Raw genomic sequence first — 144,179 nt, 5'->3', positions numbered from 1 at the left:
TAAACTTCTGAGCTCAAGCCATCCTCTTGTCTCAGCCTGGTGAGTAGCTAGGACAGCAGAAGCACACCACCACGCCTGACTAATTTTGGTATTTTTGGTAGGGACAGGGGTCTCACTATGTCACCCAGGTTGGTCTTTAACTCCTGGGCTCAAGTGATCCTCCTTTCTTGGTCTCCCTAAGTGCTGGGATTACAGGTGTGAGCCAAGGCATCTGGCCTCAGTACTTACTTTAAAAACTAATAGCGTCCAAGGTTACAAACCACTTCCTTATCCTCCTTTCAACTGGTTTGTCTACTCGGCCTCTCAGCCCTTATAAAATCTTGTGAGAGACAAATGGATGCCAGGACAGGAGAGAGACACCTGGAGGGGCCCACCAGGAAGGGAGGAGTTGGGAGTGGGTTTTCTTTGTTTTGTTTTTTTTCTTTTTTGACTTGCTTTTTCTTTTTACAGAAAATAGATGTTCAACCTTTCTTACTTTCCTCCCAAGCCTCCTCCTCCTGGAATGTCTGATATCATCAAATGCCTTTTGTAATCTAGGAGACCCCAGCTCATTCTGGTTGATCTCTCAATAGAAGTTTAAGGGACTCAAAGTGTGTGGGTGCTTTTGCTAACCTGGTCATCCAGAAGCATTTATTACCCGTCTCCAGCCCAGGCCCCTCCAGACTGGCAACACACTCTTTGACTTCACCAATAGAAGACAGAAAAGAAAATCTCATTTTTGACTGTGCTGCTGAGGACTTTTCACCCACCCAGAACCACAGAGCCTTCTTAGTGCATCGCTGGGAATAGCAGGTGCCAGCTAACATCTGTCAGTTAGCATCACGCTTCCCTGACAATTCATCTATCAGGATTAAATCATGTCTTAAGGCTGACATAACATTTACACATCCTTCTGCCAAATTGGTAATGTACATTTAAAATTTTTTTTGTCTTTTTTTTTGGAGACAGTCTTGCTATATTACCCAGGCTGGACTCAAACTCCTGAGCTCAAATGATCCTTCCACCTTAGCCTCCCAAATTGCTGGGACTACAGGTGCACACCACTGCATCCTGGTAGATAGCAGACTTAAATTATGTGTTCAGGGATAGATGGGTGTGGAGGGTGCTCCAAGGAGAAGGAATATGCCTTGCATTTTAAAGTAAAATTTGCATGCAATTAATGCAGAGTTGGCCTTAGAACTCCATCCCAAAGCCAGAAAAGCTTAAACTTGACCTAAACAGCATCTGCAAACAAGAGGGATGGAAATGAGTTAGTTCTGTTATTAAGAAGAATGCAGGCAATATTCACAACATGAACTGGAGGGTAGGGAGGAGATGGCATTCTATCATGGAAAAGTTTGGAATCTCTCCCTCACTCCATCCTGAGAGCTGGTTTATACTTAGATCCTTTATATTTTTTTCCCTTCAAGGAAGATCTGACTCATGGAAGGCTAATATGTGCAGGTTCTCCTGCTTTGCAAAGACTTGGATGGTAGGTGACTATGTGGAGTGGGCACGGAGGATTGCAGTGAGTGAAGATACATGAGAAGGTGCTTAATTAGCTTTAGCAGAGCTCTACTTAGATGTTCCACAATCTCCTTCCTGTGGGGGGAAACAACCCAATATAATGAAAATAACAGCATGAGAGACTTTTGGATTAAATTAGAATGTACAGACTTACAGAGGGTGTGGATTTTTCTTTAGCTGCTCCATTAGCAAAACACACAAACTGCCAGAGAAAATTGATCATCAAAGTTCAGGACAAAGGTCCCGGGGTCCACAATGTGACTCCCACAGAGGATTTCTCTGGGTTTTCAGTTTTCCTTATCTGTAAAATGCATACACAAGACCCTCTGTAAATTGCAAACTGCATCAAGAAATTCCGGTAGAAGTAATTCTTTAGATTAAAAAAAAAATGAACAGAGTGAAGGATAATGGCATGGGCAAGAAAAGACACATTAAAGATACCCGCAGTGTAGATTTCAGAATTCTGCAACCTCTTATGTGCAGAATCCCAACTTCAGAAATGTCTCTCAGGCCCTGACTTCAGTTGTGTGCCCTGTTACTGGGTTGTTGCCTTTCTTTGCTTTCAGCCAGTTCAACTTCATGGAAAGAGCAAAGGAGAAGGAGGAGGGACTGCAAAGAGTCCAAAGCGAGGGGGAAGAACCGGACGGGTAGTTTTCCACGGGCTACAGAAGCATCTTTGTACACATGTGAGCTCACTACCCCTCTCGTTGGCTCCTGATTGACCCCTGAGCAGAGAGATGGCTCCACATCCTGGAGATTAGATTTTATTACAGAGACAGACTAGGGGCATGTCAACTTTGGCATCAGGAAGGAACAAAAGCTGGACTGGGATCTGAGGAAAGGTGTTCTCATTATAACCCAAATAGGTTTTATAAAATCCTGTGCAGGCACACACCCCCATACAAAAATGGCCAGCTTCGCACACAGAGAAACAGCTTGGCGGAGAACGAGGCACACTACATAGGAGGTCATGGGGAAAAGCTCCAGAGAACTCGTTGACAATGAACACCTAAAAACCAGAACTAATTTGATCTTAGGCAGCAACCAATAGTGTATGGCATCTCGAGCAATGGAGCTAAGTGTCCCCTCCCTTCTCTGAACTGATCAGACAGAGGTTGGACTCTAATCAAATATATGTCGAATGAATGAATAAATGAATGAGTGAGTTCAGACCTCGCCTGGAGTACTAGGTTCAGTTCTACACACCATACTTTGAGAAAAACTATAGCAAGTTCAGAAGAGCATAACTGGGAGGATGCAAGAGTACAAACGTGTCATGTGAAGAAAAGTAGGAGAAACTAGGAATATTTAACCTGAGAAAGGAAAGTCAGTGCTAGGGGTGGGGAAGGCATGGGGTTCAAGGAAGAGAAGAAGGACTAGACTTTTTCTGTGTTGTCCTAGGTGGAATATTCAAGGTGACATATGACTGAGATCAGCAACACCTGCAAAAATATTGGGCTGATGTGTGTTCTGCGTCATTGGGGAAGTTTCTCGAAACTAATAATTATTTGGTAAGGAGGTCTTGAGAAGAATGAACAGCATGGTGCTACTCTAAGATCCTTGCCAACCTTCTGGTTCTGTCGTTCTAGAGAGAAGTATGTGGTTAAAACCCATCTGCCACCTACTAATTGTGAGATGTAGACAAATCACCCAACTTCTGTGAGTTTCAGCTACTCCTCTGTTAAATGTAGAAATTAATTCTTCTGGTGGTTAATTGAATCAAATCAGCTTTGCAGGTCCATCTTTGATTCATAAGGAAACCAATTGTGTGATTTCAAGGACAATGAAGATCTACTGATTGATGATACCTGCTGATTAATATCTGAAGTTCCACCTGGAGGGATTCGTTCTTGAACCTTAAGAATTTATTTCCAATTAAAATATGAATATTCATGGAAGAAGTAATGAATTAAACATAATGAATCATTTATTTCTAATATGAATAATTTTCTTAATTTCAACACAGCACCATGTGATACAGAAAATAAATTTGTATAAAAGAGATGTGAAAGCATACCGGAGGCTTGAGAAGAAAAAGATAAACTTAGATTTCTATTTCTAAATTTCATCTAAGTTTAGCCCTGCTTATAAGTCAGATAATTCTGATTGTTTTATTGCTTAGTCTTACATTCTGGGCTTAAGCTATTGCCTTATTTTCTTGGAATCCTTTTGACTTTAGACCTCAGAACATATATATTGTGGCCTGGAAAATGGATATCCACAGAGAGAGAGGTAATAAAGTTGTTCTAGAAGCAAAAGGACAGAGAAGGATGATGATTTCTCTCTATTGTGTCAGTCCTGTGTCCTTTCCTCCAACTCAGAAATTATTAATACAGTGAAGATGAAGGGGGACAAAAATATTTTTATATTTACTTTTATTTTTATTTTTAACCCGAAATGCTACAATTCTGAGCCCTTTACCTAAGTCTATCATTGCTTAGATTTCTCTAAATGTAGCATGGCATAATGAAAAGAGCAGATTCCAGCTTTAGGACCAACCTGGAACCCTGGCTGTACCTTTATATTAATATTATCTGTGTGACTTTAGACAACTTATTTGATCCATTGAGACTCAGGTTCTACATCTTCAAACGGAGGTAATGACGCCTAATTTACAGGATTGTTCTATGGGTTAAATGAGATAAATTCAGCATATATTAGGCCATTAAGAACTGCTAGTTCACTTACTTCTTTTCGAGAAAATGTCTAAACTTTATCCACATGTTACATAAATTTTTCAGACTATAACTAAATATATGGAATGGTCACTTAATATGTTTCGGATGTGCTGTTCCATGAAGCTACACAGCAGATGATATTTTCATTTGCATTTTTTGTGGTCACTTAATATGCCAGTGAGTTAATACTCTATAATATATAACCACCATATTATTGGACATGGAAATTGGAAGTAGGTAGGCAGGCAGGTAGATAGATAGATAAAAACATTTCAAAGCAGACTCAGAAAGAAATGCAGAAAATGCAGAAGTAGTTGCCACAAAAAGAATTCAACATGAGTCTCCAAGATAGAATAATATCTCCTGGGCTGAGCTATGACTCCATGGAATCCCATATGAGGCCATTCCTATAGAAAAAGAACTACGTCCCCTGAATTTAAATCATTAGAGGTAGAGGACCAGAAACCAGAGCTGCTTGCTTCTATGCCCAAAGCTGGATTGCACAAATACAGACAAAGAAAATAAATCAACAAAAATAGCTAAGAGGCATTTCTAAACATGTCCAGCTGCAAAAATTTATGGCTATTAGCTCTTGGAAAAAGGTCATTTCAGATAAGACAACTATTTATACAGAAAACAAAAATGAAACATATATTGATTGGTTTTCAGTTGACTCTCCCAGACCTGGGAGAGGTAGGAAGTAGGAAAAAGCCCAGGTAAATTGCTTGCTCCTATCCACGTCAAGTCCCCAAAATATGGACAAGAGGGTGGCTTCAGAAAAAGCTGAAGTTCAGTGTTTTATGACCATGTGGGCCTTTTTTTATTTTCTCCAGCATTCTTTTGTAAAAGAGAGGAAAGGATCCAAAGACATAAACATTCTTGAGATGCAGGCTTTTCCATAGCCAAGTTAGACCTTTGAATACTACAGGAGGAGTGGTTAATGGCAGAAATTCCCCTGGCAGGGAAAGAAGACTTTCTCTTTTAATTGTTCCAATGAATCTACTGTTCAAAGGATGTATGATGTTGGAAAGTTATCCACTTCTCTACATCTTAGTTTCCTCATCTATAAAGTAGTTGCTGAGATCTCTTCCAGCTCTACCAGTCAACATTTAATGATTTTTCTTCTATTTTTGAAGCTGTCAGACTCCTCCTAACCACATAAGTTTGAACATATTAAAATGTAAAAATAAAGTTTGTATATAAAGTGTCATTCAAGTAGATCCCTAGTAATTTGTCACAATGTCCAGCCCAATGCAGATTGAGTTAAATTTGCACAATCTACAGAAAGCGTTTGCTTCACATGACTGTTAAATAGAGCCAAAGGAAAGAATGGCATTAGAGTAATTTGATACCAAACAGGCATCTTTACTATAATATGTGCAATGCAGATGCTAACCTAGCTGAGGTCTCCTGGACCCTGGAGAACCAGATAAGCTGATCTCCAACCACCATTCACGCCCTATCAAAATCCAAACCTCAGTAAGAGGGTTGCTAAGTCCTGGTGGGCTCATTTCATTCTCAGCTTCCTCAGGTGTTCTCTGTTCTTCACTGTAAAAGTAGAACTCAATTTCTTTCCTGAATTCCTAAAAAACAAAACAAAACTTTCACACAAAGCATTCATAAGTGTGATAGACTTTACTGAGGATGGGTTGAGGTGGTTAGGGACAAAAGTGAGTGTTATATCACAGCAGCAGGAAGATTTTCAAATTCAACATCAGGCATCCCTAATCTTATATGGTGGAATTTCTAATGGTTGCTTCACTGCATGTGGATCTCAGCTTTATTTCATCTACTAATTCCTCCAATCTCATTTCTTAATCTTTCCTTTCCTCTCTTCTGTATCCTCCCTCTTGGGAACACAGAGCATCTTCTCCTTGGTTCAAGAAGGGCACTATTTTTTTTTTGTTGTCTTGACTTACACCTTTGGAAATTTTACCTTCTTTTCTTAGTAACTTATCAAAATGTTTTTCCAAACAATGGCATTTTTTCCTAAGAAGAATTCTGGTGCCTAAAATATTTTAAGTTACCTTAGCTTTTTCATCTGAAAATTTTATGGTTATAAATTATTACCATAAAGTGTAAATTATGGTAATACATTATTACCATAATGGTAATAACGTATTACTCATCATAATGGTACTATATAAATATACAATTTATAACTCTAGAAAAATTTTCAGATGAAAAAGCTAAGGTAACTTATTTTCCAGTAGTCTTAAAATGACTTTAGTTGTACTCAGAAGTAAACAAACAGTAGACAATGAATTCAGAGCCTGTAATTAAGTAGGGCTCTAAGCTAGACCTTGATGAATCAATGAAGCTTAAAATGCAATATGAAGGCAAAAGACCCAGAATACCCAACATACTAAAAAAGAAGAAAGAAGTTGAAGGACTGACACTATCTGACCTCAAGACTTACCTCAAGACTTATATAACCTCAAAAAAGAGGGAATCCTCCCTAACACATTTTATGAGGCCAGCATCGTCCTGATACCAAAGCCTGGCAGAGACATAACCAAAAAAGAGAATTTCAGACCAATATCCTTGATGAACATTGATGCAAAAATCCTCAATAAAATACTGGCAAACCAAATCCAGCAGCACATCAAAAAGCTTATACACCATGATCAAGTGGGCTTCATCCCTGGGATGCAAGCCTGGTTCAACATACGCAAATCAATAAATGTAATCCAGCATATAAACAGAACCAAAGATAAAAACCACATGATTATCTCAATAGATGCAGAAAAGCCCTTTGACAAAATTCAACAACCTTCATGTCAAAAACTCTCAATAAATTAGGTATTGATGGGACATATCTCGAAATAACAAGAGCTATCTATGACAAAGCCACAGCCAATATCGTACTGAATGGGCAAAAACTGGAAGCATTCCCTCTGAAAACTGGCACAAGACAGGGATGCCCTCTCTCACCACTCCTATTCAACATAGTGCTGGAAGTTCTGGCCAGGGCAATCAGGCAGGAGAAAGAAATAAAGGGTGTTCAATTAGGAAAAGAGGAAGTCAAATTGTCCCTGTTTGCAGATGACATGATTGTATATCTAGAAAACCCTATTGTCTCAGCCCAAAATCTCCTTAAGCTGATAAGCAAATTCAGCAAAGTCTCAGGATACAAAATCAATGTACAAAAATCACAAGCATTCTTGTACACCAATCACAGACAAACAGAGAGCCAAATCATGAGTGAACTCCCATTCACAATTGCTTCAAAGAGAATAAAATACCTAGGAATCCAACTTACAAGGGATGTGAAGGACCTCTTCAAGGAGAACTACAAACCACTGCTCAATGAAATAAAAGAGGATACAAACAAATGGAAGAACATTCCATGCTCATGGGTTGGAAGAATCAATATCGTGAAAATGGCCATACTGCCTGAGGTAATTTATAGATTCAATGCCATCCCCATCAAGCTACCAATGACTTTCTTCACAGAATTGGAAAAAACTACTTTAAAGTTCATATGGAACCAAAAAAGAGCCCGCATCGCCAAGTCAATCCTAAGCCAAAAGAACAAAGCTGGAGGCATCATGCTACCTGACTTCAAACTATACTACAAGGCTACAGTAACCAAAACAGCATGGTACTGGTACCACAACAGAGATATAGATCAATGGAACAGAACAGAGCCCTCAGAAGTAATGCCACGTATCTACAACTATCTGATCTTTGACAAACCTGACAAAAACAAGCAATGGAGAAAGGATTCCCTATTTAATAAATGGTGCTGGGAAAACTGGCTAGCCATATGTAGAAAGCTAAAACTGGATCCCTTCCTTACACCTTATACAAAAATTAATTCAAGATGGATTAAAGACTTACATGTTAGACCTAAAACCATAAAAACCCTAGAAGAAAGCTTAGGCAATACCATTCAGGACATAGGCGTGGGCAAGGACTTCATGTCTAAAACACCAAAAGCAATGGCAACAAAAGCCAAAATTGACAAATGGGATCTAATTAAACTAAAGAGCTTCTGCACAGCAAAAGAAACTACCATGAGTGAACAGGCAACCTACAGAATGGGAGAAAATTTTTGCAACCTACTCATCTGACAAAGGGCTAATATCCAGAATCTACAATGAACTCAAACAAATTTACAAGAAAAAAAAAAAGAACCCCATCAAAAAGTGGGCGAAGGACATGAACAGACACTTCTCAAAAGAAGACATTTATGCAGCCAAAAAACACATGAAAAAGTGCTCATCATCACTGGCCATCAGAGAAATGCAAATCAAAACCACAATGAGATACCATCTCACACCAGTTAGAATGGCCATCATTAAAAAGTCAGGAAACAACAGGTGCTGGAGAGGATGTGGAGAAATAGGAACACTTTTACACTGTTGGTGGGACTGTAAACTAGTTCAACCATTGTGGAAGTCAGTGTGGCGATTCCTCAGGGATCTAGAACTAGAAATACCATTTGACCCAGCCATCCCATTACTGGGTATATACCCAAAGGACTATAAATCATGCTGCTATAAAGACACATGCACACGTATGTTTATTGCGGCACTATTCACAATAGCAAGGACTTGGAACCAACCCAAATGTCCAACAACGATAGACTGGATTAAGAAAATGTGGCACATATACACCATGGAATACTATGCAGCCACAAAAAATGATGAGTTCATGTCCTTTGTAGGGACATGGATGAAACTGGAAACCATCATTCTCAGTAAACTATCGCAAGGACAAAAAACCAAACGCCGCATGTTCTCACTCATAGGTGGGAATTGAACAATGAGAACTCATGGACACAGGAAGGGGAACATCACACTCTGGGGACTGTTGTGGGTTGGGGGGAGGGGGGAGGGACAGCATTAGGAGATATACCTGATGCTAAATGACGAGTTAATGGGTGCAGCAAACCAACACGGCACATGGATACACATGTAACAAACCTGCACATTGTGCACATGTGCCCTAAAACCTAAAGTATAATAATAAAATAAAACAAAATAAAAATACAAGAAATAAATTTATATGTAATCATTAAAAAGATACTTAAACTGAAAAAAAAAAAATACAGTAACCAAGGCAGTGTGGTCATTAGTTAAAGGAGACATAGATCAATGGAACAGAATAGAGAGCCTAGAAATAGACCCATGTAAATATAGTCAAGGGAATCTTTGACAAAAGAGCAGTAAATGAAATCTAACGGGGGAAATGATAGTCTTTTCAACAAATAGGGCTGGAACAATCAGATATCCATATGCAAAAAATAATAACAATAATCTAGGCACAGACCTAATACTTTCCACATAAGTCAACTCAAAGTGGATCATATATAGACCTAAATAAAACACACAATGCTATAAAACTTCTAGAAGAGAACACAAAATCTGTGCCACTTTGGGTTTGTGATGAGTTTTTAAATACAACACCAAAAGAATAATCCATGAATGATTTCCATGAAAGAAAAAACTGATGTTAGATATCACTAAAATTAAAAACTTGTGATCTTTGAAAGATACATTTAAGAGAATGAAAACACAACTCCTAGACTGAAAGAAAATATTTGCAATCACTTATCTAATGAAGGATTCATCTCCAAAATATACAGAGAATCCTTAAAACTTAGCAATAAGGAAACAAACAACTCTGTTTTAAAATGGACAAAACATTTGAACAGGCATCTCACCAAAGATATACAGATGGCAAATAAGCCTATAAAAAGACACTAAACATTATTTGTAATTAGAGAATTGCAATGTAAAACGAGATAACACTATACACCTATTAGAATTGCTGAAATTTTAAAAAATGACAATACCAAACGCTGGTGGGGATTTGGAGCAGTAGGAATTTTCATTCATTGCTTGTGGAAATGAAAAATGGTAGAGTCACCTTGGAAGACCGTTGTTTCTTAGAATGCTAAACACAGTCTCACCACATGACCCTGCAATTGTGCTCCTAGGTTTCTAGCCAATTGATTTGAAAACTATGTTCACACAAAACATGCACATGAATGTCTATTGAAGCTTTATTCATAATTGTCAAAAAGTGGAAGCAACCAAAATGTCCTTGAATATATGAAAGAATAAACAAACTGTGGTACCTCCACACAATGGAACAGTATTAACAATAAAAAGTGAGCTACCAAGCTATGAAAAGACATGGAAGGACTTTAAATCCATATCAATAAGCGAAAGAGGTCAGCACAGTAATGTTACATACTAACTGATTCTAATTATACATTCTGGAAAGAGCAAAACTATAGAAATAGTTTTTTAAAAAAAAATCAGTGGTTGCCAGTAATTTGGGGGAGTAGGGGAAGTATGAGAAGGTGGAGCACAGGGGATTTTTAGGACAGTGAAACATTTTTAGGGCAGTGTAACATTGTAAGAGTGGATACCTGACATTATGCATTTATCAAAACCCATAGAACTTTGCATCACAAAGAGGGATGCTTAATATATTTTTAAAAACTCACTTAGTAGGCTGGGTCCAGTGGCTGACACCTATAATCCCAGCACTTTGGGAGGCCCAGGCAGTCGGATCACCTAAGCTCAGGAGTTTGAGACCAGCCTGGGCAACATGGCGAAACCCCATCTCTACAGGAAATATACAACATGAGCCTGGAACATCTTACAGTTTCAGAAAGTAAGAAAGCATTAAACACACACACACACACACACACACACACACACATACACACACAAAATGATTGGGGTATATCAAAGGGACATAGGAACCAACTGAAAGAGATTCCAGTGGCCAAATATGAAGTAATTTAAGTAATAAAATAAATAAAGGAATAATGGATTATAACCCCAAACATGAAATAAATACACATGAGCCCATTCTAGTAACAATAAATAACTGAATGAATGAATGAGAAGAAACAAAATCCTGTGCAGAAGAATTCAAAATAATTTATGTAGATATTCCATCCTCAACGAAGAGGGTGGAATACTTTGCTCTTCACTCCTTAAGATGGGCTGCAAATAATGACTTCCTTCCAAAGAGTGCAGCTTGGAAAGGGAGAAAACAGGATGAATTTTGCTGTGGAGAAATGTAACAAACCCCAGTTCATCATGTGATCAAGGTCAGTTGATAGCTTGTACTCTAAATATAACATGGTGAAAATGACACTTTACCTCTCTGACCTTCCTCCCCTAAACCCATGAATCCAGTCTAATCATGAGAAAGCATCAGACACATTTCAATAAAGGGCATCCTGCAATATACCTGACCAATACTTCTCAAAACCGTCAAAGTCATCAAGAACAAGGAAAGTCTGAGAAACTCACAGCCAAGAGGAGCCTCAGGAGACATGACCAAATGTACTGTGGCATCCCAGATGGGGTCCTCAAACAGGAAGATGACATTAGGTAAATACTAAGGAAACCTGAAAAAAAATGTTGGTAGTTGTCAGTTATTAATAATGTATCAATATCAGTTCATTAATTGTAACAAATGCATCCTAGTAATGTAAGAGGTTCATAATAGGGAAACTGGAGAGGGTAGGTGGGAGTTCTCTGGGGCATATATAGGACTCTCTGTACTATCTATGCGATTTTTCCGAAAATCTAAAACTTTTCGAAAATTAAAGTCTATTAAAAATATACGGTATATTCACCATTAAAAAAAAAAAATAATAAGTATATGAGTAGGCTGGGCGCGGTGGCTCATGCCTGTAATCCCAGCATTTTGGGAGGCCGAAGTGGGCAGATCACTTGAGGTCAGGAGTTTGAGACCAGCCTGGCCAACATAGTGAAACACCATCTCTACTAAAAACACAAAAATTAGCCTGGTGTGGTGGTGTGTGACTGTAGTCCCAGCTACTTGGGAGGCTGAGGCAGAAGAATCACTTGAACCTGGAGGGTGGAGGTTGCAGTGAGCCGAGATCACACCAGTGCACCCCAGCCTGGGTGACACAGCAAGACTTCATCTCAAAAAAAAAAAAAAAAAAAGTATATAAGTGATGGATTTGTTAATTACCTTGATTTAATTATTCTACAATGCAAACATATAGCAAAACATCACACTGTACCTCATAAATATAATAATCTATACATCATTGTCTATCAAATAAAATGTATAAATAAATAAAATAAAAACATACAGTATGACACACAACAAATATTTATTGAACAGGAAAACGACAATGTATATGGCATCAAGGAAACTATATTCTGCACAAAAAGAGAGAACATCATATATGAAAATGTTAGTAATATAAGGCTGTCTGATCTGAGTGTCAAATAACCAGTAATAACAAGTAACCTTTATTAAATGCTTACCGTGTGTTTACTAATACTTCACGTGTATTATCTTATTTAATGTTCACAATAGCCTCCAGAAGAGGTGCTAGGATTATTGCCATTATAATTATCTCTGTTTTACAGATAAGGAAGCCGAGGCTCAAAGAGGTTAAGTAACTTGCCAAGTCATATGGATGACAAATGGCAGAGCCAGGATTTGAATTCAGCCTCTCTGATGACAAAGTTAGTGTATTACAGCTTAAAGGAGTTACAGAGACAGAAGCTGTCTTCTCTGGAGGGCCAGCCAGTTTTTATGGTAGCATGGGGATTTCAGCTGAACTCTGAAGGCTGGAAGGACTAAGATGAGCGGAAAGATGGAAGAACATTTATAGTGGAGAGAAGTCTGTGAGCAAGAGCTGGAAGGCGAGTGTGGCCAAGGCCTCCAGAGAGCAGACGCGAGCCTTACCCTCAGCCTCCTGTGTAGCACTTCTCCCAGCCCTGCTGGGTCTTCTCAAATCTGGAGCTGGGGAGCCTCTATCACGGCTCCATCCAGCTGCTTTGGGAGTCACACTCATGCCTTTCTATTGCACCAACATGGAAGGACAGGCATCCTGTCCGGAAACCCACAAATACTTCCAAAAAACCAAAGTTAAAAAAAAAAAAATCCTAGCCACTGGAATTCCTTAAAGAGCTACACAAAGGAGAGTGGCACAAGGACACGCGCCCCTGGGGGGCTTTGTGAGCAGTACACCTGCTCAGCAGAGACCCACACTTCCAGCCCGGGTTTATGAGAGTGGGCACTGCCCTTCCATCACATGATGACTCCTTCTCTGCTACATTAGAGCCACCAAGTCTCCACTCTGACTCCTGCTGCACCTCTCAGATTCTAACCCTGGATTCTGCCTCTTTACAAAACAATTTCCTATATGCATCCCAAAGACCACTCCTCTGCAATTTAGAGTCGAATGTGATTCATTATGGCAGCCGAAAGATCTTTCCCTGGAGAAAGTCTTTGGTTAATTTGTGTGGCTCTATGAAGTCGATTTTCCTATCAAGTCACATGGCCTTCTCCTCCCATATCATCTAAAGTGGTGGCATTCAACTACACGTCGATTAATTTTCTTCAGCCCTGGGCCTAAGCAAAGGCAGAGAGGCTTGTCTTCAGTTCTCCCCTCTGTTCACTAACAAGTTGGGGTGGTCCTTGCTCTTGTGCAGACTTTAGCAGCCCCAAGTCCACCCCAAGGCCCACAGATACCTTCTCAGCAGCAGCCCCAGAGGCCAGGCCTTCTTGGAGCACCAACGTCTCCACACTGCTTGCTGTAGGCTCTGTTCCCGGTGTAGGAGGAACTGCTCTGGGTGAATTCTTCCCCAGATTACAGGTTTCTGCACTCAATACTCTGTAATTGTGATAGCCTTTATACCCAGTGTGGTGTTTGGACAGGGAGCCCATCTGGGAATGGCCATTGTCAAAGCTGAGGGTCGCTGGGCACTGCCATCTGAGTTTCAGCTAATTGCCAGGCAAGGCCCTGGGTGCTGGAGAGGACATAAAGGATTGCATAAATAAAATGCAATTCTGTCCCTCCAATTGAGAAAAATTACATAGTAACTGTAAATAGTCAAATGAGACTCAGAATTGTTTTTCTCTGACAAATAATATTGTAAAGGGATGCAGCAGATGGTCTCTAAAAACATTTTTTATTGTCATTCTGTGATTCTCTGAATGATTTGCATTCATTCACTGGGCAAACACAGATTAAATACCTACCAAGTTGTATCCTAGGCAAGGCATTTAATCTGCATTAATTCACCCAGGACACTTTACCTGATTGGGGCTAGAGATGCAGCCCATGGCCATGAAATAGAAAAAAGCTAACGTGCCCACAAAGGAAAAGGACCCACACTTAAGCTTTTGTTAATGCCCACTTTCAACCAGCTGAGCTAACCAGTCAGAACAGGAGATTCTAGCAAGCCTTTGGTATATACACTATCTGAAGAGTCCTCACGGGCCCCCAAGTATTGGAGAAAGGAAATCAAGCCACCATTTCCAGTTTGGTTCCTAAATGGAGCCAAAGCAGAAATAGAACCTAGGAACTTTGGGCTTCCAAGCAAACACTGTATTTATGAGGCTCTGCACCTCCCACTGCCCCAGAGACTGCCAAACCCCATCAGAGTGAAGAAGCAAAGTGCAGACAATGCAATCTGTGGCCCCTGGCAAAGGACTAGGGATGTGCAGGATGTGCTCTGCTTTTAATGCATGTCCCCTTTTAATTACAGAACTGGTCAAGAGCTCTCAGCTCCCACGCACCCAGCTCCTTATAATGCTAGACTGTTCTACAGCCATCTCCAGCAGCAACAGAGTAACAAACACAACCGCTAGCCTCAGCTCCTCAAGGGAGCAGGGGTTCCAGCTGATATGACCAGTTCAGCAACAGTTCCTTGTTGCCTTGCTTTTTTCCAAACCAGGGCCTGTTGCCATGGGTCAAGGACGTGGACCCTCTGCTGTCATCCTCTCCCCAAAGAAGTCATTTTCCAGGGCAGGAAAAGGCTCCCATTAAATTTCCTTCTGCCCTGGAACAGAAGAGTAGTTTGCAGGAAGAACTTCAAATCTGGTTTCTGATGCTATTCAAATCAAAACACAGTACCTGAAAGGGGAAACCAAGTGAATTCTGGCAAGGATGTCCAGTTCTGCCCGGGAGATTTTAGCTCCACTATTTCCATGGCTACACAGACAGAGATGCCCAAGGTCTAAATGGGGTGAGAGCGTGTAATATTAGGATATACTATGAAATACATATTTGGTCTCTGCCTGGGATTCTTAAAACCTTTGGAATTTCCTGAGTGGTAATGAGAGGAGCGTCTTTTGTTATTCATAATAAGCCCCTTTCAACCATACCTGAGTTTATGCTAATGAAGTGACTCTTGGAGGATGGGGCCTGGACCCTGGAGGAACTGACCATGTGATTAGAGGACTGGAACTTTCACCCCCACCCTGGAATTCTGGGGAGGAGAGAAGGGCTGGGGATTGAGTTCAGTCACCGGTGCCAATGACCTCATTAAGCATACTTAAATAATGAAGCCTCCATAAAAACTCTGAACTATGAGATTCACGGAGCTTCTAGGTCAGTGAACACATGGAGGTTTGAAGAAGATGGCACGCCCAGTGAAGGCATGGAAGTTCCATGCCCCTTCCACCTCCCTTGCCCTCTGCATCTCTTCCATTTGGCTGTTCCTGAGTTGTGTCCTTTATAACAAGGGTCCTCAACCCCCACCCCCACCCCCCACCTCCCTGCCGCTGGGCTGCACAGCAGGAGGTAAGCCTCAGGTGAGAAAATAAAACTTCATCTGTATTTATGGCCACTCCCCGTCACTCCTATTACCACCTGAGCTCTGCCTCCTGTCAGGTCAGTGGCTGCATTAGATTCTCATAGGAGCATGAACCCTATTGTGAACTCCACATGCAAGGGATCTAGGTTGTGTACTGCTTATGAGAATCTAATGCCTGATGATCTGAGGTGGAACAGTTTCATCCTGACACCATCCCCCCACGATCTGTGGAAAAATTGTCTTCCATGAAACCAGTCCCTGCTGCCAAAAAGGTTGGGGACTGCTGCTTTATAAAACTGGTAATAGTAAGCAAAATGCTTCCCTGAGCTCTGTGAGCCATTGTAACAAATTATCAACCCTGAGGAGGCCGTCATGAGAACTCAATTTATAGCCAGCTCTGGCAAAACCACAGGTATTAACCTGGGACTTGCAATTGGCATCTGAATTGGAGGCAGTCTTTGGAACTGAGCCCTTGCCCTGTGGGGTCTGCAATAACTCCAGATAAATAGTGTCAATTCAGAATTAAATTATAGAATACCCAGTTGGTATCTGCAGAAAACTGGTCAATTGCTTGGTCCAGGAAAACACACACATTTGATGATGAGAGGAGCATAGTCAGAAGTGTTCTGTACAAGTGTAGAAAAAAGCTTTTTTCTTTTTAGAGCCCATGAGTACTCAGATTTGGGATTCTACTGAATAGAAGGGAAAGAGGACTGAGAAACAAATGTCTTGGAGGCTTATAGCCTGTTTCCTGAAACATGAACATTGCAGTAACTCACACTTCTTTCAGAGAAATTGCCAACACAGAAGAAGATATAGAAAAGCCAGGGAATTCCGAAGCCTCAGGCTCTGGGAGAGAGGGTTTTATCTCCATTCTGTATCCACTTCTTGAGAAGGTCAGTACAGAGATAAATATACTCTAAAGTAACTAGCCACACAGCTGGTCTCCAAAACCACTCTCTTATTAGTGTCAGGCTGTTACTTATAATCTTCCTTCAAGACTATATAATGTTGCCAATGTGCGTGTTTCGTGGACAGGATTTTTTCTTAGTGTATTGCCTCACGTTGGGAGTGAAGAATGTAGAATCTGAATTTTACAGATTAACTCTACCCTGGAATAGAGTTTCGGGTCTTGTGTCTGTTCTATATGACTCTCTTACCTTTAAGCTCTTCAATTAACAACTGTGCAACCAGCTTAGTTGGGTTTCAACTCCAACCCAAGTTATCTACTCAACTTTTCATCTACATCAACAGACAAAATCCCTGAGCTCTGCTTTTCTGAAATTTTAAGAACTAATGTAATGAATGTCTACTCTTTGTGTATTTATTTATTTATTTATTTATTTTATTTATTTTTTGAGACAAAGTCTCACTCTGTACCCAGGCTGGAGTGCAGTAGTGTGATCACAGCTCACTGTAGCCTCAAATTCCCAGACTCAAGTGATCCTTCTACCTCAGCCTCTTGAGTACCTGGAACTACAGGTGTGCATCACCATGCTGGCTGTATTTTTAAAATTTTCTTGTAGGGACAGATTCTATGTTGCCTTGGCTGGTCTTGAACTCCTGGGCTCAAGCGATCTGCCTGCATCAGCCTTCCAAAACGCTGTGATTATAGGTGTGAGCCCCACACCTGGCCCACCTATTCTTTTTAAGGCATTAACTCTTATTACTTGAGTTACAAATAATACCAAGCTTGTCTGATATTAATGATTTAAATTTATGAAATTTTTTTTTAGTTGTCTTCATATAATTTATTTTTTGAGCCTTCCAACATCTGTGAAGAAGCTAGGACAATTAAAATTTATAAGCCATTGTTATTATCATTGTTGCCATTTAACAGAGAAGGAAATTAAGGATCAGTGGAGCAGAAACTTGGCTGGGTTTACATAACAAGTCAGGATTGAAACCAGCACCGAAACCCTAGGTTCCTGACCCTTAGTCTAGTAAATAACTAAATACAGAAAATCTAACCTGTATTTTTGTAAAAAATGATACTGAAACTTTATAACACAGTGCCCCTGCTCCTTTTCCAAAAGGCCTACTTTAATTCCTGAACGGATTCCAAGCTGATGACCACCTGTTGGAGATACTGTGGAGGAGACTCTTGCATTGGGCAGAAAACCAGACTACTTAACACAATCAAGCCTCTCCTAACGCTAGGATTCTATTATGCTAGAACCCATTTCACACAGTAAAGTAGTGAGCACTCCACTTATTATGTAGATAGTAAGTTGCCAGACCAATGGTTCTGAACTTGAGATTATAGACACTTGAGGTTTACAGTATCTTTTTCAAATAACCAAGAACTTCATTGTGAATCAAGCAGTCTGAATTAATGACAAATAGTCTCTTGAGTATGCAAGTGCCATCGTAATTAATAACACAAAGTTATTAAAAATTTAGCAAAACCCAAAAATTACATGATCATTTAAACTGATGCAGAAAAAGCACTTGACAAAATTCTACACCATTTCATGATTTTTAAAAAAACACACACAAAAAGTAAATAGGACTAGAAGGAAACTTCTTCAATCCATTAAAGGGCATATATGAAAAACCCACAGGTAACATTATACTTAATGGAGAAAGACTGGATGCTTTCCCCCTATTATTAGGAAGAGACAAGGATGTCTACTCTCACCACTTCCATTCAGTATTACGCTGGGAGGTTTTAGAGTAATTAGACGACAAAAAGCAGTAAAAGACATCTACATTGGAAAAGAAATATAATTACCTCTATTTGCAGATGACATTGATCTTATATATAGAAAACCCAGAAGAATCCACTAAAAACTATTAGAACTACAGACAAGTTTAGCAAGTTTGTGGGATACAAGATTAATATACAAAAATCAATTGTATTTTTGTATACATGCAATAGAATAATTTGAAAATGGAGTTGAGAATACAATTCCATTTATAATGGCATTGAAAAAATAAAATACTTAGAAATAATTAACAAAAGAAGTGTAAAATTTATACTCTAAAACTTACAAAACATTGTTGAAAGAAAATAAAGAAGACAGAAGTAAATGGGAAAACATCCCATGTTCATGGAATGGAAGACAACATGTTAAGATGCTGATACTTTCTAAATTGATCTACAGATTCAACACAATCTCTATCAAAATCCCAGCTGATGGCCGGGCGCAGTGGCTCACGCTTGTAATCCCAGCACTTTGGGAGGCTGAGGCGGGCGGATCACGAGGTCAGGAGATCGAGACCACGGTGAAACCCCGTCTCTACTAAAAATACAAAAAATTAGCCGGGCGTGGTGGTGGGCGCCTGTAGTCCCAGCTACTCAGAGAGGCTGAGGCAGGAGAATGGCGTGAACCCGGGAGGCGGAGCTTGCAGTGAGCTGAGATCACGCCACTGTACTCCAGCCTGGGCGACAGAGCGAAACTCTGTCTCAAAAAAAAAAAAAAAAAAAAAAAAAAAATCCCAGCTGATGTCTTTGGAGAAATTCACAAGCTGACTCTAAAATTCATATGGAATTATAAGGGACCCTAAATAGCTGAAATAATCTTGAAAGAGAAGAAACAAAGTAGGAGGACTCACACTTCCAGATTCTAAAACTCACTGCAAAGCAATTGACATCAAGATAGTATGATGCTGGCACAAAAACAGACATATAAATCAATGGCATATCGTTGAGAGTACAGAAGTAACTACATATCTCTCTAGACCATTGTTTTTTTTTTACAAGAGCATCAAGACTATTCAATGGGGGAAAGAATAGCCTTTTCAACAAATGATGCCGGGACAACTGGATAGTCATGTGCAAAAGAGTGGAGCTGGTCCTCTACCTCACACCATATAAAAAGCAACTTAAAATAGGACAAAGACTTAAACATAATAACTAAAACTATAAAACTCTTAAACTTTTAGGAGAAAATATAAGGCTAAGTCTTCATGACCTCACACTCAATAAAGGATACTTAGATATGATGCCAAAAGCATAAGAAGCAAATGTACAACTACTATGTATCTATAAATACACTGGACACAATCAAAATTTAAAACTTTTGTGTGTCAAAGGACTTCATCAAGAAAGTGAAAAGACAACACACAAAATGGGAGAAAATATTTGCAAATCATATATCTGATAAGGGACTTTTTTCCAGAATATATAAAGTATTCTTCTAAATCGATAATAAAAAGACAACATAATTTTTAAAATGATCAAAGAACCTACATAGACATTTCTCCAAGAAAGATTGTACAGTTATCAGGGAAAGGCAAATCAAATTCACAGTAAGATGCTACTTTGTCTCCACTAGGATGGCCAGAATAAAAAAGTCAGAGGATATGTCTCAATGTGGATATAGAGAAATCAGAAAACCCTCTGATTTTGTATTAAATGTAAAATGATGCAGACTCTGTGGAAAGCAGTCTGACAGTTTCTCAAACAAATATACACAGAGTTACCATATGAACAGGCAGTTCCACTCCTAGGCAAATACCCAAGAGAAGTGAAAACATATATCTGTACAAAAGCTTGTACCCAGATGTTTGTAGCAGGATTCTTCATGATAACAAAAAGTGGAAAGAACTCAAATGTTTGTCAAAGGATGAATGGATAAACAAAATGTGATATATCCATCAACAGACAATGATTCAGCCATAAATAAGAAATGAAGTATTCATAAAAGCTAAAACATAGATAAACCTTAAAATGATTATGTGAATTGAAGGAGACCAGTCACAGAAGATCACAATTCCATCTATGTGAAATGTCAGAATAGGGTAATCCATAGAGACAGAAAGTAAATCACTGTTTGCACAGGTCCGGGGTGGTGGGGAGAATGGAAAGAGAGGAGTGGTAGCTAAATGGTACAGGGTTTCTTTTTGAGGTAAATAAAATGTTTTAAAGTTGACCACAGTGATGGTTACGTGGCTCTGTGATTATACTGGAAACCACTGGATTGTACACTTTAAATGGGTGAATTGTACGGCATGTGAATTATATCTCAAAAAAGCTGTTAAGAAAAGTTAACAGTGGCTTTTGTGTTATGTAATTTTCTCAAACTTAGATACAGAATTAATACCCACCATCACATGAGGATCCATGAAGTTTTAAATGTTAAAAGAGTCTTTTTCTATGAGCCATGAAAGAAAAAAATTGGTGAACTGTTCTGTATCACATTTAAAACACTTGCTCATCAAAATACCCTATTAAGAAATTGAAAAGCCTAACTACAGACAGGGAGATGATATTTGCAATACATCTATCTAACCAAACAACTTATATACAAAATATACAGAGAACTCATAACTCAATAGGAGAAAAAGAACCCAACTAAAAATCGGCAAAAGATGTCAATAGACAGAAGATGTACAAATGGCTAATAAGTTCATGGAAAGACATCCAATATAGCTACTCCTGTGAGAAATACAAATTAAAAGTGTAGTAAGATGCCGCCATGTATCCACTGGCATTAGTGAGGATGAGGAGTAAGAACTCTCAGTTACTGCTGGTAAGAATGTACAACCACTCACCAGCAGTGGTACAACCACTTTGGAAAATCTCACAGTTTCCTAAGAAGTTAAATATACACTTATATATGATGCAGCAATTCCATTCTTAGGCATTTACTCAAGATCTAGGAAAACTATGTTCACACAAAGATTTGTGTATGAAAGTTCATTAGAAGCTTTGTTTGTAATAGAAAAAAAACAGAAGTCCATCAGGAGGTAAATGGATAAATAAATTGTGGTATATCCATACAATGGAAGAGTATTCAGCAGTAAAAAGAAACAAACTGTTGATTCATGGAGCAACATAGACGAATCTCGAAAATATCATGCTAGGCAAAAGAAGCCAGACACAACAGAGGATATGCTATGTAATTCTATCTAGAAAAGAGGGTATGGCCTGTTAAGTGGCAGAAATCAGGCCATTCTCGTCCTTGGCTGTGGTGGAGGTGAGATTGATTGACAAGAGGCACAAGGGAGCTTTCTGGGGCGATGGAAATGCTCTCCATTTTGATTGTGGAGGTGGTTACATGACTGTATTACTTGTCAATATTTACTAAACTGTATATTTAAAATGAGTACATTTTATTGTATGTAAAGTATACCTCAATACAGTTGACTTCAAAAGTGTTTTTCTTACTCATTTTGACTTTCTTTACACTAGACCAGAGAGGTCGAGAAACTCTGGACCACAGGGTAAATCCAGCCTGCCACCTGGATGACTGTGAGCTAAGAATGGTTCTGACATTTTTTAATGGCAGGAAAAAAAAGGCAAAAGAAAGACATTATTTCATGACACATAAAATAGATATGTCATTCAAATAATAATAAAGTTTTATTGGAGCACAGCCACAGGCATGGCTTTCAGACTGTAGTGGCAGGAGACTATATGGCCTGCACAGCCTAAAATACTTACTGTCTGGCCCTTTCCAGAAAAGGTCTCCTGACCCCTGCTCCAAACAGTAATCTCTTCTCAATGACACCATCCCTTTGCAGGCTATAAGGAAGAAAGGAGTGCTCATGTTTGTACTTTTGAAACAAAAAAGAGGCAACATTTATTGAGAAAAGCAACCAGGATAAACCAGCAACAATTTTTTTCTTGCCAATGGCTTGGCTATTGGAAATTATGAGTGTTCTTTGGAGTTCTGTCACCTTTGTGAGAAACTGATCAGGCTTTGAGTGGCATTCCACAGACACAACATCCCTCCTGCCCCTTAGTCAGCTTGATGGGGCAGCCAACTGCTGGCCTTTGAGGGGAAGGACAATAGACTATTATACAGCTCCTCTCCAGGCCGGCTGTTTTTTCCGACACTTTCTTTTTCTCTTAGACCACTTGTGACTTGTGATTCAGAGACTCACTTCAGAAACAGCAGACACAAGACATCTTCATATCAGTTTACTATGTCAGCTGCCTACCTTCAGAAGAGACCCCATTTTCCACCATCAGCTCTCGTCTTAATGGAAGGAGCAGGGAGCCAGAGCAGAGATTTGCTTTCTTGTCTCTCTTCCCCATCCCAGCCTGCCCTGTGTGTCCTCAGGGCCCAAACCTGTTCCAAGAGACTCCAAGGGTCAGAAGCAAATCATGCCCTGTTGCTCTCCAATCCTTCACCTCCACAGTGTTTTTATTTAAGGGAAGATTCAATGAGCTTCCAGGTAAGTTTAAAGGGGGAAAAGTAATAAAAACACATAGCTCAAGAGGTGTCTGTGAAAATAAGAAAAGAGACCATTAACTTTACCTCGTTGATAATATTCAGGTGGTTACAAGTTCATTATCTCATTGAAACCTGAGATCTTTTTTTCTTTTTCTCCTAGTGGTGACTTTCTCTCTGTGTCAGGACCAAGGGTACTGATTCAGTTTTTCCTTCCTTAGGAGCATGTCTGTAAATTAACTCAGATTCACAGTCAGAGAAATGCTGCCTGCTGGTTGACAAAGTTAAAACCAGAAGCCTCAGCTCAGAAATGTTCTTGTCAAGCAAATGCCTCATCACCTGCTCATAACATTTTGTCTCCCATGAACCCACATGAGGAAAATTCGGTGAGGTGAGTGGGTCGTTTCCTTTGGCAAAAGAGGAGAAAGACAAAAGGCTGGACGTCTTTGTATTTATTCTGATATAAAGGTGACTTACTGCTTTGTTTACCTAATAAAATCTTTCTCCAGGTGTACACACTGAGATGGAAGTGTCTTATTTGCATGGCAGACCTAGGGCATTGAAAGCATAGCCCTGTTCACATAAACCCCTTTTCAAAGAAACACAGGAGAGGAGGACTTCAAACAGAATGAAAACAAGCTCACAGTGAGAGACGATACTGAATCATATGCTATTGGCTGGAACTGCAACTTGGAACCCATAAACTGCAATAAAAACTGCTCTTGTTATTTCTTTGGGGACATATCTTCCTCTGAGTACTTCATTTTCTATAGGAAAGAATGAGAATGGGACCTATATGTGGTTCCTGGAAGACCTACCAGAGCAGACTCATCATCTGAAGGAGTCCTACCTCCATCTGGAAACTCAAAGTCACACTATCGGCCTGGCATGGTGGCTCACACCTGTGATCCCAGCACTTTGGGAGGCCAAGGTGGGCAGATCACCTGAAGTCAGGAGTTCGAGACCAGCTTGGCCACCATGGTGAAACCCTGTCTCTATTAAAATAGAAAAATTAGCTGGGTGTGGTGGCACACACCTGTAATCCCAGCTACTCAGGAGGCTGAGGCAGGAGAATTGCTTGAACCTGGGAGGCAAAGGTTGCCATGAGCCAGGATCGTGCCACCATACTCCAGCCTGGACAACAAGAGTAAGACTCCGTCTCAAAAAAAAAAAAAAAAGTCACACTATCTCACGTTCATGAAAAATGCCAATGGAAGGTCAGATGTTTGTAATTAATTGCCATCTTCTTGACTTTCTTCTAATACACTAAAGTACAGGGGTGCCAGGAGGCCATGCTCATACTGACTTACAAATTTGCTCACTTGGAAGTCTGCTTCCCACATCCCCCAAACTCCTTTCTCCTTCCTTTTTTCCCCCACATCCAATATCCACAGCTGCCCAGCACATAAATAAGATCATGCTGACTGCTGTTTCCCTGTAAATGAATACGTATTATGGTGTTAGGACTCAATATGTAACTCCTCACATTCTAAAGGTATTATTAAGGAGCATTTTTAAAAATGCAACTTGAAGACGGCAATGATAGATTAGAGGAATGAATCTTCAGAATCTTCAGTCTTCTGAAAGTGGAATTTCAGGCATTAGTGGAGGATCTATTCAAAGACAGTAGGGAGGAACTTTCCTGGTGCCTTTAAGTCACCCCCAGCCCTTCCTAGGAGCTGAGTTCATAGCCTCCCTAACTGCTGCTGTTGAACTCACTTTCAACCACCATTCTTGAACGGCCACTGCGTGCTAGGCACTGTAATAAGTACTTTCCAACATCCTACTTGGTTAATTTAAAATAGACATTTTAATTTAAATTTTATGGACATACAGGTCAAGTAAATTACCCAAAGCCACTCACAGAAAGAAAGAAAGAGAGAGAGAGAGGAAGGAAGGAAGGAAGGAAGGAAGGAAGGAAGGAAGGAAGGAAGGAAGGAAAAAGAAAGAAAGAAAGAAAGAAAGAAAGAAAGAAAGAAAGAAAGAAAGAAAGAAAGAAAGAAGGAAGGAAGGAAGGAAGGAAGGAAGGAAGGAAGGAAGGAAGGAAGGAAAAGAAAGAAAGAAAAGAAAAGAGAGAAAGAGAAAGAAGCATGACTGGTCATGAAGTCAGAAGACCAGTACCTGATTGATGTTTCCAGTGTGCTGTTTCCACAACGGTCAGCTCCACTATCCAGAGCCCTAAAGGTCCAGGGATAGTAAACAAATCTGTGCTGAGGCATTGCTTATTATCGCCATTGTCAAACGCTAAGTGGTAAGGTGAGACCTTTAATACAGAAAATTGGGGCTTCAATATAGAAAATTCTGAGTTGAGAGCGATGCCCTAATTAAAAAGAAATTAACTCATTTCCCACACCTGCAGGTCGAGCAGAGCTTTATGCATGGTCCCTAAACTCAGAACACAGCCCCCTCACACAGTCTGAAGAAAGGCAGCAAACCCTGATGGGATGGATTCACATTCAATCGACCAATGCATATTTATTGAGCAACTAGTATATGTTCACCAGAGATCTAGGTACTGGGGGAGATACAACAAGCCTAAGACTCAGTTCCTGTTCACAGCTTATTTGGAAACCAAACCATACATTGTAAAAAGGTAACTAAGAGATAAAGTGGAATACTAAGTTGGGGGGCAGGGGCAGAATATCAGCACTACAGGGGTTTAAAATAAAAACAAATCTCTTGAAGTTGGAGCAATTAGGAAAGTCTTTACATAGATATTTGGGGCTGGATTAGAGGGGGTTTAAAGGGAAAAGGGGTGGGGTGTGGTGGCTCACACCTGTAATCCCAGCACTTTGGGAGGCCAAGGTGGGTGGATTGCCTGAGGTCAGACCAGCCTGGCCAACATGGCGAAAGCCTGTCTATACGAAAAATACAAAAAATTAGCTGGGAGTGGTGGTGCACGCCTGTAATCCAAGCTACTAGGGAGGCTGAGGCAGGAGAATCGCTTGAACCTGGGAGGCTGAGGTTGCAGTGAGCCAAGATTGTTCCACTGCACTCCAGCCTGGGTGACAGAGTGAGACTCCCCGTCTTAAAAAAAAAAAAAGACAGGAGGAGGAGGAGTCACTGAAAGGAAGTCTGTGGGTGGGGAGCTATTGCAATGATCTGGCATGGGACAATAAAAAACGAAAAACTAAGAGAATTTAGTAACTCACTGGATGTGGACAACAAGGCAAAAGCCTCTAGACTCGAAAGTAGCACCGGGGTTTCTCCAGAAATAAGAAGTTGGGAAGATTTGGAAGTTTGATTGGGGATCTACTGAGTTGGAAGTGGCATTTGAATGTCCTAGATGTCCTGTGTAGAGATAGAGGATTCTAGTTCTTTGGAGGAAGGCTGGAGCCACAGTTAAAGATCTTGGCGTCCTGTGCCTAGAGGCATGGGAGCAGATAAGGCCACAGAGAAACCAAGTACAATAATCTAATTCATGTTTACAAGGCACAGTCTATGTTCTAAGCATTGTGTTTAACACTTTAAAAGAGTCACCTGAGTTATCCTCACAGCCCCACTAGGTAGACAGAGTACCCTAGAACCATTATTACTCATGCTTTTATAGATACAAACACTGAGTCTTAGAGAGTTTTTGTTTTTATACTTTTTAAAGCATTTTATCACATGGACACATAGAAGGGAACAACACACATTGGGGCCTATCGGAGAGTGGAGGGTGGGAGGAGGGAGAAGATCAGGAAAAATAACTCATGGGTACGAGGCTTCATATCTGGGTGATGAAATAATCTGCACAACAAACCCCCATGACGCAAGTTTACCTCTGTAACAATCTGCACATGTACTCCTGAACTTAAAAGTTCAAAAATAAAAATAATTAATTATGCTTTATTATCTTAGAGATGTTTCCACTGAATGTGTGGATTAAACTTAGCTTCCTGGTTTGACAGACTTATATAATTCAAAAATATTATTAATGATTTAATAGCCTCTAATTAAAGTACAAATTTAGCTAAACAAAAACAATAAACTCATCTGATTGTGATAAGAGTAAATATAGGTAAGAATGACCAATTTGTTAATTATTCTTATATCTGGCTTCTGACTTATTGTTGCTATTAAAAAATGTAAAGCAAATAAAGATTTAGTCCATTATTTTTCTTGTCAGGGAAATAAAAACAAATAGAGCAAAAAAAACCATTTTATTGTATTTATTATTTTGAACTTTTTTATTTCAATAGCTTTAGGTGTATAAGTGGTTTTTGCTACATATATGAATAGTCTGATGAAGTCTGGGCTTTTCATGTACCTGTCACCCGAATAGCGTGCCCAATTATTGTACCCAAGAGAGAGTTTTTATTAATATAATTTTCCCAAAGTCACTCGGTAGATAAGCAAATGATGGAGGTGGGGTTAGAGGCCAATTTCTCTGACTCCAAACTCATAGTCTTCAATACAACATTCTCCCGCATGGCAGAAGATGAGATGAGCTGGCTCACTAGTGACTATCAAAGCTGTGGGAGATTGCCAAGGCCAGAGAAGATGGGGAGGGTGGGAAGAGGGCCAAGCCCTCCAACACCTGTCAAATGCCGCCCTCCTAGCTGAGCAGCAGCAAAACGACTTTTGCTAAGAACACATGCCCAAGCCAGAGGGTCGAACCTATCATATAGAGGTCATCTTGATCCCCTCTGTTTATCTTTTCTCTTAGGCACTTCCTAAGCAAACTTGCTTACTTACCCAATATAGCCTCGTGTAGTTTTGAACTGATCACCTCCCTCCCAAATCCCTAGATGCTCTTTGCCAGTCTCCCAGATTGGTTTTACTATTGAACTGGGCTTGTGATTTCTGCTTGAAACCTTGTTCGTCTTCTGTGAGTAAACTAAGGCAGCATAGTATGACCTAAGAGTCAATAAGAAAAGTGTCTTGGGCAAGATCCAAGCCAAGCCTAACAAAATTGTGAGGTGGGGAAAATTTGCCTTTTTTCATCTGACCTTTTTGTCTTTTCTCCTGAACTCACTCATGTTCAGGCTTTTGATCCAATTTATTTGAGGGGAGGAAGAGTTCAGATTCTTTATACCCACTTCTTCCTTTATAACCAGTTTGACAAAACTCTCCCATAGAAAAAGACACGATACACTCATTTACTTTAACATATAAATGACTGATAGTGATTCTATACATGAGCTCTACCAGGTATTTAACTCAACACAAAGTCATTTGATTTATGCCAAAGGAATAAAGCTCTAATGATAAACATCTGAAATCCAAGTCAAAGGGGAATCCTTAAAGAAGGAAAATTGGGCAACTTTAATTTGTAGGGTAGAAATTCCCCAAGATAAAATTCCAAAGAATGAACTGGGCTCGTGACAATCAATATGACAGTCAAAATTACAAAACACACAAGAAAATATGGAATTGTGAGTGACATCAAGCACACACAACACACAGCTAAATCAGATGTGAACCAATTATCAGAGTTGAAAAAGAACCAACTACAACTTTAAGAAATAAAAATTTCATGACTTAAAATTAAAATTTAATAAATCAGATTACAGCATATTGAATGCAACTGAAGACAGATTTGTTTAACTTAGATCATAAAAATTATCCAAATACAGCACAAGGAGTCAAAGGGATGGAAAATACAAAAGAGAGATCAAAAGACATGCAGGAAGAAGTGTGAAGATTTAACAGATGTGTCATCAGAGTTCAAAGAGAAGAGGACAGAGATAACGGGAGAGAGACAGTATCTGAAGGAATAAACTCTAAGAATTTTCCAGAACTTATACAAAGGCCCTAGTCCAAATAATTCTGGATAAAAAAGAATCAGAAAAAAATAAAAAGAAATTTAACCCAAGTACAACATGAGTGAACTGCAGAAACCAAAGACAAAGAGAAGATTATAAAAGGAGCCAGAAAAAGAATAAAGTGGAAAGCAGATTGCCTTCAAATAAAGTTTGTCAACTTTATTTGACAACAGCTGATTTCTCAACAAAAATAGGAGTGCAAAAGCCAATGAATGACTACCTTTAATATGCTAAGGAGAATACAACAATTTCTTCATAAAAATAATTCTAAAGGGTGTAATTCAGGCAGAAAGAAACCCCGCATAGAAATTCTGAGATGCAAAAAGAATGATGAGTAAAGAATGCAATCGTGTGGGTAAATCATACCACTGATTAAGACAGTAATAATAATGTCAGTGGGCTTTAAACAAAATAGTAAAATAAAGACAATAATGACTTACTAGTCTGGCTTGAAGTTAAATGAATGAGCGTTCTAAGGTTCTTATATTGATTTGGAGGATAGCAAATACCGATTAACTTTAGACTTTGCAAGTTATATTATACATCTTAATTTTATAGGGTATTATCTAAAAGAATGGAAATATTATACAACTTCCAAATAATGAGGGATTTGGGAGACAGAGAGAGAGCAAGAGAGAGAAAGAGAACTAATATAGAGGGGATACATTTAAAATATAAAGAAACAAAAAATGTAAGACATAGAAAGCACAAAATAATATAGTAGATTGAAATTCAAATGTACTAGCAATTTCAATAAATATAAAAGGAATAAATCCTTCAGTTAAAATTTTAAATTTTTCAAACTGTATTGTAAAAAACATCTTATCCATAGATAATATGCTTATCTATGTAGAAAACCCTAATGTACAGACAAATCATTAGAATTATGGAGAATTTAGTAATGTTGTTGGACACTAAGTCAATGTTCAAAAATCAATTACACCATCCACACAAAAACCTGCATGTGAACGCTTATGGCAACTTTATTTATAATTGTCTAAATATAGAAGCAACCAAGATGCTCTTCAGTAAGTGAATGGATAGATACACTGTGGTGCATCCAGACAATGGAATATTATTCAGTGCTGGAAAGAAATGAGCTAACAAGCCATGAAAAGACATGGAGAAACCTTAGGTGCATATTACTGAGTGAAAGAAGCCAATCTGAAATGGCTACATATTGTATAATTCCAATTATATGACATTCTGAAAAAGGCACAGGTGGAGACAGACAGTAAAAAAAAAAAAATCTGTGGTTGCGAGGGGTTGTGGGGAGGGAGGGATAAATAGGGGAAGCCCAGGGGATTTTTAGGGCAGTGAAATTACTCTGTATGATGCTATAATAATGAATACATATCAATATACATTTGTCCAAACCTATAGAATATACAACACCAAGAGTAAACTCTAATGTAAACTATGGATTTTGGGTGGTAATAATGTGTTGATGTAGGTTCATTGACTGTGACAAATGGACCACTCTGGTGGGGGATGTTGACAGTGGCAGAGGCGGTGCCTGTGTGGGGACAGGGGTAGAAAGGAACTCTCTGTATCATCTGCTCAATTTTGTGTGAACCTAAAACTGCTCTAAAAAATAAAGTCCATTTAATAAATCAGTTATACACCCCATATCTTTGAGTTGAATTGTGACTAGGAAACAAAATAACGATAGCTCTATATATCAGCAGCAAACAGAGAGGAAATATAATTTTTAAAAAGAGATAACATTTACCATAGCCTAAAAATATAAAGATGTACCTATGAATAAATCTACAAAAGATGTCCATTCTTTTGTAAAGCAAAATATAAAAATATTATTGATGGACACTAAAGAAGGCCTACATTAGTAGAGAGATATACTATATTTGTGGAGAGAAAGTTAACCGCACAAAAGTGTTAGCCATCTTCAAATTTAATAAAATGATTCTAAAACATCAGTGGATGAGCAAAGAACCAATAATAGCCAGCAAACTCTTGAAGAAGAACAAAGTAGAAGAAGTTGCGTCTACTCCTAATTCTTAGATATCAAGAATTAATATAGAGCTATAATATTTAAGGCAGTGGATAGACAAATTGACAAAGAGAACAGAATCATGAAAACTTGATTTATAACAGAACTGGCCCTGCAGATCAATGGGGACTGGATAGAAAATTAGATATCCGTATAGAAAAACTGAAATTGTACCCCTATTGCACACAATTCACAAAAATCAGTTCCAGGTAGATTTAAGATTTAAATGTGAAGGGCAAAACGATAACACTTTCAGAGGTTTATATAGGCTAATATATTTATTATCTTGGGGTGCGAAAGGATTTCTTTTTTTTTTTTTTTTTTTGAGACGGAGTCTCGCTCTGTCACCCAGGCTGGAGTGCAGTGGCGCAATCTCGGCTCACTGCAAGCTCTGCCTCCCGGGTTCACGCCATTCTCCTGCCTCAGCCTCTCTGAGTAGCTGGGACTACAGGCGCCCGCCACCACGCCCGGCTAATTTTTTATGTTTTTTTTAGTAGAGACGGGGTTTCACCATGTTAGCCAGGATGGCCTCGATCTCCTGACCTCGTGATCCGCCTGCCTCGGCCTCCCGAAGTGCTGGGATTACAAGCGTGAGCCACCGCGCCCGGTGGGAAAGGATTTCTTACACAAGAAAGAAAAACTACAAACTATAAAAGACTACATTAAAATTTAAAACTCTAATTAATTACAAAAATCATTAAAAGGCAAACCACAAACCAAGACAAGATACTTTCAACATATGTATCAAGAATACTTTAAAAATTCCTACAAATTAAAGAAAAAGCATAAATGATACAAAATAAAAATGGGCAAAAGACACAAGCAGGTAGTTCATGGAAGGGAAAAGCCAAGTAGTCAATAAACATAAGAGAAAAGATAATCTTAATATCATTAGTAATCAGAGAAATGAACATTTAAACTTCAACGAGAGAGATTTCTCACCCACAAGACAAGCAAAAATGTAAGTCTTTCAACATCAAGTTTCTACAAATATATGAACAACCAGAACACTGAAAGGTGGGTAAACTGGTACAGCTACTTTGGAAAACAATTTGGCATTATTGGTAAAGCTAAAGATGTTCAAATTATATGACTCAGCAATTTCACTCCTAGGGCTGTACCCTAGAGAAATTCATGCTCACATAACCCAGGGACGCATAGGACAGAATGGCATAGGAGACATCTGTCAGAGCAACAAAGCAGAAATAACACGTCTCCCTCAACAATGTTATTAATTAAAATATTATTATATGTGATTTTCTTAAAGTACTTCATTGCAGAGAAGCAATTGAATTACAGTTACATGCCACAACAAGGTTGAATTTTTGGAAACATAATATTAAGCAAGAAAAGCAAGTCAAGAATAGAATTATAGCTGCTGGGGATAGGAAGGATGAAGAAATAAGGAGTTGCTAATCAATAGGTATGAAGTTTCAGTTATGCAAGATAAATACGTTCTGAGCTCCACTGTATGCTATTGGACCAATAGTTAATCAAACTGTATTGTATACTTTAAAAATCCGTTAAGAGGGCACATCTCACATTAAGTGTTCTTACCACAATAGAATAAAAATAATAATAAAAGAGAGAAATTAATGTTAAAAAAGAAAAGCGAATCTAAAAAGAATGCCTATAGTATCATGTAATGATGTACATATACACAAATACACATATATACCACATATACAACAAACAAGCATAAATCTGAATATTATATTGTTTAGGAATGCTAACATATTTGGTAAAACTGAAGAAAAGAAAAGAAATGATGAAATAAAAATGCAAGGTTCCTCTCTGGTAAGAAAACAGGATATAATTGAGGGAGGTACACAGGGGTCTTCAAAGGTGACAGTTATGTTATTTTTTAGTAAAGTAGTTAGTGGATACAGTATTTATTGTATTGATATTTATATCTAGATATTATTGTTCATCTATTTTATGTTCAGTTACAGCAATTAAAAAAAATAAGCATTCATTCAACAAATATATATTGAGTCACTACTATGGCTCCGGCACTGTTCTAGGGGCTTAGGATACACCAGTGAATGAAACCAACGAAGTCCTTCCCTGCTTACCTGCCAGCTGGAGGGCAGTGGCATATCATTACAAATGATAAACAATAAACATAATAGTAAGCAAGCCATATAACATGTTGGAATATGATAAGCGCTATAAAAAAAGAGAAAATGTTGAGCCATATAAATGAGAATGGTAGGGTGGGATGGGCAGTTTTACCAGGAAAGTATCTGGGAGATGAGTAACCTAGGTAAAAAGTTAGAGCCAAGCAAAGGCTCTAGGGCAGGAAGATGTCTTGCAGTATAAGGAACAGCTAAGAGGCTTGTGTAGTTGAGGTCAAGTGAGCAAAGAGGGGAAAGACTAGAACATGTGCTCAGGGAGGTACTGGATGGAGGGGGAGAACAAGGAGAAGTGGGACTACAGATTATGTATGGATTTTGAGCAAAAGAATGATATATAAATTTCCCATTGCTGCTGCAACAAATTACCACAAACAGTGGTTCTAAGAAATTTGGATTTATTATCTTATAGTTCTAGAGGTCCGATGTTCAAAATCAGTCTCTCTGGAGGCTGCAGGGAAGAATCTGCTTTCTTGCCTTTTCCACCTTCTCAAGTCAGTCCTCATGCCTTGGCTCAGGGTTCCTTCCTCCCCCCCCCTTTTTTTTTTTTTTTTTTTTGAGACGGAGTTGCGCTCTTGTTGCCCAGGCTGGAGTGGCTCACTGCAACCTCTGCCTCCTGGGTTCAAACGATTCTCCTGCCTCAGCCTCCTGAGTAGCTGGGATTACAGGTGCTCACCACTATGCGAGGCTAATTTTTGGTATTTTTAGTAGAGATGGGGTTTCACCATTTTGGCCAGGCTGGTCTTGAACTCCTGACCTCAGGTGACAGGCCCACTTTGGCCTCCCAAAGTGCTGGGATTACAGGCATGAGCCACCACACTGGGTCCCCTTCCTCCATCTTTAAACCCAGCTATGTGGTATCTTCAAGCCTCTCTCTGCTTTCGTCATGAAGCTGTCCTCTCTCTCAGCATCTGTCTACTGCTTGCCTCTTATATGGGCCCTTGTGGGTCTACTTATATACACTCCCCATCTGCAAAGTCCCTTTTGCCACATAAGCAACCTATTCACAGGTTCCAGGGATTAGGATGTGGATATCTGGGAGAGAGGGACATGTTTCAACCTATTGCAAGGAACATAATTGAATTTTTTCTTTTCTTCTCTTTTCTTTTTTTTTTTGAGATGGGGTCTTGCTGTATTGCCCAGGTTGGTCTTGAACTCTTTGACTCAAGCAGTCTTCCCACCTTCACCTCCCAAGTAGCTGGGATTACAGGCATGAGCCACCATGCCCAAATGAATATTTTTCTCAAAGGGATTTTGCAAGGGTGGAAGTAAGAAAAGCAATTAGGGAGCTATTTCAATCATCCAAGTGAGAGTTTATGGTGGTTCCCATCAAACCCATAGCAGTGGGGGTAGTTAGAGGTGGTAGGACACTAGATATATTTCTGATATAGTGTGAATATTATCTCATAATGGGTAGGGTGTGGGATTTGAGAGAAAGAGAAAAGTTAAGAATAAATCCAAAGTTTTTCACTTGAGCAACCAGAAAGCCCAAAATCCCATCAATTTAGATGGGGATGAACAGGGACAACACATTTTTAGGGGGAAGTTTAGGAGTTCCTTTTTGTACATTGAGGGAGATTGCAAAAAATGGCCACAATTTTTTTTTTCTCATCCCTCTATGCAGGCCTCTTTGCAATGTGGTTTTATTGCTCATGCCATGAAGAAGTGACAGCTATTTCTCCATCTCTTGAATCTGGAAGAGTCTTGTGACTTGCTTTGACCAAGAGAATGTGGCAAAGGTGACACTAGGTGACTTTCAAGCCTAAGCCTCAATAGCCTGTACTCCCACTACCTTGGAAAGCTTCCCTGATACTCCATCCTGATCTAGAGGATGAGAGACCAAATGGAGCGGAGATGAGTTGCCCAGTGCGACCCTGCAGATCAGCCAGCCAACAGCCAGCAGCAACCACTAGATCTGGGAATGAGCCATCCTAGACCACCCAGCCCCAGGTGAGTTTCCAGTGAAATCATACTGTTCATCTACCTTTGCAACTTCTTTTTTCCTCATTCAGTATTGTTTTTAAGATGTATCTGTAAATAAAGAGATCCACTTCAGTAATTTTTAACTACCCGGTAGAATCCAATATGTTGCATATTCATTCTCCTACAAAAGTGATGACAATCCTTGCATATGTTCCCGTTTGTGAGTTTCTTAAGACAGATACCAAGAAATGAAAGTGCTGAGTCCAAGGGGGTGCTCATTATTCAACTGTATTAGGTGTTGCCATATTCTTGTCCAAAGTGGTTCTTTCAGTGCACCCACCCACCAGCAAAGAATGAAAGTTCCTTTTTCCATACATCTTCCCTAACACTTTGTGTAGACTTTCATTTTCTCAATCTTACAGGAATAAAATTGATCTCATTGTTATTCTAATTTTCTTATTCCAGATTGTTGTGAGGTTGAGAATAATTTTATAAATGTATTAGCCATTAGCATTAGGGATTCCCCTTCATATCATGCCTCTTTATGTCATTTGTCTATTTTTCTATTAGATTTTTTTGCTTTGCCTCATCTATTTTTAGTCATTCTCTGTGGATCCTAATAACATGGATTACAAATTTCTTCTCCTGATCAGTGGATTTTCTTTCTTTGCACTTTATTTACGCTGTCCTTTGTTGAAGACATTTAAATTTTAATATAGCCTAATTTATTATTTTTGTTATTATAGTCAAATCTTTTTTCTTTTTTGCATGCACAAAATTTACTAAAGGCATTTTGTTTTTTGCTTATAATCGGATCTTTTTTGTTTTGGCCTATCTGAAGTTAAAGATTTTCTCCTACATGGTTCAGAGTTTGCTTTTCACATTTAAGTATTTAATCCATTTAGAGTTTCCTTTTGTGTAGGATATAAGGATCTGATTTTATAGATCCACTTACAACCAATGTTTCAACACTATTATTGACTAATTCATCCTTCGCCATTAATTTTGATGCCTTGTCTGTCATATTTCAAGTGTCCACCTACTCATAAGCCTGTGCCTAGGTCATTTGTCCTAGAAACCGTGTGTCAATATCAAAACTGTTTCAATAACCACAGCTTTATAGCAAGTCTTGATATTTGATAGAGCAAGTTCTCCATTTCTTCCCTTGTTTATTTTTAGTCTTTTATTCTTCAGTAGGATTTTATAATCAGCTTGTCAAGTTTGGAACCCGTACTAGTTTCCTAGAATGGCTGCAACAAAGCATCACAAACTGGATGGCTTAAAAACGACAGAAATTTGGCTAGACATGGCAGTTGAGGAGGAGGGGGCGCTTGAGGCGGGGCTGGCCTGGCATGCACTCCACACCTCGGGAATGTTATTGCACGTGGAACAGCTGCTTTTGGAAGACTATTGCCCAGAAGAAAAGATATTTGATTTTCGTAAGCCAAAGATGTACCAAAGTATAGAGGGCTGCTGTATCTGCAGAGATAAGTCCTCCAGTTCTCGATCCACTGACAGTAAATGCTATGAAAAGGACTTCCAGAGCCGTTTTGGATTACATGAGACTTGCTCAGGAGACATCTGCAATGCCTGTGTCCTGCTTGTAAAAAGACGGAAGAAGGTGACAGCAGCATAAAAAAAAAAAAAAAACGGGAATCATGTGGTAGTTACAAGACCTGGACCCAGTATAAAGAGTACACTGAAACCAAAGAAAGTGAAAATTCTATCTGGGAACAGGATAAAAAGCATCCAGATCAGTAAACTGCAGAAGGAATTTGAACGTCATAATTCTGATGCTCACAATACCACCTCAAATGCGCCCCCAGCTCAATCTCCTTGTAACAGTAACCAGTTAGATGACAGCTCAGATACAGAAATGGTTTTTGGTTCTAACAGAATGCCAGATTTTGTCCTTTTTAGAGCTCACATACTGGAAAAGACAGAAGAGACATTGTGGGGTCATCTATAAAGGCTGTTTTGGGGAAGTCCTCATCGACACACATCTCTTCAAGCCTTGCTGCTGTCATAAGAAAGCAGCTTGGCCAGGCACTGTGTCTCACGCCCGTAATCCCAGCACTTTGAGAGGCCAAGGTGGGCAGATTATCTAAGGTCAGGAGTTCGAGACCAGCCTGACCAACATGGTGAAACCCCGTCTCTTCTAAAAATACAAAAATCAGCTGGGCATAGTGGTGCACCTGTAATCCCAGCTACTCAGGAGGCTGAGGCAGGAGAATCAATTGAACCCAGGAGGCGGAGGTTGCAGTGAACTGAGATCACGCCACCTCACTCACTCTAGCCTCGGTGACAGAGTGAGACCCTGTCTAAGAAGGGAAGGGAGGGGAGGGGAGGGGAGGGGAGGGAAGGGAAGGGAAGGGAAGGGAAGGGAAGGGAAGGGAAGGGAAGGGAAGGGAAGGGAAGGGAAGGGAAGGGAAGGGAAGGGAAGGGAAGGGGCTGCTGAGAAGCCAGAGGAGCAGGGGCCAGAACCTCTGTCCATCCCCACTCAGGAGTGGAGACTGAGGTTTTCATGTAAAAGGGGAATAAAAAAAACTAAATTTTGAAAAGACCACAAAGCAACAATCTGACCCTCCTATTTTTAACTTGGATACCTGCTATTCTGCCAAAAGACAATTTCTAGAATAGTTGTGAATGGGTTGATTGTCCCTCAGTCCCACACTTTGAAGCCAGTGTCTAGCTCACTAAAAAAAGAGTTGCACATAATATTTAAGATGCTATTTCATAGGAAAGCTGAATGCTGCTGTAAAGTACTCTTTAAGTCTTTTTTTAAAAATCCCCTTCTAATGAATGAAACTAGGGGAGTTTCAGGGGACAAAGACGGGATTTGTTTATGATAAACTGTAGTTTTTAGTCTTTCTGTATTGAGAAGCGGTGGTTGGGACATTTTTTAAGATGGCTAGCTATACTTGTTTTCCCTTATGATAATAAATTTGTCATAACTCAGTAACATGGACTTGCCCCTAGAGGTAGCTGTTAATAATTTTGAAATATTAAGGTCTTGCCTAGGTTCTGATGATTCAACCTGTACTACTGATTATTAAGCAGGACAGCCTGAGCTTTCTGTTGCAAATATCTTGGAGGAGAAAGTAATTTCTCAATATATATAGAGGTAACTTGACTGTATATGTTGCATCCTGTGCTGCCTCCCTTCATATTAATATTTGACAAAGATTTTAATGTATGTGAAACTTCTACAGCAGAATCAAAGCTTCTCTTGGGGAAACAGCAAGACAGGTGAGACCTTGCAGGAATAGTGCCAAGGCATTACCACATGGTAGAGAACACACCCAATTAAAAATGTTAAACTATCCGAAAAATACAATGTGCAAGTCTTCAGGATGGCACAAAACAAAGGTTAATGCTACCTGGGGCACATTTCTTAGAGGGCTTGCTGAGTTTGTAAATAATCAACTTTTGCTTGTGTTACATGACTTTGATGACTTCATTGAAAATCTGCACAATGCAGTTTCAGCTCTGGATTACTTCAGTTGACCTTTGTGAAGGCTTTTATCTGTGTAGAGCAAGTGTTTGACTTGTTTCAGCCTATTAGGTTTTTATTTTCTTTCACTCTGTATTAAAAGCAAATTTTACTAAAAGAAAAGAGGTTTGTGTTCATGTTAAGTGGGTTGGTTAGGCTTTCTGAACATTGAGATAACCTGAACTTAGAGCCCTTCAGTCCTAAAATCTTCATGAAAAGCCTCTCACTCGAACCCAAACCAAAGCACTCTTACTGCCTCTTTTCTAAATGTTCAGGAAAAAGTATCACCAGTTCAGCCTTTTCATAATGAGGGAGACGCACCTGCCTGCCTTGTAATAACAAGACTCAGTGCTTATTTTTTAAACTGCATTTTAAAAATCGGGTAGTATAACAATAAGGAATGAGCCACCTTTTATGGGCACCCTGTAGATTTATAGTTCTTAATCTAAACATTTTATATTTCCTTCTTTTGGAGAAAACCTACATGCTACAAGCCACCATATGCACAGACTATACGGTGAGCTGGGTCAGCTCTCCCCCAGTCTTTGAGGCGAATTACAAAAGTCCAGCCATTATCATCCTCCTGAGTTATTTTGAAATTTTTTTTTGTATATGTTGGCTGCAGTATTAGTGGTAGAATATACTATACTATGGATCATCTCTACTCCTGTATTTATTTGTTTATTACTAGACCTCAACCACAGTCTTCTTCTTCCCTTTCCACCTCTCTTCGCTTGCAGGATGTACTATATGTAGTCATACACTTTGTATTAATATATTAGAAATCTACAGACCTATTTTGTACTTTTTATACTGTTGGCTACTTATAATCAAAACTTTTACTAGGGAATTGAATAAGTCCAGTCTTATTAGAAATTTTTTTAAAAATACAGAAATTTGTTCTTTCACACTTCTGGAGGCCAGAAGTCCAAAAGGGTATATCAGCAGGGTTGGTTCCTTCTGGGGACCGGGAGCAGGCAATCTGCTCCATGCTTCTCCCTGACCTTCTGGTGGTTTCTAGCAAAGGTTGGCATTCTTTGGCTTGTAGCTGTATCATCCCAATCTCTGTGTCCATCCTCACACAGCCAATATCACCCAGCCTTCTTCCCTCTGTGTGTCTCTGTGTCTTCATGTGGCCTTCCTATAAAGATTAGGGTGAGATCTATTATGACCTCATCTTAACTTGATTACATCTGTGAAGACTCTATGTCCAAATAAGGTCACATTCACAGATCCTGGGAGCTAGGACTTTACCTTATCTATTAGGAATATACCATACAACCCTCAACAAAACCTTTGATTGCAATTACATTGCATTTGGCTGCCAATCAAAACCACAATGGGATACCACCTTACTCCTGCAAGAGTGGCAATAATAAAAAAAAATAGATGTTGGTGTGGATATGGTGAAAAGGGAACACTTCTACACTGCTGGTGGGAATGTAAACTAGTGCAATCACTATGGAAAACAGTGTGAAGATTCATTAAAGAACTAAAAGTAGAACTGCCATCTGATCCAGCAATCCCACTCCTGGGTATCTACCCAGAGGACGAGAAGTCATTATACAAAAACATTTCATTGCACACCGATGTTTATAGCAGCACAATTCACAATTGCAAAAATGTGGAACAAACCCAAATGCCCATCAATCAACGAGAAGATAAAGAAACTGTGGTATATATACATACAATGGAATACTACTCAGCCATAAAAGGAATGAATTAATGGTATTCACAGACACCTGGATGAGATTGGAGACTATTATTCCAAGTGAAGTAACTCAGGAATGGAAAACCAAACATTGTATGTTCTCACTCATAAGTGGGAGCTAAGCTATGAGGATGCAAAGGCGTAAGAATGATACAATGGACTTTGGGGACTCGGTGGAGAAAAGGTGTGAAGCAGGTAAGGGATAAAAGACTACAAATTGGGTTCAGTGTATACTGCTCAGGTGATGCGTCGACCAAAATCTCATAAATCACCACTAAAGAACTTATGTAGCCAAATGCCACCTAGTCTCAAATACCTATGGAAATAAAAACATAAAATAAAATAAAAAAGAAATTACATTGCATTTGGGGATTTGTTTAGGAGAGGATTGTCATTTTTACTTAATTTACTTGCATTTTACTTATTTCCTTCCAGAACATTTTATCCTTTTCTTCGTAAGATTTTTAAACATCTTTTGTTAAATTTATTCCCAGGTACCTTATTGTTTTTTGTTATGCTTCGAAATGGTATCTTTTTTCAAATTGCATTTTGCTACTTCTGTGTTGCTGGTGTACAGAATGCTGTGTATTTGGGGGCAATTGACAAAACATCCAATAATTATTATTCTTTCTAACAATTTGTAGGAGTCGCTGGAATGCTTTGTGTATAGTCGTACTGTCTGCATTGACAATCTTATTTTTTCCTTTCCAGTCTATATTCCCTTTATTTATACTCTTCATCTCATTAAGTTGGTAGGACCTTCAGTAAAATGATTAATAAAAGTAGCAACTGGGGATATCCTTTACTTGTTTCCAATTATACAGAAATATTTTTACTGTTTGGCCATTCATTATGATGTTTGCTTTGACATTTTGTTTAAAATATTTTATCAAATTACTTTTTATTCATAATTGGGAAAAAACTATTTTGATTTTGTGTTTGCTTTCATCATGTATGATGTCAACTTTTATACCAAAGTTTGATCAGAATCTATAAAAATAATCATATGTTCTTTTGTCTTGTTCCATATGCTACTATGGTCAATTTCATTGGAGAATCTTTTAATGTTAAACAATTCCAACACTCCTATTATAAACCATATTTAGTTGTGTTTTTCACTCCTTTTGTCTTATTTATTATATCCTTGATTACAAAGTTATGATCACATTTTAAAATATTGTGTTGCATATCCAGGAAAATAGAAATAGTCACACATAAATATTTTTATGTCTGTGTCTATCTCACCTCAGTTAGGGAGCAGAAATACAACTGTATTTTTATCTACATAAATATCTGCTATCAGATCCCATGAGTGAAGCCCTGACGTGTCCTGTCGAAGTGTTAGTGGATGGCAGAAGTTGTCCCCACGTGTATGCAGGGACACAGGTCCCGAGGGTGTCCTCTAAGAGCTGCATCATCAGCTCACCTGGTAGCAGTCACAGATGGAGCCACATAGGATCTCCAAACACCACTTTCTTCCTGGATGTCAGTGTCTGGGGTTGTTAATGTCTGAAAGGCCAAGAGTCATTGGAAATTCTATCAAGAAATAACAGGAGTTCTCTGAAGATCAGAGAAGGGCTGCAGATTCTAATTAGAAATACTACCACAAGGGAGGCTGGGAAGTCAGCAGTGACTGGGACCTTCAGGAGGGCGTTGGTCCTTCTTGCTTCTGCTCTCTTGCTCTAAAAGACATGTATATTTCTGAAGCTCCCATGGGGAACAGGATCTCCTTGATGATGCATCCACACAAGAGTGGTTGTACTTCTGAGAGGTCACACCAAGATCCAGTAATGCTGAACATGGCCCTTTAGGAGCCAGAAAAAGGGCTGCCCCATGCAAGTTGTGGTGAGGGATTCCCCTGGTTGTCAGAAGACCAAACCTCTCCCTCTCTTTGGTTCTTGATCCACGCTAATTACATTGGACATCACACCTGTGATTATAAAGTAACTGTGGCTGCAATATTTTAATATTACATATAAGCTACCGTAATTCACATATGTACAAGTTGTTGTGTAATTGTTAAAAGTTTCAGTTAGCCATAATCCTGCCTTCGATTAACTTCCTGGAATATGACACCAACGGAATATTTGTTAAAGGGGAGGTAGTCAGTGTAGGGTAGGGAGGTGGCGGCACTCTGAAAGAACACGATGGAAGACTTGGGCTCAAGGTATCAGCTCTGATTCCAACCCCAAACTAGTCACTTAACCTCTGGGACCTCATCTGCCAATGTGAAAACCATACTTGATGACTCTTCAAGCTTTTTTTTTTTTTTTTTTTTTTTTGAGACAGAGTCTTGCTCTGTTACCCAGGCTGGAGTGCAGTGGTGCAATCTCGGCTCACTGCAACCTCCACCTCCCAGGTTCACGCCATTCTCCTGCCTCAGCCTCCCCAGCAGCTGGGACTACAGGCGCCTGCCACCACGCCCAGCTTATTATTGTATTTTTAGTAGAGACGAGGTTTCACTGTGTTAGCCAAGATGATCTCGATCTCCTGACCTAGTGATCGGCTTGCCTCGGCCTTCCAAAGTGCTGGGATTACCGGAGTGAGCCACTGCACCCGGCCAACTCTTCGAGCTTTTATGTGCTAGAATTTATTTTAATAAACCAGTTTTATAATCACATCTCCTATATTACCTTGTGTTTCTTTCTTTTGTGAGTGTCTTGCTTTCATCAACAGCTTGAAACACATTGTGGGCAGAGATCCCATACACTCCTTCTTTTATATATTCCTTGTGGTCTAACCAGAGTTTACAATGTGACAGGAGCCAAGTAAGGGCTTTGCAGAGTGAATGTGTGAATGAATGACTTTGTATTTCCCTGTGATGGTGAATTTCATGTATTAACTCAACTGGGCCATGGCATGTCCAGATAGCTGGTAAAACATTATTTCTGGGTGTGTCCCTGAAGGTGTTTACAGAAGAGATTAGCATTTGAATCAATAGACTGGGTTAAGAAGATCCACCCTTACCAATGTGTCAAGGATTGAACAAAAAGGCAGAGGCAGGAGGAATCTGCTGTATCTTTTTGAGCTGGGACATCCATCTTCTCCTGCCCACCAACATCAACACTGCTGGTTACTTGGACCTTCAGACTCAGAATGGAATTGACCCTATTGGCTCCCCTGGCTCTGACGCCTTTGAGCTTGAATTGGAATGATGCCACTGGTTTTCCTGGGCTGCCAGCTTGTAGACAGACGGCATATCAAGAGACTTCTCAGCCTCCACAATTGCTTGAGCCAGTCCTTCATAATAAAGATAGATAGATGATAGATAGATAGATAGATAGATAGATAGATAGATAGATAGATATTTTTTTGAGACAGAGTCTCGCTCTGTCACCCAGGCTGGAGTGCAGTGGCACGATCTTGGCTCACTGCAACCTCTGCCTCCTGGGTTCAAGCAATTCTCCTGCCTCAGCCTCCTGAGTAGCTGAGACTACAGGCACATGCCTCCATGCCCAGCTAATTTTTGTATTTTTAGTAGAGATGGGGTTTTGCCATGTTGACCAGGCTGGTCTCCAACTCCTGACCTCAAGTGATCCACCTGCCTCGGCCTTCCAAAGTGCTGGGATTACAGGCATAAGCCACCACACCAGGCCAATATCTGCATGTCTATAAAGATCCTATTTGTTCTGTTTCTCTGGAGAACCCTGACTAATACACTGCTTAAACTCTAGCTCATAGTAGCCAGACAAAAGTAAAATATTTTCTCCATACTCTCTATAGTCTGGGTAATACTGTATATAAACTGAGCTTTAAGAAAACCACATGAGCCAAAAATCTTACAAATGTTGGCAGCTGTCAATTATTCTTTGTCTTATAAATGGCACCTGTATCAGTCAGGGGCCCTGCAAGAAGCACTCTCAAAATGGGCAGTGTGAGAGTTTAGTCAAGGAGCTATTTACAAAGGTGTGGGCAACCTGGCAGAGAAGGTGCCAGGGGAAGTAATATCTCAACCTTGTGTTCCTCTGGCCCCCACACTTCAAACCCTCAAGATGCACCATTATGCCAGAAAGAGTTCTGTTAGTCATAACCTTCCTCCCTCCCAAGTCCCTACTGAAAGGTCAGAAAATATATTTTTGAAAGATCAGAACAATGATGGTGCTGGAAAATTTTTGAAATGAGATTGCATGGTCAGAGAAAGCAAAGCAGGAAAGTCACAAAACAAAATACCAGAAGCAAATGCAACCCCTTCCTAGAGAGTACTGGAGAAGCTCCAAGCTTGGGGCAAATAGGAAGAAAAATTGTGAGCCTTTGGGGGTGATTATGGGGGCATGTAATGAAAGAGAATTAACTATTTTCTTGATTTCAGTTGATCCAGAAAGTTCTGAAATTTGGCTCACAGGTTCCTTTTAATATATGTCCCTGTGTTTCCATCAGTGATATGTATTTTTCTTGCAATAACTCTATGCCCCTTTGATTGGAAAATCTAGCTCTGGAGCTCTTCCTGGAATAACTGTGCCAGTTAAGCTCTTCCCACTCCCAGCCCCACTTCCATCCTTCTGGGCATGCTGTATGCCCAAGACGTAACTGCACTCTAAAAGCAGTGGGTGGGAGAGACTAATGGAGCATCAGAGTAGCATTGAAAGGGACTCTAGTCTATACCACCTGCTGCAGCAGACATGGAGGAAAAAAGAAAGGAGGATGTCCTTCAAGGAAGGAAATACACAAATGTCCAACACACCAGAGAACAGCCTTCCTCGTTGTGCCTGCATCTCATTTACACAGTGAAGTACATCATGGTTGATAACATGTACCACCCTCAGCAAGAAGCCAGAGAGAAAACAGATGTATGTAACTAAAGAAGAAACCCACCCCAACTATTTATATAAACCAAACAAACGATGACATGCTGTACACACCATTGCTTTCTTGTCCTATATTTCAACCTCATTTTGGAAACTTTCCTGTTATCAGTACATAGAAAAGCTTTCTTATTTTGGGGGTGTTTTTTATTTTTCACTTTTTTGTTTACATCTGAATATTATTTCATTGTATTGATATATCATAATTTATTTAAACACACTCTTATTGGTAGATAATTTAGGCTGTGTTATCAAACTTTCTGATCTTTGATAACCTTATAGGTGATAAGTGGTAGCCTGGGATAATTTTATTTTGCATCTATCTTATGATGAGTGAAATTGAACATCTATTCATGTGTTCAAGAACCATTTGTATTTTCCTTTCTGTGTGCAGTCCAGTCTGTTAATATCTTTTTTCTATTTGGTTTTGGTCTTTATTTTGAGAGAGATCATTTCTTTACTTACATCAGTTTGATTTATACACATTTGAATATTATTCAAATGACTGACTTGTTTCCAATATGAAAACTAAATTAAAAATAACTTGATCACTTTGTGTCAAACACAACTGTTCGTATACCATACTCCAGCGCCGTGGTCTTTTATTATTGGTAAGAATTCAACTTCTAAACTTGGGGGCTAAATAGCAATGAAATTAAAACTTCTTAAAGCCCCAAATCCATTATTTCTGAACTAAAATACATTGTAACTAACTTTTACAAAGGTTAAATAAATTAGATTACAAATTAGTCCATTGTTTCAAAATGCAGGGTTTTTTAAACCCCATAAACTTAGCTTAACAGAAAATATATTGTTGAAGCCAAGAAATTTCATAGAATATTACAACTTTAAAACTGGAAGGGACCTTTAAAGTTATTAATTCTATTGCATCATTGTATAGATATAACAGAAAATTCAAGCAAGTAGCCAGAGTTAATAGAACCTAACTCTCCAGATTCAGCACAGTGATCTTCCTATGCCACTTTGTTGCTCCTCTCAATCTGCTACTTAGGCAAATCAGAATTTTCTGTCCTTGGCAGAAGTTTCTTTTCAAGAGATATGGGAATAAGCAGCACCAAACCCTTCGAAGAAAACTCAGGACAGCTGACCTCAAAGTTTTGCTGTGGGTGCTTCTCCTAACTGGGTTCATTGTTCTCCCAACCTTGACCTTAAGCTCCTATACAGGAAAGAATTCAGCAACACTGGGGAGACAAACACACATTTTTAAATTTCTCCCCAGTGATAGACAGGACAGAACAAGGCAGCCCACGCAGGGGTGTGGCTAAGAAAATCTTTCAGAGCTGGACACCTCGTTGAATGCTGCCATCCAAGGTAAACACCAAGCTTAGTGAAATCTCAAGCAATTGGCTATTTGCCTTTATGTCTGATCCCCTGTAAAGGAGGGGTAATATTTGATGAAAAACAAAAGATCTGAGAAAACCACATAATAATCACGTACTGAGACCAGGTACAGGAGCTTAGTTGTTTAGATCCTGAATTAATAAATGATGTGAGATATTAAACCCCAGAGGCAAGAACTCCAGCAAAAGCAGTGGAGGGGATCAGCCATGTAGCCCCTAGAGAGAGCTCTAGGCTGAGTAGAGGTACGTTGGAGAGTGAGGAACCAAGGGCCAAGCTCTCTTCTTTAAGTAGGGAAGGAATAAGTCCATTCCTACATGTCATTCTGGCAGTCTCTGAAAAACAAAGCAAAACAAAACAGGTATTTCTAAAAGAATGAGAATTGGAATAAATGCCTTGATGGGCTTGGCTGAGTTGTGCTGTGAAGGAAGGAGAGGAGCAGAACATCTCAGAAGGATCACAAGCAAGGCTGTCTTCTCAGTAGTCCAGGAGACATCTGTCTACGTGGTGAGGACTGTCATGTGCAGATGGGCAACTTGTGCACTGCTCAAAGGCACTGTCCTAAGAAATGCAGGGGCTGAAATACACATCCTGCACATCACTAGTAAAACTGCACAGGAAAAGAATTCCTTTTACAAAGGCACCCACAGGGCTGCATCTACCCAGAGGGAGACACTTTTTCTAATTCAGGCAAAGGTGTTATGTAGGTTACTGGCAGCTGGGGATCTTATTCTAATTGTAGACCCCCAAGGCCTACCCCAGAACTGCTGAATCAGAATCTTCCCATTAGCAATATCCCTGGTACCTTGTATGCCGATTACAATTTGAGAAACACTGGCCTAAAACACAGGAAAATACATTTATTTGCAGAAGGGGAAACAGATCCAGAAGACAGCACTTTGTTTAGAGAAGAGGTACAGGTTGCACTCAGGCCTCCTGAGTTCCAAGCTTCAACTGTTATTCCACGCTAATAACCTTTCATTACCCTTGGTCTATTTTATCATGATAGAACATGGGCATGTGGCCTGAATCCCTCATTGCTTTTAGAGTCCTGAGGCTCCTGGAACCCTCAAGACTTGTGACATATATTTTCAAGACCCCCAAGTTCACTTGCGAATGAGGATCGTTGGATTATAGCTGAACTGGGGCAGTGGAGGTACCCCTGCCCCTGCTCAGAGCTCCAGTCCTTAGATTCTGGCTAAACTTCAGGTCTAGGAGTGTTAGAGAAGACTGGTGTGTGTATGTGTGTGCGTGTGGGCAAGTGTGTGTGTGTGTGTCACAGAGAGCACACAGGCATGAGGAGAGGGTGGGGATGTAGAGCAGATAGAAATATCTTGAATGCAAACCTTGCTCTTCTTCTGCATGGCTTTTCATTTGGGGTTTTAGCATTCTTCTAAGAGTACAAACCACCAGCTTAGCTTGTCATACACTCTCGAAGAATCTGTCCCCACATTTTCTTCGCATTCCTCATTTATGCAAACAGATTGTATGTCTAAACTTGGAGTGCCTTTCAACCGAAGTTGTTCCCTGATTGTTGATATGATCTCTCTTACTCTCCCCCCTTCTCCTCTCTCAATTTAATTGTGAAACCACCTTCCTAGAACCTGCTAGATGGTAATCAGCCTATAGGAATACAGAGAAAGTCTGGAAGCAAAAGCATGGAGGAGAGAATTCACAGTATAAAAGCCTGGTTACAATACATCCATTTGGAGTAGCAAGCATCACCTCACATTGTAACTAGCAGCTTATCACGGTCAGAGAAAAGCTGCTAAGTTTTTCTCCTTAGGACTATCTATGTCTTTTATTCTGTGTGCCAGCTTTCTCTCTCTCTCTCTCTGTCTGTCTGCTCCTCCTCCTCCTCCTCCTCCTCCTCTCCGTCCCTATCTCATTTTCCCTTTCCATCACTCTCCTCACCCTCCCACCAAGGAGGACCTCTTTTATCTTCTCCAAGCTAATTATGATTTTCCAAATTCTCCTTCATGAGTCCCAGTAAAGAGAGAAAGAAGTGGAAAGAGGTGTTCACGGCATGAGAGCTTCTTCTCAAACAGGGGCTCCTTCCTCTGCCACCTTCCTGCTCAAAGCAGGCTGCCTCCTATCCCCGCGTGGCTCCCTGGGGCTAGGGAACCCCCATGCTTGTGCACAAAGAGGCTGCACAGTCTTTCCAGCTAACGCAGCTCTAGTCAGCTGACCCTTAGTCAGATGCCACTAACTTCTGTCCCCGCTCACACTCACCCTTTCTCCTCTCCTCCCCAATTCTAGCCTTTTTTCAGGTAGGTGAAAGGATATGGAAGGAGTTTCCACTGGATACTTTTTATAAAAACAAAAAAAAAGGAGGAGAAACAGTCATCTCAGACTGCGGGAATAGGTCATGGGGTCAGAAATTTGAAAAAAGTGAAAGTTTTTCATTGTTATGCCGGAGGAAAAAAGCAAGGCCTGATTGAGGAAACAGGAAGGCTGTGTGGTTTCGCAACTTTCTTCCAGTTCCACTCACAGAAAAGACAGACTTTAGATTCATCCATTATCCCCTCCCTCCTCTCACTCATTGCAGGCGCCTTGCCTTGAGAGTAAGGAGTTTTATTTTGTTTTGTTTTGTTTTGCTTTCCCAGAAGGACTCTTGGTTCATTACAAATCAAATTATAGAGAATGAGAATAAGAAGGAGAAGTTTTTCAATACAAGGTGCTGAGACTAGCCCAAGCCACCTGTCTCAGTATTTTGGCATGTCACTTTGCCTCTCTAGATCTTAATTCCCTTTGACATAAAATTAGGATAACACCATGAATCCAGTCTACCACGTGGGAAGGTTGAAAGAAGCATGCCAGATAATGTATGTGAAAGAATTTTTTAAAAGTATAAAGCTGCTCTAAGAGTAGAATGTGCTGTTGATATCAAATCGCTGTTTTAAGTGCTTTGTGAGAAATAAGTTTGAGTAAGAATTCTTTACCAAAGAGTTACAGTACAATTAGGGAGGCAAGACATAGAGCAGATGGCACAGTGCAGAACAGATGATAGTATCAGGCGGCCTATGGTAAGGGTCAGAATGGTGATGCAGGTGCAAGTCGGTGGCTAGAGACCTGCCAACCACATAAATGCAGAGTGAAGAGCGATATTAAAGGGACAGGAGCTGTTTCGGGCTGCATATGACTCCCAAAAAGATATGTTAGAGACTCAACCCCCAGTACCTCAGAAGGCAACCTTATTTGGAAAATAGGGTCCTGCAGATGTAGTTAAGATAAAACCCTACTGGATTTGGGTAGGTGTTTAATCCAATGTGGCTGCTGTCCTTACCAGAAGGGGAAAGAGAGAGATAAGGAAGAGAATGCCAAGCGAAGACATACATGCAGAGAATGACACAGGATAAAGGGATGAGAGACTTAAACTGTGCACCTGCAAACCAAGAAAGGTAATGAGTGGCCAGCAAATCCCCAGAAGCTAGGAAAAGGCTGCGGGAATCCTCCAATACAGGGTTTGTTTGTTGGTTTTTTGTTTTTTGCTTTGAAATGGAGTCTCACTCTGTTGCCCAGACTGGAGGGCAGTGGCATGATCTTGGCTCACTGCAACCTCCACCTCCCAGGTTCAAGCGATTCTCCTGCCTTAGCCTCCTGATTAGCTACAGGTGCATGCCACCACGCCCAGCTAATTTTTGTATTTTTAGTAGAGGTTTTACCATGTTGGCCAGGCTGCTCTCAAACTCCCGACCTCAAGTGATCCGCCCACCTCAGCCTCCCAAAGTGCTGGGATTGTAGGCGTGAGCCACCAGGCCCAGACTCTCATACAGGTTTTAGAGGGAGTGTGGATGGCCCTGTGGACACCTTGATTTCAGACTCCTGGCCTCCAGAATGGCAATAGAATACATTTCTGTCATTTTTAGCCACGCAGTTTGTAACACTTTGTTACAGCAACCGCAGGAAACTAATATAAAAGTTGAGCAGGGTCTTGTAAGCTATGCCATAGTCCCATAGGCACAGCTGGGGAGAGGCAATTATGCATGTCCTGTTATATCACAGTGAGGGATGAACTTCACCAGTCAAGTGAATCATTTCTCAATATGCTAGAATATATGGGAATAATATCTGTGTTCCCTCTGTCTAAATCAGCTATTTCTACTATACAGTAACCGGTATTATCATAGCTTTGTTGCTTAATATATTTGGTTTGGCTGCACAAACTCTTTTTTAATTACTTCTCCTTGCCTATTATCTGTTTATTGCCCATGAAGAATCATGCTGACCCTGTTCTTTTTTTTTTAAATCAATGTTTGGCTTTCACGTTTATTGATATTCAGATCTTAGTGGTCCGTACCCATGTCCTAATAATTTTTGACAAAGAGTTCTGAGGAGAGCATTCTGAAATAACCTCAGAAGCAACTCCTAAAGCACTGTGAGCCCTGTTTGATACTCCATAGATTCTGCTTCAAGGAAATCCTGTTCCCTGAAGAAGTTGTTATGGTCTATTGGACCAGTATCATACCTTGAGAAAGATCTAAGAGCCGTATTTACACATACAGCTGTCGTAGATCCAAAGTAGCCATTAGAGATGATTAGGTAAATAGAAAATTTCAAATGTACCTAAATACATATTTGCAGGATAATAGTCTATTGGATGAGGTGTTTCTCTTTTAATAGGCCCAGGTTTTAAAAATGAAACTCTGGTTGGGTTACAAGCCCGCTAGATAGCACTGCCCCATCTCTATGTATTGCCAATTAATATATCACGGTTGTATCTGATAATGTCTTAGCAATCTTTGGGCTCTCTAATAATGATGGGGAGTATGTAACATTCGTTCGATGCAGGGCTCAGGACACAAATCAGTATTCTAGTTTTAGAGCAGAGGCTTCTGCTTGGGTGCCCCCAAAGATAGTAATTGATGTCTGTGTGCTATTTTAATTGTTTCAGAAAGTATCGGAAATTATTCGTTCGCACTCAAACCACCACAAGGTCTAATTCAAGGGTCAATTGTGCATTACAAAGTTAAGAGTTTAGAGTCTGCAGCCAGACTGTCTGAATTTCAATTCAGCATCACAATTCACCAGCTGTGAAACCTTGTCCAGTTGACTCAACCTCCCTAAACCTCAGTTTCCTCATTGGTAAAATAGGGGTGATAACAGTACCAACTGCACAGGTTGCTTCTGAGGCTCACCTGATTTGATGCAGGGAAGGCACTTAGGGTAGTACCTGGCAGATAGTCAGTTCTCAAGAAATGCTTACTAAGACTTTTTGCTTTTAGCTAAATTTTATGAATTCCAACCAGATATTTTATGCTAACCAGAAACTCTGCTTTGCAATGGCATATGTCTCAAATTAATTCTTATTCATCATTAATCATTAAATATTATTTACTTATAAGATATCTCTTAAAGCCTGATTTATGCAATGGAAAAAATAGAAGGGGTCATTGGTGGTGACAATGCTGGAGATCATTTTTGCTTCTTTTTTTAAGATTCTCTTTCTTGTTTTTAACGATTCTCATGTCAACACAGTATCCAAACCATGAAAGAATATCCAGAGAATCCAGTCCTGTAAGACATTGTAATCTTTCTTTTTCCTTTTTCAGAGACAGGCTCTTGCTCTGTTGCCCAGGCTGGGGTACAGTGGCACCATCATAGCTCGCCACAACCTCAAACTCCTGGGCTCAAGTGATACTCCTTCCTCAGCCTCCCAAGTAGCTAGGACCACAGCTGTGTGCCACCACACCTGATGACTTTTTTTTTTTTTTTTTTTTTTTTTTTGGAGAGACAAGTCTCACTATGCTACCCAGGTTGGTCTTGAACTTCTGAGGTCAAGTGACTCCCCCATCTCAGCTTCCCAACGTACTGAGATTACAGGTGTGAGATGCTATGCCTGGCCCTATAGTCTTAATATAATAGTAAAAATCACTTAGCAATTAGATGCAGCCTCTGATTCTGTCTCTCTCAATTTCCTGTTAAAATATCCAAGGAGATTCAGAAAAGTATGAAAATGAAAACTGCATGCTGATTGGTACTTTAATAGCCAAATCAGTGAGGAATTTCCACAAGATAAAGTGGTTGGAGCAGACGTGAAGGAAAAACCTACCCAGCATGATATAGAACTTAAAAATGTAAAGCACCAAAATTGAAACCCACACAGGAAGAAGTAAGTAGCAGAGTGAATACTACAGACATGGTCATAACCATTCAAGTCTCAGTTTAGGGGTCACCTCCTCTACAAAGCGTTCCTGTAACCCCTCAAGCTGATCCAGGTGTCTCTTTGCCTGTTGTCTGAGTTCTCAGTGCAGCATCTGCATTCTTCTACCATATCACCCACACATCATATTGATATTATCAGTTTCTAGATCTAAGTCTAAATCTAAATTGTGTGGGCCATGTGCTAGTCCTGTTTGCATCTCCTGAAACTGGCAGAATGGTTGGTCCACTGCAGGTGATCCATTAGACCATTCTGTTATGGTCCAACAGACCATGACAGCTTCTTCAGAGAGGTCAATTGTTTACCGAATCATCCAGTGTTTTGCCGAAAGCCAGATATACTCTCTGCTGCACTTTCCTGAACTATGAATTTTGTAGTCCATCAAAAGAAAGGAATTTGGTTATTCATTTATTCACCCATTTTATCAATATCTTCTGAGTTTCTACCATGTGACAGACATTACACATGTATTCTGCCTGATATGACTCATGTCTTTGGTCATAAGCTGATGCCTAGTATGGATAATTCCTTTTTTAGGTTCTCAGGAATAATTCCTCTAATAATTTATTCAGAGCCTAATACTTCAGAACCTTTCTAAGATCAATGTCAAGTTCATTGGTCTATAATGGGATCAACATATCTTCTTCATTGTTTCAAAATTTAGAACCACAGCTCTCTATCTCTGAACTTCTGATACAACTGTCATTGTTTATGGTCCTTCAAATATCACCAGCAACAAGAGCTGGACACTCTCAACCACAAGTTTTTCTACGTGGCACACGATGTCGTCTTTTAGGCTAGAAGACTTGCAGTCATTGAGAGAAGGTATCTTATATTTCCTCCTCTTCTTTAATTTTAATTCCTCTTAAAGTTTATGTAGGAAGATCATTGTCCCTGACAAAGATAGAAGGATAGAAGGTAGGAGACACCGGACGGTCTTGCTTTCCTTGTTAACCTGTCTTTGGTAACCTAATGAAGTGAGGTCATCAATACCAAAGTTTATTTTTATTTATTTATTCATTTATTTATTTTTGAGACAGAGTGACCTTGTTTTGTGACCTTGACCTTATTGCCCAGGCTGGAGTTCAGTGGTGCGATCTCAGCTCACTGCAACCTCCACCTCCAAGGTTCAAGCAATTCTCCTGCCTCAGACTCCCTAGTAGCTGGGATTACAGGTGCCTGCCACCACGCCCAGCTAATTTTTTGTATTTTTAGTAGAGATGGCGTTTCACTGTGTTGGCTAGGCTGGTCTCGAACTCGTGACCTCAGGCAATCCACCCGCCTCGGCCTCCCAAAGTGCTGGGATTACAGTCATGAGCCACCACGCCCAGCTAATACCAAAGTTTAAATCTGTCCAAATTGAAGATTAACTGCTATAGGAATTAGCTTTCTACCCAAAAATAATCAGAACACTGGACCAAACACACGAAACAACTGTTTCAGATATTAGACAACCATTTTCAGATGCTGGACAACCGTTTTCCGATATTGGACAACTGTTTTTAGATATTGGACAACTGCTTTCATGTACTGGACAACCATTTTTAGATATTGGACAACCGTTTCCAGGTGTCAGAATGGTGAAGATGTCAGATGTTAGAATAGCGCCCTGGGGGTATTCAGAGGTTTCTATTTGAGCCTACGGCTGCTCCCTTAGTTGCACACGTGTGGACTAAAACTCCATGAGGCTGCAGAAGGAACCACCAGAAAGCAACAACAGATGAAACAATTTCCAGAGTTTATGAAAAGCTAGGAACATTTCATGTTTTGACCAGACAGGGTGGAGAGACCTCATACTATGTAGGCATTGGCAATGATGTACTGGGGCAGGTTTGTCCCTGTTTGAGACAACTAATTGCTAAGTTTTCAGGAATTTTAAGAGCTGTTTGATGTCACATTGGTAGATGCAGACTGGCCATGATAGGAAGTAAGCAAATGTTACAAATAGGTTTTTATTTTTTCTGAGAACCAGTTGTTAAACATTTACCAGTACACCACTAGGCACTGGGTAGTCTTTAGAAGAATTATGCTTTAGTAGTAAGGATAAACTAATCCTAGAACAAAAGCTACGCTGAACCCACACCCTACAAAAGCCCAAGAGCAAGCCTCAAAAGGGTCAAACTCATCTATAAGCAACATAACTTCAATGAAGGCCCAACACTTTTTTTTTTTTTTAAGACAAAGTCTTGCTCTGTCACCCAGGCTGGAGTCAGTGGCGTGATCTTGGCTCACTGCAAACTCCTCCTCCTGGGTTCAAGCAATTCTCATGTCTAAGCCTCCCGAGTAGCTGAAACCACACGCGTGCACCACCACACTTGGCTAATTTTTGTATTTTTAGTAGAGACAGGGTTTTGCCAGGTTGGCCAGGCTGGTCTTGAACTCCTGACCTCAAGTGATCTGCCCACCTGGGCCTCCCAAAGTGCTGAGATTATAGGCTCAGGCCCAACACTTTTGAAAGTAATACAACAAAATCTAGCTTTTAACACTATAGTATTCTTCATAACATGAATAGCCTTATATCTATTAAATAAATGTAATTCATTATCAGAAACCATTCCAAAAAGAAAAAAAAAAACAGACTCAGGATATTTTAGTGAATTCCACAAAAATACTTAAGGAGGAAATAAACCCAAGTCTACATAAACTCTTCCAGAAAACAGAAGAGGAGGAAATACTTCCTAATTCAAATGCTATGGGACCAGCATTACCCTGCTATCAAAACCAAAGACATATTACAAGAAAAGGACACTGCAGACCAATATCCTTCCTCAACATAGATAAAAATTCTTTAAAAATATTTGCAGATCAAATCCATCAACTTAAGGATAACAATCCATTATGACCAAGTGTGGTTTATCCTAGGAAGGTAATGTTATATTTGCCTTTGAAAATCAATTTATACCATTCACCTTATTAACACATTAATAAAAGAAACCAAAGATTCCATAATTGTGTGGTTCCATTTATGTGAAATTCTAGAAAAGGCAACACTTTAGTGGCAAGAAGCAGATCAATGACTGTCTGGGCCTGGGATGGAGGAAGAAGACTGGCTACAAAGGAGGACAAGAACACCTTGGGGGTTAATGGAAATATTACAATTCTTGAGAGTAAAAGTAGTTTTGTGACATTTGTCAAAATTTATCAAACTGAACGCTTAAAATGGGTGATTTCCATTGGATGTAAATTGTACCTTTAATGTCAATTTTTTAAAATTTTTGGCCCAAACGCCTTTGTGGCAAAAGTAGTTTCCAACAACCGTCTTCTTTCTATAGATCCCCTTTTCCCTTCCTTTGTTAGCCTGGTGATACCTTACTGCAATATCAGCTCTAGATGGCTGGTCAAATGCTCTAGCCCGCCACTGCCAGAAATGGGAGTTAGTAATTGATTTTCTCAATGGAGAGTCCACAAGAGAAGATCAGAGCATGAGGGCCTTCGGCTTCCTCAGTAGAGAGGGGGAACATAGGAGGCTTTGGCTGTGATGATGGCATTTCTCTCCTTCCTTTCCTTCTTTTGTCATGTAAATAGATGTTTAAGTCTGGCTCTCCTGACACACTTTCCTTGGTTCAATTCAGAAACATCTATTCATTTATCAGTGATGATAAATACGTCAAGTACAGGACTTCGGAGTAAAAAGACCAGGTCTTTAGAATTGGTTCTGCGTGAGATTGAAGAAGTGAACAACCAGCTTAACCTCTCTTGGCTTCAATGTCATCCTTCATAGATGAAGATCAATAATCCCTAAAGTGCTTGCAATAAAATCTGATTCCTTACTTTCCAGAGGAAACACTCCTCCACACTTGCTGCCCTTCTCTCATATTGCTGCTCAAAATTGTCCATCTGCTTTTCATACATAACTTCAAAAATGGTGCCTGTAATATTTTAGGGATGAGTAACATTCAGTTTAGTACAATCATACTGCATCCGTCTAGCAATCAGGTCTCTTGATTTCTTAATTCTCTAGAGTACAGTCTAGGATCCAAAAATCAGCTTTAAAACAGGAAGGAAGAAAGGATTCTGAACAGCCTACCTACCAGGGTAACCATTTGCCTGAAAGGAGAAACCCTTGGACTTACTTAAGAGTTAATTTGTTGGGAATTTTATATCCAAACCTAACAAGATTAGTTAGTTTGTTCTTAAGCCCATGATAGATAATTATCAGCAAATTAAAAGGTACATTCACAAACCAATTACAAGGGAGGAGATAGAAAAATCATAAAATACAGGTACAATAAAATACAAATAATTCTAGTGTAGGAAATAAATTATCTTATGTACATACTTCAATAGGTCCTCAGTGAACTACTGTATTGGAGCTAAGTACAACTGCAAATTTTATTAATGCTATAATCTTATGTTTTAAGAGACAATCTCTCAGATGTCCAGAAAACTCAACTCTCCAGAATGACTCAACCTTTGACAGTTCTGAAAAGTTGATGATGTTTGCTATAGTATCTTTTATCTAGCAGCTATTTCATATGTGTAAATGTTCTGTTATTGATTATACAGAAGCTCCTTGAGACCAGGTCATGTACTTCTCTGTAACTTTCATATAATCATCGTCATCTGTATCATGAGACTAAGATACCACCCTCACATAAGCATAGTCTAGGTTAAAGACCAAAGTGCCTAGAGCCCATGCAGAGTGCTCGACTAATGTGCCCAGCACACAGCTGATGCTTAACTAGTGTCAGTCAAATGAATGATCTCAAAGCGTTGTGCAGCTCAAGGAGTACCTGAATTATTATTGATGTAGGGATCCCTGTGTCTTCTTCAAAGTTGTATTATATACATGGATGCCATCCTTTTTCTCTAAAAAATTTATTAATCTTCGTCTACATAATTAAAATAATCTCTAAAATCCCACAAATTCCCAAAGATGTTCCTGATTATCCTGAAAAGATCTGATGGCTTCTCTTTGATCTCATGAAGGGTAGATTGCAAACTCCCACAACCCTCATCCCTATTCTCTTCTCAAAATGCTGTTGCTCCCCTCTCTCAAAATTTTTCTGAATTCGGACTCATATTTGATAACAACAGTTCACAGAATTGGTTTAACATTTACATTTCTTTTCTCTTTTCTCCTTCTATGTTCACATCCCCATGGTTGTCTTAGATTACATATTTTTAATGTCTCAGTAGAAGGTGTCTTTGCAATTATTTTTTGCAGTTTCCCATAGGCAATTAGGTGCTTAAAAATATCTTAAGAAATGTAAATCGGGGATTCAAGGATTCAAACACTTCCAAAAGAATGTTTTCACTGGGTCCTTTCCAACAACAAAACATTTTAAACTGGAAAAAAAAAAAAAAAAAGAGTATTAATTTGTGATTAACTCTTCCATAAAATTCTGGAAAAGGCCAAGACTGTTGCATACCTCTTATTACAGCTAACATGGGGCTATGTGAGCTGGGAGTGGGGGCAAAATGATAGAATTCAACAGAACAACAAAGGCATTGCATATACTTAGTTTGTCTTAGTATAAATACAATAATAAAATACATTTTTAATCTTGGAAAATTTAAAAAATAAGAAAACAGTACTGACATTTTCACTGCCCCAATGAGACCATTTGTATACACTTTAGACGTGTTAATTGGGTACAGTACTTGGGTAGAAAACACAGTCCCTACTCTGGAGGCTTTTTAAATCCTGGTGGGGGTAGAAAAGACCACACGTTTGAAGTTGTTAGGAAACAAAGTGAGACCACGTATAATCCAGTGCCAAATGGAGGACTTAACAAAGAAGAAAACAGAGCCTGTAGAATATTTGCCTACAGGTCCTATACCCAAAGTATGAGACAGTGTCCAGAAAACAAAACCCTCTATTCCAATGACCTGCTGGTTGAATGATAAGCATCGAGGAAATGTTCCTGATTCTAGCAATACTTACTGACCAGGTGGGAGACAAAGCTTCTCAGGCCATGAACCATGATGCAACTAAACCTTCAAACCAGTTGGGTTATGGGGAGGTTGGGGCTTTGTGAAGCTTTAATCCTATCACACCCTAGCTTAGCTATGGCCTGACACGAATTCAGAGTCTTGGCCAAAACAAACTCGACATTGGCCCTGAACACTTGAGCAGATACTAAAACACCCCAGCAAATCAAGTCCTCATCGTTCCCCCAGAACAAATGACAGGCTGAGAAAAGCAAGCAGTCGTGCACATTTGTGCTGAGAAATTCTTAAAATGTGCATTTTATTTGTGCAGGACAAATCCCCACAGTGAATGAAAAGTGTTGCCACCTATATGCTGTGCAGTGTTCTCTTTTGGTGAGATGGTGTGAGGGCTGCTTTTTGTTCCAGGCACAAGAATCTATCACGGTCAAGATCTTCCCATTTACACCTGTGGTTTCTAGTTTTGAAAATCAAATTCCATGCAGTTTAAATATATTTTCATCACTCAAAATCAAGGTAAAAAAATGAATAAACAAATTAATAAATGTCCACTCTAATGTGGCTAATTCACTGGCCTAGAAATAAATCTTATATTCTTTCCAAATCACAACTCTTATGACTTACTCTGGAATTCTAGAAAATATATTAAAAAGTGGTTCTCTTGAAATACCTAGGATGGAATGGAATCATAGAATGTTAGAGCTGCACATGAGTCTCGAAGATGAATCAGCCCCATTTCTTCATTGTCCAGTTGAGATTCTTACAGGTGAACAGATTATCAAGACAACATAATTAATTAATGAAAGGATCTCTATAGCAGGCTGCCACGTTTGTGAGCAGTCAACTGACATTTGTTGAGTGTTGCTATATCAGGAACTTCCATGTTCTTGCCTCTGGATTTCCCAAGATGGAAAACCTTCTCAAGGAGTTTATATTCAAGTAGGTGCAGATTGTTCATAGGCGTATTTTTTAAAAATGTTAAATGTTAATATTTAATACTTTTTTGGTTAAAAAAGTTAGATCTGCTATCCATACCACTCCCACTTTGTCTTAACCAACTCAGTTGAAGGAGTATGGCCGTAATGTGCTTGAGATCCTAAAAGCTAGAATAAAAGAACTGGAAGGCACTGCAGCTTTTATTCAGTCCACCCACTAAAAAATATCCTCACTATCCAAGTGTCCAAGCTATGAAGCTATGTAAGGAAGCCAATATGTTTTTAATAAGAAAATGTTCACTAAATTAATTTTCACTTTTTAAAATTTGTACCCTCTCAAACATGCCACCTCACTCAGCACTGGTGTTTAGTTTCACCCTTTGAGTCAGCATCTTTGTTGGCCAGTCATTCCTTAATCATAATAAACATCAACACGATGCCAATTACTTTTAAAATAAAATTGAGTGTCTTATGAAAAGAATCCATAAAGCCAATCGCATTGATGTCAAAGCACTGTTCAATCACATGCAAAGCTGTTGATGGATGAAGGCCTGCTAGAAATAAAACAGTCAATGGAAGACGAGAAAATTGCAAAGATGGTGACATAAGTTACTTCAAAGAAGAATGGGCTGATATCCTAGAATCAAGAGATGCCCTTGGGAAAACTGATGAAGTTCTCAAATATTTTTCAAAAAATGATCATCACTGGGGTATGAAACTCAAACAAGAACTGGAGGCTACTGTGTAATGCCAGCATATACTTTTGCCAGAAAAATCACACCCTCCCAAAAAATAATGAATATATATGCTATTCTTTGTTCATTCTAAGAAAAAAACAGTTTTAATTTTAATATATTTTTAATATATAAATATAAGAAGAACTTATTTTACAACTCTTCAAAATACAGTCTCCTTTGCTTTATCACTATTATTTTTATTTTTTTATCTTTTTGTTTTTTATTCTTGTGGATACCTAGTTGGTGTTTATGGCACACATGGGATATTTTGACATAGGCATGCAATCAGTAATAGTCACGTCATGGAAAATGGGGTATCCATCCCCTCAGGCATTTATACTTTGTGTTATGAACAATCCAATTATGCTTTTAGTTATTATTAAATGTACAATCAAATTATTATAGACTATATTCACCCTATTGTGCTACCAAGTACTAGGTCTCATTCATTCTCTCTCTCTTTTTTTTTTAGCCACTAACCATCCTTTTTAATCTGGATATGTGTCCTCAATTTTACATAGAATTTGTACCCAATAATGAAGACTGCCTGTAATTGCAGAGCTGAGGGACTGAGACCCAGAAAGGACAGCAACTTTTCTAAAGTCACACATCTACTAGTGACAAAGTTAAATCACTTAACGCTCCCATCACCCAGAGATTGTTAATCTCTGTACAAAGAAGTAAAGAATTTGCCTTGCACTTAACATGACTTTTCAATCAAGGTAAGAATCTGATGGCAGGAGAAGAAGTAAAAGACATTGAGGAAAGATCTTATGGAAGATTAAATAAAAATTTGTTTCCCCTTCACTTTAGCTAAAGAAATGACATGTCTAAAACTGATCCTAATCCAAAACTTACATTCCAGGGAGAAGACTCGCCCATTTTAAAGTGTGTTCTAGTACAATTAAGAGGTACACTTAAGATGGGGATTAACTTTAATGATTCTGTTTAGGGTTCTTTGTAAAGGAGAGAGTGCATAGAGGAAACCAAAACACTCCCCAGAACCATCATCCCTGCTGCCTGGCTCCTTCCAGCAAGTGATGATATAAGGCTGAAGAGAGCTTCAAGGTATTACAGAATGAATCTTTGCGTCCCCTCGAAATCCGTATGTTGAAGCCTTATGCCCCAGTGTGATGGTCTTAGGAGGCGTGGCCTTGGGGAGATGATTAGATTTAGGTGAGGTCATGAGGGTGGGGCCCTGTCTTAGTGTGCTTATGCTTCTCCAACAAAATACTTGAGACTGGGTAATTTATAAAGAATAGAAATTTGTTTTCTTACAGTTCTAGATGCTGGGAAGTCCAAGATTAAGGCATCAGTAGGTTTGTTGTCTGACAAACGCTTGGTCTCTGCTTCCAAAATGGTGCCTTCAACACTCTATCCTCTGAAGAGGGGGAACACTGTGTCCTCACATGCCCAAAGACAGGAAGGTAAAAGGGGAGAACTCCCCCATCAAGTCTTTTTATAAGGGTACCTAATTCAGGAGGGATAAGCTCTCATGGCCTAATCATCTTTCAAAGACCCCACCTCTTAACACTATTACATTGGCCTTGTCTGAATTTTGGAGGGGACACATACAAAATGTAGCAGGCCCCTCGAAGGGATTGCTGTTCTAACCTAAGAAGAGGAAGAAGAAACCTAAGTGTTCTAACATAAGAACAGAAAGAAAGACCAGAGCGAGCTCGCTCATTCTCTCCCCTCACTTCTCGGCCATGTGAGAACACAGTGAGAAGCAGCTGTCTACAGGCCAGAGAAAGGGAACCCTCATTAGGAACAAAATCTGTCAGCACCTTCGTCTTGGACTTCTCAACCTCCAGAACTGTAAGAAATAAACGTCTGAGCCAGGCGCGGTGGCTCACGCCTGTAATCCCAGCACTTTGGGAGGCCGAGGCGAGTGGATCACGAGGTCAGGAGATCGAGACCATTCTGGCTAACACGGTGAAACCCCGTCTCTAGTGAAAAAATACAAAAAATTAGCCGGGCGTGGTGGTGGGCTCCTGTAGTCCCAGCTACTCGGGGGGCTGAGGCAGGAGAATGGCATGAACCCGGGAGGCGGAGCTTGTAGTGAGCCGAGATCGCGCCACTGCACTCCAGCCTGGGAGACAGAGCAAGACTCAGTCTCAAAAAAAAAAAAAAAGAGAAAAAAGAAATAAATGTCTGTTGTTGAAGCTACCTGGTCTATAGTATTTTGTGATGGCAGTCTGAGCTAAGACAAAAGATATCTGTATTAGAGTGCTCTAGAAAAACAGAAGCAACAGGATATAGAGGGATATATAGAATAGATTTATTATGAAGGACTGGCTTACACAGTTATGGAGACTGAGAAATTCCATGATCTGTCACCTGCAAGCTAGGGGCCCAGGAAAGCAGTTGGTGCATTTCCAATCCAAGGACAAAGGCCCAAGAACCTAGGAAGCCAATGGTTTAAGTCCAAGTCCAAGTCTGAAGGCCTGAGAACTTGCCAGGGGTCTGGGCATTATAAATAGTGTAAGTCTTGGTCTGAGTCCAAAGGCCTGGGAACCAGAAGCACTGATATCAGAGAGCAGCAACAGGATGGATGACCCACTTTAATGAGAAAGAGCAAATTCAAACTTCCTCCACTTTCTTGTTCTATTCACCTAGTAGTTGCTCAGTGTTATTTGATTAAGGTGCAGTTTAGCTGGTCCTTAACAAATGAGTATGGTCTAAGTAGGCAGAGAATAGAGACAATAATGGAGATTATTATAGTAATATTAGAGATAATACCAAGAAATTCCATTGCAGAAAATATTACATAATTCCAACATCCCAGACTTGACAAGTGGATTTTCTGACCTGCCACGCACAGAGCATACAGGAGGTTTCCAAATGTGAATTCAGGAATGTGGCTGCAGCTGTTCTCTGGAGCTGAGAGGCCCCAGATAGAAAGCTGAGTGGTGTGCACACAGATTCACCTAAAGACGCACCTGCTGTAGCTGAGTAGACTCAGAATGAATGACAGGCTAAGAAGCAGCACTTTCAGACCATTCTTACCCCATACTACAGCCATCAAGAAGCGAGCTCCATTAGAACGGATTTCCATTCAATGTGAATTTTTGAAAAGCTACATATAAAATGGCCCCAGTTACGCCTAACTTAGGATAAACCAGTTATTCCCAACTTAGGATGGCTCTGAAGGGTCACCCCAGTTTCAGGACTCCCCACAGGGTTGGTGATGGCTTCTGTTGGAACTGCATCACAGCTTTAAGGGTTGATCCCCAAACCTCCTGCACATGAACGATTGCAGCCTCTGCTTCCAGGGAACCCAGCTGTGCAACACTGCCTGAAGAAAGAAAAGGTAAGGTCCCTGATTTCAAGACTCAATTTAGCTAGAAATATCAAATGTAGTCACAGAAATCATTACAGTATAGCACAGATTATAGACTATAAACCTCTTGAAGGTAGACATATTGCCTCATTGTTTTTAGTATTTTCAGAGCCTAGCAGCAATCCTGGTTGTAATCACTGTCTGTGGAAAGGATGGACAGATGGAAAACAAATGACAGAGTTATCACCCATGAGAAGGGCTATCAGAGCTCAGAGCAACACAAAGTCACCATGGAGTTTTGTTCCTGGGAAAGGCATCACTAAGGAAATAGCAATTAAGTAAGGGTCTTCTACACAGTAGAGAGAGAGAAACACAATCTGCTATGCAAGAATGAGACCACAAAAAACCAAGACTAGATTGAGAAGATGGAAATATTGATAGCTGTCTAGACTGCCCATCTATAAGAGCCACTAAAATGTTACCAGAAACATAACCAAATGGACAATTGTGTGATTGCGTGTGCCCATATTTCTTTCAAGGGTGGTATTGGATGTAACTGGAAATAAAACTCTGATGATTCTATTGGAGTGAGGAGGAAACCCCAAAGGCACATGCTCAACTAACAACACATGGCCACTTGACTTCCTTTAAAAGGGCAGGGCTGGGTAAAAGCAGGTTTAGGTGAGAGCTGGATGGCTGAGGATGTTAAATAGTCAGGGGGCTACTCTTGCCACTGCCATTCTTCTTCTTTGATTCTCTGAGTCCCCCACTTCATGCAGCCATCAGCCACTCCCCTACATAGACACTGAAAAAAAATTTGAAGAATATTAGTTTTAAAAGACATCAAATTGATTAGCCTGCTTTGGCTGCCCACACGCCTCAATTAAGTCTTAAATCTAGAGATATGCAGTAAGAAGGGAAAAAAATGAGAAAGATATTCGAGATGTCAGGGATAAGTTCACCCCATGATTGTAACTAAAGCTGTTTGAGGCTGTTTGCATTTCTGCCAGTTCCATAAGTGTACAATTGTTGCATGCTTTGTGTGTGTTGTTTGTGTACGTGTGTGTGTATGTGTTGTTTGTGTACGTGTGTGTGTATGTGTGTAGTGAAACATCAGAAGGAAGGCCTAAGTCGTGTTCTCACTGTAAATCCAGTGATGTCCAGACATCCCTGGAAGCTTTTTAATGCCTTCTTGACTCCCAGTTCCCAAGACCAAGACTGTTAACCCTTCTCTAATGAAAGCCTGCCCTTTACTCACCAGAAAGGTAAACGGATATAAAATGAACTCATCAGGGTCAGGGGCGTGGTGAGGCTGAGGAGCACAGCACTATTTGGGGGAAATGGCTGGAACTGGGGGGTGAGGTCATTTTAAATACAGCCAGGCATGTATTAGGATTATTCTCTCTGCCAGTCTCCAGTGACTGCTGCTGGGGGCCTAGGATTCATAGGACTCTCCGTGCTCATGGTGGGGCTCAAAGCTTGGCAGTCTTGTCACAATGAAAGGTTGTGAAGGTAGAAGGCAGTTTCCACACTTTAGCATTTACTTGTTGGAGTACAGAATGGAGGTGTCAAAAGGCCACAGAAATGCAAAGACTATTGGCAACTCCTCCTGTTGGGCCCCAGCAACACTGCAGGGTTCTGGGGAGGGGATTACTGTAGAGACACTGGAAGCTGCTTGATAAGATCGAACCACAGAGGAAGACAAGATGGACAAATCCGGATGGCCATTACTGAGCCCATAGAAGACCCCAGGAACTCTGAAGGACAAAAGGAAGGAATGAGGAGTTGGAATACCCAAAGTTTTGAGAAAGAGATTAAGCCAAAGAAAGACTGGTTTGTTGGAAATATTCAGACTCTGTTGTACATCCCAACACCAGATGGTTATTCCTGGGAAACATGGGCGTGTGTGCAGATGACTGGATTTACTGAGTTCACCAAGAAGACACAGCCACTTCTAGACAGCTGGAAATCCCACTCCTGACTACTTATATTGTGGGTGGTTTCCCGAGAAGTGGAGAGAAGTAGCCAGCAGGCTCGCCGTAGGAGCCCTCCTCTGCAACACTTGGAGAGGAATTTCGTTGATTTTCCTTTCCTGGGGTTTCCAGTCTTGATGGCATGTGGAATAACCAGCCTGGTGCAAAAGTGAAAACAGAACCTTCAGGAAGGCTGACTAAATACTTGTTGATATAATCAGAGGTTCTGAGTGCTGAGGGAAAGTCCCAGCACTTAAAAAGAATGTCTTCCATGCGTGCTTCTGACAGATGCCTTAAGTTCTGCCATGACAGCCCCACTCTGTTTGCCTTCAGTGCTGTTTATGGCACTTTGGAGGATTTTATTGGGGAAAGAGCTTGTTTTTTAATATAAGTATAAAATAGATTTTGAAGCCAGCTGTGGTAGCTTATGTCTATAATCCCAGTGCTTTGGGAAGCTGAGGCAGAAGGATCACTTGAGCCCAGGAGTTCAAGGCCAGCCTGGGCAACATAGCAAGACCCTGTTTCTTAAAAGAAAAAAACAAAAAAATATACTGCATTCACATGACTCAAAAGTCACAGACCTAATTTTAGAATTGACTTATATATATGCACAGTCTCCCTTCCACACCTCACCTTCACCACCATTGCTGTCATAACCTCCCCTGGCCATTGTTGTGAGGGTTCTGTGTATCTTTTGAGGGTTTCTTTTTGCACAGATGAGCAATATAAATATATATTCTCATCCCATCTTACCCAAATATAGCATATTATAACACTCTGTTTTATTTTTTGTTTTTTATTTGTGTGAGTTTTTTAGTTTAAAAAAATAGTAATTTTTCTACTTAAAAAAAACAGGTGTGTTTGACCCTTTCTGTATCAGATGTTTCCTTGTGACTCATTAATTTATTTTTATTTCCATAGGTTATTGGGGAACAGGTGATGTTTGGTTACATGGGTAAGTTCTTTAGTGGTGATTTGTGAGATTTTGGTGTGCCCATCATGGAAGAAAATTCCATGCTCATGGGTAGGAAAAATCAATATCGTGAAAATGGCCATACTGCCCAAGGTAATTTATAGATTCAATGCCGTCCCCATCAAGCTACCAATGACTTTCTTCACAGAATTGGAAAAAACTACTTTAAAGTTCATATGGAACCAAAAAGAGCCCGCATTGCCAAGTCAATCCTAAGCCAAAAGAACAAAGCTGGAGGCATCATGCTACCTGACTTCAAACTATATTACAAGGCTACAGTAACCAAAACAGCATGGTACTGGTACCAAAACAGAGATGTAGACCAATTGAACAGAACAGAGCCCTCAGAAATAATGCTGCATATCTACAACTATCTGATCTTTGACAAACCTGACAAAAACAAGAAATGGGGAAAGGATTCCCTATTTAATAAATAGTGCTGGGAAAATTGGCTAGCCATATGTAGAAAGCTGAAACTGGATCCCTTCCTTACACCTTATACAAAAATTAATTCAAGATAGATTAAAGACTTACATGTTAGACCTAAAACCATAAAAACCCTAGAAGAAAACCTAGGCAATACCATTCAGGACATAGGCGTGGGCAAGGACTTCACGTCTAAAACACCAAAAGCAATGGCAACAAAAGCCAAAATTGACAAATGGGATCTAATTAAACTAAAGAGCTCCTGCACAGCAAAAGAAACTACCATCAGAGTGAACAGGCACCCTACAGAACGGGAGAAAATTTTTGCAACCTACTCATCTGACAAAGGGCTAATATCCAGAATCTACAATGAACTCAAACAAATTTACAAGAAAAAAACAAAGAACCCCATCAAAAAGTGGGTGAAGGATATGAACAGACACTTCTCAAAAGAAGACATTTATGCAGCCAAAAAACACATGAAAAAATGCTCATCATCACTGGCCATCAGAGAAATGCAAATCAAAACCACAATGAGATACCATCTCACACCAGTTAGAATGGCCATCATTAAAAAGTCAGGAAACAACAGGTGCTGGAGAGGATGTGGAGAAATAGGAACACTTTTACACTGTTGGTGGGACTGTAAACTAGTTCAACCATTGTGGAAGTCAGTGTGGTGATTCCTCAGGGATCTAGAACTAGAAATACCATTTGACTCAGCCATCCCATTACTGGGTATATACCCAAAGGATTATAAATCATGCTGCTATAAAGACACATGCACACGTATGTTTCTTGCGGCACTATTCACAATAGCAAAGACTTGGAACCAACCCAAATGTCCAACAATGATAGACTGGAATTAAGAAAATGTGGCACATATACACCATGGAATACTATGCAGCCATAAAAAATGATGAGTTCATGTCCTTTGTAGGGACACAGATGAAGCTGGAAACCATCATTCTCAGCAAACTTGCAAGAACAAAAAACTGAACACTGCATGTTCTCACTCAGGTGAGAATTGAACAATGAGAACTCATGGACACAGGAAGGGGAACATCACACACCGGGGACTGTTGTGGGATGGGGGGAGGGGGAAGGGATAGCATTAGGAGATATACCTAATGCTAAATGATGAGTTAATCAGTGCAGCACACCAACATGGCACATGTATACATATGTAACAAACCTGCACATTGTGCACATGTACCCTAAAACTTAAACTATAATAATAATAAAATTTAAAAAAAACAGGTGTGTTTGACACCTTTCTGTATCAGATGTTTCCTTGTGATTCATTAATTTATTTTTATTTCCATAGGTTATTGGGGAACAGGTGATGTTTGGTTACATGGGTAAGTTCTTTAGCGGTGATTTGTGAGATTTTGGTGTGCCCATCACCCGAGCAGTATATACTGAACCCAATTTGTAGTCTTTTATCTCTCACCCTCTTCCTACCATTTTCTCCTGAGTCGCCAAATTCCATTGTGTCATTCTTATGCCTTTGCATCCTCATAGTTTAGCTTCCACTTATGAGTGAGAACATACAATGTTTAGTTTTCCATTCCTGAGTTACTTCACTTAGAATAATAGTCTCCAGTCCATCCAGGCTGCTGTGAATGCCATTAATGTTCCTTTTTATGGCTGAGTAGTATTCCACTTTACGTGTGTGTGTGTGTGTCTGTGTGTGTGTGTGTGTGTGTATCACAGTTTCTTTATCCACCCATTCATTGATGGGCATTTGGGTTTGTTCCACATTTTTGCAATTGTGAATTGTGCTGCTATAACCATGGGTGTGCAAGTATCTTTTTTGTGTAATGACTTCTTTTCCTCTGGGTAGATACCCAGTAGTGGGATTGCTGGATCAAATGGTAGTTCTACTTTAAGTTCTTTGGATGTTTCTTTGTAATTTAAACAACTGGATGGTATTCCACTATATGAATATACCATAAGTTTTTATCAGTCCTTTGTAATTGTCATTTAGGTTTTATACAGTTTTCGCCATTTCAAATAATCTGGCAAGGGTGGAGCCTGGAGAAGTTACCAAAATGGCCATTTTGCACATGTGCAAGTACATTTGGAAAATAAACTCCAGAAGTGGAAAGGATAAATTTTGTAATATTTGTAGATATTGTGTATGTGAGTGTATGTGAAAGTGTGCTTATGATTTTTTGTTTTGGAGGAATTTTAGATTTACAGGAAAGTTGCCAGCATAATCCAGAGTTCCTATATACATCTTATGATATTGCAATTTTTTGATATACAGACATTTACCATTTTTATGTAGTCACTCTACTTATGTTTTGCTTCGTAGTTGCTACCTTTGCAGAAAAAAATCCATTATTTTTGTTTAGTTTGGTTTGGTTTTATCTTTTACATTAATTATTTAATTCATCTGAATTTGTTTCAGTATATGGTATAAGGTATGAGGTAGAAATATAACTTAATTTTAAAAATTATTGGCCAGGACTGGTGGCTCACACCTGTAATCCCAGCACTTTGGGAGGCTGAGGCGGGCAGATCATGAGGTCAAGAGATCAAGACCATCCTGGCCAACATGGTGAAACCCCATCTCTACTAAAAATACAAAAATTAGTTGGGCGTGGTGGCGCACACCTGTAGTCCCAGCTTCTCAGGAGCCTGAGGCAGGAGAATCACTTGAACCCAGGAGGCGGAGGTTGCAGTGAGTCAAGACCACACCACTGCACTCTAGCCTGGCGACAGAGGGAGACTCCGTCTCAAAAACAAACAAAAAAAAGGTTGTTAATGAAAATTCCCAATTATAGTATCTTTTGTTAAATAATTCTTCCCCCCAAGTATGAATATAAATTTAGTATATAGTAAAGGCGGAGTACATAGCAGGAGAGAAGTAAAGGGCAATTCTATTAAGTTGATCTTGCTTGTAAATATTAGTGCTTTGGGGACAACTTAATATTTCAATAAATTCATTATATGTTCCATTGGTTTTTCAGCTGATTTTTCTTGAATTTCTAGTAAATCATTATATTTGCATTATGTTTTATAATAAGAATAATTTTGTCTCCTTTTAAATATTTTTTGCTCTTGTTTTAATTTCTTATTTTATTGCATTGGCCAGAACTGAGGAGATGGGCAAAGGATGGAATCAAGTGCACAAACAGAGGGGCCTCACTTTAGAAAGGGAGATAAACTTACCTTTCCATTGAGGCAAGAAGGAGAAATGACAAAACTGCGCAAGGAAGTGGGAAATGAAGCACCCTCTTCTTGGGAGGAATTCAGAGGAGTAAGTGTCCTCAGGATAAGAACCAGGTTTTAATTAAGACAAGAAGGTAAAAAATAAAACATTATGAGAAGAGGCTAGGATGTAGGGGAGTGTGTTCGCAGAGGGCAAAAGGAAACAGTTTCGAGTAAATGAAGAAATAGAAGTGTGGGTCATGGAGAGACAGCTCCAAGGCTTATGGACATGAGAGTCTTAGAGACAGATGACCAGGGAGGCGTCCGACTGGAACCTGACCAAGGATAACAGAGCTGTGAGGCATGGACCTGTTGGTTGCTGCAAAGTTTCTAAAAGGAGCAGTGTCAGAGTCCTCTAGAGCACAAACAACTGTGGCACTGGGGAGAAGCTGCCACAATGGGAATTGATTACCCTTCTAAGAGGGTTCCAATTCTGGAAGGCAGACAAGCAATAAGACCAGCAAATGTTATAATTCAGCAGTTCAAGTACTTTCAGTGCTGGCTAAAATGGAGGTTTACTACAGCCTGTATCTTCCATTAATTACAACAACAATTCTGAGGAATATAAAAACCAACTACTGAGGGCTCTAAAAAGTAAATAATAGCAGGCGGATTGGGGAGGAAAGATCAAACTTAAAGAATGACCAGGGGCCAGGCGCAGTGGCTCATGCCTGTAATCTCAGCTCTTTGGGAGGCCGGGAAGGATGGATCCTGAGGTCAGGAGTTTGAGACCAGCCTGACCAACATGGTGAAACCCCGTCTCCACTAAAAATACAAAAATTAGCCAGGTGTGGTGGCGTGCACCTGCAATCCCAGCTACTCAGGAGGCTGAGGCAGGAGAATTTCTTGAACCCAGGAGGCAGAGGTTGTAGTGAGCCAAGATTGCGCCAATGCACTCCAGCCTGGGTGACTAAGCGAGACTCTGTCTCAAAAAAAAAAAAAAAAAAAAAGAGTGACCAGTATGATGGTGACTTTCTTTGTTTTTTGCTTTGCTTTGGTTTTGTTTGTTTGTCTGTCTCCTTCACCTCCCAGCTTTAACCTGAAGGTGGACCACGTTGCTGGAGGTGTATGGTTAATGCAGTTAGCAAAAACTGGGAGAAATTTCCTCTTTCTGGCCATACCAGGATAAAGGGTCCTGTGAGCCAGAAAGCATTGGAGTAATTCCCATTCTTTTCCCTTTTTCCCCCTTTCTTTTCTTTCTGCACTCTCTCCTGAGGCCAGCCCAGTTGCAGAGCTGCACTGTCACTGCAGTGGCAAGGGCACATAAGACTGAAGAGGAAAGCTCCTGGCTGGGCATGGTGGCTCACACCTGTAATCCCAGCACTTTGGGAGGCTGAGGCAGGTGAATCATTTGAGTCCAGGAATTCAAGACCAGCCTGGTCAACATGGCAAAACCCCGTCTCTACTAAAAATACAAAAATTATCCAGGTGTGGTGGCATGCACCTATAATCCCAGCTACTCGGGAGGCTGAGACAGGAGAATCGCTTGAATGCAAGAGAAGGTTGCAGTGAGCTGAGATCACGCCACTGCACTCCAGCCTGGACAACAGAGCAAGACTTCATCTCAAAAAAGAAAAATGAAAAGAAAAGCTCCTATGAGCCTAAGAGTGGAGACAATTCCTACTACTTTTTTTCTACTATTTTTTCCCTCCCTTTTCTCTCACCACTTTTCCTCTAGGATGGGGACAGGGGCTAAAACTCTTAAAGAAACCCATACTTCTGGCCAGAGGAATCAGGAAAGAAACCCATAGGATCATACAGTGTGTGGGAAATTATGTAGAGAAAAGAGCTGGAGAAGCAGATACCATAATTCTGTGTAGGAACTAACACAAATCTCAAGCTCACCATTGAACCTCACATGCATAGAACAGACCCAGCGAAGCATAGTAAAGGCTTGAGAACTGAACTATGATACAAATCACTGAAAAGTCCAAACTAAACTCTGAGGGGTCATGCATGGGGCAGATTTACATAGCATAGGAAAAACTTTGAAAATTAAACTGACATTGGGCCCATCCCCAGAGGGTGAAACAGAACTTACGGTTCAAACACAATCAGGTTGATTGCCTGCTAAAACAAACAAACAAAAACATTCTCTAGAGTATTTTACTATAACTCAAACTCTCATCACATAATTTTCAAAGTGTTTAGAATACCATCCAATGCTACTTAACATGCCAACAACCAGGAAAATGTCACCAAATCTCAAGAAAAGACAGTTAAAAATGCCAAATATGAGATAATCCAAATTATCCAACAAAGACTTTAAAGCAGTATTATAACCAAACACTATGAAATACAAATAAACACTTTTGACAAAAATGTAAAGATAAACATACTCATCAGAGGAAAATTATCTTTTCAAAATGGAAAGTTTATAATTGAGAATATAATATCTGAAGTAAAGAATTCATTGCAAGGGCCCAATAATAGATTGAAGATGATGAAAGAGTGAGTGAATCTGAGTACAGATCACTAGTAAATTTCTAATCTGAAAAAGAGAGAAAAAAAACGGATTATAAAACAAACAAACTGAGCCTTAGGAACTTGTGGGATGATATCAAAAATTCTAACATTCATCAAAAATTCCAACATTCATGTCACTGGTCCCAGAATAAGAAAGAGATTGGTGCAGAAACAATATTTAAAGAAATAGGATGAAAAATTTCCAAATTTTGTGAAAGACAATGGTGTACAAATTTTAAAATGTCAGTGAATCTCAAGCAAGACAAACTCAATAAAAAGCAACAAATTATAATCAAACTGATAAGAACCAAATATGAAGGGGAAAATAAACCTTGAAAACAGACACAGAAAAATGACACATTACATGTAGAAGACATTAATTCAAATGTCTGCAGATTTCTCATCTGGAACCATGGAGGCTAGAAGACAATGGAACAGGATCTCTAACATGCTAACAGAGAATTGTCAACCCAGACTTCTATATTCATTGAATAGGCTGTTCCAGAATGAAAAAGGAAGACGTTTTCAGAGGAAGGAGAACTAGGAATTTGCCACCAGATGATCTGCTCTAAAATAAATGGGGAAGGAAGTTCTTCAGACTGAAGGAAAATGATACCAAAGGGAAACCTATAACTTCCATAATTTTGTAAAAACGAAGAGCAATAGAAATTATTTTAAATGGATAAAAATAATACTTTTTTGTTCTTAAGTTTTTTCAAATATGTATGATTATTGAAAACAAGAATTGTTTAGCTTTGCACAGTGGCAGTATCATAGCCAATGAGGTTTATCCAAGGCACAATTATTGCTGGTTATTGGTAATTATCCTATAGAAATGAAAACTTGCGTTCAGAAAAACATGTGTGTGCAGATAACAAGAGTAGCTTGATTCATAATCACCAAAAACTAGAAACAATCTAAATGCCCTTTGTTGCTGAATGAATAAACAAACTGTGGTACATTCATACAATAGACAATAGTCTATAATTTGTGTGACATTTGTGACATTCTGAAAAAGGCTAAACTATAGAGATGGAGAAATGTTTGTCAAGGGTTAGGAATGGCGGGAGGAGGTGACTATAAAAGAGCAACATGGCCAGGCATGGTGGTTCACACCTGTAATCCCAGCACTTTGGGAGGCTGAGGCAGGTGGATCATTAGGTCAGGAGATCAAGACAATCTTGGCCAACATGGTGAAACCCCATTTCTACTAAAAATACAAAAAAAAATTAGCTGAGCATGATGGTGCATGCCTGTAATTCCAGCTACTCGGGAGGAGAGTAGCTGAGTAGCTGAGAGTACTGAGGCAGGAGAATTGCTTGAACCAGAGAGTTGGAGTTTTCAGTGAGCTGAGATAACACCACTGCACTCCAGCCTAGCGACAGAGCAAGACCCCATCTAAAACAAAACAAAACAAAACCAAAAAAAACAGCATCAGGAAATTTGAGGAAGTGGTAATGGAACTATTCTGAACCTGATTGTTGTGGTGATTACATGACTATGCATTTCTCAAAACTCAGAACTGAACACCAACACAGTAATTGTTCTTTATATAATTTTAGGCATTTTTAAAAATGTAGTCATCTGTTAAATTTTCAATTTCATGTGTCCCTCCCTTAAGTCAATATATACAGTATCTAAAAGCTGAATGGAAATTGAATTCTTGTAAATCTAAATATTTGAAAATTCACCAGGGGAGCTTAACTTTTAAGAGAATCATAGAAAACTTGGTTAGCACACCTGATACCTGCTACTATCTATGTAAAGTAGAGTTTTGGATTTCATCATCTCTTTAAAGTGAGATGGCAGAGCTGGAAGAAAAAGAGTGGGAGCTCTGAAGGGCAGTTCAAGTCCCTCAGGACCTGCCACCAGAGAAACATAACATCCTCCCCTGATTTAGTGAAAAGGATACCGGGAGATGGGGCTTGCACACCCAGGTGTGCTGTAACTTGCCTTTTTTTAGATTGGACTCACAGCTGAAGGTCACTGGGGCCTGAGTCCCCATGAGCCAGATCACAGCCACATCCCTCTCTCACACTGCCAGCCTAAGAATACCCTGATGTCAAGTGCAAACAGCAACACCATGAGAAGGAGGAAGTTGCCTTTGTCTCAGCTTCGTGTTTAGTGATGTATGTCAGAGATGACACCTGTTCAATAAGCCAGGTAAACTTTACGTTCCTTGTTCTTGGCTTCTTTCTAGCTCTGCAGTTAGCTCAGGTGCTCCATTCGGCGAGTTTGCACATCCTGCTCACATTTCCACAGGCCTTACTTTCCTAAGCTGTGTTTCAGGTTCAGTAGTCTTTCAAAAAAAATCACAGACAACTCTGCCTTGCCCCTCCTAGGAAGGTGAGGAACACCTTTGCTCAATAACTTCCTGAAGAAACAATGGATGCAAAACTCATTGTTATCAATCACGGAGCATAATAAATACCTAAGGAAGTTTCTTATAAAGCAAGCCCAGTGTGGCTTATTCTACAAATTGAGTCTCCTTTTGAAAAGAACCAAATCCCATCTCCCTCCTGAGCCATGCACATATATACACACACACACTTGCCAATTTCTCTAGCTACTAAATCCACATTGGACACAATATGGTTTTTTTTTTTTTTTTTTTTTGGACTGGTGAGCATTCTAGCAGTTATTCTCCTGAGTCTCTTAAAAATACAAATGCTTTCATCCAGTGATTCTGAGAAGAATAAGCTTGAACTGAAACGCTGGATATCAAAACCACTTCTGGGAGCCTCAAACTCCCAACAGAAGCATTTCCTCTTGTTTCCATACCAGGGGCTGCTTCTGTTTCTTTTTTTTTTTTTTTTTTTCCAGTTCCACCCAGTACCCCCTACTGGTTTATCTAGCACTCCCCACTGACAGGATGCATCTTTCATAGAAGAAGATGGTGCTATACGTAACACAAGGGGATGATATACTTAAAGTATGCATTTAGTAAATAAGAAGAGATTGGGCCGAGCACTGTGGCTCATGTCTGTAATTCCAGCACTTAGGGAGGCTGAGGCAGGTGGATCACCTGAGTTCAGGAGTTCAAGACCAGCCTGGCCATCATGTTGAAACACTGTCTCTACTAAAAATACAAAAATTACCCAGGCATAGTGGCACACACCTGTAATCCCAGCTACTAGGGAGGCTGAGGCAGGAGAATTGCTTGAACCCAGGAGGCAGAAGTTGCAGTGAGCTGAGCTAGGACCACTGCACTCCAGCCTGGGAGACAAAGTGAGAGTCCGTCTCAAAAAAAAAAAAAAAAAAAAAAAAAAAGATTGTTAAGTTGTAACACAAATGTCCTCTCCTATTGCCAAAATACAAGAGTTCATTTTCTTTCTCTAGAGTTCTTGCTGCAACTGGAAGGGATCAGTGAATACTGCTAAATTTTTAAAATAAAGTTAAGTATAAATCAAAGTTAAGTCATTAATTGTCTTACTGTTGAAAAACCAAAGAGCATCCACTAACAAGAAAGAGTTCATGGACTCCTGGTCCAGTTCATCCCTCAGTCTCTGCCACGCTCCCTTCTCTGGCCTGAATGTTTGTGTCTCCCCAAATTGCCTATGTTAAAATCCTAACCCTGATGTTATTAGGAGGTGTAGCCTCTGTCTGGGCTGATTAGGTCATGAGGGTGGTATCCTCATGAATGGGCTTAGTACCCTTATAACAAAGGCCTGAAAGAGACCTATTGCCTCTTCCACCATGTGAGGACACAGCAAGAAGGCGCCATCTGTGAACCAGAGAGCTGGCCTCTGCCAGACATTGAATCTGCCAGTGTCTTGTTCTTGGACTTCCCAGCCTGCAGAACTGTGAGAAATAAATTTCTACTGTTTATAAGTTGCTCGGTTTATGGTATTTTGGTATAGCAGCCCAGTAAGACACTCATCCTATGCTATCTGATTTTCTACCTATCAAAGGAGAGTAACAGGTCAGGGGGACCAATGAATACCCCTCAGACCCTGCCTCACCTGGCATGCCATGCTGTGGCTCATTTTCTAAGGATTCCATGACCATACCAGCCATAGGAGCAGAGCTATTTTAGGAACGTCATAAGCCTGGGGCTTTCCTACTTTTGGAGTTCTCATCCCATATTAAATGAAAATTTTAAAATTTGCCAGTACACCAAAATCAAAATGCTTTGCGTTACCCTTGAGCTGCAGGCTAGAAAACTATATGGTAACTCATGAGTTTCTAGTAATGCCAGAATGTCCAGCTCCTTTATTGGGATGGGACTTCCTAGCCACCCTTGGAGCCACTTTACATTTATTAGGCCCTGGGGAGCCTTATTGGCAATGATTGTTGTTTCTAAGCCAGCCTGAGATAAACAGGAGATCCACTTCCTTGAAATAAGGTCCCTAATAGCCCCACAAGTATGGGATCAAAAAATCCCTGGGAAAGCAATACAGGTTCAGCCAGTGAGCCCCTCTTTAAAAGACAAAAATAATTTCCCATAGAAGCATCAATATCCCCTCAAACCAAAAGCCAGGCAAAGACGGGCTCCAACTGAGAAGTTTTTAAAACACGGCCTCCTGGTTCCATGTCAGTCTCCTTGCAATATTTCTGTCCAGAAACCAAAGAATATCATCTAGTTCAAGATTTATGAGCCATTAATGAGGCCATAATTCCCTTACATCTTATAGTGTCTAATACTTATAATTACCCAAATACTGGGAGACACCAACTGGTTCACGATATTAGATCTTAAGGATGCTTTCTTTTGTATCCCTTTGCACCCCAACTCTCAATATTCTCTCAATTGTTTGCTTTTGAGTGACCTTATTCTGAAACTAGTATTTCCCAGCAGTATGCCTGAATGGTACTGCCTCAGGGCTTTAGGGATATCCCTAATTTGTTCTGAAACATTTTGGCATGAAAATTAAGGGAGCTAGAGTTAGACAGGGGAGCAAATACTCCAATATGTAGATGACATCCTGGTATACAGTCCCACTAAAGAGGACTCAGATAAGAATGGCATTCAAGTCTTAGACTTCCTAGGAGAAAGAGTACTGGATCTCTCCATCCAAGGCCCAGATTTCTAAACCAGAGGCAAAATATCTGAGGTACATCCTAAGACCAGAAAATCAGACCTTGTCCATCAAACGAAAAGAGGTTGTCTAAAAGGTGACACCTCCACAAACAAAGAAATAATTCAGAGCCTTCCTGGGTATGAGAGGATTTTGCAGGATTTGAGTCCTGATTTAGGTTCATTTCTAAGTCACTGTATGAGGCCCTGACAGGGCCAGAGCATGAACCTCTCAGAGGAGTTTGCATGGTAATAAACCACACATGTGTTATATTAACAATTCAGGATTAGTTGAACTGCAAGTTCAAAAGACTTATCAATAGGCTACCTGGCCTCATAATTTCAGTAACCCCACTGCTCAAACTATCTGAATTCCATCAAAGGATATCTACCAAGTGTGACATTGTACCCACCTTTCCTGGGACCTTTAATTGCTATCATATTGTGGCTACTCTTTGGTCTTTGTTTAACCTCCTTGCAAAGTTTGTGTCTTCCAGGTTGTAACAGTTCCACATCAAAACTATGGTTATGCTAGGATTCCAGCCAGTCCCTGCCTTGGATTCAGACAGATGATTCACCCTTGGGACCCTTAGACAGGCAGCCAGAAATTTCTATGTCCTCACTATGCAGGGTCAATGCCCCGATCAACAGGAAGTAGATTCAGAAGACTGACTTCTTCCGTCATCAATTCGTAAGAATAAGGTATGGAATCTCTGGGAGGGGGGAGGGAAAATGAGACAGAAATAATACAGGGTGGTCACACCTGTATCATTAAAAGCTATGGGCTGATAAAACCCTGAAAACCAGGGTGTGGACCAAGCTGACTAAGAGCAACTAGACCCAACACGGTGCTGAATTTGACCCAGATTTCATCTAGGACCTTTTTATATGCACATTAACACACAAAATCCTACACACATTAGCGCCATGACAGTTCCAGAAACACCCATATTTGGTGTAAAACTGGGTGGCACCACAGTTCCAACAAATGCTCATCTTCTTCCAGGAATTTTCATGAATATTCCGCCCCTTGGTTTAAAAAAAACCATAAAGATAGAAACCCCAAACCCCACTGCAAGACTCTGTCTTGAGTACATCTGCACTCCACTTTCTTAAGTGTGTACTTTTTACTTTGTGAAAAATCTCTGTACTCTCACTAAAAAACAAAATAAAATAAAATTTGCCAGTATGTCACATTAAATATAATTTATACATGGCAACATAAGCATTAGAAGCAATTAACTAGTTGATACAGTTTTGTAGACATCTAACTGGGTGTTCATTAATTTTTGTTTTCTTTTGTTTTCATGTTTTGAGATTAATGCATTTCTTTTGGGTTTTCAAACATTCCCATTGTCCCCTGTAAAGCTGGTACACGTAAGGAGTTGATTCTCTTGTGCTTAATGGATACAATGGCCTTGCACAGAGGGACACAGGAATGGCACCTCTTGGCCAAATCCATGGTACACCAAACTGAAGATGCTTTTACCACCCATGGCCCAAAATGTTTGAAGAGAGGAGGAACCCAGAGTTCTAACACCATCAGTCAGTTTCACTTGTATTAGTCATTCCATATTCACAACCACTTTTTGAGCTTGAAATTAGTATCCTCATGTTCCAAACAGGGAAAATAACCACAAAAGGTCTCAGCAACTTGCCCAGTGTCCCATCTCTAGAAAGTGGGCTTTTGAACCCAGGTCTCATGGCTCTGAATTCCACCATCTTCAGCTTAGTTATGACTCCTGCAGGCACAGCAGAAAGTCATGGCTGTCTTTCCTGACATTTAAAGTTAGATAAATACTGGCCAACTTCAATGATTATTTAATGTTCTGCCATTCTTAAATTTGTTTGCATCATTTAGGAAATACTCATTCTTTTTATGTCTGTATCTTCTTGCCCAAAATTGCCCTTATTCAAGCTGTAAAAGGTACTCCCATGTAAGTGCTGTTTATTTTGCTTTTTTTTTTTAACTACTTTCTGTGTTCCTTCTTAGCCTTGCCTATCATGAGCAATCTCTCCTCTTTACGCCTAGATCACATGCTGTGTGTAGAATTCACTTGGCACTTGGAACCCAATGTCTCCTTTTCATTCCTGCTGATCTGGTCTCTCTCAAACAGCACTCTGGGATCCTCCAAGCAAAGATTGGATCTTATGCTTCTTGCTGTCTGCCTTAGCAGTGTGGTCTAATAGTAAATGGGTCCTGGTTTCCAGATCCCCCTCTGATGCTAGCCAGTTATGTGATCTTGGGCAAGTCACCAAACATCTCAGTCTCTTTATTTATGAAATGGAAACAATAGTTGTCCTGCTTACCTCACAGGATTATTACAGAGATGAGACAGCAAGTCAATGTCTAGGTAAGTGCTTTGCAATCTAGAAATATTACGTAATTATACAGGGTTATTAGCCAAAAGTATGGCTGAGTGATATTGGGAGGAGTAGGTCGCTAGGGTCTCCTGCCAAACAAAGGAGTTTATAAACTGTGACAGGGACCACTACTGCACTAGGCTTCCCAAGATCACAGCAGGTGCATGAACCAATGGATTGGATTTAATGTGACAGCTGATTTGGCAGTCAGCCTTCTAAGAGAGCAAGGAAAAATTACCAGGCAGTGACACTTTTCTGAGCCAGCAGATCTCCTGGTGCCTTCAAAAACTCAATCCCTGAGTGTTACCATTGGATCACTAGACACCTAGAATATACCAACAGCTATTGCCAACACTCAAGTACTTACCTTAACAAAACATCAAAGGTGCAAGCACAGATGCTGGTACATGGAAAAGGCACTTTGCCAAATCTTTTCTTAAAGTCCCAAATTGTCAAGGTGAAGAAGCTGTGAGAGTAGAATGGGCTAAAGCACAGTGAATAGTTCTGGAGGAAGCTGAGGCTGGGGAGACACTGAGAGGGAAGGAGGCCCCAAGCCCAGGATGAGGGGCAAGAAGGGAAAAATCAGATGCTTCAACTAGTAAATCTGGGCTTAACAATTCACTGGGGAAATGCTTGCTATGGAAAAGGAACAGTACATTCCTTTTCCACATACTAAGCTATTCCATAGTAAAGCTCAAAGTGGAAGCAAAGCCACCACCTGTGATAAATTGCAAGCAAAGAAAGACACCTGGGCTGTCAAGATCTAACATCACCAAGGCTAGCCCACCACTCCAAGTCTAAAACCTATCTCCCTGTCCCCCAGTCTAATACCTACTATGGCCAGCAGGCCTCTTCATTCTCTCAGCTCTTTCCAAAGGCACTAGCTTTTGTTCACAACGGTCCATCCATCTTTCCTATAATGGCCCCCCTTGGTATATCCCACTCAAAGCCTGTATGGCTGCACTTGACAACTGGGCAAGTCTCTCCTCCTGCACAAAGCCTACTCCATCCACCCCAGTACCTTGGAATGCCCCACTCCGCTGAGATCATAGAAGACTTGGTGCATGCATCTCTTGTAGAGCAAGCTTTTCTAGAAACACAAGTGAGCAAATGTGCATGTGTTTCTAGTTTGAGTTCCCCAAAAATCAGAGCCTGAGTCAAGGACATGGATCAAGGACTTCAGTGCAGGCTGTTTATTTGGATGACAATGCCAGAAAGCAGAAGAGTATACGATGTGAGACAGGGAAGGAACCAATCAAGGATGCATTATTAATGATCTACATCTTGAGCAACTGGGCCTCAACCACATTGGAATCCTCTGAGGAACCACATGGAATGTGCCTGGGAATTGTCCTAACTGAAGACGGGTGGCTGGATCATATGGCCATGGTCTTGCCTTCATTGTTAGGGTTGCCTTTGGAGGCTTTATCTTGCCCCTCTTTTTGTGCTTTCAGTTCACAACTCACACAATGGTGTATGTCACCTTTTTGGTGTGACACACCTCCCTGGGCTTCAGAGAAAGCCCTGAGGCTGCAAATCCATGGGAATCAGTTTGATGCACCACAAGTCACCCCAAGATCTGCTGCAGTGAGCATGCACATGCTTTCTCTTGGCAACAAGATCATAAGCTCCTGGAGTGCAAAGATCATAAAAGGAGAAAGAAAACCAGGCAGATGGCTTCAACTGTAGACTGACATCATTTTGGCTAAAACCTTGAGATAGTTTGCTCTTGGTTGTTTTCAACTGATGACATTTTATTAGTCCCTTTCCCCTATGTTCTCACTGAGAAATAAAACCATAGCATTATATGGCAAAACCATAGCATTATATGGCAAAATCATATAAGGAAATAATACAGGAAAAGCTGTGCCTTCGTTCATTGTAGCAGCAACTGTGTCTACCACCATCTTTAATTCAGAAGAAAAGTGAGAGAAATCTCACCTTTTTCCATTATATCCTTTGCTGGCCCCCATCTTGCCAGTCCTTCAAGAAGCAGGGTCAGACCCAAATGACCAGACTGACTCTGGAGAAGTCAAGTCATTTAACCTCTCTGAGCCTGAACGTCCCCATGTGTAAACGAGGGACAGTAACTGTGCTGACACCACAGGGATAATGCGAGCATCACATACGGTAATGTTTGAAAAGACTTTGCAAACTGTAAACAGACATTCAAATGTCAGCTATTATTATAGCAGGTTTGGGTCCCAGATACTTGCCCTACAGCAATCCCTGCTGTGCCAGCTGGACAGGATCTTGCTTCCTTCTCTGAAAAATCCAGCTCAAGTTTTACACCACCTAAGGACACATGTCCCATGCTGCCCAGGTTATTATTTATGTAGGTGCCTTGTGTGATTTCAGTGTCCCCCACTGACCACAGGGCTTTGTGCTTCGCTTTTTTTTTTTTTTTTCAGCTGAATTTTAGACTCACATTTTTTAAAAAATCCATAAGAATGGCTCTCAACTTCCCCTGGGGAAAGTACAGGCACCTCAGCATGACCTCAGGGCCCTGCCCAGGTGGAGACCTGGCTACCCCAGTGCAGGCCAGACCACTCTCCTCCTCCTACACTCTGGCCTCGTCACACTGCTCCTGTGCCTCCTGCACCCTGTCTCACCAAGTTGCAATGCCTCCTCCTTGACTTCCTCCATCCAACTCACATTCATCATTTTCAAGTTAGTTTCACCCCATTCTTCCATGAAACCCTTCTTAGGCCTCTTCATACACTCATTCCTTAGGTTTTTGTTTCTTTGTTTGTTTTTAATTTTTGTTTTACAGATAGGGTCTCGCTCTGTCACCCAGGCTGGAATGCAGTGGCACAATCATAGCTCACTGTAGCCTCAACCTCCTGGGCTCACATAATCCTCTCACCTCAGCCTCCTGAGTAGCTAGGACTACAGGCATGAGTCACCACGCCTGGCTGATTATATTTTTTATTTTTTGTAGAGACAGGGTCTCACTATATTGTCCAGGCTGGTCTCAAACTTCTGGCTTCAAGCCACCCTCCTGCCTCAGCCTTCCAAAGTGCTGGGATTACAAATATAAGCCACTGTACCTGGCCAATATATATATATATTTTTAGTATCTAGTATGTGCCAGTGCTGTGTAAGTGTTGTGATATGGTGAACCTATCTCTCTTAATCCCTTTTCTTACAGATCTAGAGACCTTACTCACAATACTGGTCTGGGACTTAGACAGTGTGCCTGTGAGTTTTTCCTTTATGGCTATTACATGCATGCACTTTGCGTCTACCCCACTTAAAAGCTAGATCTTTGAAGAGGGCTTCTTTGCACCTTCCTACTCACAAGCAAAACAACATGCAGCATAGGATAGGCATATGTTAAAAAAGTGCATGACCCCACTCTCAGCCATAGGGCAAAGAAATACATGGGAAAAGCTATGATAAATTTTCTACACAATGATCAATTAAAAACATTAAAAACATAGGAGCATGCCTTGACACAAACATGACTTAACTAAATACAAGAAGGTTTAGTTCTAGGCCCCTAGACAATACAAGTTAATGTAATTTCCTTTACAAATGCTGCCATGGGGGCAAAAATCTGTTACAATAAGAGTCCAGAAGTTGAGACAGATGGAAGTTTCCAGCTTGAGAACTGAGAGATGAAGGGGTGTGGCTCTCGTATTAATGAAAATCAGATGCCACCTTGTGGCCAGAAATCAAAATCCAGGGATTTCGCTGGGGAAAAGAATTGAGTGCTGTGAGAATCAAATAGAAAATTGCATTCCACAAGGAACACAGATTATCCCAATGAAGACACTGTATACTCACATTTACCCTCAAAAGACTTCTTTGCTGTAATCTATGACCTCCTTATAGCCATAATCCTTAAGTCAAACACGTACAACACTCAAAAGCCTCCAAAAGCCCTGCTCATTATCCATAGGACCAGCTGTCACCTCAGCTAAAATGCAGTGTTGATTTATCCCCACAAACTCTCAGGGAAATATTGATCTCTGAAAGAGTAAAGATAACATCACAGATATTTTCAGGGAAATTGGGTGAAACACAATTTTCTTTCAAGAGCAAATAAACTCTCAGAGACAAGAGAATGAATATTTTGCAAAATGTTGGCTATATGAAATCATTTTTAACCAGTATTTTATAGGCATATATAAGCGACCAATTTTGACAGTACTGGGAATTTTAGGATTTCTCACAAACTAAGAGCCACTGAATAGAAAAGATAAAAATAAACATAATCATGCCTTATTGCAGATATCTAAACTTTTTTAAAACTACAGACCAATACTCTCATGAACATAGATGCAAAAATCCTCAACAAAATATTAACAAATCAAATCCAACAACATGAAAAGAATATGCACCATAAACAAGTGGGATTTATCCCAGGTGTGCAAGGCTGGCTCAACATTTGCAAATCAGTTAATGTAATCCAGCACATTAAAGGCTAAAGAAGAAAAATCACATAATCATATCAATAGATACAGAAACAGCATTTAACAAAATTATACCCATTCATGATCAACATTCTAAATAAACTAGTAATAGAGGAAAACTTCCTCAACTTGATAAAGAAAATCAACAAAAAACCTACAGCTAATATCATACTTAATGATGAGAAACTGGAAGCTTTCCAAATAAAATCAGGAATAAGGCAAGTCTGTCCCCTCCCACCACTCCTTTTCAACATTGTATTGGCTGGAAGTCCTAGTGAATGCAATAAGACAAGAAAAGAATAGAAAACTAAAAGCTATACTGATTGGGAAGGAAGAAATAAAACTGTCTCTGTTCACAGATGACATAATTGTTGATGTGGAAAATCTAAAAAAATCAACAAAAAAACACCCTGGAATAAATAAATTATAAAGCCAGGTTGCAGGACATAAGGTTAATATACAAAAGTCAAACATATTCCTATATAGCAGCAACAAACAAATAAAATGTGAAATTAAAAACACAAAACCATTACATTAGCACCTGCCAAAATAAAATACTTAGGTATAAATCGAACAAAACACATACAAAATCTAAATGAGAACTACAAAACTCCGAAGAAAGAAATTTAAAAAGAACCATATAAATGAAGAGATATTTCAAGTTCTTGGATAGGAATGTTTTATACTGTCAAGATGTTAGTTCTCCCCCGATTGATCTATAAATTCAGTGCAATTCCAATTAAAATCTCAGCAAGTTATTTTGTGGATGTCAACAAACTGATTCTAAAGTTTACGTGGAGAAAATAAAGATCTAGAACAGCCAACTCAATATTGAAATATTGAAGGAAAAGGGCTGGGCGCAGTGGCTCATGCCTATAATCCTAGCACTTAGGGAGGCCAAGGCAGGCAGGTCACTAGGTCAGGAGTTCAAGACCATCCTGGCCAATATGGTGAAACCCTGTCTCTAATAAAAATACAAAAATTAGCTGGGAATGGTGGAGCGTGCTGGTAGTTCCAGCCACTCGGGAGGATGAGGCAGGAGAACCAATTGAACCTGGGAGGTGGAGGTTGCAGTGAGCCAAGATTGCACCACTGCACTCCAGCTTGGGCAACAGAGTGACACTGTGACTCAAAAAAATTAAATCAAGTTAAATTAAATTAAAAAATAAAATGAAATATTGAAGGAAAAGAACAGTCAGAGGACTGTCATGATGCAAACTCTAGTGTTATTAATAAGCTACAGTCATCAAGACAGTAAAAGCACTCTTTCACTAAGTGGTATTGGTGAAAGAATAAACAAATAGATCAATGGAACAGAATAGAGCCCAGAAACAGATCCACATAAATACAGGCAGACCTTGTCTTATTGCACTTCACTTTACTGTGCTTTGCAGAGGTTGTGTTTTTTATAATCGAAGGTTTGCGGCAACCTTGCGTGAAGCAAGTCTATCAGTGTCATTTTCCCAACAGTATGTGCTCCCGTTATGTCTCTGTGTCACATTTTGGTAATTCTCACAATATTTCCAACTTTTTCATTATTATCACAGCTGTTATGGCAAGCTGTGATCAGCGATCTTTGATGCTACTATTGTAATTACTGACCTACGTCCATATAAGATGGCAAACTTAATTGAGAAATGTTACGTGTGTTCTGACTGCTTCACTGACCGGCTATTCTCCAATCTCTCTCCCACTCCTTAGGCCTTCCTATTCCCTGAGACATAACAATATTGAAATTAGACTAGTTAATAACCCTACAAAGGTCTATAAGTGTTGAAGTGAAAAGAAGAGTCATGCGTCTCCCACTTTAAGTCAAAACATAGAAATGATTAAGCTTAGTGAGAAAGGAATGTCAAACGCCAAGATAAGCCCAGAGATAGGCCTCTTGTGTCCAACAGTTCGCCAAACTGTGAATGCAAAGGAAAAGTTCTTGAAGGAAATTTAAAGTGCTATTCAAGTGAACACACAAATGATAAGAAAGCAAACAGCCTTATTGCTGATACGAAGAAAGTTTTAGTGGTCTGGATAGATCAAACCAGCAACACCATTCCCATAAATCAAAGCTTAATCCAGTGGAAGGCTGTAACTCTCTTCCATTCTATGAAGGCTTAAAATTGTGAGGAAGCTGCAGAAGAAAAGCTTAAAGCTAGCAGACATTGGTTCCTGGGGTTTAGAGAAGAAGCCATCTTCCTAACATAAAAGGGCAAGATAAAGCAACCAGTGTTGATGTAGAAGCTGCAGCAAGTTATCCAGATCTAGGTAAGATAATTGATAAAGGTCGCTACACTAAACAGCAGATTTTCAATGTAGATGAAACAGCCTTCTTTTGGAAGAAGATGCCATCTAGGACTTTTAAAGCTATAGAGGAGAGTCAACATCTGCCTTCAAAGCCTTCAAAAGACAGCCTGACTTTCTTGTTAGGAGCTAACGCAGCTGGTGTCTTTAAGTTGAAGTCAACGCTCATTCATGATTTCAAAAATTCTAGGATCCGTAAGAATTATGCTAAATCTACTCTGCCTGTGCTCTATAAATGGGACAACAAAGCCTGGATGGTAGCACATCTATTTATAGCATGGTTTACTGAAGGTATTAAGCCCACTGTTGAGACCTACTGCTCAGGAAAAAAAGATTTATTTCAAACTATTACTGCTCATTGACAATGCGCCTAGTCACCCAAAAGCTTTGATGGAGGTGTACAAGCATATTAATATTTTACGCCTGCTAATACAACATCCATTCTGCAGCCCATGGGTTAAGGAGTAATTTCAATTTTCAAGTCTTATTATTTAAGAAATACATTTCATAAGGCTACAACTGCTATAAATAGTAATTCCTCTGATGGATCTGGGCAAAGTAAATTGAAAGCCTTCTGGAAAGGATTCGCCATTCTAGACACCACTGAGAACATTTAGGATTCATGAAAAGAGTTCAAAATGTCAATATGAATAGGAGTTTGGAAGAAGTTGATTCCACTCCCGGGGATGATCTTCAAGGGTTCAAGACTTAAGTGGAGGAAGTCATTGAAGATATAATGGAAACAGCAAGAGAACTAGAATTAGAAGTGTAGCCTAAAGATGTAACTTCATGATAAAACTTTACTGGATGAGAAGTTGCTTCTGTTTTTTTTTTTTTTTAGACGGAGTCTTGCTCTGTCACCCAGGCTGGAGTGCAATGGTGTGATCTTGGCTCACTGCAACCTCCGCCTCCCAGGTTCAAGTGATTCTCCTGCCTCAGCCTCCCAAGTAGCTGGGACTATAGGCACGTGCCACCATACCCGGCTAATTTTTTGTATTTTTAGTAGAGACGGGGTTTCACCATGTTAGCCAGGATGGGTCTCCATCTCCTGACCTCGTGATCTGCCCAAAGTGCTGGGATTACAGGCGTGTGCCTCCCAAAGTGCTGGGATTACAGGTGTGTGCCGCCATGCCCAGCCAAGAAGTTGCTTCTTATGGATGAGCAAAGGAAGTGGTTTCTTAAGATGGAATAATCTACTCCTGTTAAAGATGCTATGAACATTGTTGAAATAAAAACAAAGAATTTAGATATCTTACACAAACTTAGTTGATAAGGCAGCAGCAGGATTTGAGAGAACTGACCCCAATTGTGAAAGAAGTTCTACTTGTGAGTAAATGCTATCAAACAGCATTGCCTACTACAGAGAAATCTTTCATGAAAGGAAGAGTCAATTGATGCAGCAAACTCTCTTGTTGTCGTATTTTTTTTTTTTTTAGAAATTGACACAACCATCCCAATCTTCAGCAACCGCCACCCTGATTAGACAGCAGCCATTGATATGAAAGCAAGACTTTCCACCTCCAAAAAGATTATGACTCCCTGAAGACTCAGATGATCACTACCACTTTTAGCAATAAAATATTTTAAACTAAGGGGTGTACATTGTTTTTTAGACATAAGGCTATTGTACACTTAATAGACTGCAGTATAGCATAAATATAATTTTATATGTACCGAGAAAGCAAAAAATTTGTTTGACTCACTTTATTGCAATATTTGCTTTATTATGGTGGCCTGGAATCAAATCTGCCGTATCTTTGAGGTATGACTCTATAGCCAACTGATCTCAGACAAAGGAGCAAAGGCAATACAATAGAAAAAAGATAGTGTTTTCAACAAATGGTGCTGGAACAACTGGACATCCACAAGCAAAAAAAAAAAAAAAAAATTAATCTAGTCACAGACCTTATGCCCTTTACAAAAATTAACTCAAAATGGATCACAGTCCTAAATGTAATATGAGAAACTACGACATTCCTAGAAGATGACATAGAAGAAAATGTAGATGACCTTGGGGTTGGCAATGCCTTTTTAGATAAAAACCAAAGGCAGGATCCAAGAAAGAAATGATAAGCTGGACTTTATTAATATAAAAATTTCTGTTCTGCAAAAGACACCGTAAAGAGAATGAAAACCCAAGCCACAGACTGGGAGAAAATATTTGCAAAAACATATTTGATAAAGGACTACTATCCAAAATATACAAAGAACCTTTAAAACTCAACAATAAGAAAACAAACAACCCAATTAAAAAATGGGCCAAAGACCTTAGCAGACACCTCACCATGAAGATGTACACGTGGCAAATACACATATGAACAGACGCTGCACATCATATGTCCTCAGGGAAATACAAATAGAATAATGAGATCCCAGTACAAACCTATTAGATGGCCACAATCCAGAACACTGATGACACCAAATGCTGGCGAGAATGTGGAACAACAGGAACTCCCATTTGCTGTTGATGGGAAAACAAAACGACACAGTCATTTTGAAAGACAGTTTTGGCAGGGTTTTTTTTTTGTTTGTTTTTTTGTTTTTTTGTTTGTTTGTTTGTTTGTTTGTTTGTTTGTTTGTTTTGAGACAGAGTCTCACTCTGTCACCCAGGCTGGAGTGCAGTGGCGTGATCTCGGCTCACTGCAACCTCTGCCTCCCAGGTTCAAGCGATTCTCGTGCCTCAGCCTCCCAAGTAGCTGGGATTACAGGCGTGCACCACCACACCCAGATAAATTTTTATATTTTTAATAGAGACAGGGTTTGGCCATGTTGCCTAGGCTGGTCTCAAACTCATGGGCTCAGGCAATTTACCTGCCTTGGCCTCCCAAAGTGCTAGGACTACAGGCGTGAGCCACCACACCCAGCCTGGCAGTTTCTTACAAAGCTAAGCAGACTCTTACCTATGATCCAGCAATTGCCCTCCTTAGTATTTCCCAAAGGAGTTGAAAATCTATGCTCACACAGGAGCTACACATGGATGTTTATAGCAGCTTCATTTGTAATTGCCAAAACTTGAAAGCAACCAAGATGTCCTTCAGTAGGTGAATGAATACATGGAGTACATCCAGACCAGGGAACATTATTCAACACCAAAAAGAAATAAGCTATCAAGCCATGAAAGGACATGGAGGAATTTTAAACGCATGTTACTAAGTTAAAGAAGCCAATCTGAAAAGACTACATACTTTGTATGTTTCCAACTACCTGACAGTCTGGAAAAGGCCAAACAATAGAAACAATAAAATGATCAGTAGTTGCCAAGGGCTACCGGGAAGGAGGAAAGAATAGACAGACTGCAGAGGATTTTTAGGACAGTGAAACTATTCTGAATGATAGTACAGTGATGGATACATGCCATTATATTTTTGTCCAAATACATAAAATGTACACCACCAAGAATGAACCCTAATGGAAACCATGGACTCGGAGTGATAACGATGTGTCAATGTACGTTCATCAGTTATAACAAATGCATCAGTCCGATGAGGGATGCCAGTGGGGGTATAATGCATACATGGGGATGCGTTGTGGAAAAAATCTAGTATCTGCCTCTCAGTTTTGCTGTGAACTCAAAACTGTTCTAACAAAATAAAGTCTATTTTTAAAAAAAGTTTTAGACATATAGACCCTACAATAAAAAACACCATGGAGGCCAGGCACACTGGCTCACGCTTGTAATCCCAGCACTTTGGGAGTCCAAGGCAGGTGGATCACAAGGTCAAGAGATCAAGAGACCATCCTGGCCAACATGGTGAAACCGCGTCTCTACTAAAAATACAAAAATTAGCTGGGAGTGGTGGCACGCACCTGCAGTCCCAGCTACTGGGGAGGTTGAGGTAGGAGAATCGCTTGAACCCGGGAGGCAGAGGTTACAGTGAGCTGAGATTGCGCCACTGCACTCCAGCCTGGCAATAGAACGAGAATCCATCTCAAAAAAAAAAAATCATGGAAAATATACAATGTGCTTTCCTATAGTAACGGACTGTGGGAAAATAAGGGCATCACATTCCGTGAGCTGCTGGCACACAAGACCCATTTTGTTTCAAGCACTAGGCTGGAGGGCTTGGACTGTACCAGAGACCAACAGTCCTCACTCAGAGTTCAGAAAGACATACAGGCAAATAAATTATTTACTTGCAAGTGCACAGAAACATAGCAATTAAAAACATATTAAAGAAAAGGATGTGAAATAGTCACATCCATCATTCTCCTATATCAAGTTCCTGGATTTTAGTCTTTATTTGTAGAGTAGTTTAGGAAGTGGGAAGTGAGAAGAAGTAACGCAAAATGGTAATGAATGATTCTTTATGGTAGGTAAGTTAAAAGGCCTGTGAGATTTTCCTTCTAATTTCATCTAAAAAGCATGTAATCATATTTTAATCACAGACTTAGAAGCTAGATAGAGCCTGTACTCTGTGGACATTATTACAGGCTAGAGAAGCTAGAGGAGCTATTATTACACGTCATCTGGCCCAACCCTTTCATTTCACAGCTGAGGAAACTGCAGACCAGAGAGATTAAGTGATATACCCAACATCACCCAAGATCACTCAACCAGTTTAGTGACCTGCAGGACTAGCATCTAGGCCTCTGACCCATCTGTTATATGCTCAATGGTTAAAATGGACCAGAGCAAACAAATCACTTCATTATATGAACAAATAAGAAAGTTTTCCTTGCATTGGAATCCTCTCAAAGGTAATTATATGCTTTTCAAATGTGGCTTTGAGAAACTTGCTGATCTTAAAAACAAAAGAGTTATAGAAGCCAAGGTGGACATTCAAGAGAGCATCAAGAAACAAAGATTTTGATGGAAGTCAAAATCAGCAAAGATAATCTCTTCAAAATAGGAAGCTGGATCAGATTAAGTGTGACAGTAAGAGTCTAAGGACGTTTGTTAAATAAGTGCTCTTGACAACCCAAGCTCATTGGAACACCACGAGGCTTAGAACTTCATGTTCCATTCTGTGTAAAGGAAGTTTTTCTACCATGATGAATAATAGGCCCAGGGTTTGGTTCATTCTTCCCATCTAGAACATTCTTTTCTCCTGGCTGCTCTTCTCAGTATGACTGCCTCTCAGTCTCATTAACCATGACCCCCTTCATGTGTAATTTATCCAGATTTTACTCATTTGTGAGCTTGAGGGGAAATGTGAGAGGGAGTCGTGCAGGACAATTTGCCCTCAGACCTTGGACCCTACTTAAAGATTGTGAAATGACCATGGAGTTCCATTGTTATGGATATACACGAAACCCTGAATGGATCACTGGATGTGCTAGAGACTACGCAAAGACCCAAGGAAGCTCCTAGCACGTAGGTATTACCAGTTTCCAGGCTGGTGATGTTTTTGTAGTCTTAGACCAAAGCCACTGAAGCTTGGGAATTGGCCTTGAGTCCTCAGGTTTTTCTGTTGCGGTCAAGGACTCTCAATGTTGAAAGTGCTGATAGAAAGCAGCACCCATTAAAGTCTCATGAAGCCCAGAGCTACAGACAGAAGACATTATGACTATCTATAACTATTTACATTAAAATTTGCACATTGATATGGTTTGGGACTGGGCAGGGTGGCTCACACCTGTAATCCCAGCACTTTGGGAGGCCAAGGCGGGCAGATCATTTGAGGTCAGGAGTTTGAGACCAGCCTGGCCAACATGGTGAAACCCCGTCTCTACTAAAAATACAAAAATTAGCCAGGCGTGGTGGCACACACCTGTAGTCCCAGCTACTTGGAAGGCTGAGGCAGGAGAATCGCTTGAACCCAGGAGATGGAGGTTGCAGTGAGCCGAGATCATGCCACTGCACTCCTGCCTGGGCAACAGAGTGAGACTCCATCTCAAAAAATATGTATATATTTGGTTTGGATTTGTGTTCCCACCCAAATATCATGTTAAATTCTTATCCTCAATGTTGGAAGTGGGGCCTGGTGGTAGGTGACTGGATCATAGGGGCAGATTTCCCCTTTGGTGTTGTTCTCATGATAGTGAGCTATCACGAGATCTGGTTGATTAAAAGTGTGTAGTGCCTCCCACCTTGTTCTTTCTTCCACCCGCTCTGGCCATGTAAGACAAGCCTGCTTCCCCTTTACGTTTCACCATGATTTTAGCTTTCCTGAGGCCTCCCTGGCTATGCTTCCTGTACAGCCTGTGGAACTCTGAGCCAATTAAGCCAGTCTCAGGTATTTCTTTATAGCAGTCAGTGCAAGAATGAACTAATACACACATTATTTATTTCTAAATTTTATGCAGACACAATTGGGAAAGATTGAGGATGTGCTAGTATATTTCACCAGCTGGTTGCATTAGGCTCAACATAGAAATCTTGGGATATATATTTGTCACCTGTCAACCCAAGCTAAAGGTGTCCATCAAGAGAACATTTTCACTGTTCAGCAGGCAGCAAGAACTCCTTCCAGGAACTCATATACTGATGAGGACAAACACCCCTGGTACATATATCCCTTTGTTCTTTTTAAACCCCCTCTTCCCTTAAAGGCAGCCACCCCAAGGGGCAGCATGACAATAATGAAGAAGCCAGATGTCCACGGTCCCCCTTTCTGTAGCTCTGGGCTTCATGAGGTTTCAGTCGGGTGCTCTTTCAACACTGAGAGTACTTCACAACAATAGAAATACACAAGGACTCCAAGGCAATACCCAAGCTTCAACTGCCTCAGGTTGAAGACTAAAACATCAGCGGTATGATTTTGATTTATACTTTTTCTTGTCACAGACGAGTTTCTGATGACAGTGGACAGGTGTTGGGCTGTCTGTCTCTGCTAAAGTGGCCCTTGTGTCCTCTTAGCAGTAGTGCTGGGGGCTCTGCCCAGAGTCTCACTTACTATGGAAAATGAAACATCAAAGCTACCATAGGTAAATATGAGCATAAGGAAAGAACAGCTTCTTAAAGAAGCTATGGCAACAGGAACCTGGAAGTCTGGAATTGTGTTATATCCATGGCTTCACAAAAGAGAGGTCACATGTTTACCAAAATAACATTACCTTTAGGAGGCAAGGCCAGAGAAATGGGGAAGCTCAGAAGTATCCTAAATTTGATAAATGTATTGGGAATACAGATTTTACGGTATGTTGCTGGGGACCCTTAAAGAAATTTCTTTCCTACAAAAATGCCAGGACAGCAGATGGTCTATAAATCATTTAACTTCTTGATAGATATCTAGTTTGTTTTCCAGCTTTTCACTTTCATGAACAAGCCTGGGATGTGCAGTTTTGAGTGTTTGTCTAATTATTGCCTTTAGGTAGCCTCTGAAATATTATGCTAGATACAGTAGGAATGGTGCTGGGTGCAGGGGGTCAGGGGAGGGGGGGGTGTGGAAGCAGCTGAACTTGGTGAAGGTGACATTTAAAAGGGAATCCAAAAAGGCAAGAGAATAAGTGTAGGGAAAAACATACCGGGAACAAAGAAGACAAGAGCAGGGAGAGACAATGTAGGGCTTTTTTTTTTTTTTTTTTTATGGCTTTAGTTGCTTATATTTCACACCTAAGCTTGTAGAACTGATGACTACCCCTCCTTTGTAAAAGGCTCACCTCTTGATTACTTCATAACTCTCTGACCACTCCAGCCTCTCCTGGTTCCCATTTCTCTCTTCACTATTAAATGTAGGCCTTCCATGAGATTGTTTTTTCTCCCTAGGGACTCTCTTCTGCCCATGTCTTTGGCCATCACATCCCTTGGCCTATATGCCAGGTCCTTTGTTCCAGTTCCAGCCTTTCTCCTGACCACCAACATTGCATTTCCTTCTGGGGGTCTCCACCTGGATGTCCCACAGGGGTTTCAAGCTCAACAGGACATCAGAAGTTTGTTACATACAATGAACAGTAACTGTCACTCTTATGCAAAATGTGGGAAACAGTAGGCTGGAGGGCTACGGAGAAAACAGGAGTGAATAAACCACAATCTCTGCCCTCACTGGGCACACAATTCTGGGGAGAAGGCAGCAAAAATGCAAAGTGAGGTCAGCCATGGCAGGTTGGAGGCCTGTCAAAGAGGCTGTAGATACTGACAAAGAGGAGAGAAAGGTCACATAGACAGGCAAATTAGGAGGAGCTCCACAATGCAGTAGTAAATGCTATCTGCAAGGCAGCCTGAAAAGGGGAACTTGAATGAGCAGAGAGGAGGTGGCAGGAGAGGGAGGAAGACATTCCAATGGGAACAAAGTTCTGGAAACAGCACAGCACCACCCTGTTAAGAAGATTAAGACCTCAGGGTCTTACACAGCCATCCTGCTGACCTATTCTGTTTCTCTCTAGTCACTACCTTACACACAAAGCTAAACTGGGAACTGCCATATGCAGGAAAGCCTACTAAATTCAAACAATGGAGAGCCCTTGAAGATCTTAAGCAACTGAGTAACATGGTAAGCCTCTGGCAACAAGGGGGGATAGTCTCTTGAGAATGGAGGACAAGTTGAGATCCAAGAGATCTCCAGCAGGCCACTGGACATTGAAATCTGGAGTTCAGGAGAAGAATTGGGGTGCTACAGCCCCACATCTAAGAACCATCTTCCCAGAAGAGGGCAGATCAGCACCAAGGGGTGTGGAGAGACAGGATCCCCAGCGGCAGAACCTTTCCAAGCAGCCATACTTAGGTGGCCCAGAAAGGAGCTGAAGCTGGTGAGTGGCCAGAGAAGGTAGTCATAGAGGTGGGAGGCCAGCAGGAAGCAGGGAAATGGAAGTCAAGTAGGGGAGCTAAAGAGAGAGCCCTCAAGTGTTGTGCATGCTCAAGGAGAAAGACTAGGGAGGGACCCATGGACTTAAGAGATGTGGCGTCTATGCCCAAGGAGGAGGAGGACTAAAGACAGACTCATGGACTTGGAGATCAGGCATCTATGCCAAGAAGGAGCAGGACTAAGGAGAAACCCATGGACTTGAGATGAATTTTCCATGCCCAAAGAGGAGGAAGACTAAGGAGAGACCCATGGACTTAGAGATGAGGGATCTTCTCTGCCGCCACGTATTAGTCCTCTCCGCCTGGTCTTCCTACTCCTCTCAGACAGCCCAGCCTGTTCTCAGCGGGCCCTAGAGTCCTGCACCCCCCAGGCCTCTGTTGACTTCACCTCTACACTCTCATCGATCCAGTCCCACTCATTCTGTTCCAGTCTCCTTCACCTTTCTCTTAGTCATCCTTTCTGGACAATTTCACTGTGACACAGAACTGACCATCTCCTGGCCTCCTCCATATTTCTTAGTCTCTAAGTCACCTTTCTCTTAGTCACCTTTCTGGACGATTTCACTGTGACACAGAACTGACCATCTCCTGGCCTCCTCCATATTTCTTCTTCACTCGGTCCTGTACACTTTAGCCAGATGAATTACCCTAGAACCAAGCTCCAATCATGGTGTCCCCTGCTCAAATACTCTTGGTGACTCCCCATTACCTACTGCTTAAAGGTCAAACTTCTTACAATGGCAGTCAAAGCTCTTATGTGCAGCTTACTTACCATGAGGGTGTCTCCTACAAAGCCCTTATGGATGCATACCAGGCTCTTTTCTCCCAAATTGTTCTTATTTCTCTTAGGCCACTCACTGCATTCAGACTTAGACCAGAGGCAATGCTTTGTTCCCTTGCAAGTAATCATAACCCACCTCCACATCTGCCCAGTTGGCTGTGTCTCTCTCTTGTACAAGACTAGGCTCATTACTTCTTCTCTGAAATGTTGGTCACATTAAGTCCCCTCCTTAGGTAGCAGCAGAATTCTCTCCTGGAAGAGGTAGCTGATAACTAGAAAACATGGAACTCAGTAAGGAGAACTTGCCCCCAGAGGAAAGGGTATACCTTCCTTTTACAGCCTTTTTAGGGCTGGAATTTGAATGTGGTCATGCTGGAGAGGGCTCTGGAGTGATAGAAAAATAGAAAGATGCCTCCATGAGGAGGCAGGTGGCAAACTAAGAGGGGCACCACAGAAGGGCCCCCCAGGTTGATGTTGGGTTCTACTTTTTATATTTTCCTCTCAGCAAATCTTCACCGAACACCTAGCACATACCAAGCACTATGCTATGTGCCAGCAGTGGTGTGCCGATAAACTAGCCATTGGAAAAGCAAAGGCCTTGATAAGTAGCACTTGACAATTTCTGTGGTGTAAATATACCCACTGTTGCTGATTTCAAGCTGCCAACATGGTAATGTGGAATGTGAAGCTGGGAAGGAATGTGCGCTGTACAACCCAGAGAGCTGGTGCAGGGCCAGCCCCAGCACACCACTGGCTGGTAATAAAGCAGCAAATAAGACAGACAAGGCCACTGTCTCATGGAGCTTGGTCTAATGGGCACAAAGCTACTGTTTTGCTTCCATGGCTGACTTTGCTACCATCTTGGTGGGTCAAGATCTGATTGTCTTAAGGAGTTTGCATCTCTGTACTCTTCTACTAGGCTGTAGGGCCTTCGAGGACAGGGACCACATCTTATACTTCACTCTGTCCCCAGCACCTGCATGACGCTCTGCTCATGCGAGGCACAGCCAATTTGTTGGCTGATTGATTCCGTGGTGGAGGGAGAGGGGGAATATCTATTGAATGAATCCATATCTACTGGAAGCAGACCATCTGTGCCGCCCACTCCAGAGGAGGGGAAGCAACCACAAGCTGGAGTAGCACAGCATTGGCCATGGGCAAATTACAAAACAGGGAGTTTATCCCAATGCTCCCCATCCACTAACCACCACCCCTTCCCACCTCCGGGCACCCCTGCATTGGCCAGTTCTCAGGCCTGACCTCAATTCTGACCCTGCACCCTGGCAGGCCAAGGGCTTCAGTGGTCATACTGAAGGTGGGTGCTCAGACTTTCAAAACTGGAAGAGTCAGAGTCATCCCTGGCTTCTCAAAGGGGTCCAAACCTTCCCTCCTCCCACCTCCAAAAGAGGTCACATTCTCTGGCTTAAGCTGAGGTGTAAGACAGAGAAGAAAGGGATGAGCACAGCATGTTCCAAAGAAACACTTGCAGCCTGCCACGCCCAGGCTTTCACAATGAGAAAGAAAAGTGCCACCCTCCCCAGCATAGTGAGCCAAGCCAGTAGGAGGGCTGCCGCTCCTGCCCAGCAAGACAACACAAACACCACCATCAATCTGCTTGCCCTGGGGAAATGGGGTTGCAGGGGCAGTTCCTGTCAAAGCTGCAGCCTTGGTCCTTAGTGCTCAAGAGGAACAGGCATAGGCCCCGTGAAGGACGTCCCCTCTTGCCATCCACTCCCTTCTCATTTCAGGATTCCCACCACAGAGCCCACAACACTTCGAAGATCAGTACTTTATTTTCTCTAGCTCCAGTGTTGCAACTGTAGCAGCATATCAGAAACATCCCCACACAAAAACACACAATTCTCCCCTTCTTCAAAGAGCTGGCAACAATTGAGAGGCAGAAACAATAGTTACTACGGGCATTTGAGAAATTTAAGAGATAACACTTGCTCACCCTTAAAACATACATTGTGCGTCTTGCAGGTAGGAAGCAGCAGTACATTTGTCATTCAAAGACACAATCATCCTTAAATAAAGTTAAATAAAACCTTATTGGCATAACAATGTGTTGGAGATGCAGCTTTATGGGGACTTTGGAGGAAGGTGCTTGGAATAAGACATGCGCATTTTAAAAGAAAAACAAAATGAAGAAAGCAAACTACACGTAGAATGTAACCCAGTAAATAGATTCAATGCAAAGTTAAGAAAACATAGTCATGGGGAGAAGATTTCACCCATTTGGAAAAAATCAGTTTATCATTCTAAAATAAAGCTTTGATCTACAGGTAGTTGAACCTCAAATCATGGTTTGGGCAGAAGAGCTACTCACACACACACACCACGTAAAAGTACGAGTGCTATACTCAGGTGGCACTGGCTGGCTGCAGATGTCACTCCGAAGACACCAATGACTGAGTATGTCCAACGGTTATACCGAGTTGGTCACCAGGGTGGGATAGCAGGGTGGGGAGGCCTCTATTTCGCACTTTGCAATGTCAAAGTCACAATAAGAAACCAGACTGCAGTCTGCACGGGGCAACAATACCAACTTTGGAGATAAAGGCCAGAGGGGAAAGTTAATTTCTACAAAATTAACAAACACTTGTATCTGCTCAGTGCTTCACAACTTTCAAGGCTTTCCTCAACCTCCTGATGACCAGGCATGCAGGCTGGCCAAGTGGCTCCCCGAGCTGACTCATCCCTCAATCATACAGGGAGGGGCCTGCAATCAGGGCCCATAGGGCTCCAGGGTCTGGTGTTTGCCTTTTTTTTTTTTTTGAGACAGTCACTCTGTCGCCCAGGCTGAAGTACAGTGGCACAATCTCAGCTCACTGCAACCTCCACCTCCTGGGTTCAAGCAATTCTCCTGCCTCAGCCTCCCAAGTAACTGGGATTACAGGTGCCTGCCACCACACCCAGCTAATTTTTTGTATTTTTAGTAGAGATGGGGTTTCATCATGTTGGCCAGGCTGGTCTCAAACTGCTGGCCTCAAGTGATCCGCCTGCCTTGGCCTCCCCAAAGTGCTGGGATTACAGGCGTGAGCCACCGCACCCCACCTTCACCTCTCCTTCTTGCATCCCCCTAACCAAAGGAGTGCTCCTAGAGAAATCAAGTTTATTTTCTAAACACCAGTGAAAGCAAAATCCAGTAGGAAATACCTTGCTTCAGCGTGGCATATCTTAAGTGGACCAAAAGGGGTGGTAGGATAATTTTTTTACAAATTTGCTTTAAATTCTACTTTGAAATTTAGAGTTTGATTTTTCCCCTCCATTTTCAGAATTTAACACCATTTAACAAGAACCCAAGGCAGGTTGAGAGCGGAGATGCGAACATTTTCAACAGCAGCGTGGACTTTACGGCTTTCTACATCCCCATGCGGGTTGAGGCCGCGACTGGTTTTGGGGAGTGGGGAGCAGAGCAGGGAGGAGGTGTTAACCCCCAGATGGGACAGGGCAGCAGCCAAGCCCCATAGCCCAGCTGCAAGGGGCTGTTCACGGGGCACACGTGGGAGGTACCCAGTTTGGCTCTTTCCCATTCCTGATCTGAAAAAGGAAGTCAACTGACTGATAAAATTCCTCATCGCTATTAGGGCAAAATCTACCCCCCAAGGCACTGTGTGCATGGTCCCAAGACGGAAATTCTCCACGTGTTACTTCCTAGGCAGTAGCACCACTCAAAAGAATCCAGGCCTGCGCCTCCTCGGTGAGATGCACCACACTGACCGTGCTGGGTGGCGGCAGGTCAGGACCCGGCTCACTGAAATGCAAACACACATGAGCTTCCTGCTCATTTTTAAAGACAAGCTCCGGTGAGGGCTCCAAATCAGAGACAGTGCAGCTCGTCTCATCGGTATTCCCTTGCACGGCAGCCTGGCAGAGCACCAAATGGCGCAGCTAGGGAAAACGGGCTTGTATTTTCTCTGAGCGGCAATCTGACTCGGCACACACCATTTCAGAAAGCGAGGCTGCGAAGCCTGTGTTCTCGGGTGACGCAGAGCAGACAAGGATGCAAAATGGCTTCTGGAGAGGGGTCTTCCGACTCGGGCATGACGGTCCAGGTCAGACCTCAGCCGCAGGGCCCTAGCAGACAGGACTAGCTCTTGTCACATGCAGTGAGAAGCTGTGACATGAGAATTAATGGTTGGGACAAGACAGGGGGACAGACAAAGACCGGAGACATGCTTCCCTAGACTGCACAGGGAAACACGGGAGATGAGATTCAGTCAAAACACACATAGATCACGTTACCTGAAGTGCCTGAGTTAAAAGGCTGATGCAGAAACAAGTCCTAGGATGAAGGTAGGATTTATCCCAAACACCTGCCCCACAAGTCGCCAAATGCTGCCTATCAAGGGCTTCTAAGTGCTGACCTGGGAAGGCAGGCATTCACATCACTCACAACCAGGGGAGGAAGCGGTCTCAGCAGGTTTATGCCCAGTCACCCCAATTCTGCTGGGCTCCACCACCCTCCAGCGTGCGAGATCCTGCCACCTGGCATGTGTGCGTGTGTGTACACAGCAAGAGAAAATAGGCCAGGGCCAGATCTCTGGTCCTGGAATTTTGGGGAAAGACAAAGGAAAAAGGCACATGAAGGTGGCTGATTGAATTTAAAAGAAAAAAAAAGGGTAGCTGCAAGTGACATATCATTATTTTGATTTTTTTTAACGTACCTTTTTTCCCCCATGAAAAGAGAAATTCAAAATATAAACTTTATTATTTTACATTCAAGTGAAACTTCCATCTGGGGGGCTAAACACAGCCGCAGGCCACATTCAGTGATTACTTTGGTGCCTTTTTCGTTCACCTGATGGAAGAATTCAATCCTCTTATTTAAAAACATAACAACAAAAATAGCTGGAGAGTCCCAGCCGTAATACTAGGTGTAGACACGCACAAGCACACACACAAATTCAAAAACTTCTACGTAGAAAAATAAAGGATAAACATTATCCATCTATTTTGTACTGTGTAATGGAACTTTTATATACATAAAAAATTTGTTTACTGTTTTCAGTCACTGCAAATTTTCTTCCCTCCTCTGGGATCTAAAGATCCAGGAAAGAGGCTGCCACAGTGAAGCAGAAAAGCTACATTCTGCCCAGGGAGGAAGAGAAAAAGCAATTTCTCGCTCCCCTTCCCAAGTCTTTCCTGTCCACCACCACCTCGGATGCCCCTGCAGACAGCCTTCTGGTGAGCAGCCGTCCCATCCCCTCCTCTCTCTAAGGCATTGGGGAGCAGAGGGCCCATAGGCAGCACCCTGCAAAAAAAAAATGATCTAGGTGTGAGGAGAGGGCAAGGGGCTGGATGCAGGCAGAGAATGACTTTAAGATTCTATGATCCCTTCCCACAGCCTGTTCCTTTAGTATGGAGCTCGATTTTCCAGCTGGCGCTTGGTGAGGAAGTACTTGAAGAACTCATAGACAGACCAAGAAATGGCGGTGGAGGGCATCTGGTAGATGACACGCGCCTGGATGCCTTTGAAGTAGCCGGCCAGGCCGTTGAGCTGGTACACCGTTCGGAAGGCATTGGCCATACCCGACAGCCGGCCGCTGATGTTGGCCAGCGACAGGGCCACGTTCTCCTGAGTGTTGAGAAGGGTCTTACAGACGTCCAGGGGGGTCGTGGCGGCCGCGGCGAGGGCCCCGGCCAGCCCGCCTGAGATGATGTGGGACTGCGGGTTGTAGGTCCGGTGGGGGTTGACCTGCTCCTGCAGGAACTCGTAGGTGATGAAGTGGATGGACTGGAAGGGGATGTTCATGGTCAGCTGCGTGGTGTAGCTCCGGTAGAACGCCCCTAACCCCTCGGTCCTCCACACCGTCCGGATGCAGCTGAGAGCTGACCGGTGCTGCGAGTTGTACATCTGCAAGCGCTGCTTCACCACTGTGGTTGGAACCGCGGGGCAGGCCAGACGGACAGCCAGTGGGCAGTGGGTTGGATGTGGCCCCACCCCAGGTCGGAATGAAGCCAAGCCATAAAGAGAAACAAGCCAGTTAGACACCGGAAACAGGCGAGAGCCAGCACACACAGCCCTAGTCTGAGCAGCCGCAGAGGGCCAGCTCCTGGCAGTCCTGGGTTAAAATCCATTTTTATCTCCAGGACTCAACGCCTGGGAGGTGGCTATTTCCTTAAGTTTCTCTCGCCTGAATCTTGCTGAAGGCAGCCCCCGAACCAGGCAGCCACTTCAGACTAGAGTCGCTGATCTATTTCCCAGATCCTGGCTACCCCTGGTAGGAACCCTCAGGACCCACAACAAAGCTGAATCCTGTCCCCTGTCCCCTCTGCCCTCCTCCTTCCCCAACACATCTACTGGAAGCGTGTCTCCTCATGTATTCTCAGGGGTTTGGGCCTCCAGTGGTAATTCTAGCTTCTGTGACACAGTGCGTTTGGAACAGACACTAGAATTATGTCTGCCCAAGTTCAATGACATTCTAACTGGAGTTCACAGGACAAGAGGCAAATGAGACTAACTGTGGTACCTTAGGCTCAGGGTTTTAATGGCCTCATGTATTGCCAAATAAATACACACAATGTGCTTTACTTTTAAACAAATAAAGACTGTAAACCAATAGTTATGACAAGGAGAAAGAAAGAGTTTGAGCCTCACTTTTTTCTCCTTTAAAAAAGATAAACAAAACCCTTGCTTGGCTACACGAAGTTAACTACCTGGTTAGTGACCAGGTCCCTGAATGAACTGCCATAAAAAGAAGCCCAAGATATCTATTATGTAAGTGAATATTTATTTGGGCATTTTAGGTTTTTCATTGAACTACTTCCTAGAAGGGTTCCTCTCCATCCCCGCCTCTCCCCGCCGCTTACCTAAGAATGCCTCTTTCCTGCCCCCAACACACTCTGTCTTGAATGCACTCATTACAGGACAAGCCATGAAGGCAGGTCAGTTTACTTAAGGACATCACATCTCTTGAGAAAGATAATGTGTACAAAACAAAACGGAACACGAGCTGTCTTTCTCAGCTCTCTACTTTGTAAACAAAAAGGGGGAAAGGTGTGTGTCCCTCCAGCACGCCTCGTGCGGCACACGATGAAGAAATCAACGGGAATGGAGAAGGTGATTTTCTTCACCTGCCCATCGGGTCAACCTCAGCACCTAGATTACAGAGACTCCCCACCCACCTCCCAACCTGCCCCATCACAACCCTGAAGGTCAGACCAAGTCCTCTATCTGCTAGGACATGGAGGGTAGCTGAGAACAAATTTAATAGCTTCACCTTGAAAGACAACAGATAGGCAAACTTATAACATGAGACTTAAAATGTTGAAACTTTTCTCTCCAATTCTCCCTTCTGGCCAGGAACTTTTTCAGATGAGGCAAAAAGGTGAAAAGAGCTCCACAGCTCACCTAAAGCCATCGCCAGGTAGAGAATGACCCAGCTGAAGGCCTGCCCAGTGCCAGGCCCAAAAGGTACTCACTATTCAGACACGAGCTGGCTAAGACGCCGGGATACATAAAAAGGGAACAGACTCTGGTCTGCCCAGCTGAGGCTTGCTTCATATTACCCCCGAAATTTAAAAGAACAAAAAGAAGATAATGTGGAAAGAGATGGCTAAAACAAAATGACCCAATGTTAATTTCTGAAGCACAGTGATGGACACACTGGGGTTGATCATACTATTCTCTCCACGTTCACATCTGTTTGAAATGTGATCCATAATCTTTCATATTAAAAACAGTCAAATTGAACACTAGTCCTAAAGAATAGCCTCTGATGGGTTCCCCATACATTTGTCTAGGATGGATAAGGGTTAACAAGGGCTAAGAGAGTGAGTGTGTGAGAGTTTGTGTGTATGTGTGTGTGTGTGAGAGAGCATGCACACATAGGTTTTAGAATAGTGCAAAAGCATGCATCAGAATCACCAAGAAACAGATTCTCGTCCCTAGCTCCAAGGATTCTGATCCAGTAGGCTCGCTGTAGAGCCTGAGAATTAGCATTTGTTTTCTTTTCTGTTTTGAGGCAGTCTTGCTCTGTCACCCCAGCTGAGTGCAGTGGTGCAATCACGACTCACTGCAGCCTCAACCTCCCAGACTCAAGCAATTCTTCCACCTCAGCCTCCTGAACAGCTGGGACTACAGGCACGTACCACCACACCTGGCTAATTTTTGTATTTTTCATAGAGACAGGGTCTCATTATGCTGCCCACGCTGGTCTTGAACTCCTGGGTTCAAGAGCTCTGCCTGCCTTGGCCTCCCGAAGTGCTGGGATTACAGTTTTAAACCACCATACTGGCCAGAATTAGCATTTCTTTTCTTCTTTTTTTTTTTTTTTTTCTTTTTCTTTTTTCCTTTTGAGATGGAGTCTGGCTCTGTGGCCCAGGCTGGAGTACACTGGCGTGCTCTCGGTGCACTGCAACCTCTGCCTGCTGGGTTCAAGTGATTCTCCCACCTCGGCCACCCCAGTAGCTGAGATTACAGGTGCACACACCACACTAGGCTAATTTTTGTATTTTTAGTAGAGATGGGGTTTCTCCATGTTGGCCAGGCTGGTCTCGAACTCCTGACCTCAAGTGATCCGCCCACCTCGGCCTCCCAAAATGCTGGGATTACAGGTGTGAGCCACTGCACCTGGCCTCAGAATTAGCATTTCCAACACCCCTCAAGATGTCTGATGTTGCTGGTCTGTAGAACACACTTTGAGTAGCTCCGAACACAGGAATACCAAAAACTCCTATGTTCACGTCCCTTCTTGAGGCCTTTGATAACGTAGTAAAAAATTCAATTCTCCTGTCTGCTCTGACTGGAGACTAGGAGCCGCCCTGCCCACCTTGAGTCCTCTCCACTCCCCCACCACCACCATTTTTTGTGCCCCTTTGCACATCCCCTACTGCCCCTCCCTGGGACCATGAAACATTACCTTCTGCTGGATTCATTACCGCATCGTGGAGCAGGGTGGCCATACTCCCAGCTATCCCTGCAAAACAAACTCCAGAAAATTACCCTCTGCGATCGGGTGTTCTCAGGAAGTTCCTGGAACCTAAAATCAGACGGAACCCAGGACTTAGCTTTCTAAGAAGCAAAATGTACTACCAGCTCCACCCAGGTGAGCACCGACTCTTAAAACCCTAAAGTGATGGTGGAAATATGATAAAAATGGGGATGGTTAATTTAGGCACACTCACCCACATTTTAATCTTGCAAAAACATGGTTTTCTTTCTTGCAGTCAACCCTGGGAAAAAGCTAAACCTGCAAATGTTGGTGCTTCCCAGAAACCACACACCATGGCTTTTTCCACTGTCTAGATGTTAACTCTCTCTTGTCCCTTGCCTTTGTCTACACATTAACTCACTTTGCCCTTAAGCTGGGGCGCTGAAAGGAGATAATATCATATCTACAGCTGAGAAGGGGGAAAAAAGAAAACCTGGTTAAAATCCAGGCTTAAAAAACAAAAACAAAAACAAAAAACTGGGCAAGAGAAGAGGAAATCAGGAGAATCTGCATTTTATAGATTTCCAGGGTCAGTCTGCAAAGCGACGGGACTGACCCCATCTGAGAGTCAGGTCAGGCCTGGCTTCAAGAACCAGGAACCTCAAAAGCCAGAATCAGGCCTGGAATTTTGCTTTCGGCTTTGAGTTTCCTCCCTTTGTGGTGACACTGCCCCGTAATTAAAATGACCACGGGAAGGTGGGAGGAATGAGGAACACCAGGATGACTCTTCAGCAATGCATGTAATACCCACTCCCCCACCACACACACACTTATAATCATTCCCAGCAAGATCACCACAGCATACACCACACGTTGCAGAAACAGTGCAGGGCAGCACTTGGCATAAAATGGATTCTGTCAAATCTCTTTCAAGGAGCGAAACCGTTACATAAGGCAGTTTCAGCAAAAGAAGGGCCCCAATGTCATAGAATCAGGGGTAGGTCAGGGCATAGCTCTTTAGAGATCATCTCAATAAATGCACTAATGGCCAATTTTTACAAAGCAAAACAAATATCTGCAAACCAGCCAGGCACACTTATGACCAAGGTTGGGTAATGGGAGGAGAGATGCTTTTTGAGCAGAGTAAAAAGAGAGGGGGAGAAGTTATTGTTGGTCATTTCTATGTCTCCATTGTTAAAAAAATGAATTTTGTCAAAATAAAAGTACTTTATGCTGCTATCCATATTTCCATTCCAAACCCAAAGAAGAAACAACAAAAGCCAACCCCACTAGAGAGGAGAAAATAAAAGCTCAGCCCTCCCCAATAAAACATGCCTTATGTAAGAGCTGCTGGCAGATTTGCACCCCCCCACCCCGCCTCTCTCCCTCAAAACAACCAAACAAAATGATTTCAGCCCTTGCTTGCAGAGAGATGAGACTCAGACAAACAGAAGAGAATGGGGGTAAAATTCCCAAATCCCCGGAAGCTTAAGGTGGGAAAGGCCTTCTGCGTTGTTGCGCGAGTCCTTTGTCAGCCATAAAACTTCTTGACCTTTTAAAGCTTAGTTAGATCTTGGCGTTGTAGAGACCTGTTGTACCAGTTTTTAAATAGTCTCAAAGAAGCTGTCCAGATAACATTTTTTTTTTTTGAATCCAGCATTCAAAAGTTTTGTTTCTATTCAGGGTTTCTCCTATGTCTGATCATTAATTGCTTTTGAATGTTTAAAAACACAACAAACAAACAAAAAAAAAGAAAACCCACATAACAATAAAACCAAAACAACTCTGTCACTGATTTCTCCCCAGGCTTCAGAAAGCGGAGGGAACAGAAAAAAGCATGTGTGTGCGCGCGCGTGTGTGTGCGTGTGTCTGGGTGTGCGTTGCACACACAACTCTGAGTTCTTTATTCGTGAGCAAGTGGGCCGAAGTCGAGGCGGCTGGGTCACAGGGAGGAACACCCTGGGGAGGGACGTGTTGAAGAAGAGAACTTTCTAACTCCAGACAAACGCTTTCAAAATACCGTTGGCTAGGTGGCTGTTTCCTTGGTGGTGGAAAACGTCATTTAAAGTCCTTTTCATGTTTTCATAGCAGGCAAAATACATGGCGTGGGCTGGCCCTGCACCCATGATCATGACGTTGACGCCCCGCAAGGGCCTCCAGAAGCCTTCAGTCCGCATGATTTTCTTGAGGGCTCCGTAGATACTTGTGTACTGGGCTTTGGGATCTGGACTCAAACTCTGCATTCGTGTCTGGGAGTGGGCAAGAAGAGAAAACAAACAAACAAAAAATAGAGTTAATCAGGATGGTAAAGAAGGAAAATAAGACCTGGAGAAGGAGAGAGAGAAAACCATGTTCATAGTTTCACAGGATTTCTCTGGGAAGGAAACGTATTTGAAATCAAAATGAATTCTACATGGACATAATGAAATCTACATGAATGTGTGCATGTAGATTTCATTATGCTCCATAAAGGGAGAAACAGAGAGAAGGCTGTGGAAGAGGAAGACCTTCCCCTGCCACTGGCAAGTTGTGTGGCCTCTGGGGAATCCCTTAACTTCTCTGGGCCTTAAGACCTTCAGTTAAAATAACGGTTGTTGCAAGCAGCAAACCAAACAATGCATATGGAAACGCTTCAAAAACTCAGAGTCCTAGATAGATGTAGAATTGTCCTGTGGTGCCCACCGTGGTTGTGAAGACTTCTGTGTCCTCACTTATCTGAAACCTCTGTGTTCTGGAAGCTCCTGTTCAGTCCCTACACCATGAAATCTCTCCAAATCCTCCAGCCCTCACTTGCCTTGTCACCTCTAACCACCTTTCTACATTTCATAAGTTGGCACTTAAATATAAATGGTCTTGTTCTTAATTTCTTTTTTTTTAAGTAAAAGCAAGTTTGTCAAGAAAGTAAAGGAATAAAAGAATGGCTACTCCACAGACACAGCAGCATTCTTAATTTCTTCGTATGCATAATTTTGTCTCCTTGCAGCAGAGACCTGGCTTTCCCCTCCTCTGTCACCCCTAGGACACCACCTAGGAGGGAAAAGCGCTTGCACAGGTGTGATGGTTAATTTTATGGGTCAGCCTGGATGAGCCACAGTACCCAGATATTTGATCTAACACTAGTTTAGATGTATGTATGAAGGGATTTTCTAAATGAAATTAACATTTAAATCAGTAGACTCTGAATAAAGTAGATTAACCTGTATACTGTGGGTACATACACCTCATTTAATCAGCTGAAGGCCTCGTGAGAAAAAAACTGGGTCTCTCTCAAGGAAGAAATTCTGCCTCCAGACTGCCTTCAGACTCAAACTGTAAATCTCCCTAAATCTCCAGCCTGCAGATTTTGGACTTGCTAGTCCCCACAATCATGTGGACCAATCCTCAAAGTAAATCTCTCAATTTCTAGGTAGGTAGGTAGGTAGGTAGATCAGACAGATAGGTAGGTAGGTAGGTAGATTAGATAGGTAGGTAGGTAGACAGACAGACAGATAGAGATAGGTAGGTAGGTAGACAGACAGACAGACAGACAAATAGAAATAGATAGAGAACAGGAAGAGAGTTAGACAGACAACCTCTCTATGTGGCCGGATATAGACGTCTCTGTCTCTCCTGGTTTCTGTCTGCTAGGACCCAAGGAAGGTCTTCAACCAAAGGCTGGTCTTACAAACCCAAGTAGACTTTACACATCCTATTACCTGTTTCTCTGGAGAACTCTGACTAGTACAGTAGGTAAGAAATATTCGCCATGTAGAAGATCCACCATGGCTCAGTCCCACCAAAGTAACCACATTCCTTCCTTCCTTCTTCCTCCCTCTCACCCTCTCTTCCTCCCTCCCTCCCTTCCTCCCTTCCTTCTTTCCTGCCTCCCTCCTTTCCTTCCTCCCTCCCTCCCCGACTCCCTCCCTCCCCCACTCCCCCCCAACACACATCCTAGAGGAGAAGCTTTTCAACTTTTGGCAGGGGTATCCTTTTATCTCCAAGCAAAATCATACAAAAAACCTAACCCTATATATAAAAAAGGAGGGCTTCTCTGATTGAAGATGGGCAAAGGACTCCCTGGGGCTCCCTCTCACTCCCCAGCACAGAGAGCCCCAGGTACCCCAGGGCTCGGTGGAACAGTGAAAACCATTCACCTGAATTAGTGGTCATTTTCAGAGTTCAGATTTCACCAGCTATTAAAACCACAATGGAAATGGACACACCAAGGCCAACTTTTTATTTTGCCCAGAAAGGACACAAAAACAGTAACAATATAAGCAACAATCACCACCGCCCTCTACCGCAAACATCATTTCCTAAAAGAAAGGGCATTTTTAATGCTTAAAAAAAAAGTAAGGAAGACTACCTCTGATTATAAAATGGTACATTAAATTAGATTTAGCTTTACTTTTTTTTCTTTGATATGGAGTCTCACACTGTTGCCCGGCCTGGAGTGTAGTGGCGCAATCTTGGCTCACTGCAACCTCCGCCTTCCACGTTCAAACGATTCTCCTGCCTCAGCCTCCTGAGTAGCTGGGATTACAGGCACCCTCCACCACGCCCAGCTAATTTTTTATATTTTTAGTAGAGATTGGGTTTCACTATGTTGGCCAGGCTGGTCTCAAACTCGTGACCTCGAGATCCACTTGCCTCAGCTTCCCAAAGTGCTGGGATTACAGGCGTGAGCCACTGCACCTGGCCAGATTTAGCTTTATTAAAAACTCACTACTCTGCTCCCTTTTTCCTACCACGGACTGGTGAAAACATCTTCTGGCCCAGCCCAAGGCAGCTGCCAAGACACCTGGGCCCCAGGGTCCTGGGGAGGGTAGACCTGCATCCTTTTGTTTTTTAAAGTGATTTCAATTTTAAGTCTTTTCAAAAAGGATTTGATCTGATTTAATAAGATGATACATTAGGCTAGGTGTGATGGCTCACATCTGTAATCCTGGCGCTTTGGGAGGCCAAGACAGGAGGATTGCTTGAGGCCAGGAGTTTGAGACCAACCTGGGCAACATACTGAGACCTCATTTCAACAAAAAAATAAGAAATTAGCCAGGCATGGTGGCACACCTCTGTAGTCTTGGCTATTTGGGAGGCTGAGGTGGGAGAATCCCTTGAGCCCAAGAGTTTGAGGCTGTAGTGAGCTATGTTTGTGCCACTGCACTCCAGCCTGGGTAACAGAACAAGACACTGTCTTAAAAAAAAATTAAAAATTAAAAAAGGGATACATTATAAGCAACAAAGACCAAGGGAAGGACAAGCAAGTGAATGTGCCAACCAAGAAGGTATCTGAAGCAAGAGAATACCCAGCTCATGGTCACAACACCTCATTCAGCTCCCGAGTGGCCCATTGGCCAGACCAAATGAAGATGCACACACCATGCCAAGTGTTCATGCTGGGAAGGAAGAGACAAAATTCCTCCTTTAGGACATATGAAATAGCTCAAGTTTTAGAGCAAATAAAGCTTCGCGTGTCACCTGGCTTCTTCTTATACTTGCCCCTGACAAAAAGCAAGGGTACCAGGTGGTACAATGTGGCTGTCAAGAACCCCAGCTTTGGAATCAGAGAGAACTGGGGCTGAGTTCAGATTCCATCACTCATGGTGTGACCCTGGGCAAGGTCATTAAACTCTCGAAGTTTGAGTTTCCCCACTTGAGAGAATGGTTGGGAAAATTAAATGGGATAATATGTGTCTAAAACCATCCATATTGTCAGTAATAACACAAGAGTCCCCTGTCGAGGGGCCACATGACGGTGATTCATGGAGAGGCCAAGTGATAGGGTTCTAGTGTGTGACCTTCCAGGGTTATGCAGGCCACAGAGGTGGGGTTGTGTTTGTCTTGTTCACAGCAGATCTCCAAGGACCAGTAAGATGATTTATTGGGAACCCAATAAATATTTGTTGAATGAATGAATTGATGAACAAACTAACCCAACTTAGAATACCCACTGGGGTGAAAGGGTACTGTGTCTTGTCTCTTAGCCCACCACCCCTAAACAGGAGCCACACTTTCTTGGACTTAGCTGTCCTTGCCATCACCTTTAATTTGGACCTTTTCATATCAATGCAAAGTTCACGTGTCACCGCATTTCTCAAGCCTGGGTGTGATCTGCAGAACCACACGTGGAGCCGAGGCAACCTGTCCCAGGGGGCCTAACATGGGCCTGTGAACAACAGGTGGCTCCAGGCAGTGCCCTTCAGAGGAGAGGCTCCCACACTTTGGAGAATGGCAGTGTATCTTCTTGGGGATGAGCCCTGGCTGGAGCCCTGAGGTTTCCAGCCTAGGGCAAGGTCCTACCAAGGTTTTGCAAGCCCAGCCTATGGTCAAAGGCGTTCCTTGAGTTCCAGAGCTCCGTTGAGCAGGGGTGGCAGTCTGAGCAAACACAGAGCATGGAGAACTGGCTAGTGAGATCGCACTTTGGACCTGATGCTGGCTCTGGCTACAACCCGGTGACCTTGGCCACAGCATCTCATCTCTCCGGTCCCCAGTGTCCTTGACTGGAAAATGAAAGGGAGGATCAGAGCAGGGGCTGATGATCACAATTACCTGGGAAATGTTTGAAAATATCCATCCATAGACACCACCCTAGCACACACTGATTCAAGTCTTCTTTTTCTTTTTAAAATTCCCCAGATGATTTCGATCAGGACTCAGCTTGAGGAACCACTAAGTGACCATCTAGACCCCTTCCAGCCCCAGCCCTCTGCCTGGGCAGCAGGGAATTACCCCTGGTTACCTATGGAGGGAGTGGCTGAGTGAGGGCAGGGGGCACAGAAGGTGCCCGGGCTGTACAGCCACCCAGCCCAAGGTTGTCAATCTCAATTCCAGCTCTGGGACCTCAAGCAGCTTCCTTAACCTTAGGGCATGGCCATCCTTGGCTGGAATAATCACCCAGAGAGCTGCTGGGAAACAATTGGCACAGGCTGGCTGTCAACAATGACTGTCCCCATCCCACCCCATGATATACGTGAAGCCATCAAGAGGGTCTCTCCTTTACAAAACTGCTCACGTCAGCCAGTTGGAGGCTGGCATCACACCAAGACTTACAGGAACATTTGGGACTGATTTCTCACCCCCTCCCCTTTTTAAATTAGGGGTAGGGCAGTTGGAGGAAACACTACTGAACCAAAACGCATCATTCTCTTATGAAAAAAAAGGTCAACTGGGTATCTTTGTGCTGTGAAAGAAAAATAAAACCTCAGGGCCCTAAACTCACTATGTCAAAGGAAAAGAAAGTTAAGCTTGGGAAGTGAGTCATGCAAAAACTGACCTTCTTTTTGTTCCCAAACAGACAGCTCTAATTTCATAAGCTTACTTTATCTTATGTAAAACGTACATTTACTGAGTGCAAGACCATGATTCACTTTCCCCAACTCCCTTCTTTTCACGTGTAAAATGCAGATTCACTAAGTGCTAATCAGAACCTCACAAGAATGGTACCACTTGCCTAATGCCTACTCTTCCTCCTTTTATTTTTCTTCTCTCCCTCCTGCTTGCTCTTTCCCCTTTAAATACTGATGTTCCCAGAGCCCTCTTTGGAAAAAGCACAGGACACAGATCCTACTACAAGTTGTGTTTCTTTTTCCCGGTGCATCCTCAACCCTGACAGAATAAACCTCTAAAAGATTGAGTTCTGCCTCAGTCACCGCACCTCAGTGGACTTCTCTGTCCTCAGGGTGGTTTACTCAAGGGCAGGCTGTAGTTAATTACAGAAGCCCCAGACAGAGGCAAGTGGCCCACGAGTGCAGAGATGGGCCTGGTCAGACCCCCGCTGGGACCACTGCAGCCACAGCAGCCAAGTTTGGGGCCAGAGCCTCATTCATCCTGCAGCACCATCATTTCTTCCACCTGCCCGCAGGGAGCACCCACTGAGGTTGGCACCAGGATACAGAGGAGAAAAAACGATGGGGAAAAACAAGGAAAGTGTATGATAAGAGGAGGAGGAAACGAACCACCAGGGTGCCTCGAAGGAGTGTAGGGAAGAGGCCAGGAGGGATCAACCCTGCAGCAGCCTCAGGAGAGGCAAGAGAGGCAGAAGGCAGGCGGCTAGGAAGGCAGGCAGAAGTGGCCACAGCCAGAGAGACATTAATCCATTTAGTCTCTTTTTTATTTTTTATTTTTATTTTTTTAAGACAGGGTCTCACCTATCACCTAGGTTAGAGTGCAGTGGCGTGATCATAGCTCACTGCAGCCTGAGCCTCCTGGGCTCAAGCAATCCTCCCACCTCAGCCTCCTGAGTAGCTCAGATTACAGGTGTGCACCACCACGCCCAGCTGATTTTTGTAGAGACTGGGTCTTACTATGTTGCCCAGGCTGGTCTCAAACTCTTAGGCTCAAGTGATGCTCCTATCTGTGCCTCCCAAAGTACTCTCTTTTTAAAAGCTCCACTACCTGTAAAATGTAAAAATGAAGGCTGGGCATTTTCTATTCCTTGAGGATCAGAGAGGGGAAAAAACGTCTGGGAGTGAGTGGAAGCAACTCAAGTGTCATCACCAGATGAAGGGATAAACACAATGTAATATATCCATACAGTGGAATATTATTCAGCCTTAAAAAAGGAAAGAAAATTCTGACACAGGCTACAACACAGATGGTTCTTGACAACAACATGCTAAGTGAAATGAGCCAGTCACAAAAAGACAAATACTGTATGATTCCACTGATATGAGGTGCCTAGAGTAGTCAAATTTGTAGACAAAAAGTGGAATGGAGGTAGCCAGGGGCTGGGGTGAGGAGGGAACAGGACGGAGAGTTCTTGTTTTATGGATACAGGAGTTTGAGTTTTGCAAGATGAGGAGAGTTCTGTGGATGGATGATGCTGATGGCTGTGTAACAGTATGAATGTACTTAATGCCGCTGGACTGTACGCTTAAAAATGGGTAAGATGAGAAATTTTATGTATATTTTACAATTTTTAAAAATACAAAAAAAGGAAGTGAGGGTGGAGAGGAGGAAAAAGGAAATGAATGAATCAGGATGCACAGAGACAGGGCAGAGATTAAAAATAAACACACAGGCGCGCGCACACACACACACACACACACACACCGGAGACAGAGAATTTCACAAATTTCTTTTCCTGTCCAGGTTTCAGTTCCTGCCCAAGACCTAGCTGCCAGTCTCCTCCTGTTAGGTAAAATCAGTTTCCATGTTTGCATTTTAGTTCTCCCTTCTTGGAAATTCATAAGCACATTAGCATACTAAAGCCTCTGGGAAATCCTTCGGGAAAGAAACCTGTTCACTTGGTTATCCGAGGCACTTCCTAAACCTCTGTCTTTAGCAATGCAAGCCTTGTCTCATTTAATAACCAGAGACACCTGACCAAACACACGTGTGAAAACACATCTGTAGCCAATGGGAACCTAAGCCCTTGAAGCAGCAAGTGCAGAGAACATCCAGGTGTCAGAGAGAGTCAGAAAGACCCCTCTGGCAACTGTGTGGGGAGCTGCCGGAGGCAGGTGGTTGTGTGGTTGGCCCCTGGAGGGGACAGAGGGTGCCAAATAAGCAGCTGAGAGGAGCCCTCACGTGCTGCCTGTGAACAAGCATTCCTCCTCTGCGCCTGCCTGCAGGATGGAGAAATGTGTCCTGCCCAGGGAATCAAGAGACAAGGGTCTCTGGCCTGACTCTGCCACTCCCAGTGGGACCTGAGCAAGTCCGCTCCAGCTCCAGAACTGCTCCAGGATAGTGAAACTCCCAGTGATATGAACTCTGTATCTGCATCCACTGGCTCTACAAACTCCTAGCAAGGCTAGAACAAAGTGAAGGGTCAGCCCCTGACACCAATTCTCCCCTAAGATGACAAAACAGGAAAGGCCTGTCTCACTGGCCTGTTCTCTCACTGCGGGGAGGAGGGAGAGTGGAAAATGCACGTTCTGTCCCAGGTGAGCTGGCGGGATCATGTAACAGGAGCTGCAATGGCCCTAGGGAGACCGCATCCAGCCCAGCCCCCGCCTTTTCAGATGGTAAACTGGGGCCCAAGAAGGAAAATGACTTGTCCAAGATAAGTGGGTAAGGAGCCTCCGATCCAGGCCTAGGACCAAAAAATAAAAGAGAAGGGGGCAAGCTGAGCCTGGTAGGGGGCCTCAGGCCCTTCTGGGGGTCCTGCAGAGGTCATGTCACACAAGCCAGCCCCCTGTAGCATCAGAAACTCAGCCACTGACTCCCTGCCTGACCTGGAGACAGCCTGTGACTCCCACCTCTCCAATTTCTCAAAAATAAAAAACTTTCCATGTTCGAAGTTCACGTGGCATTTCTAGTACTGAGGAGACAATCATGTGAAATCTACTCACTGGCTCGTTCTAAAGCATTTGCCTTACACCTACCTTGAGACAGGTGCAATGGGGATACAAAAAGGAAACAAACAAGCACTGTGATACCATGAGCAGCACAACTCCAGGGGGGCCCAGGGCTGACCCCTAGAGGCTGCTCCGCACGGTCTCTGTTCCAGACTTTCTCCCAGAGAAAGGAAATAAGGCTCAGGCACCTCAAAAAGTGTTAGGATAAATGCCAAATGTTAGCCTCTGCTGCCCAATGTCTGCTTCAGAATTCAAAATCAAACCGGTGTTTTCTCTTGTCTGTCAACTGTCCCCAGCTAGCACTGACATTCACTAAATAAACCACAGTAAAATGCGGGGCCAAGCCCAGCCCCCTCCCTGTTTTCCAAGCCTCACCCTGCAGCCCCCTGGCCAGCAGCTCTCCCATGTCCACCATGAGCCCATCCAGAGCTCTATGCTCCTGCTTCACTGGGGTCTGCTGAAGACACTTTCAAGACACCAAGAAGCCAACTCCCGTCCATAATTGTCCAGAAAGGATCAGACCAAGGAGCTGGTTCCTGCAGAGCCCTCCCTCACTGAAACTCCACGCCACAAATCACAGCAGGAGGCCCAGGAGGAAGAGGCTTTTTTGGCACCATGCTTTATGAAAAGGATTGTCTTCCTAAGTAAAGCCACAAACCCCATCTAGGCCTTGGGAAGCCCTGTCTCACCTTCCAGTATCCTTAGAAGGCACACACTACAAATGCAGAAACCCAGACCACATCAAGGAGCACCACGCACACTAAAACCGTTGGCGCTCCCCGTCCAAAACCACCCATTCCCTGTCCAAAACCACCAGCCTTCCTCACTCAAACCTGCTCCCTTCCTAGGCTCCTTGACAGAAGAGAGACTCTTAAGAGGGCTTTGGATAGTCCCAACCTGGCCCTTTGAAAAGCCATGTAAAAATCATGCAAAATTGGCCAAGCATGGTGGCTCACACCTGTAATCCCAGCACTTTGGGAGGCTGAGGCGGGCGGATTACCTGAGGTCAGGAGTTCGAGACCAGCCTGGCCAACATGGCAAAATCCCATCTCTACTAAAAATATAAAAATTAGCCAGGTGTAGTGGCACATGCCTGTAATCCCAGCTACTCAGGAGGCTGAGGCAGGAGAATCGCTTGAACTCAGGAGGCGGAGGTTGCAGTGAGCCAAGATCGCACCATTGCACTCCAGCCTGGGCGACACAGCAAGACTCTGTCTCAAAAAAAAAAAAAATGCAAAATAAAGCAGGAGGACATCACTCAGCATCATTCCCACACACCGCAGGCAAGAGCAGAGCAGCACAAATAATCCTTTAACTGCAGCTCTCAGAGCACAACTAAGTTTATCCCTAAGTTGAAGATTCCAAATCATGTCTTTTTCTAACATCTCCCAAACTGGCAAAAATAAATACATAAAGAGAATATACATATAATACATATACATAAACACACACATATATATACACATATATACATATGCACACACATATATACACATGCATATATACATATGTATATACATACATATACATATATGTATGTTAAATGAAAAGGAAAATTTGAGCTGGGTGCAGTGGCTCACACCTGTAATCCCAGCACTTTGGAAGGCCGAGGCAGGTGGATCACTTGCTGCCAGGAATTCAAGCCCAGTCTGGACAACATAGCGAGACCCCATCTCTTCAGAAAATAATTTTTAAAAAAAATTAGCCAGGTATGATGGGTGCCAGTAGTCTTAGCTACTTGGGAGGCTAAGGTGAGAGGATCACTAGAGCCCAGGAGACTGAGGCTGCAGTGAGCTATGATCACGTCCCCGCACTTCAGCCTGAGAAAGACTCTGTCGCAAAAAAAAAAAAAAAAAAATTGGTGCTCTTAATGTTTTGAAACCAGCAAGAGAAAAATGATTCCCCTAAAGGTAGTCATTGCCCCCACCTCAAAAAAGGGGGGGATGGGGTGGGAAACAATTGCCTATCAGAATCACATGGTGGGAGACTCAAGCAGAGTTAGAGGAACATACATTCTGGAAAAAGCTTCCTGCTCATCTGAAAAGTCTCCGGTGAAAACTACCATTTTGGAACAAGCAAAGAGCCCACACCAGCTTGCTAGAAAGTCAGCCAGAAAAGCTATACCAAGACAAAATGAAGAGTTGAGACCCGGTGGAAAACACTTGTTCAACTACATCAGGTCTACGTGGCTTTCCCTGCCTCACCTACAGGAAGGCCTAGACTTCCTTCAGCGTTCAGGTCACCCTGATGTTGGAGGGGGCAGAAAGTGGGTTCATATGTGTGAGAACAAACCATAAAGGCTCCTCCGTCTTTCCACCTATGTCCCCGAATGGTCCCAGTTTTCAGAAGGGTCACACTTGTCCTTCTGAAAAGACCAGCCACAGTCTGACCTCCTGGACATCTGCCACCTCTGAAGTGGACCACAGAGGATTCCCGCCACCTGTCACTGATGCTCTCCAGACACAGTCCTGAAACCTTCAGGGTCTACTGGGGCTTCAGGAGGCACTGCTATTGCTAGGGGCAAAAGACTCAGTGAAGAGTTTTCATTGCACATTTGGTAGAAAATAACAATTCCACTAAGATAGCAATAACCAAGTTCCTCAGCCTCCCAGGAAAGAAGCCACAGCACCAAACCCCCCCTTTCTCGTTGGAATAGGTCACAGCAGGACGTGCTTAGAGATCCAGACTCCAGATCACATCCAACCTGGAGAAGGTGGCCAGAGGGAAGCCATCTGAACAGCCACCTAGAAAAAGGGAAGGTATGTCAAGCTGTAAGAATTAGAGCTGTCGCTATAGTCTCTTCTACACTATTTCATTTTGTGACTATGTACATATGTTACTTTGACTGGAAAAGAAAAAGGCAAATTTGGCATGGAGAGGAAGAAAATAATTCTCGCTGCAGGAGGATGTGAACATGCTGGTGCATCTGGGGAATGAGGACCTGTGGCTGGAGGGTCTGGTGTGCCGAGAAGACAGCAGTCAGGTAAGGGTAGAGAGGCAGCCTCAGACTTAGGAGAGCAGCTGCCACCTTAGATGATCAATTAATGTTTGCTGGAAGAAAGGTAGGATGGGGCTAGACCATGCAAGGCCCTGAATACCTTGCTGGAGTGTGTGGAATTTACTTTATGATCAGGTGTCTTCCATGGCTATGAATCGCACCCAACAGCAATATGATAGGAGCTATGAAAAGCCATGCAGTAAGCAAGACAGATGGGCTCTTCAATATCTAGGAGAAAGCAACAGGCCGTGCAACAGAAGCCTTCCCTACCGGGCCCCTGGACAGGCTGGCCGCTCTCTCCAAAGCTGCACCTGCTTGCCAGGCCACCATTAACATCACATACCAGTTAGATTTCACTCTCTGCCCACTGGCAGCAGCTCCCGGCCTTGCCTGTGGTTCAGAGGGTGCCATTCCCACATCCCCTGACCCTGGGAACCCAATCTGGTCTCCACCCCTTCTCTAGAAAAGCCTCCAATGGATGGCAGGGTCTGTGCCTGGCCCATGCCCAGTGTACCCAGAACACACTCAGAATATCCCACATGTGGCCCACCCAAAAGGATTAAGTTATCTCTGCCCTACAGGTGGGGCAAATTCCAAAGATGCCAGATAACAGGACTAAGATTTCATGGGTGCAACTGCTGACCTCACTGCAAGACACAAAGGGAAGGGACAACCCTGGACTGGAGGGGGAACTGAGCTGTCAGTCTCTCCTGCCCAGCTGCCCTGCCCTGCCCTAGTAAGAGGGACAGGACCTGAGTCACAGTTCTTTCTCATCCTGCATCTGGCACTGATACACTGTATGGCCTCAGGTCAATCAACTTGCTCCTCTGAGCCTTCAACCCTTCTATTTACAAAATAATTGTAACAATAAAAACAGCAATATTAGCAACCAGTTATCCCCATTCTACAAATGGGGAAACTGAGACACAGAGACCAAATGACTTGCCTCAAGGTCACAAAGTACAGAAGCAAGATTAGAAAGAAGCCAAGTGGTCGGCCAGAGTCATGCTGTTAACCACTAGGCTATCCTATCTCTCACAAAGGGATGGACACGCTAAAGGATCCCAGGTGATCTTCAACTTCCTTCTGTCCCAATATGCTCTGTTTCTACAACACGCTAAGTCCCATGGATGCCACCTCCTATGTGCCTGACCTTGGGGAAGACCCTATGTCAGAGTCACCTAAACCCTTACTTGTTAATGTCCACAAAATCCCTGGGGGCTGTGTCTATGCCCAGCTGCAAGAGTGTAACTTACAGGCAAAGTCAACAGCCCTGACCCGTGGAGGTCACACAACTTATCTGTTCCACAACCCTGGTCATCACAAGACTGGGCAATAGTGGTTGGTTCAATACAAACCCATTCTGTCTCCTAAAGAAGCGCTTGAGACACTAACCAGCTGAGGTCACAGAGAGGCATCTTGACAGACGAAAGCCTGGCACTCCATCAGTATTCAAAGGCTAAGGCTGAAATATTCCAACAGTCACGGTGCTTTCAAGAGAGAACTGAATTCACTGCTAGTAAGCTGGACTACCCAGGGCCTCCCCTTGACTCTGCCAGCCTTGTCAATGTCACTGGCCCATAAACATCCCACTCATAAGTAAGGAAGAAATGCCTCATCCTCAAAATTGTTTTTTTTTTGTTTTTTGTTTTTTTCTTTTTTTGAGACAGAGTCTCCCTCTGTTGCCCAGGCTGGAGTGCAATGGCATGAACTCAGCTCACTGCAACTTCCAGCCCCGGGGTTCAAGCGATCTCCTGCCTCAGCCTCCTGAGTAGCTGGATTACAGGTGCATGCTACCACACACGGCTAATTTTTGTGTTTTTTGGTAGAGACTGGGTTTCACCATGTTGTCCAGACTGGTCTCAAACTCCTGACCTCAGGTGATCCACCCACCTCGGCCTCCCAAAGTGCTGGGATTACAGGCGTGAGCCACCGCACCCAGCCAAAATTGTTTTCCTTTTGTATATAGACACACTCACTGAAGCGTCACAAAGCTGTCCAGAAGAACAAATTTAACACAAGAGTCCACATCAAAGCACCGTAGATGCACATCAACCCATGTGCAGGGAGATAAGAGGAGTATCCAGGCACCTAGAGTATGTAGAGTATGTTCACAGACTCCACACAAGGCTCCCGCCCTGCTCACACTGCAGCCCGGCAGCTCTGCCATCATCGGTTTTGGACGATGGGGCTCCCTGTGAGCTTTCTTTTGCTTTCAGTTCCCCTACCCCTCCAACCTCCCCAACTTTGTTCTGCCAGTGAACAAACAGTTAGACTTGCCCAAGCTCCCACTGCCAGACTCGCCCCTCTGACCAACGTGCTACCATATTTTGCTGAAAATCCCAATCACAGAATCTCAAAGAAACTGAGTTCAACCACCCACCCAATGCTCAAAGACCGTCTCTGCCCATAAGAAACGTACATTCTGGTTGGGGAAACTAGGCGCCATGGGGAAGGGGTTGGGATAGGATGGGAAGGGCGTCAAACAGTCAATGAAGACCTCCCAGGTAAGACTGCGTTCCTTCTGGGCACGTGGCCTGGGGCAGCAGGAAAAGCCAGAGGGACCAGCTTTGAAGTTCATCCAGTCACCCAACCATTACATAGAGAGCTTCTACTCCACACCAGCCACATGCCTGAGAGCACAAAGACGACCCCGGTCCCCACCTACCACAAGGTCGAAATCCTATTCTATTTTTCAGCTATATGAACTTGGATAAGTAACTTAACTTCTCTGAACTTCAGTTCCCTCGTTTGTAAAATCCCCTAACCATGCTTCCTGAGAAGAACGAGAAATCCTTGTATTCACCTAGTGGAGTACAGTAGGTACTCAATAAATGTTTATCTTCACCGGAACTATTTTTAGAAAGGCTCCAGTATATTCCTTACCTGGTAGGGAGAAAACCACCACCTAGGTTAATCAGAATGGCATAAATTGTCATTAAGAACCACAGAACTAGCTTAGTCTTGCTAGAAGGTGTGGGTGTTTTTCTCTACTTGCTGATAAATGGCTGTTTGGCCCAAAGAACAGCATTGCAGGTTTGAATTGAATCCCTCCCATCAGACTACAGAAGAAAATGACTAAATCAAACAATAGATCCTGGAGTCCCAGGAGGAGGCTACCAGCCATAGGGCACTGGTGTTGGGAACTCCAGGTCATAGTCCCTGCAGCATCACAAGGAAGGGACAGAAATAAAACCCCATCCTGACCCTAGGTCCCCCCCAACACACCTTTCAGTTTCTGATGGAATATACAGCCCCAGGACCTCAAAGCTGGAAGGACAGGCTTGGAGACCCCTCTGTATCTAAATCCTAGCTCTGCGGCTTCCTCCTCAACGTGTGTCCTTGGGCAACTCACTTCAGTTCTCTGCCCCCGTTTTCTTATCTGTAAGTGGGGCTCCTAATGGCGCCTACTGCCTAAAGTCTCTGTGAGGATTCAAGGAAAAGCCCTTTGCATGGGGTCTGGTGGACAGCTGCCTGCTGCTTTTATTTCTGCTTTTTTTTTTTCCTTTGGATAAACAGCAAAAAAGACGTCATTCTTAGCAATGACATCATTTTTACCAATTCCTTCCTAAGCCTCACTGCCTAGGAGCAGGATCTGCCCTGGCTGGGAGCACTCTCACCTGTACTCACTAGACACGACACTAGGATGTGGCAGGACCACCTGAGCAGCCCTTCCCTTCAGCTGCCCCAACTCACAGAAGGGAAACCAAGGCCCCAAAGAGCAAGGGGACTCGCACATGGTGGCCCCCTAAGGGACTCTGACCCCTCCCCATTCACCTTTCTTCACTAGCCATTTCTAAATGGATGGACTAGGCTGCTTAAATTAATACTGATTATGTAACAAAGAAAACTTAGATAGCTGGCAGAGAGGTAGGGGAGGGAAATCACTATTATCAGTTTACACTGGCACAGAGGCCCAGACAAAAGTGCTCTGGGAAGTTCACTCACCTGCTCAGAGCCAAGGGCAGCTCTGGGGATCTTTGACCAGTGCTGAAGTCCAGGGCCAGGGCTAGGCAGGGACCTTGAGGGCCAAGGTTCCCAACACTGCTGACTGGTCTCGTGCGGCCAAGTTCATACTATGGAAAAGGCCCTCCCTGCTGCTGAGAGCTGGCTCGCCTCTGAACCATAGGGAGACCAGCCCTGGGGGCAACAGCCAGAGGCAGCAAAAGTTCAGCTACAGGACTGGGCACCAAGAAGCCCATACTCCGCAGTAGCCCTGGAGGACCTGGGCTCCCCCTAGCCCATGGGTACGGGCACGTTCTCTGGTCCCTTAGAACCTAGGTGCTACAGGGCACAGATATTTACACCAAGTGTGTCTCAGTAGACCAAACAGCAGTGCTCCCCAAACTGTACACCTAGGTAAGATGGACACAGCCCTGTTCCAAGTTAGAAGACCTAAATTTTGTCCAGCTCTGCCACCCAATCCCTGAGCAACTGCACAATCATTTCACCTAGCTGGGCGTAAGCTGTCCACACCGGATAGGCCAGGGAGCCAGGCACCTCAGAAGCCCATGCTGTCTCCCAAACCGGGTGTGGTCCTCCCAGCTTCCACAAATCCAGTTCCCACACCCTTGGCAGAGGCCACACCTTCTAAAGCACACCCCGCTATTAGCCTATTATCCACAGAAGAAAGGATTTTTAAAGCAGCCCCGTCGCCAGCCTCCTCTTGCTCATTCCTCCACGTATAATTACACCAAGTGATGCGTCTGCATGTGACTCCCATGAAAGGTCAGAGAAACGTGAAGGAGGGCGGCAGCACTGTGATCTCAGAGCCAGCGCCATGCTCACTAAAACACATGCTCAATAAATGACTACCACGGATTCAGAGATGAACTCAATTCCACCCACAGGCAGGTAACAAAGCGGGTTTCTGTTTTTTTGTTTTTTGTGTGGTTTTTTTTTTTTCTGAGACGTAATTTCACTCTTGCTGCTCAGGCTGGAGTGCAGTGGCTCGATCTCGGCTCACCACAACCTCCGCCTCCTGGGTTCAAGCGATTCTCCTGCCTCAGCCTCCTGAGTAGCTGGGATTATAGGCATGCGCCACCACACCCAACTAATTTTGTATTTTTAGTAGAGACAGGGTTTCTCCATGTTGGTCAGGCTGGTCTCGAACTCCCGAACTCAGGTGATCTGCCCGTCTCCACCTCCCAAAGCAGGTATTTTAAGTCCTCCTCAAATTCTGCCTGCTGTGGATCTGTCTCCCCTAGCGCAATGCACCTGGCCACAGTCTGGGGCCCACCCCACAGGTTGACAACTGGGAATGTAAGCCCCATCAAAGCTGGGCTCCAAAATGTAGGGGTGCCAGGGGGCGAATGAGGGGTCCAAATTTCCGACCGAAGCCAGATTTCCCACAAAGGCTACTAACTTGATAGTGACTAACCACGTGGTGCCACGTCACAGCTCTAAGCCACAGCTCGAAGGGATGTTCTTTCTCCACACACCTTTCACCTTTCACACTGATGACAATCACAGAGAAAGATGACAGGACACCAGACGCACCAGGCCTGTCGCTCTAAGGGTCTCAGGGAGAAACACCAGAGGAAACAACCGCAAGACTTGACTTCCAGCCTCCAGGACCCACTTGCTGAATTTATGCTAGACAATATGTACAAATTACTTCCAAAGCTTTTGGAGGAATCACTTTACATCATATTGGATGCAAAAGGTAATAGCAGGAACCTTCCACCATGAGTGAGATTTTTATGCTAAAACCCTCTCCCTGGAAACCAAGAGCTCCGGTATATAATTTAAACCAAAGCTGTCTGACCAGAAGGGTTTCCAAAAGTGAGAGGAGGAGGCGGGGACCAGAGATGAGTGACTCCCCGGACCACAGAAGTCTCAGCTGGTAAAACTACAAGATTGTTCTGCAAGAAAATGCTGCCACCACCTAAATGTCAGTGCAGTGCTAGGGGCTGCTGGACCTAAGGGAGCAGGTGTCATCTTTGCCTTCAAGGAGTTTATAGTCTAGCAGAGGAGAGAGAAAGTACTAAAAACCCTATCGATAAAAAATTCCAAACTCTAAATGCCATGAAGCAAAAGTAGAAGATGCAATGAGGGCAAACGCAGGGGGACCTCATTTAGATTTGGGGAGGGGTCCTGACAGTGACGACTGAAGGTGAAGTTAGGGCAGAGGTAGCAACAGGTGGGATGTGGACAGAGGCTCCAAGAAGGCTGGTGTCACCTGAAGATGAGCCTGAAACAAAGTGCAGGACATACAGCCCATGCTGGGCCCTGAACACCAGACAGAGCAGAGGGAGGGTGTTTTACCCTTAATGCTGTGTTTCCATCTATATGGTCCTCATCTCTTGCCTTTGGCCAGGCACGGTGACTCATGCCTATAATCCCAGCACTTTAGGAGGCCGAGGCAGGCAGATCACCTGAGGTCGGGAATTTGAGACCAGCCTGACCAACATGGAGAAACCTTGTCTCTACTAAAACTACAAAATCAGCCGGGTGTGGTGGTGCATGCCTGTAATCCCAGCTACTTGGGAGGTTGAGGCAGTAGCATCGCTTGAACCCAGGAGGTGGAGGTTACAGTGAGCCGAGATTGCGCCACTGCACTCCAGCCTGCGGGGGCAACAAGAGCAAACCTCTGTCTAAAAATAAAAATAAAAAAATAAAAAAAAAAAAGGCCGGGCGTGGTGGTTCACGCCTGTAATCCCAGCACTTTGGGAGGCCGAGGCGGATGGATCACAAGGTCAGCAGATCGAGACCATCCTGACCAACATGGTGAAATCCCATCTCTACTAAGAATACAAAAAATTAGCTGGGCGTGGTGGCACGCGCCTGTAGTCCCAGCTACTCAGGAGGCTGAGGCAGGAGAATCGCTTGAACCCGGGAGGCAGAGGTTGCAGTGAACCGAGATCGCACCACTGCAGTCCAGCCTGGTGACAGAGAGAGACTCCATCTCAAAAAAAAGAAAAGAGAGAAGAAATGAAGTGAATATAAGAGGAGACCGTTTCTCACTGCGAAATCTACAGGCAGTGCAAAACACCATGGTGGGCAGATGCTGCAGGGAGGTTCCCCAGCTCCCCAACCCCGTCATTCCCACGGATGCTCCTCTGAAATGATGGGCTAACCCCATCTGTGCTGCTGGCAGTGCGGGGTGACCTTGGCCATGCCGGCTGACCCCTGGATGACTCAGCTTCCTGGTAGTGAACTTGTGAAAGGTTCTGGCAGGAAGGAGTCAGAGAGCTGTAAACAGAGCCTTCCAGAAGCATCTGCCACACTTCTCCCCTTGATTCTAGGGCGGGGCTGTGGCCATTCAGCATTTCTGTAATTGCCCAGATGGATGATTTGCAATCTTGAAGTGTTGTCGTTGGAAGTTTCAAGTATGTTAAATAAACTACCATTTATTTCTAGGCAGGCACTGTGGAATTCAGGGGCCCAACATGGTACATGGGCCACTGGTCCTTCCCACCACTGCTCAGCCCCCCTGCAAAATTCCACAGCAGGGTCTTCCTAGCTTCTGCTGCAAAGCAAAAGTGCTTGTGAGCCTATATTTTACACCCAAAGTTGAAACAGGGAGTTAAAGTTATACTGCTGTGTGAAAATAAGGAGTGGAAATTTTAGAACTGGTGAATTCCCAAGAGAACCATGTAGTGTTAGTTCAATCTTGCCATTTTATAGACAAAGAAACTAAGACGTAGACAAGTGTTTTTCCCAGAGTCGCTTGATGGGTAGGCCCCTGGTCATCTCAAGCTAATTACAATTCACCCTAAAATGCAAACCCAAGCCTTATATGTGTGTATCTACAGAAAGATCTGCTTTCGCCTTGCTTCTAGTCCTTTCCTTCCCTGCCCTCCAGTCAAGCAACACCATGAATGGCCCGTTCTGGATTGACAAATGTTCTCCGTGGCTCTCCCAGTCCCTTCCTTACACTCGAGCTACTCAGGTGAGATCCGAAATCCGTTTTCAATTTCAAGTCACTCACTTCTGGTAGAAGCCCAGCTTTGCAATAACTCGTGGGTTGTAGGGTCTGAAAGAGAATTTCAGAAATTTCCTTATGATTGATTTGTCAGAAAAAATGCAAAAGATTCTTGGAAGAGACCTCAAGGGAATTTGAAAACAAGAATTCTTATCCAAGGTCAGGCAAAGCGTCACCAACCAGCCCGCTCCCAACTCCCAGAAGCCTGTGGGGGGAGCAGTGCTAATTCCAAGGATAAACGGAACCTGCCACCACCTAAAATTGTGCTAATACGCACCACACCCCAACCCCCATAATAGCAAATTACAGTTCTAACTCCTTCTCTACTTCCTTCTGAAATTTGAAAAAAAAAAAAAATTTAAGAACAAATAAGTAGCTAAGAGTCATTCCAACTTGTAGATGAATTTTTTTCTTGTGATTTTATCACCTGCGCAATTAAAAGTCATTTCTGAGCTGATATTTTTGAAGCTCTAAGGGCCAAATACAAATCTACCTTAATTTTCTAAGTAAGGCAATTTAACACTTCACCCTTCCTGGCCTAAATATATAAATATACAGAAATATATATACACACACATATATTCACAAACATATACACACACACACATTAAAATTCAGTTATTGCCTGAGAAGCCAAGGCTCAAGAAAAAAAAAAAAATTTAAGCACAATTTCATTAACAGAAAGATCTCCAGTCTTACATACACTTGAGGTTTCTAACTCCTTTCACAGATAACCCTTATCCCCACACAGGGCATTTTCTGTTCTTTTATTTATTTATTTTCATTTTTTTAGAGACAGAATCTTGCTCTGTCACCCACGCTAGAGTGCAGTAGTATGATCACAGCTCACTGCAACCTCAAACTCCTGGGCTCAAGCAATCTTCCCACCTCAGCCTCCTGAGTAGCTGGGACCACAGGTGTGCACCACCACACAAAGCCAATTTTTTTTTTTTTTTTGAGACAGAGTCTTGCTCTTGTTGCCCGGCCTGGAGTGCAATGGCACGATCTCAGCTCAATGCAACCTCTGCCTCCCGGGTTCAAGCAATTCTCCTGCCTCAGCCTCTCAAGTAGCTGAGATTACAGGCATCTGCCACCACACCGGGCTAATTTTTGTATTTTTAGTAGAGATGGGGTTTCACCATGTTGGCCAGGCTGGTCTCGAACTCCTGACCTCGTGATCCGCCCGTCTCGGCCTCACAAAGTGCTGGAATTACAGGCGTGAGCCACCGCGCCCAGCCTATTTCTTTATTTTTATTTTTAGAGGCGGGGTCTTGCTCTGTTGCTGAAGCTGGTCTCGTACTGCTGTCCGCCAGCAATCCCCCTGCCTCAGCCTGAGTAGCTGGGATTACAGGTGTGAGCCAGAACACTCATCTACATTTCCACAGGGCATTTTCTATGCTTCTATCCTGACCATTTCTTCTGAGTGACAGCTTGGCATTGTCTAACGACCCCGAAAAAGGCCCACACACGTGCTCCTTCAAAGCGCCCAACAAAGAGATTTTGTAACAAAGACCCCCTGTGCTGGGGAATCGGTGGACACACAAATAGAGAGGATAGCAGGTCTGTGCCCCTGTCACCGCACTGGCCTGTTGGTGAAACAGGACTCGGTTTCCAAAGCTGCGAGATCCAAGAGCTTCTGTCTACACCCTAGACTATCACGGACCCCAGGGGAAAGTTCCCAAGCTCGCATCTCAGGCCCTTTACCAAGCCCAGCTGACTGTGCCCTTGGCATTTGATAGCAGGCCACCTCTGAGAGAGGAAGCCTACAAGTGTCCAGCTCTCCAGTTACCTTTCAAAAGAGACAAGAAGTGACACATGAATCTGAGCCTCCAGAGCAGGCCCTGGCACTACGAGATCCCAGGTTCATCTTTGACCTTTGGAAGGCACAGTTGTCGCCTACACCATCCTCAAGTCTCTCTTTGCCCTACAAGTTGTGACCTGGACCAGGAAAGGTCACTCAGGCAAACCCTAAACCTGCGCACATCACATGAGCATGTTTTATTTTTAGCAACTTACCTGGCCACTGCTCCACCAACCACTACTGCCACCTCTTGTGAGCCAATGATGAGCAGAAATGCCTCTGATGTGACCGCTGAGCCTTCCTTCCTCCTGTTTCCACCCTCCTCTGGGCCTTAGTTCAACAGTGCAAGTTCCCACCTGGGAGGAGGCTGGGCTTCTCTGAAAGCCACCAGGCAGTCAAACAGGGAATTAAGATTTCAGAACAGAGAGGAGAAGAGCTGCCCCCTGATGACCCCAAACCATAGACACTTTCTCAGCTCAGAGCAGAACCCCAGATTAGAGTGCCGGCGGGATGCAGGCACCCTGGGGATGGCCAGGCACCTTGGAAACAGGCCGTGACGTTCTCAGGGACAGAGAGAATCATACAGTTCAGTTGTAACATCCACATCTCCTTCAGGTCTAGAGAGAGATACTGAGATATTCCTTCCTAGGAGGGCCTTTCCCAACTCCTCCCCATGAGGTGCAAGATCTCTGAAGACAGACCTCATCACTCTTTAAAGGAATGATTCACTGGACATCTGTCCTTCCTGCCACACAGGGGTTCCCATGGGGAATGCCTGGGTTGTGTCAAGCCTCCATCTCCTTAGTGGCCAGCACCCACCGTCATACCCCATAGGCCCTATTCCTTAATTACAGTCACGCATCGCAACTGATAGGGATATGTTCTGAGACATGCATTGTTCGGGGACTTCATTCTTGTGTGAACATCACAGAGTGTACTTACACAAACTGAGCGGGGATAGCTACGGCACACCTAGGCTGTACGCTATAGCCTGTTGCTCCTAGGCTACAAACCTGTACAGCATGCTACTGTACTGAATACTGCAGGCAACTGGAATACCATGGTATTTGTTATCTAAATGAATCTAAATATAGCAAAAGTACAGTGAAGGCTGGGCACGGTGACTCACACCTGTAATCCCAGCATTTTGGGAGGCTGGGGCAGGCAGATCACCTGAGGTTGGGAGTTTGAGACCAGCCTGGCCAACATGGTGAAACCCCGTCACTACTAAAAATGCAAAATTAGCCATGCGTGGTGGCGCACACCTGTAACCCCAGCTACTCGTAAGACTGAGGCAGGAGAATTGCTTGAACCCGGTAGGCAGAGGTTGCGGTGTGCCGCGATTGTGCCACTGCATTCCAGCCTAGGCAACAGAAGTGAAACTCCGTCTCAAAAAAAAAAAAAAAAAAAAAGTACACTGAAAATACCGCATAAAAGTTTGTTTTTTGCCGGGCGCAGTGGCTCACACCTGTAATCCCAGCACCTTGGGAGGCAGAGGTAAGCGGATCACAAGGTCAGGAGATCGAGACCATACTGGCTAACACAATGAAAACCCATCTCTACTAAAAATACAAAAATTAGCTGGGCGTGGTGGCGGGTGCCTGTAGTCCCAGCAACTCAGGAAGCTGGGGCAGAAGAATGGCGTGAACCCAGGAGGTGAGATTACAGGCGTGAGCCACCACACCCAGCCAAAAGATTTTTTTTAACGGTACACCTGTGTAGGGCATTTACCATGAATGGAGCTTGCAGAACTGAAGTTGCTCCAGGTGAGTCTGAGTGAGTGGTGGTGAGTGAATGTGAAGGCCTAGGACATTCCTGTGCACTACTGTAGACTTTATAAACACTGTACACTTAGGCTACACTAAATTTATTTTTTAAACTTTAGCTTTCTTCCATAATAAATTAAAATTCAAGGTTGGGCATGGTGACTCATACCTGTAATCCTAGCATTTTGGGAGGTCGAGGCAGGAGGACTGCTTGAGGCCAAGAGCTTGAGACCACCTGGCCAACACTGCGAAACTCCATCGCTACACCAATTTAAAAATTAGCTGTGTGGTGGTGCGCACCTGTAATCCCAGCTACTCAGGAGGCTGAGGAGGGAGGATTCCTCATACCCAGGAGTTCGAGGCTGCAGTAAACTATGATCTCAACACTGCACTCCAGCCTAGGCGACAAAGCAAGACCCTGTCTCTAAAAAAAATAAATAAATAAAATTAATTAATTGCATTTAGCCTACTGTAATGTTTTATTTTATGAATTTCAATTTTTTTACTTTTTGGCTTGTAATAACACTTGGCTTAAAACACAAAACACACTGTACAGCTGTACAAAAATATTTTTTCTCTATATCCTTATTCTATAAGCTTTTCCTTTTAACATTTTTTATTTTTTTACTTTTTAAACTTTTTTCTTAAACACACACATTAGCCTAGGCTTACAGAGGGTCAGGATCATCAATATCACTGTCTTCCACCTCCACATCTTGTCCCAGTGCAGCTGGCACCTCCTGTGATCGCAATGCCTTCTTCTGGAATCCCTCCTGAAAGACCTGCCTGAGGCTGTTTTACAGTTGACTTTAAAAAAAAAAAAAGGCCAGGGGCAGTGGCTCACACCTGTAATCCCAACACTCTGGGAGGCTGAGGAGGGCGGGTTACCTGAGGTCAGGAGTTGGTGACCAGCCTGGCCAACATGGTGAAACCCCGTCTCTACCAAAAATACAAAATTAGCCATGCGTGGTGGTGCATGCCTGTAATCTCAGCTACTCTGGGAAGCTGAGGCAGGAGAATGGCTTGAACCCAGGAGGTGGAGGTTGCAGTGAGCCGAGATCACGCCACTTCACTCCAGCCTATGCGACAAGAGTGAATCTCAAAAAAAAAAAAGTAGGAGTACACTCTAATGACAAAAAGTATAGCATAGTAAATACATAAACCAGTAGCAGAGTCTTTCATTATTATTTGCAAGCATTACCTACTAATTGTGTGTGCTATACTTTTACATGACTGGCAGCATAGTAAGTTTACACCAGCATCATCCCAAACACAGGCGAAATGCAATGCATTGTGATGCCCCTAGGTAATAGGAATTTTTCAGCTCCATTATAATCTATGGGATCACTGTCATCACATATGGAGTCCATAGTTGACCGAAACATTGTTATGTGGTGCTGACCGTAATTTAGTCATTCAATGAAGAGCAGGGGATGAAGCTACATTCTCACAAATGCCATTTGAATCTTCCTAGGGAGCCACATTACTGTGAATCAGGCTAACGCAAGCCAACGTTTAGCAAACGAACCACAGAGGCGGTGACTAAGGAAAGCAGCTTTCTTGATTCTTCAGTTAAAGACACACCCTGGGTTTACCCCTTCCACCCTTATATGTATATACACGCACTGGCAGCATCTTCTTGCCTTTGAAAAGATGTCCCCACCTCTCTGGTCTGACTCCCTGGATCTGATCATCAGCTGGCCACTCAGCAACTTTAATCCAGGCTCCCAACAGCCCTAGGACACCAGTGATCCACAGGAAGGCAGAGAAAGTGGGGGGGGAGGGGAGCACTGCGCATCAAGGACACGCCGTGAGTCAGAGGCAGTGCCCGCGGGTCCCACTGCCCGGCAGGTCTGGCTGGCCAGCTTCCTGCAGGCTGCAACCTCTCTCTCCATGTTCTGCTTCTAAAGCCAGGCCTTGGGCAATGCAAGGCACCCACAAAACCCTCAAGATGGGCACTGTGGGGACCCTGAGACAAAGGCACTTGTGTGTGTTACCTCCTTCTCCTCTTAAGTGAGTGAGGAAAACAGTGACGGGAAAGGCCAAAGTGGGGAAAAGCCCAGGCGTCTGCAAACACACAGAGTCATTCTTCCGGGATCATTAGTCACCTTCCTGCTCCTGGGGGACCCCTCCCCACAGTGTCCCCAGACTCATCTGCCTGGTGCTCAAAGGGACAGACTTTCTTGGAAAATAAGAGTAAGGATATAAAATGAGAATCCCACAGACGTCCTCACCCTAACAGCCCTGGGTACACCTCCCTGAAGGTGGGCTCATCCTGTCCTACCCTGCCGGTTTCTGCTACATGCAGCCACTACTATCCCCTGTCTACATTACCACGAAATGAGCATGCTCAGACAGCCACCCTGTCTTGGCTCAACAGATGGGAGACACTGTAAGGAGAGAGGTTAAGTGCCCAAGGCCAGGCAGCTGCACTGAGTCCTAGTGCTGGAATGAGAGCCTGGATTTTCCATTCCAATGAGCTAACCTGACCCCTCCCACAGGATCCCAGTGTGATAATAAATACCATGACCTAGCACCTGCACAGAGCTTTATACTTTTAAAGCGGTGTTCCCCGTCAGCCTGCCTACGCACTACATGCACAAGCAGACCTGCCAGGGGAGGCAGGATGGGCACCGTTACTCTTCCTTATTTCAGATAAGAAAACTGCAGCCCTAGTGGACCACGGAATTATGATGTAGTGCTTTTCCCAGTAAGTCACTTATATACATATATTGTGATCTGGAAAGGAATCCTCAAGACTAGTCCGAATTCACAACACTATATTGAGTGCAACTTCGACTCACTGCTGAAATGAGAAGGTGTCACAGAAGCTGCAATTTGTTCCACAGAGAGAAGCCAGATGCAGCCAAAAATATCCTGTTGCAATAACCATATGTCATCATCCTTTTTCCTTGCTTGCTGGAGTATTTGCCCAAAGAACTCCTAACTATAGGTTAGAGCCCTGCATTCTGTGCCACACTTTCTGGGTGCCATGATTTCCTGGAGTTATTCCCTCGACTCAACTCTGGTTCCTCCGTCTCAACAATGCAGCTGGGCCCCATCATCAATCTCAGCCCTTTCTCATATTCTAGAATCCAGCTCAAGGGCTCTGCTGCCATTAACATCTGAGTCTGCATCCAACATCCTACTGGCTTGCTCCAGCCTAATTCCCTTCCTTTCTTCTCTCGCTTTTAGCTCTGGAGCAGAAAAAGGCCCGAGTTCTAGGGCATGTAATTTTTCTGAAGTTCAGTTTTCTCAAACATGAAATGAGAAACAACACCTGCCTTTTCTCACCTTCAAAGGAGAGCTGAGGATCAAATGACCAAACAAAAGCTAACAATACAAAAATAATATAATTAACAATTGCAACAGCAATATACAAACATACCCAGGCATTCAAGTAATACTTTTAGAAAAAACAAGAGGAGCTGATATTAATGGAGCATTTGCCATGTGCCTTAACATTCTAGGTGTATCATGTCAATTAATTCTCACAGCAACACTGAAATGGGTAAAGTTATTAGCCCCATTTTATAGATGAGAAAAATAAAGCAGAGAGAGGTTTCAGGAACTTGACCAGGTGCCACTCCAGGCAGTCTGGCCACAGAGGTTGTGCTGTTAACCTGAACAACTCTAATCGTCAAGCACATTGCCTCTGATACAATCTGTCATTAGCTTTGCGTGTTAAGGTTTGCAAGAGCCATTCACAAATCTCTCTCACCTAAGCTTCCCAACAGCCCTGTCAAAAAGGTAAAGTCGATGACACTAGTCTAGATTCACAAGGAGAAAACCAGCCCAGAGAAATGATTAGCCCAAGGTTTCCAAGCTGGTTAATGGCAGGACCAGGACTTAAATTCACAGGACCTGCACCCTACCCCAGTTTGGTGACCTTTGTAGGGCCTCAAGACCAGCTAAGTCTGACACTCAAACACTCCTCTGGGTCCCCCACCCACAGCAGTGTCTCAAATGCACCCTTTCTGGTCATGCCAGGGAATAAACACTGTTGGCTAAATAACAGCCAGGGTCTCTCTTTCATCAGTGACAGCCATCACAGACCACGTGGCCAGCCAGACCTCAAGGTCCCAGAGCCTTCCAAGTGGCTCTCTGGATGGATCTGATGGATCCAGAGGCTCAGTGGACCCGGAAGAAGTTCCCTCAGTGACACAAGGCTGCAGTCCTCAACTTGACCCACACGGCCAGACGTTTCCTAGACCTGTTATGCAACCCTTGCTTCAAGCAAGCTGCTGCTGGGATTTTTCCCTATTTCAACATGTTTTGTTTTCTCTTCAAGAGAAAGCACTAATGTGAAACCATAACACCTCTTAGGACCCGACAACAGCCCTTCCTGACTCTCTGGGGTTACGAGGAGGGTGGGGGATGTTTTCAAGAGCACCTTCTGTGAGCCAACTTGAGCCTCCAGAATGACTAACCACCGTGGGAGGGAGGGTGAAGATGGTGGGGAGGGAACACAACTGAGGACCACTCTCTCTCGCAGGAGAAAGAACAAATTCCAGAGCGCCCAGCAAAGAAACTAGAATGACGCTACCCTGTAGGCTCTAGACCTGCAAGACGGCAGCAGCTTGAGCAGTGCAGAGTCCATACACCCCAGACCTTGTTCTCGCAGCTCACTTGAAAGTCTGTCAAGACAGGCGACTCTTCTCTTGAAAGGGAGCTGGTTCTGTCACCTTAGCTCAGGGTCTAATTATAGGAAGCAAGCTTACTTTGAGAACAGGGACCAGGCATTCTTATTTTTGTAGCCCAGTGGCTAGCACAGTGCCTAGCCAAGAGGGCACTCAGGAAATGTAGAATGAGATGAGTGGCCAAATGAAGACATTGCCTCATCGGGGTATAGCTGCTGCTTGCTGGGTTCTCCACACACATACACACACACACACACACACACACACACACACGACAAACAACGGAGCCAAGAGAATCTTCTTTGTGGCCATAACATGCATGGATTCAAAACTAATGCAAAATAAAAATCAAAACTGGAATTTGTTTAATAGCAAGTTTTTTCTTCTCTCTTTTTTTTTTTTTTGAGATGAAGTCTCACTGTTGTCCAGGCTGGAGTGCAATGGCATGATCTCAGCTCACTGCAACCTCCGCCTCCCAGGTTCAAGTGATTCTCCTGCCTCAGCCTCCCAAGTAGCTGGGATTACAGGTGCCCGCCACTGCACCCAGATAATTTTTGTATTTTTAGTAGAGACGGGGTTTCACCATGTTGGCCAGGCTGGTCTCAAACTCCTGACCTCAGGTGATCTGCCCAGCCCGGCCTCCCAAAGTGCTGGGATTATAGGTGTGAGCCACCATGCCCAGCCAATAGCAAGTTTTAAAGCTTTTCATAACTTCTTTTTTTTCGTCTTTTTTAAAAAGCTGTGCCTTCCTTCATTCAACCAATATTCACAGAATACTTCTTTGTCATTCTGTGGATGAGTCCAAGAAAGGCTGGAGGAGGAAAGAGTTTCAGTCTGTGTGCCCGCCAGGCAAAGGTCGGGCTTTACATGCAAGGCAAACAGAAGTGCTAAGGGATTATCAGGTGGGGAGAGACACAGGTGTGAACTGCAGAAAGACGTGGCTACTCCCTGTCTTTCTGCAGGCCTGCAGGCTCTGCGGCAGGCACCATGAAGAATGGGCTGGATCTTCCACTCCAATCAGCTAACCTTACCTCTCCCACAGGATCCCAGTGTGACAACAAGCACTACGACCTAGCACCTGCACTGAGCTTTATACTTTGAAAACTGTGTTCCCTGCAAACCTGCCTGTATTTTCCAACTAGATGCACTAAAAAGACCTGCAAGGGAGGCAGAATCGGCACTGCTACTCTTCTCTATTTCTGATGAGAAAACTGCAGCCCACCAGCAAGCTGCTGGGCTTGGATGCTGAAGAGCAGGACCGGCCATGACTGACGTGCAGAATGAACTGCAGAAGCTCCTCCATCAAATACTTACTGAGCATCTACTGTGTCTGGCAATGGGAATACAGTGGTGACCAGAAGAGCATACATCCCTGCCCACTCGGAGCCTACATTCTGATGAGGGAAGAGAGACCATAAACAATACAAATAATATTATAAATATAAGTAAAATATGTAAACAATATAAATAAACGATGGTGTGTGTTACGAAGTAACAACTGCTGGGGAGAAAAATAAAGCAGAAATGGGCAATAGGGAAATGTGAGGCAGGGGAGAGTAAACTCATTTTTTTTTTTTCCAGTCTTGCTCTGTTGCCCAGGCTGGAGTGCGGTGGTCCAATCACAGCTCACTACAGCCTCGACCTCCCAGGCTCAAGCGATCCCCCCACCTCAGCCTCCCAAGAAGCCGAGACCACTGGCGCATGCCACTATGCCAAGCTAATGTTTTTATTTTTTGTACATATGGGGTCTCGCTATGTTGCCCAGGCTGGTCTCCAACTCCTGGCCTCAAGTGATCCTCCCACCTCGGCCTCTCAAGGTATTGGGATTACAGGCGTGAGCCACTGAGCTCGGCCTGAACTCACTTTTAACTTGGGCAGTCTGGGATCTCAAGGAAGAGGAGACATCCAGGTCCCCGAACCAAGGCAGTAAGTAGCTGTGGGGAGGGAGAGAAGGAAACACATTCAAGAAGTATTACAGGTACAGCCACAGGCAGGCCTTCCCTGCATACAGGGCAGTGGTGGGAGAAAAGCTGACGACCATCCCAGGGTGCAGAAGGAGGGCCCGAGGCAGAAGGGCAGGCCCGAGGGGAAGCCAGGACCACCGTTCTGGCCACATTGAGTCTGAGGAGGCTCCGAGGCAACTGGAGATTCAGCTCCAGAAAGTCTGGGCCCAAGATAGTGATCTGGGAGCCATCAGGTCCCAGGAGGAAACTGAGGCACGTGTGCTGGGGAAAATGAGGTGGAAGGGCACATTCCTCAGGAAAAGCCATGCCCAAAGAGGAAAACTGAGGATCGCAGGGCGAACCCCCTCTCGGAGGTGCCCCTGGCAGGGACAGAGGCAGCAGGGTGGTCCAGGAAGATGATGGGTAGCCAGGAGCCTCTGAGGCTGCAGCTGGGCAGTACAAAAGCCAGGAAGCAGGGGTGGCAGATGAGGAAGTAGAGACCAGTGTCAATAGTTCTTTCATAACATCTGTTGTTTTAAGGAGGAAAAAAAGGGGCAACGGTTTGTTTATGAGAAGAAATTTGGGGGGGCAGGTGAGGTCAAGGTGAGAAGTCTGGGGTTTGTTTAAAACAGGATGGGCTTGGATCTGTAGAAACACTTTTGAGAAAAACTCAATGGAGCAGGAAGGCTAAAGATCCTGGAACTGAGTCACTCAAGAGTGAGGGGACAAAAATGACATCACCATCACCATTTATTGACAACGTACGCACCACGCACTGCGGCAAGAACTTTACATATGTTGCCTCATTTAATTCTTACAACAACCCTATAAAATAGCTCTTGGTATTTGATATGGTTTGGCTGCGTCCCCACTCAAATCTCATCTTGAATTGTAGCTCCCATAATTCCCACATGTTATGGGAGGGACCCAGTGGGAGGTAATTGAATCATGGGGATGGTTTCCCCAACACTGTTCTCATGGTAGTGAATAAGTCTCATAAGATCTGACAATTTTATATGGGGAAAGCCCCTTTCACTGGGTGCTGTCCTCTCTCTTGTCTGTTACCATGTAAGATGTGCCTTTTGCCTTCCGCCATGATTGTGAGGCCTCCCCAGCCACGTGGAACTGTGAGTCCATTAAACCTCTCTTTCTGTGTAAATTACCCAGTCTCGGGTATGTCTTTATCAGCAGCATGAAAACAGACTAATACAGTATTCATATCCCCACTTTGCAGAGAAGGAACCTGAGCTTAGAGAGGTTAGGTAATGTGCCCAGGTGTGCAGCCAGGATTCAAATCCAGGTGTCAACGTGTTCGTGCAGCCAGGATTCAAATCCAGGTGTCAAGGTGGTTTGTATACATCTCCCTTCTCTGCCATATTGATGTACCTTAAAGGAATGAAGACACCTGTTCCCTTACAGTGGGGGTGGAAGGCAAGAGAGTTTGGAAGGACGGTGACAAGAAGATGGGTTTGATCGAGGTCCTGGTTTCCCTACAACATGGAAGCAAGATGCTAGGCTGAGGCTGACAACAATAGGGTGGGGAGCTGAGGAACAACAGGAACCCTGTGATGGATGCAAGCAGCTGCCCAGACACATAGAGCTGAGGCCAGGGAGCATGCACATTGGAGGCAGTGTGAATGTCCCCTGAAGGGCTTGGCTGCCCAAGGGACAGATGGGCTGTCCAGGACCCAGGTGGGGCAAGCCAGGGTTGGAAGAACCAAAGGCAGAGAAACTGAAGGCCCAGCAGCTGCAGCAGTCAATCTTGGGGTCCAGGCTATAATAATCTGAATTTAAGATATCAGGAAGGTTCTGAGTTAGGTCAAGGCACCATGGAGGTGAAGGCCATTGACTCAGAGGTGTAAGGAATAGAGTGATTTGGACTTGAGTCGGGTGTGGACAAAGAGGGGCCATCCTCAGGGTAAGGACAGGATCTGTGGAGGTGAAGTCTGTGCATCAGATGCCAAAGTCCTCAGGGAATGAGGGAAAGTGACGGCAATCATGCTGATGATGATGAAGATAAAGATGAGAGCAGACATTAGAGAATATCCACTGTTCTGTGCGTGTACCAGGCATGCGAAGTGCAGCGAGGGCTTAACCCTCACAACCACCCTGGGAGATCAGTACCATCTCTTCTCCTTTTTACAGACAGGGAAATAGCACAGAGAGGTTAAGAAACTTGCCCAAGGTCACACCTAACTGGGAAATGGGACCCAGTCCCAGGGATTTGGACTCAAGGGTCCATGCTCCCAAGAGTCCAGCAAGAGGAGCTGGATTTCCATCAGGAGGGGGAAGTGGAAGAAACATTCAGTAAAGAGGGGAAGATGTAAGGGAGCTTGTTAACAAGGAACTTCCACAAGGCCCACTGGAAAAATGAGGGAAGAGGGAAAGAAGCAATGGAAAGCTGGGTCAGGAAAGAGAAAGCAGGAAGAAAATCAGGATCCCCATTTTACAAGTAAGGACATGAAGAAGCTAAGTGTCCTGCCCAATCAGTAAGTCAAAGACTGGAATTTGAACCCCAAGATAGTTCTCTAAGGGTGAGAAAGCCATCTCAGTAGGAACTTGAGGGAAGGTTGAGGGAACTTGAGGGAAGGTTTCCAGTTCAACAAAAAGAAAGAGGCTGGGCATGGTGGTTCATGCCTGTAATCCCAGCACTTTGGAAGGCCAAGGTGGAAGGATCGCTTGAGCCCAGGAGTTCAAGACCAGTCTGGGCAACAAATTGAGGCCCCCATCTCTACAAAAAAATACAAAAGATTAGCCTGGCATGTGCCTGTAGTCCCAGCTACTCAGGAGGCTAGCTGGGAGGATCACTCAAGCCCTGGGAGGTCAAGGCTGCAGTGAGCTGCAATCACACCACTGCTCTCCAACCTGGATGACAGACCGAGACACTGTCTCAAAAAAAAAAAAAAAAGAGAGAGAAAAAAAGAGAAAGAGATTGGATATACCCCTCCTATGACAAACGTCAGACACAACATTCAAGGTGGGCATGGGAGTGGCAAAGCCATGCCTCCTGGCGTGGTCCAGCCAACACCATGATCACAGGGGTATGTCTGTGGCCAGCACGGATGGGACATGACAGCCGGTATTTCGGATTAAAAACAAAAACAAAAACACAAATTCTTTGACAAGAAAAGGTTCAGTACTAGTGGAGACAGGAAAAGAGCCAGAAAGCTCTGGGGTTCAAGAAAGATGCTGAAGGCTTCCACACCAGCAGGTGAGTTCATCCCATGAGTCAGAGGAAGGAAACCCCCTGAAGTCAGAGAGAGTCAGAAGCCCAAGACTGAAAAACAGAGAAAGTGGGACTGGTTCCCCAAGACTGGTCACTGCTGCAAGATAGGACAAAACTCATCTTTAATGAGATGGCCACATGCAGCTGAAATGTGCCCAAGTGGAAGCCAGGAAAAGGTTTGGGAGGCACATTCCTCCCTTCCAGGTGACACACACATCCCCCACCCCAGGTGCACACCCCTGTATAGTTTAAGCAAAGCAGCTGATTAAATCCTCCCATTCAACCCCAAATACCTCTCCCTGCTAAAACGCTGAGGCCCCCTTTGCTGTTCACAGTACTCCTGGGCACCCGCCTCCAAACCACGCCCTAGCCTGGCCCTCAAACCACGCTCCAGCCTGCCCCTCCCTAATTTAGGGCAGAGAAAAGTGAATGAGGTTCTCACCCTCCTCAGCGTAGGCCTGAGGGGTGCAGGCCATGGCTGCCTGGGAGTTCATGAAACAAGGAACAGGACTGCAGTTCACGAATACCCCTTTTTTGATTCCTCGCTCCAAATTCACCTTTTAAGAAAATCGCCTCTCATCAAAGGACAGAAAAGAAGGGAGCAGGGGAATGTGAGGGAGAGGAGACAAGAAGGGAGAGAGAAAAATCATTATAATTTTGTCCCAGGAACTAGAGCAATTTGGGATTTCACGCCCTTCTGAAGCTGAATGGCATGGACCGAACTGCACTTTGTTTGGAAAGCAATGAAGTGGGTGGGAGGAGACTCTGGCAGCTGCCTGCACTGCCCCCCAGCACCCTTCCTACCAGTCCGCCTGCAGCCAGGAGAAAACTCAGAAGGGGAGAAAAGTCAGAAGTTGAGATAATGCTCTGCTGAGCTGGGCAGGCTGGCTGTGCACGCCATAAGGTCAGCCAGGAGGCTCCTAGAGTGAATGCTCTGTGGTGCACCAACCTGGGAAGGAGGGCTCATCCTAGGACAGTCACAGGCAGGGTTTCCCCCAACAAGCAAAGCAAAAGAAGGGTTGTGAAAAGGTCAGCGGAAGTCCCCCGGCTTCAAATCTTTCCTGTTTCCTTCTGCCCCTGCTTTCCCCAGGCGGGACTCAGCATGGTCTCCGAGTGGTGTGCCTAATCCGGTTGGAATTTCCTCCTCCACCCACCTGGCATGCTCCTCAAGTCTTGAGCTCTCCTGACCAGACCAGGGGTTCTTGTATCCACCCCAAGTGCCCCTTGCCACTCTGGAACACCAGAAAGAGGCTCATGGAAAACCTGCCACAGGGCCCCGCCTAGAGAGGAGTAAGTCATTGCCACCATTTGGTGAGAGCCCTGCAGAGACCCTATACTCTCTCCCTGGGTATCACTTTGCTGCTCACTGTCACCGCAGGGGCAGCCAAAGGTCCCAGTAGACTGGCCCTTTATGGATGAATGAGCGCTCACATCCCACCATGGGAGGACCAAGGGAAAGAAGAAGACACAGGAAGCAGCAGGAAAATTGCCAAAGGTCTTCCAAATACCCATTTCATAACTCAGTGTCGCCTGCTGGGACTCCAAGAGATATTTCCTCAGGTTCGGTGGTTTTCATATTTGTTTGACCAGAACTCCCAGCCAGAAGTATATTTTTTACACTTCTATAAAATGTACTCGGGGACACACACACAACCCAAACAGAATTTCAACATTTCTCCCACTGCATGCCAGGCACACCCGTATTTTCATACTCTCACTAATAACTTCCTTCATTTATTTATTTTTTTTTTAATGCAGAGCCCACTAATGGGTCATGGCTCACCATGTAAAAAACACTAGTTAAAGTGACACTGGGGATGTGAGGTGTGACCTCATGAAGAAGCAAATTTAATATTATAATGGGAAGCATCCACCAGGCCAACTTTGCACTTAGAACTGCAAAATAAGTAGCATCAGGTTTGGGGTTGAAAGTGACCAGCACAGAGTTCCACAGTCCACATTACCTAGGATAGAAAAAAGCCAGACGATTCAACATTCTTATTTGTCATTACAAGATCAGAGTTAAAAATGGTGCCTTTCAAAATTGGAGAAAGTTTTCTCTCTTTCAAGGTCTGATTTATATAGATTTGTTTGCAGCTGTAATAATTCTTTTGATATTTCAAGTAACATAAAAGAGGACGATGGGTGTTGTGTGTTCAGAGAAACAGGGCATGGGTTAAAAATGTGGAGAAGGACTGAGCAGGTCCACTGTCCCCACTTTATAGTGATAAAACCAAGGCACAGAACAGTGCCCGAGGCATGAAGCAAGTGAGAGCAGGGCTTGAAGCCCAACCCAGGTCTCTTGACTCAGTTACTCCCGGTCTTCGCCATCATCCAAAATACTTAAGAGGAACACAGGTGTGGTCTCCCCCAAGCCTTTCCACGATGCAAGATGCACCCCTGACTCCTCATGGTGGGCAGACAACTGTGCTGGTGTTGGCAGACCCTGGCATTCAGTGGCAGCCTCAAAACCAACCCTGCACACTTCAGCATGGAAGGGCCCCTAAGGGTCAGTTATAATCCCAGAACCTAGAAGACTTCACTGATTAGCTAACCCACGCCTGGTTTTACAGACTTGTCTAGGAAAACCAGACCGGCTCCTTCTGCCATTCACACCATGTTAACCTGTCCACAGGTGAAAACTGCTATGGAAAGTAATACTAAGTACACAGGTGACATCTGAACCAAAACATATCAACATCTATGGGGCAGGGAGAAACTAAACACAGATCACACAATTTAAACATGTGAGAAACGCCTCTTGAGAGTGTCAAAGGGTGCTCAGAAGGCACAACTAATTATTTCTAATCCTAAAAATAAGCTAAAATGATGCTCTGAAGTGAACTCACTGTAGGGTTCCCGAATAGAACATTCATCTCAAGACACCAGTAGGACTAAGGCCTGCTCAGATAACACCTCCCTGCTCCTAACTTTCCCCAGGCTCTGCCCAGGGCAGTTGAGACAACAGCTTCAATCATGGAGAATTTTATTACATTTGAGGGATTCTTTCCCATACAAATGCCACCTGGGATCAGTCCAGTGTCTTTCCTGGAGATGAGAACCATTCCTCTAACTCCCCACTGGGACACTGGAGGGACAGATGGGTGATGGCTCAGGCTTAGGTGCAGCAGCACCTTGGAAGCCCATGTCTTTCCTCACTGGACTTCTGCCTGTCCAGATACTGACTGCTGGCTCCAAGCGAGCTCCCCGGAGCCGGGAAAACCCTCTGAGTTATACTTTCTGGTCTTCACACCTGCTCGTGCAGGACCAGCATCAGCAACAAGATAAAGCTGCTGGGGGTGCCTCTGTGGGACCTGCCTTGCAAAGTAATTGCCACCTAGAGAGGCCTCCGAATCCCCCAAAGCACACTGCAGCTGCAGCCAGAGGTTAAGAGGTGGTGTAGGAGCCTGGGCAAGGTAATCGGTTCGCCTCAGTTTCTTCATCTGTTAACCCCCAGGGCTGCTGCAAGAATTAGATGAGTTATGCCTATAAAGTGCAACGTGTAACAGTCAATGCTGGCATTACTTCCTGCACCACTCTATCTTGGCCCTGGGGTGTTCTGGGCAGGCTGACAGAGGGCAGCTCTCAGGCTGCCAGGCAAAACGCACCTACTAACGCTGCCTCTTTACAGAAATGCAGTTAAAACTACCGGGGCAAGTGACAGACAGGGTTTAAAGGAAACTGAGTGCCTCTCACACAATCCACAGCATGGGCTGTAAGGCACAAGCCCACCCACCTCCCCGCAAGCAAAAGGAGAAGGCAAACGTCATTGCCTCCCGGCGGCTCGGCGACCCAAAGTCGGGGGAAGAAGTGCAGGAACCCTCAGAAAGGGGATCCCACGGGCCGCTGTCGAACCGGTAAAGAGCTGCCACTAGTCGAGAGAAGTCTTGCCGGCCCCAAGTTCCCGAAATAACCCGGGGAGCAGCAGCCACACACCAAGTCCCGAGGGCGCGCGGCCGGGCCAGGGCCACACGTTTCTCAGCGCCAGCGTGGTGAGGGCTTCCCCTGCGGGGAGCTCCCTCGGAAACCGCGCACGTGTGGGCGGCCCCAGCCAGCCCGAACGGCCAGCGTAGTAAGACTGTGCAGAGCTTCAGCGATCGCGTCCCCCGGGAGCCCAGTCGCCGCCGAAGCCAGCGGTGCTCGCCACTCCGCCTCCCCCGCCTCAGCGCCGCCAGCAGCTGGGGCCGGGCACGCGGCTGGAGCAGCGGGCGGTGCGGGGAGAGGACCAGGCACCCTCGCGGGGTCGGCGGAAGGCGCGGCGCCAAGGCTGCGCGCAGCTGCTCCTGGGGCGACCCCGGCCAGCCGCGGTCCTGGGGAGAGCTCGGTTTCGGGACGCTGCCCCGAGGCTGCCGGCGCGCGGGATGCAAATGCGCGCGCGCGCTCCTTCTCCGTTCGTTGCGTCCCCGAAGTCCCCCCGCGCCTCACCTTCACCGAGTCCACCGGGTACATGACCGAGTGCTCCAGGATCCCGGCCATCGCTCCGGCTGTCATGTGGGTGGACACGGAGGCGCTCGTCGGCAGGTTCTCGTAGTCCTCCGACCCGGTGGCGTCCTTGCCGCCGCCGCCGCCATCTCGGCTGTCCCCATCCATCCTCCGCGCCACCGCCTGGCTGCCCACGCTCCCGCTGCGCAGCTCCATCCGCCAGCTCGGCGGGGCGCAGGAGGCTGCAGGAGGTGGGCAGGGAGGGGGAGGGGCGCAAAACTTCACTTCTTAAAGTGGGAGCCACCTCCCCGGGGCCGCGGCGCCTGACGCCATGGCGGGCTGGGGTGGAGCGCAGCGGCCCGAGACACCAATCGCCGGGAACCAAGAGGCCGGCGGCCGCCGCGCCATTGGTGTGCGGGACAGTGGGGACCCGCCTCCCTGTGTGACGTCACCGTCCCGTGCACATTTCCAAGCAACCGGACGGGGGCGAGAGGAGACGTGGGGTGTCCCGGAAAGTTGTACTATCTTGAGGATGGGCTGGTCCGAAAGGGGCAGGGGAGGTCATTGGGGAGGGGCCGCAGTGGGGTATGCCCAGAGCTGGAGGCATGGGTGACCGTGTCTC

At 43.1% G+C, this 144,179-nt stretch overlaps 1 protein-coding gene and 1 pseudogene across 10 annotated transcripts; one reads left to right on the top strand and one right to left on the bottom strand.

Annotated features, from left to right (window-relative positions):
• The first annotated feature begins 36,032 nt into the window (after positions 1-36,032).
• On the top strand, positions 36,033-99,151 carry LOC129491666 (SIN3-HDAC complex-associated factor-like; annotated as a pseudogene).
• SLC25A37 (solute carrier family 25 member 37) lies at positions 97,453-143,969 on the bottom strand. Of its 10 annotated transcripts, XM_055295702.2 has the most exons (9): positions 143,561-143,637; positions 135,830-135,900; positions 135,281-135,360; positions 129,627-129,750; positions 127,776-127,937; positions 125,766-125,810; positions 106,578-106,806; positions 104,546-104,602; positions 97,453-101,558 (listed from the first exon to the last, which is right to left on the bottom strand). In XM_055295702.2, exons 7-9 carry the CDS (start codon positions 106,798-106,800, stop codon positions 101,038-101,040), a joined length of 801 nt encoding a protein of 266 aa, XP_055151677.1. In that variant the 5' UTR covers positions 106,801-106,806; positions 125,766-125,810; positions 127,776-127,937; positions 129,627-129,750; positions 135,281-135,360; positions 135,830-135,900; positions 143,561-143,637; the 3' UTR covers positions 97,453-101,037. The 10 variants fall into 10 exon arrangements, with proteins under 10 accessions (XP_055151677.1, XP_055151679.1, XP_063466950.1 ...); XM_055295704.2 differs by lacking the exon at positions 127,776-127,937; XM_063610880.1 differs by lacking the exons at positions 127,776-127,937; positions 129,627-129,750.
• Between the last annotated feature and the right edge of the window lie 210 nt (positions 143,970-144,179).

Source organism: Symphalangus syndactylus, chromosome 10 (assembly GCF_028878055.3).
Source record: "Symphalangus syndactylus isolate Jambi chromosome 10, NHGRI_mSymSyn1-v2.1_pri, whole genome shotgun sequence".
NCBI classification, from domain to species: domain Eukaryota; kingdom Metazoa; phylum Chordata; class Mammalia; order Primates; family Hylobatidae; genus Symphalangus; species Symphalangus syndactylus.
Note: the sequence above shows the minus strand (reverse complement) of the source record. Positions and strands in the feature narration are given on the sequence as shown.

Excerpts from the sequence above, each read along its gene's own strand:
- SLC25A37 (XM_055295699.2), bottom strand. The coding sequence starts at position 129,585 with ATGGAGTTTCGCAGTGTTGGCCAGGTGGTCTCAAGCTCTTGGCCTCAA. Across the intron at positions 127,938-129,495 it reads CCAAAATGCTAGGATTACAG|AGAAGCCCAGCCTCCTCCCA; the intron begins GTATGAGTCACC and ends GGTGGCTTTCAG. Across the intron at positions 106,807-125,765 it reads AAGCTGGGCTTCTACCAGAA|ACACGAATGCAGAGTTTGAG; the intron begins GTGAGTGACTTG and ends GCCCACTCCCAG.